Below are 134,174 nucleotides of genomic sequence, written 5' to 3'. Positions count from 1 at the left end.
TCTTCCTCCTCCGCAGAGACCCCATCCCCTGGTGTCCTTCACATCCCTGGACCAGGTGCTCACCACGATGAAGCCACGTCCAACAAGAGGCTGCGGTGGCCACCAGGAGATGGTGACGGTTCTGAAGGGTGTCAGGAGCTCAGGGGATTTCCCTGCAGTTACAGAACCTGTTGCCAGGATGAGTGTCCGGATGTTTAGTGGTGTCATCTTGTTTGGTCCCCCCGGGTCAGCGGAGTCAGAGTGCCCGGTGGTCCCCCCGGGTCAGCGGTGTCAGAGTGCCCGGTGGTCCCCCCGGGTCAGCGGTGTCAGAGTGCCCGGTGGTCCCCCCGGGTCAGCGGTGTCAGAGTGCCCGGTGGTGCCCCCTCCTGGGTCAGCGGTGTCAGAGTGCCCAGTGGTCCCCCCGGGTCAGTGGTGCCAGAGTGCCCGGTGGTGCCGGGGTCAGCGGTGTCAGAGTGCCCGGTGGTCCCCCCTCCTGGGTCAGCGGTGTCAGAGTGCCCGGTGGTCCCCCCTCCTGGGTCAGCAGTGTCAGAGTGCCCGGTGGTCCCCCCTCCTGGTCAGCGGTGTCAGAGTGCCCGGTGGTCCCCCCTCCTGGGTCAGCGGTGTCAGAGTGCCCGGTGGTCCCCCCTCCTGGGTCAGCGGTGTCAGAGTGCGCGGTGGTCCCCCCGGGTCAGCAGTGTCAGAGTGCCCGGTGGTGCCGGGGGCAGCGGTGTCAGAGTGCCCGGTGGTCCCCCCTCCTGGGTCAGCGGTGTCAGAGTGCCCGGTGGTCCCCCCCCTGGGTCAGCGGTGTCAGAGTGCCCGGTGGTCCCCCCTCCTGGGTCAGCGGTGTCAGAGTGCCCGGTGGTCCCCCCGGGTCAGCGGTGTCAGAGTGCCCGGTGGTCCCCCCGGGTCAGCGGTGTCAGAGTGCCAGGTGGTCTCCTCCTGGTCAGCGGTGTCAGAGTGCCCGGTGGTCCCCTCCTGGTCAGCGGTGTCAGAGTGCCCTGTGGTCCCCCTCCTGGTCAGCGGTGTCAGAGTGCCCGGTGGTCCCCCTCCTGGTCAGCGGTGTCAGAGTGCCCGGTGGTCCCCCCGGGTCAGCGGTGTCAGAGTGCCCGGTGGTCCCCCCGGGTCAGCGGTGTCAGAGTGCCCGGTGGTCCCCCCTCCTGGGTCAGCAGTGTCAGAGTGCCCGGTGGTCCCCCGGGTCAGCAGTGTCAGAGTGCCCGGTGGTCCCCCCTCCTGGGTCAGCAGTGTCAGAGTGCCCGGTGGTCCCCCCTCCTGGGTCAGCGGTGTCAGAGTGCCCGGTGGTCCCCCCTCCTGGATCAGCGGTGTCAGAGTGCCCGGTGGTGCCGGGGTCAGCGGTGTCAGAGTGCCCGGTGGTCCCCCCTCCTGGGTCAGCGGTGTCAGAGTGCCCGGTGGTCCCCCCTCCTGGGTCAGCGGTGTCAGAGTGCCCGGTGGTCCCCCCGGGTCAGCGGTGTCAGAGTGCCCGGTGGTCCCCCCGGGTCAGCGGTGTCAGAGTGCCCGGTGGTCCCCCCGGGTCAGCGGTGTCAGAGTGCCCGGTGGTCCCCTCCTGGTCAGCGGTGTCAGAGTGCCCGGTGGTCCCCTCCTGGTCAGCGGTGTCAGAGTGCCCGGTGGTCCCCCCGGGTCAGCGGTGTCACAGTGCCCGGTGGTCCCCCTCCTGGTCAGCGGTGTCAGAGTGCCCGGTGGTCCCCCTCCTGGTCAGCGGTGTCAGAGTGCCCGGTGGTCCCCCCGGGTCAGCGGTGTCAGAGTGCCCGGTGGTCCCCCCTCGTGGGTCAGCAGTGTCAGAGTGCCCGGTGGTGCCCGGGTCAGCGGTGTCAGAGTGCCCGGTGGTCCCCCCTCCTGGGTCAGCGGTGTCAGAGTGCCCGGTGGTCCCCCCTCGTGGGTCAGCGGTGTCAGAGTGCCCGGTGGTCCCCCCGGGTCAGCGGTGTCAGAGTGCCCGGTGGTCCCCCCGGGTCAGCGGTGTCAGAGTGCCAGGTGGTCCCCTCCTGGTCAGCGGTGTCAGAGTGCCCGGTGGTCCCCTCCTGGTCAGCGGTGTCAGAGTGCCCGGTGGTCCCCCTCCTGGTCAGCGGTGTCAGAGTGCCCGGTGGTCCCCCTCCTGGTCAGCGGTGTCAGAGTGCCCGGTGGTCCCCCTCCTGGTCAGCGGTGTCAGAGTGCCCAGTGGTGCCCAGGTCAGCGGTGTCAGAGTGCCCGGTGGTCCCCCCGGGTCAGCGGTGTCAGAGTGCCCGGTGGTCCCCCCGGGTCAGCGGTGTCAGAGTGCCCGGTGGTCCCCCCGGGTCAGCGGTGTCAGAGTGCCCGGTGGTCCCCCCTCCTGGGTCAGCGGTGTCAGAGTGCCCGGTGGTCCCCCCTCCTGGGTCAGCGGTGTCAGAGTGCCCGGTGGTCCCCCCTCCTGGGTCAGCAGTGTCAGAGTGCCCGGTGGTCCCCCCTCGTGGGTCAGCGGTGTCAGAGTGCCCGGTGGTGCCCGGGTCAGCGGTGTCAGAGTGCCCGGTGGTCCCCCCTCCTGGGTCAGCGGTGTCAGAGTGCCCGGTGGTCCCCCCTCCTGGGTCAGCGGTGTCAGAGTGCCCGGTGGTCCCCCCGGGTCAGCGGTGTCAGAGTGCCCGGTGGTCCCCCCTCCTGGGTCAGCGGTGTCAGAGTGCCCGGTGGTGCCCCCTCCTGGGTCAGCGGTGTCAGAGTGCCCGGTGGTCCCCCCGGGTCAGCGGTGTCAGAGTGCCCGGTGGTCCCCCGGGTCAGCAGTGGTATAGTTTTCCCTTGTTCCTGAATCTTCAGGACTGGTCACTGGGTTCTTAGTGGAAACATTTTGGCTTGTTCCTACCCCAAAATGATCTCCTTGGCGTGGCTCATTGATGGCCTGTCGCGTCTGCTCTCCTCAGCGTCCATCAGAACCACCCTGCCCACTCAAACACGTCTCCCCGCACAATGTGGCTGAAGTGATTCCAGCCGAGGCCTGATCTAGACTCTGGATTCAGTTCCCACAAAGATGCCTCTTGACCACAATCCGGACTCCTCCGAGCTAAGCCGTGTCCTTAGAAGGGCCGCCGCCCAGCCTAGATCCGGCCCTTGGCAGTGCTGGCCCTTGTTCACGGAATAGGAAACCTGGCTCTTCCCCCCCGCCCTGGGTGGGCATTTCAGAAGTGGGGGCGTTCTGACTCCATGTTTGCAGGTGTCTCCTCCCTTCCACAGAATGCCGGGGGCTCCGCTAACCAAATGAGGCGGGAGCTGTGATTCCTATCAGATGACATTCAGCTCATAGCTTAGTGTCATGATTTAGATCATGAGACAGTCCGTGGGTAGGATCTGGGCTGACCTGGCAAGGTTGTAGCCGAATTCCCGAATTTCTCCCACCCGTCAGGGAGGGCTGAAATACAGAGACTGACATCAGGTGAAAACTTACGGTGACAGAGGAAAATCAGATGAGACGGTGAGCACACAGGCAGGTGCGGGTGCTGTGCTGTAGAAGTGCACACCTGAGATTTATATGAGGTCACTGACCAACGTCACTCCAATAACTATAACTTAAAAAAAAAAAGAAGAAGCAGAGAGTTTAGTAAAAGAGAACTGAGCACGAGAAGGGCCAGGGGCCCTGCTTCCCTGTGAGGGGAGACAGAGCTGGGGCGGAGCTGTCTGGAGTCTCCCCAAGTTCATTCGCTTGCCTGTTCCAAACCTGACGCTGCCTCTGCTTCTCCTGGGCTCCAACCCCGTCTTTGCAAACCAGGGGGAACTTGGCATCCATCTTTCCAAAGTCAGTTCTCTCACCCAGTTTCTTTCTTTTTCTTCTCCTTCTCCTTCCCCTTCTTCTTCTTCTTTTATTTTTTATTTTTCTGAAATGAGAAGCCGGGAGGCAGACAGACAGACTCCCACATGCGCCCAACCGGGATCCACCCGGCATGCCCACCAGGGGGTGATGCTGTGCCCATCTGGGGCGTTGCTCTGTTGCAACCGGAGCCACTCTAGCGCCTGGGGCAGAGGCCACAGAGCCATCCCCAGCGCCCGGGCCATCTTTGCTCCAATGGAGCCTCGGCTGCGGGAGGGGAAGAGAGAGACAGAGAGGAAGGAGAGGGGGAGGGGTGGAGAAGCAGATGGGCGCTTCTCCTGTGTGCCCTGGCCAGGAATCGAACCCAGGACTTCCACACACCAGGCCAAAGCTCTACCGCTGAGCCAACCCAGCCAGGGTCTTTCTTCTTCTTTTAATGCTTATTTTATTGATTTGAGAAAGAGGAAGGGAGAGAGAGAGAGAGAATGAGACAAGAACATTGATCTGTTTCTGTATGTGCCCTGACCAGGAATCCACCCGTTGACCTTTGCGTATCAGGACGACGCTCTCGCCGACCGAGGTCCCGCAGGGGGGCCACTCACCCAGCTTCTGATACCGAATACCTGATACCGAATACCCGGTACCGAATACCCGGTTAGAGGCAGCAGCCCCGGGAGAAGGGGAGTGGAGAAACATTTTCTTCTTTCATCTCAAGAGAATCCGCAGGCTGGCTGGAAGCCGGGACCCTCCCCTCGCTCCTCCTCTACCTGGGCGTCCTTCCTCCCCCTCCGCCCACCCACGGTGCTGTGCGGTCCTGCGTGCCACCCGTGGGGGGAGCGGCCGCTCCATGAGTCTCTGTCAATCAAAGCAAGTGGCGGCGGAAGGGAGACGTGGCAGGAGCCCGAGGCCCAGAGCTGAGCAGGAACAGGGGGTCCAGCTCGTCACCGTGGGCGGCGTCACTGCCTGACGCAGAGCCCCGATGACCAGTGTGCTCCGCGGCGGGTGGGGCTCAGTGCTCAGGGAGGGGCTGGGCTGCCCGCCCCCCACACAGGGGGCACGTGCCCAGGCTGCCTGGGGGAGAGCCTGGCGAGACGGTGCTGCTTGGTAGAGAGGAGCGGCTCTGACCCCAAACACCCAGCCTGGAGCCTACAGACCGCCGTCTCCCCTCCGTCCGCCCCCACCCTCCTGGCTGGTCCATCTCCAGTGCGCAGGCGCACCTCCTTGCTCCGAGTGCGCGAGGCCCTGGTCGAGTGGGTCTGCATAGCGAGTCTACACAACGGGTCTACACGGCGGGTCTACACAGTGGGTCTACACGGGGAGGTCTACACAGCGGGTCTACACAGCGGGTCTACACGGCGGGTCTACACGGGGGGGTCTACACAGTGAGTCTACATGGCGGGTCTACACAGTGGGTCTACACAGTGGGTCTACACGGTGGGTCTACACAGTGGGTCTACACGGGGGTTCTACATGGGGGGTCTACACAGTGGGTCTACACAGTGGGTCTACAGGGCGGGTCTACACAGTGAGTCTACACGGCGGGTCTACACGGCGGGTCTACACAGTGGGTCTACACGGGGGGTCTACACAGTGGGTCTACATAGTGGGTCTACATGGGGGGTCTACACAGTGGGTCTACATAGTGGGTCTACATGGGGGTCTACATGGGGGGTCTACACAGTGGGTCTACATAGTGGGTCTACATAGTGGGTCTACACGGGGGGTCTACACAGTGAGTCTACATGGCAGGTCTACACAGTGGGTCTACATAGTGGGTCTACACGGGGGGGTCTACACAGTGAGTCTACATGGCAGGTCTACACAGTGGGTCTACACAGTGGGTCTACACAGCGGGTCTACACAGTGGGTCTACACGGGGGGGTCTACACAGTGGGTCTACACAGTGGGTCTAAACGGCAGGTCTACACAGTGAGTCTACACGGCGGGTCTACACAGTGGGTCTACACGGCGGGTCTACACAGTGGGTCTACACGGGGGGTTCTACACAGTGGGTCTACACGGCGGGTCTACACAGTGGGTCTACACGGCGGGTCTACACAGTGGGTCTACACGGTGAGTCTACACAGTGGGTCTACACGGTGGGTCTACATAGTGGGTCTACACGGTGGGTCTACATAGTGGGTCTACATGGTGGGTCTACACAGTGGGTCTACACGGCGGGTCTACACAGTGGGTCTACACGGCGGGTCTACACAGTGGGTCTACATGGTGGGTCTACACAGTGGGTCTACATGGTGGGTCTACATGGTGGGTCTACACAGTGGGTCTACACGGCGGGTCTACACAGTGGGTCTACACGGCAGGTCTACACAGTGGGTCTACACGGCGGGTCTACACAGTGGGTCTACACGGCGGGTCTACATAGTGGGTCTACACGGTGGGTCTACATAGTGGGTCTACACAGTGGGTCTACAGGGCAGGTCTACACGGCAGGTCTACATAGTGGATGTCTACACGGTGGGTCTACACAGCGGGTCTACACGGTGGGTGTACACGGCGGGTCTACACAGTGGGTCTACACGGCGGGTCTACATAGTGGGTCTACACAGGGGGTCTACACAGCGGGTGACTAAGGAAGCATCGCATCAGAACAAGTAGGAAAGGCTGAGACACTCTCCGTAAACCCCGCAGCACCTCAACAGCGGGAGGGAACCCCCAACTCCCAGCTTCATTCTGAGGAGTTAGGAGTTTGGACCACACATCACATCCAGTGCCCCAACTTTTAAGACCACCACCTGGGGGATGGGCCCCCAAATCGCCTGGCTCTATAAGGAAATGGGGCTTGTATCTCGTGTCCCAGGAGGCTGTCGCACACAGAGAGGCAGCTGTTGAGGGGGTGAGTGAGTAGTTTCTGCAGCTGTGTCCCCCCCCCGTTGGGGTCCAGCAGGCAGACAGAAAGCTGGGGTGGGTGGGGGTCTCACTGCAGGCCCTACCAGCTGCTTGGGGGTCTGGCTTCTGACTAGCTCTCATCTAGGTACCCACCGGGAGGCTTCTCAGAGGGTGGGCACCTCCCCCACCTTTTCCACCCAGCTCATTCTAATCCTGAAACCAAGCCACCAGCTTCTCCCCTGAAGGTGCTTGTCCACACAACCAGTGCCCCCAACTTCTGCAGCTGAGACCTGAGGGACTGGGTCCCAAATCAACCAGCTCTGATAACCCGTGGGGCTCTGTCCTCACGAGTCTCATAAGACAACACTCAGCAACACACCTTCCATCTCCCCCCACACTCATTCCAGCTTCTCCCCGGAAGGAGCTTGTCACATATGTAGCACCCCAACTGTTAAACCTGCCGTCCAAGGGACTGGGTCCCAAATCACCACCCTCTGACCCTCTGAGAGCAGGGCTGGGCGTTCCTGAGCGTCCTGGGATCACACAAAGCAAAGAGGGTTTCTGTTTGGGGGCACAGGCTCTCTCTCTGGCCCAGCTACCTGTGTGTGTGTGTGTGTGTGTGTGTGTGTGTGTGTGTGTGTGTGTGTGAATTCTTACACATTGCACTTTCTGTTCTTAGCAAAGTTCTGTTATACAATACAGTACTATCAACTACACTCACCACCCTATACATTAGCTCCTCAGACTATGCTCATCTGATAACTGCAAGGGCGTACCCTGTGACATCTGCCCATCCCCGCCCCCATTTTACTGTCCCCTTCTATGAGTTTGGCTTAGTTAGAGTCCCCTGTGAAAGACACACAACATTTGTCCTCTTTGTCCGGCTTATTTCAATTAGCATGATGTCCCCCAAGTTTATCATGTTGTCTCAAATAGTGGGATTTCCTTTTTTTATGGCTGAGTAATAAACACTCCAGTGTGTGTGTGTGTGTGTGTGTGTGTGTGTGTGTGTGTGTGTGTGACATTTTCTTTATCTAGTCATCCATCGATGGACACTTAGATTGTTTCCATATCTTGGGTGTTTTGGGTAATGCTGCAACAAATATGGAAATGCAGAGACCTCCCGGAGATAATAACTTTGTTTCTTTTGGATAAATATCCAAAGTGGAATCATTGAGGTCACAGGGCAGTTCCATTTTCCATCTTCTGAGGAACCTCCATACTGTTCTCCACAGAGGCTGCACCAGTCTGCATTCCCACCAGCAGTGCAGGAGGGTTCCCCTTTCTCCACATCCTCGCCAGCACTCGCTGCTTGTTGGTTTGTTGATGAGCGCCCTTCTGACAGGTGCGAGGTGGCTTTAATTCGTGTTTCTCTGATGATTAGTGATGTCGAGCACCTGCCATGTGCCTGAGGCCCATGCCTGTGCCCTCTGTGGACAAATATCTACTCAAATCACTTGCCCATTTTTTAAAAATCTGGTCATTTGTTTTTCTTTGTGTTCTGGTTTTTATTTTCCTTTGCTGTTACATTGTATACGTTCCTTTTGTATTTGGGGTATTAACCCCTTAACACCTAGATGGTTTGCAAATATTTCCTCCCATTCTGTCAGTTGCCCTTTCACTTGGTTGATGGTTTCCTTTTCTGTACAGAAACCTGGCCTGACCTGTGGTGGCGCAGTGGATAAAGCGTCGACCTGGAAATGCTGAGGTCGCCAGATCGAAACCCTGGGCTTGCCTGGTCAAGGCACATATGGGAGTTGATGCTTCCTGCTCCTCCCCCCTTCTCTCTCTCTCTGTCTCTCTCTCGCCCTCTCTCTCTCTCTTCTCTAAAAATGAATAAATAAAAAAAAGAAAGAAACCTGGACGTTCAAGGTGGTCCCACTTCTTATTCCTGCTTTTGTCGCCTGTGCTTTTGGTGTCAAATCCAAAAAAATCATGACCAACACCATTTTCTAGGTACTTTCCTCTTATGTTTCTCCTCGACGTTTAACAGTTTCAGGTCTCACACTTAGGTTCCTAACCCATTTCGAGTTTATTCTGTGTGTGGTGTACGATAAGGCTTTGATTTCCTTCTCTTGCACGTGGATATCCAGTTTTCTCTCAACCATGTATGGACGAGAATGACCTGTCCTCACTGTGTATTTTTGGCACCCTTGTCAAAGATTAGTCTACCACACACGGCTGAGTTTACTTCTGGGCTCTCTTCTGCCCCATTGGTCTGTATGTCTGTTTTATGCAATAGTTTTGTTTTTAAAATAATTTAATGGCCCTAATATAACACCTAGGAAGATATTTGCCTCACTTCCCCTCCCTAATTTCCATCCACTTCCTTCCAAGACACCTTGATTTAATATAAACTCTAATTACAAATAATATGGTTGCACCTGACCAGGAGGCGGTACAGTGGATAGAGCCTTGGCCTGGGACACTGAGGACCCAGGTTCAAAACCCCAAGGTTGCTGGCTTGAGTGTGGGGTCATAGACATGACTCCATGGTCACTGACTTGAGCCCAAAGGTCGCTGGCTTGAGCAAGGGGTCACTGGCTCGACTGGAGCCCCTTGATCAAGGCACATATGAGAAAGCAATCAATGAACAACTAAAGTGCCACAACTATGAGTTGATGCTTCTCATCTCTCTCCTTTCTGTCTCTCTGTTCCTGTCTGTCTGTCTGTCTCTCTCAAAAAAGAAAGGAATGGACATTTGCCACTCCTGCACACAATGCTTCCACCAGCAGCCCTGTCGCTGGGCTTACCGAACGCCTTATTGGTCATCAGGGGTCTTCAACTCAACCATAATCTCTAACTAAGGAAATCATAATAACATCAGAAAGGAAAGGTCTCAGAGGATACTTTTTATTATTGTTTTTAATTGAAGTATAACTCACATATGATAAAGTGCACAAATCCTCTGTACACGATTCGATGACGTTTTAGATGTGTGTACAACCTTGTCATCACCATTCGGACAGAATACAGAGCACAGTCCTGTGTCCACCCACAGGTTCTCTCTCAGGCAGCCAGCTCTGACCTCTGTCACAGTACCTTCATTTTACGAACTTCTGCACTTTTTTACTTCTTTTACTCGACAGTATGTCTATGAGGTTCACGAATGCTATTGTGTGAGTTGGTAGATCATAATTTTTCCCACTATAGGCTAGCCTCCCATTGCATGCATATGTGACAATTTATTGACCCATTCTACTATCAGTGGATTTAGGGTAATTTCCAGGGTGGCACGGTTATGAATAAAGTTGCTACCAGACATGCCTTTTGGTGGACATAGCCACTCATTTCTATTGGATGTATGTACTCGGGAGCGGAATTGCTGGGTCCTAGGATACATGTATGTTTAATTTAATGTTGCCAAAAATTTTCCCAAAGTAACTGTATCAATCTACACTCCCCTCCAACAGTGGAGGGAGATCCCAGTTCTGCAACATCCTTGCCCGTTTGATGACCTAGCAGCTACATTGTGGCACAGACGTAGTGGTAGCTCATTGTGGTTTGACTTCTCCTTGCTCTGATAATGACATGCAGCACCTCTTCAAGCGTGCACTGACCCTTTTGTGTCCTCTTTTAACTGTTTATCGACGCTTTTGCCCAGGTAAAGGTTTTATTGTCTTCTCCTTACTGGGTTATCGTTCTTTCTGCATTCTGACGGAGTCCTCTGTGGATGTGTGTACTGTGACATCTGACCCCATTTCTGGCTTTCCTTCCCCTTCTCTTGAAGGTGTGCCTGATACTGAGCTTCACGGGAGCCCCAATCATCAGGCTTCCCTGTCAGGGCGAGTGGGTGCTCTCCTGTCTTGTTTACGTATCTTTCCTGCCTCAGGGTTCCCCTCACGGGGATGTTTTGATAATTAAAAGATGATGTATTTAAAGGCACTTGGTATATAGCAGTCAAAAAAAAAAAAAAGTCACAGGGAAAACGGAAAGAACAAATAGGAAAAGAAACAAGCGTGTGGTCCTGATAATGCGTTTATTATCTGCTTTCGCTGCTTAGAGACCTGGTGACGTTTATAGAACCCCGAGGAAGAATAGGGACGTGGTGACGTTTATAGAAGCCCGAGGAAGCACAGGGACGTGGTGACGTTTATAGAAGCCCGAGGAAGCACAGGGATGTGGTGACGTTTATAGAAGCCCGAGGAAGCACAGGGACGTGGTGACGTTTATAGAACCCCGAGGAAGCACAGGAACGTGGTGACATTTATAGAACCCTGAGGGACGTGGTGACATTTATAGAAGCCCGAGGAAGCACAGGGACGTGGTGATGTTTATAGAACCCTGAGGAAGCACAGGGACGTGGTGACGTTTATAGAAGCCTGAGGAAGCACAGGGATGTGGTGACGTTTATAGAACCCTGAGGAAGCACAGGGACGTGGTGACGTTTATAGAAGCCCGAGGAAGCACAGGGACGTGGTGATGTTTATAGAACCCTGAGGAAGCACAGGGACGTGGTGACGTTTATAGAAGCCCGAGAAAGCACAGGGACGTGGTGACGTTTATAGAACCCTGAGGAAGCACAGGAACGTGGTGACGTTTATAGAACCCTGAGGAAGCACAGGGACGTGGTGACGTTTATAGAAGCCCGAGGAAGCACAGGGAGGTGGTGATGTTTATAGAACCCTGAGGAAGCACAGGGACGTGGTGACGTTTATAGAAGCCCAAGGAAGCACAGGGACGTGGTGATGTTTATAGAAGCCCGAGGAAGCACAGGAACGTGGTGACGTTTATAGAAGCCCGAGGAAGCACAGGGATGTGGTGACGTTTATAGAACCCCGAGGAAGCACAGGGACGTGGTGACGTTTATAGAACCCTGAGGAAGCACAGGAACGTGGTGACGTTTATAGAACCCTGAGGAAGCACAGGAACGTGGTGACGTTTATAGAACCCTGAGGAAGCACAGGAACGTGGTGAAGTTTATAGAAGCCCGAGGAAGCACAGGGACGTGGTGACGTTTATAGAACCCCGAGGAAGCACAGGGACGTGGTGACGTTTATAGAACCCCGAGGAAGCACAGGGACGTGGTGACGTTTATAGAAGCCCGAGGAAGCACAGGGACGTGGTGACGTTTATAGAACCCCGAGGAAGCACAGGGACGTGGTGACGTTTATAGAACCCCGAGGAAGCACAGGGACGTGGTGACGTTTATAGAACCCTGAGGAAGCACAGGGATGTGGTGACGTTTATAGAACCCTGAGGAAGCACAGGGACGAGGTGATGTTTATAGAACCCTGAGGAAGCACAGGGACGAGGTGACGTTTATAGAACCCCGAGGAAGCACAGGGACGAGGTGACGTCTATAGAACCCCGAGGAAGCACAGGAACGTGGTGACGTTTATAGAACCCTGAGGAAGCACAGGGACGTGGTGATGTTTATAGAACCCTGAGGAAGCACAGGGACGTGGTGACGTCTATAGAACCCCGAGGAAGCACAGGGACGTGGTGATGTTTATAGAACCCTGAGGAAGCACAGGGACGTGGTGACGTTTATAGAACCCCGAGGAAGCACAGGGACGAGGTGACGTCTATAGAACCCCGAGGAAGCACAGGGACGAGGTGATGTTTATAGAACCCTGAGGAAGCACAGGGACGAGGTGACGTTTATAGAACCCTGAGGAAGCACAGGGACGTGGTGACATTTATAGAACCCCGAGGAAGCACAGGGACGTGGTGACGTTTATAGAAGCCCGAGGAAGCACAGGGAGGTGGTGATGTTTATAGAACCCTGAGGAAGCACAGGGACGTGGTGATGTTTATAGAACCCTGAGGAAGCACAGGGACGTGGTGACGTCTATAGAAGCCCGAGGAAGCACAGGGACGTGGTGACGTTTATAGAACCCTGAGGAAGCACAGGGACGTGGTGACGTTTATAGAACCCCGAGGAAGCACAGGGACGAGGTGACGTCTATAGAACCCCGAGGAAGCACAGGGACGAGGTGACGTCTATAGAACCCCGAGGAAGCACAGGGATGTGGTGATGTTTATAGAACCCTGAGGAAGCACAGGGACGAGGTGACGTTTATAGAACCCTGAGGAAGCACAGGGACGTGGTGACGTCTATAGAACCCCGAGGAAGCACAGGGACGAGGTGACGTCTATAGAACCCCGAGGAAGCACAGGGACGTGGTGATGTTTATAGAACCCTGAGGAAGCACAGGGACGAGGTGACGTTTATAGAACCCCGAGGAAGCACAGGGACGAGGTGACGTCTATAGAAGCCTGAGGAAGCACAGGGACGTGGTGACGTTTATAGAACCCCGAGGAAGCACAGGGACGAGGTGACGTCTATAGAACCCCGAGGAAGCACAGGGACGTGGTGATGTTTATAGAACCCTGAGGAAGCACAGGGACGTGGTGACGTTTATAGAAGCCCGAGGAAGCACAGGGACGTGGTGACGTTTATAGAACCCTGAGGAAGCACAGGGACGTGGTGACGTTTATAGAACCCTGAGGAAGCACAGGGATGTGGTGACGTTTATAGAACCCTGAGGAAGCACAGGGATGTGGTGACGTTTATAGAAGCCCGAGGAAGCACAGGGACGTGGTGACGTTTATAGAAGCCCGAGGAAGCACAGGGACGTGGTGACGTTTATAGAACCCCGAGGAAGCACAGGGATGCGAGACACCGACCGTGACTTGCAGACGGGAGGGACGATGTCCAGGGTGGTCACGTGGCTCCCTGCAGCAGAGCCTGAGACTCGGTAGAACTCAAGGAAGCCTTGACCTGGAGTTATCTCCCCGCCTAGAGCTGTGCGTCTCCTCCACACCCGTGTCTGTTTGTCTTTCTCCCGAGGATCCAGGTCTCTGTGGTCCTTTGTCTGGTGCTTCCCCTGACCTGGGCCTCACTCCCTGAGAACCATTTTTTCCCCCTGAAGTGAGAAATGGGGTGGAGGTGGGGGTGTTCAGACATACAGACTCCCGCATTAGCCTGACGGGGATCCACCCGGCATGCCCACCAGGGGGCGATGCTCTGTCCATCTGGGGTGTTGCTCTGTTGCAAGGAGGCCATGGAGCCATCCTCAGCGCCAGGGCAAACTTTGCTCCAATGGAGCCTTGGCTGCGGGAAGGGAAGAGAGAGACAGAGAAAGGAGAGAGGGAGGGGTGGAGAAGCAGATGGGCGTTTCTCCTGTGTGCCCTGGCCGGGATTTCAACCTGGGACTTCCACATGCCAGGCCGACACTCTACCACTGAGCCAACCAGCCAGGGCTCTCTGAGAAACTTTTTATACTCCATTTTAATCACTCCGTGACCATTCTTTTTTAAAAGATTTTATTTATTGATTTTAGAGAGAGAGGAGAGAGAGAGAAAAAGGGCAGGGGAGGAGAGAGAAGCAGTTGCTTCTCCTATATGCTTTTACCAGGCAAGCCCAGGGTTTTGAACTGGAAACCTCAGGGTTCCAGGTCGACACTTCATCCATGGTGCCACCACAGGTCAGACTCCATGATCATTCTTTCCATCTCTGCCCTTACCCCCTTCCACCCTGCACTTTCTTTCTCCAAAATACATTCCGGTATTCCACCTATGGCCACAGCCATCCAGCCCTGCCATGGTTTCCGGGGTGGCTTCCCCCCTGACCCACTCTGGGTCCTCCTTGGCTGCCTGGTTGGTGATGCATTTCATGCTGCTGGTAATGGCCTCTGCCATGTCCGTGATGTCCACCGTGCTGCAGGTCATAACCAGCCCCATGGCTGTGGCTCAACTCCTGGCCGAATTCGAGTCCACAGCCATCAGCTCCTTCATGGACCAGTCCGTCTTCCAAGCTCTGGAATACTCCAGGGCTACATCCCAGGTCCAGGTCCGGATCAAAGCCGACTTGTTGGCCATGAGGGTAATAAGTGCCACTATTTATCAGGGGGAAGAAAACGTCCCTCTGAAAGAGAAAAATAATAATATTATAACACTGAATTCTCTTCTCCCTTATCATTGTGCATTTTCATGTCACATCAGATTCTTACTCTTTGTTTTAATTCAGTGAGAGGAGGAGAGGCAGAGACAGACTCCCCACGTACCCCGACCGGGATCCACCCAGCAAGCCCACTAAACTTTTTACACAGGGGGCCAGTTCACTGTCCCTCAGACCGTTGGAGGGCCGCCACATACAGTGCTCCTCTCACTGACCACCAATGAAAGAGGTGGCCCTTCCGGAAGTGCGGTGGGGGGCCGGATAAATGGCCTCAGGGGGCTGCATGCGGCCCGCGGGCCGTAGTTTGGGGACGCCTGCTAGGGGGCGATGCTCTGCCCATCTGGGGCGTTGCTCTGTTGCTCAGCAACCAAGCTCTTCCTAGTGCCTGAGGCAGAGGCCATGGAACCATCCTCCGTGCCCAGGGCCAACTTGCTCCAATCAAGTCATGGCTGTGGGAGGAGAAGAGAGAGAGAAAAGCAAGAGGGGGAAGAGTAGAGAAGCAGATGGTCGCTTCTCCTGGGTGCCCTGAGTGGGAATCGAACCTGGGACATCCACACACTGAGCTGATGATCTACCACTGAGCCTATCAGCCAGGGAAGATTCTTTATTTTCAACCTAATTTTCCTTTACCAACATCCTTAGTGTATCTCTGTGTGTCTCTCTCTTCCTGTTGTTCTGTTTCTCTGCCTGAGGAAACAACCTTCCCTGTTGGTTTATTTGCATGTCCTCTGCGATGTGGTGAGGTTGTGTGCTGGTGGACTTTCCAGACAGAAGGGAGTCCGCCTTCCTGTATGAGAGGTGCGGAGACTCACCTGAAAGACCGAGCCTCTCACTCTGTTAGTCAGTAAGGAGGTTGAGGACAGGGACAGGGACTTGGGAGCCTGCAGGAAACCTGGAGATGACAGGCAGGGACTCGAGAATCAAACCCCCGGGGCGAGAGTCCCACACCGGCCAGGTACTGCGTGTGCTCGAACAAGTGATTAGAGCTCCAGGCCCCTCCCTTACAAAGTGGACGTGATACCCCCATGAGGTTGTAGAGAATATGAAATGTTATGAGCATTGTGAGCCCTCAGCCCTCAGCCTAGCACTGAGGAAATCTCAGTTAATGGTGGTTCTCATTATCTGTTGGCCTTGCACATAAAATTATACAGTAATTTAGAAAGTCATGCCTGACCGGTGGTGGCACAATGCATAGAGTGTTGACCTGGAACATTGAGGTCTCGGGTTTGAAACCCCAGTGTCACTGGCCTGAGATCAGGCTCATCTGGCTTGAGTGTGGGATTGTCACCATGATCCCACGGTTCCCGGCTGAGCTCAAAGGTCGCTGGCTTAAAGCCCGAGGTCGCTGACTTGAAGCCCAAGGTCGCTGGCTTGAGCAAAGAGTCACTGGCTCAGCTGAAGCCCCCTGGGTCAAGGCACGTCTGAGAGGCAATCAATGAACAACTAAAGTGATGCAACTACAAGTTGATGCTTCTTATCTCTCTCCCTTCCTGTCTGTCTGCTTCTCTCTCTCTCTTTCACTAAAAATAAATAAATAAATAAATAAATAAATAAATAAATAAATTTAGAATGGGCCCTGGCCGGTTGGCTCAGCGGTAGAGCGTCGGCCTGGCGTGCGGGGGACCCGGGTTCGATTCCCGGCCAGGGCACACAGGAGAAGTGCCCATCTGCTTCTCCACCCCTCCCTCTCTCCTTCCTCTCTGTCTCTCTCTTCCCCTCCCGCAGCCAAGGCTCCATTCGAGCAAAGATGGCCCAGGCGCTGGGGATGGCTCCTTGGCCTCTGCCCCAGGCGCTAGAGTGGCTCTGGTCACGGCAGAGCGCCGCCCCGGAGGGGCAGAGCATCGCCCCCTGGTGGGCAGAGCGTAGCCCCTGGTGGGCGTGCCGGGTGGATCCCGGTCGGGCGCATGCGGGAGTCTGTCTGACTGTCTCTCCCCGTTTCCAGCTTCAGAGAGATACAAAAATAAATAAATAAATAAATAAATTTAGCATGTAATTCCTGGGACATGGGTCTCTATTCTGTAGCCTACTTGTTAAGATAGACTGAGAATATTGAAATAAAGAACCCTCATACCTTGGCTATGCGATGCCAACTCTCTGTGACCACAGTGGGTTTGTTTATCCACTTTTCCCAGTGGTCCCCTGGCCATTGTTAAACAACCAGCTCTCAGCGGGAAAAGGACGTGATTTGTAGTGTCTGCCCATTTCAGTGGTGTAGATATGACGTAGCAGCTTGTTCTAAAGCTGCCAATGTGACCTGTGAATTCAGAGTTGGAAGAGATGCACCGTCTCTGGTGAGGCTGTGCGGCCTCGCTCTGGACCACCACTGACTCATACCCTGCAACCATTCCTCAGACGTGAGCTTTCTAACAGGAGCGGTCAGAAGACGTGAGAAATGCAGATAAATATGAGAATCTGAATAATAAAAACACGTTTCCGGAGCATGATCGAGCCCGGAGAGCAGAGGTGCAATAGGACATCAGAGAGTAGCCGTCCCGGACGGAACACAGTGGCAGAGCGTCTGAGCGCCGTGGACACGCGGACGGCTGGACTCGTGGACACGCGGACGGCGGATGGCTGGACACGCGGACGGCTGGACTCGTGGACACGTGGACGGCTGGACACGTGGACACGCGGACGGCTGGACACGTGGACATGCGGACGGCGGACGGCTGGACACGTGGACACACGGACGGCTGGACACGTGGACATGCGGACGGCGGACGGCTGGACACGTGGACACGCGGACGGCTGGACACGTGGACATGCAGAGCGTCTGAGCGCCGTGGACACGTGGACGGCTGGACTCATGGACACGTGGACGGCTGGACACGTGGACATGCGGACGGCGGACGGCTGGACACGTGGACACACAGACGGCTGGACTCATGGACATGCGGACGGCGGACGGCTGGACACGTGGACACACAGACGGCTGGACACGTGGACATGCGGATGGCGGACGGCTGGACACGTGGACACGCGGACGGCTGGACACGTGGACATGCGGACGGCGGACGGCTGGACACGTGGACACGCGGACGGCTGGACACGTGGACACGCGGACGGCTGGACATGTGGACATGCAGAGCGTCTGAGCGCCGTGGACACGTGGACGGCTGGACTCATGGACACGTGGACGGCTGGACACGTGGACGCGCGGACGGCGGACGGCTGGACACGTGGACACGCGGACGGCTGGACACGTGGACGCGTGGACGGCTGGACATGTGGACGCGTGGACGGCTGCACCTGGTGAGGTCTCTCACTGTATATTCACTTCTCCCTCCTCCTTCAGACTGGGTGGAATGTTTCCACGATTCTCGTGTGTCCACTGAGCTGAGCAGGGAGAGCAAGGGGAGCCCGTTCACCCACACCTGTGCAGAAGCGTCGTCCACGAGGAGGTGCTCAGCACAGCAGCACTAAGAGTCACGATGGAGGCAGGGGACAGAGCAAGGGCCTGGGCACCCCTCCCTCCTTGGAGGCTCTTCTTCCAGGGCAAAAATAGCCAAATGTCCAGGTTTTGTTCTATTAAGAAATATGGCCCTGGCTGGTTTGCTCTGTGGTAGAGCATCAACCTGGAGTGTGTCTATCCCTGGTTTGATTTCTGGTCAGGGCACACAGGACAAGTGACCGTTTGCTTCTTCACCCCTACCCCTTCTCTCTCTCTTTCTATTCCCCTCCTATGGCCATGGCTTGATTGGAGCGAGTTGGCCCCCGGTGCTGAGGATGGCTCCATGGCCTCTGCCTCAGGTGCTAAGAAGTGCTTGGTTGCTGAACAACAGCACAGCAAAGACAGATGGGCAGAGAATTGGCCCCTAATGGGCTTTCCAGGTGGATCCTCTTTGGGGCACATGTGGGGGTCTGTCTCTCTGCCTTCACTCCTCTCACTAAAAAAAACCCCAAACAACAAAAAAAGCAACATGATTTTCTGTAAATGACTTCTTTCTATTTTCTTTTCCTTGGCCCTAACATCACCTTTTCCTTTTCTTCTTCTACCTTGTACCTCTCACCTTCCCTGCCTCGGGCATTCTCTTGTGTTTTTGTAGCGTGCTAAGCGATTCCCTCTTCACAGCGCGTGGGCCTGTCCCTCTCTGTTTGGATGGACGATACTGACAGCACTAATTGTGGGAAGTCTGCTGCCGCCCCATCACCCACCTTCTCGGTTGGCTCCCTCATGAACCCGTCCTCGGCACTTACCAGGCAAAAGCACAGTCCCACTAACAACCCGACGCCGACCGCCGCGGCAGCCAGAGAGATGAGGATGATGGCCCAGGGCTGCAAGTGTCCACCTGGTTGTGTCGCGTCTGTTGGCGTCTGGCTCTCGTGAACCGTGGTTGTGCCCGTGGCGACGGAGCCCGTGTGAGGGGAGGTGCTTCTCGTTCCCAAAGCGGTGGTCGGCTCAGGGGTGGACCCTGTCCCGGTACCGGGGACTGAGGTTGCAGACGAAGCCCCCACGGTGGAGGAGCCCAGGCCGGAGGTCTTCGGGGTGACCCCAGAGACAGCACGACTGGTAGCAGCGGTCATTCCGGCGGTGACGGAGGTGACGGAGGTGATGGAGGTGACGGAGGTGACGGCGGTGACGGAGGTGACGGAGGTGGGGGTCGGAGCTCTGGTTCCAGCGGTCCTCGTACCTAGAAAGCAGGTCACACACTGTGCTGCGTTTGTGGTGGAGACAGGGACGGGGGAGGGGGGTCCTAGGAGCAGAGGAGGTGAGCACAGCACAGCTGCGTGGTGCTGGGAGCAGAGGAGGTGAGCACAGCACAGCTGCGTGGTGCTGGGAGCAGAGGAGGTGAGCACAGCACAGCTGCGTGGTGCTGGGAGCAGAGGAGGTGAGCACAGCACAGCTGCGTGGTGCTGGGAGCAGAGGAGGTGAGCACAGCACAGCTGCGTGGTGCTGGGAGCAGAGGGGGTGAGCACAGCACAGCTGCGTGGTGCTCGGAGCAGAGGAGGTGAGCACAGCACAGCTGCGTGGTGCTGGGAGCAGAGGAGGTGAGCACAGCACAGCTGCGTGGTGCTGGGAGCAGAGGAGGTGAGCACAGCACAGCTGCGTGGTGCTGGGAGCAGAGGAGGTGAGCACAGCACAGCTGCGTGGTGCTGGGAGCAGAGGAGGTGAGCACAGCACAGCTGCGTGGTGCTCGGAGCAGAGGTGAGCACAGCACAGCTGCGTGGTGCTCGGAGCAGAGGCGTTGTGGGGGGAGCAGAGACGGCAGGAAGTGACTGCAGGGCCCGTGGGCCCCAGAAGAGAGGAGAGTGTCTCAGAGAAGAGCAGGTAGAGTGTGTCCCCTGACGGAGCCGGGGACGGTGGAGGCGGAGGACCAGGGAAGTGTGACTGGTTCATGCAGAAGCAGGAGACCCGCTCACGCTCAGCAGGGGCCACCCAAGGGGAGAGAAGTGGCCCTCTGGTGACGTGGTCACTGGGCGTAAGGGGGGCGCTGGAGGAAGGGGTGGGAGAAGGAGCTCGACTCCTGGTGAGGCAGCTCCCAGGCTGGGGGCAGAGGGGACAGGAGCTAACACCATCGTGGCGGCCAGGCCAGCGTAGCCCAGTGAGGGCGCTCCGAGCCGGTGCGGAAGGAGCGGGCCCGCGGGGAGGAGGCTGGCCCCAGGGACGCAGGAGGGCGGGCGCAGAGCAGGGCGGAGGACCGGCCGTGCTCAGACTAGGAGCGGTTCCGCGGACGCGGAGCCACGTCACTGCCCGGCAGAGCCACGGGAGGCTGGCCCAGAGCACAGAGGGTGGACTCCTGCCCATCCCGAGTGCCGGGGAGAAGGAGCCGTGGCTGTGTTCACAGCGAGTGCCAGGGGATGAGAAAATCATGTTGGTCTAAGACTAAAACCAGGGCTGGCCGACTGTGTCTGTAAAGGGTCAGACGGTGAGTGATGAAAGCTGTGTGGTCACTCGGGCTCTGCCACAACCATGCAGAGCACCCGGAAGGCAGCGGCCGGTGTCAACGGACAGGTGGGCCGCGCTCCAGCGACACCATCGTAGGGAGAACAGAGAGCAGGTGAGACCTGGCCCGCGCCCCGAGCCAGGGGTCAGGGGATGGAAGGGGAGGTGGCCGTGTCCCAGGCGGCAGGCTGAAGAGAGCGGGTCCTACTGGGCACAGAATGAGAGTATCTGACAAGTTGGACGGCGGTCAAGGGAGATGAGGGGAGTCTGCTGCTGGCAGAGGTGACGGGACATGACTCACGTGGGGGTGAGAGTTGCTAAGAAGTGTTTCTGATCGGAATGAAATGATGGGCGCTCAGTGAAAGGGGCGGGGCCAGAGTAGCAACAAGCAGGAATGAAGAAGAGGGAACGGAATGGTATCAGCAGGGCTGGTGGCGTGCCCACAGCGAGAGCAGCAGGGACGGAGGCCGGTGGGAGGGGCTGAGGGAAGGAGAGGCAGTGAGTACCTGAGTCAGCCCCATCGGTCCTGGAGTGAGTGGAGAAGACAGAGGCCTCGGTGGACGCCCGGGTGGAGAGGGGGACTGCGGACGGTGTGGAGACACTGGTGGAGGCTGAGGTGGACCCAGAGGCAGAGGGAGAGGCTGGCGAGTGTGGTGAGGTCACAGCGGAGGCAGTGGTGCGCTGTGAGGCTGCCGTGGACCCGGAAGGTGAGGTGGTGGCGTTGGGGTCCCCGGAGGCTGTGGGGGAGAACACAGGGGGCACAGAGGGCGAGACGGAGCCTGGGCTGCTCCGAGAGGCTGTGGTTGAGACAGTTCGGGTCTCAGGAAATGTGGAGCTCTTTATGGTGGGCACAGAAGAAGCGGGAAAGTCGGTGGGAAGCTGGGAGGAGGGTGAGGAGGTGGTGGTGGACTTGAGTCTCTCAGGGTCCCCACTGGGGGCCATGGTGCTCACAGACTCCGGGAAGGACGACACAGGGGACTCGGAGGCTGGGCTGGAGGCCACACGGCTAACAGGCTCAAGAGTGGTCCCCGTGCTCCCAGCGATCCCAGACGCTGTGGTGGGCACTGAAGTGGTCACACTGGTCACAGGCTCTGTTGTGGGTCCTAAAATGGTTGCACTGGACGTGGACCCTGTGTTTGGTCCTGAGGTGGTCACTATGCTCACAGACTCTATGGTAGGTCCTGAAGTGGTCACAGTGGTTGTTGAGTCTCTGGTGGGCACTAATATGGTCACACTGGTGGAAGACTCTTTGGTGTGTCCTGAAGTGTTCACACCAGTTGTTGAGTATCCAGTGGATGCTGAAGTGGACACAGTGGTCTCACCCTCAGAGGTGTGTTCTGAGGTGGTCACACTAGTCACAGGCTCTGTTGTGGGTCCTGAAGCGGTTTCACTGGTCATAAACCCTGTGTTTGGTCCTGAGGTGGTCACTGTGCTCACAGTCTTTGTGGTGGGTCCTGAAGTGGACACAGTGGTTGTTGAGTCTCTGCTGGGCACTGATGTGGACACAGTGGTTGAAGGCTCTGTGCTGTATCCTGAAATGGTCACAATGGTCACAGGCTCTGTTGTGGGTCCTGAAAAAGTTTCATTGGCCGTGAACCCTGTTTTTGTTCCTGAGGTTGTCACTGTGGTCACAGACTCTGTTGTCAGGCCTGAAGTGTTCAAACCGGTTGTTGAGTCTCTGGTGGGCACTAGAGTGGACACAGTGGTCACAGGCTCTGTGGTGGGTTCCGAAATGGTTACGCTGGTCATAGACTCCATGGTGTGTTTTGAGGAGATCACAGTGGTCACAGGCTCTGTGGTGGGTCTTGAAGTGGACACAGTGGTCACAATCTCTGTGGTGGGTCCTGAAGTGGTCACAGTGGTCACAGGCTCTGTGGTGGGAGCTGAAGTGGACACAGTGGTCACAGGCTCTGTGGTGGGTCCTGAAGTGGTCACAGTGGTCACAGTCTCTGTGGTGGGTCCTGAAGTGGACACAGTGGTCACAGTCTCTGTGGTGGAAGCTAAAGTAGACACAGTGGTCACAGGCTCTGTGGTGGGTCCTGAAGTGGACACAGTGGTCACAGGCTCTGTGGAGGGTCCTGAAGTGGACACAGTGGTCAGAGGCTCTGTGGTGGGTCCTGAAGTGGACACAGTGGTCACAGGCTCTGTGGAGGGTCCTGAAGTGGACACAGTGGTCACAGGCTCTGTGGAGGGTCCTGAAGTGGACACAGTGGTCAGAGGCTCTGTGGTGGGTCCTGAAGTGGACACAGTGGTCACAGGCTCTGTGGTGGGTCCTGAAGTGGTCACAGTGGTCACAGGCTCTGTGGTGGGTCCTAAAGTGGTCACAGTGGTCACAGGCTCTGTGGTGGAAACTGAAGTGGACACAGTGGTCACAGTCTCTGTGGTGGGTCCTGAAGTGGTCACAGTGGTCACAGTCTCTTTGGTGGGTCCTAAAGTGGACACAGTGGTCTCAGGCTCTGTGGTGGGTCCTGAAGTGGTCACAGTGGTCACAGGCTCTGTGGTGGGTCCTGAAGTGGTCACAGTGGTCACAGTCTCTTTGGTGGGTCCTGAAGTGGTCACAGTGGTCACAGGCTCTGTGGAGGGTCCTGAAGTGGACACAGTGGTCACAGTCTCTGTGGTAGAAGCTGAAGTGGTCACAGTGGTCACAGGCTCTGTGGTGGGAACTGAAGTGGTCACAGTGGTCACAGGCTCTGTGGTGGGAACTGAAGTGGACACAGTGGTCACAGTCTCTGTAGTAGGAGCTGAAGTGGACACAGTGGTCACAGTCTCTTTGGTGGGTCCTAAAGTGGACACAGTGGTCTCAGGCTCTGTGGAGGGTCCTAAAGTGGACACAGTGGTCTCAGGCTCTGTGGAGGGTCCTGAAGTGGACACAGTGGTCACAGGCTCTGTGGTGGGTCCTGAAGTGGACACAGTGGTCACAGGCTCTGTGGTGGGTCCTGAAGTGGTCACAGTGGTCACAGGCTCTGTGGTGGGTCCTGAAGTGGACACAGTGGTCACAGTCTCTGTGGTCGGAGCTGAAGTGGTCACAGTGGTCACAGGCTCTGTGGTGGGTCCAGAATTGGTCACAGTGGTCACAAGCTCTGTGGTGGAAACTGAAGTGGACACAGTGGTCACAGTCTCTGTGGTAGGAGCTGAAGTGGTCACAGTGGTCACAGGCTCTGTGGTCGAAGCTGAAGTGGTCACAGTGGTCACAGGCTCTGTGGACGGTCCTGAAGTGGACACAGTGGTCACAGGCTCTGTGGTGGGTCCTGAATTGGTCACAGTGGTCACAGGCTCTGTGGTGGGAACTGAAGTGGTCACAGTGGTCACAGTCTCTTTGGTGGGTCCTAAAGTGGACACAGTGGTCTCAGGCTCTGTGGAGGGTCCTGAAGTGGACACAGTGGTCACAGGCTCTGTGGTGGAAACTGAAGTGGACACAGTGGTCACAGTCTCTGTGGTAGGAGCTGAAGTGGACACAGTGGTCACAGGCTCTGTGGTGGGTCCTGAAGTGGTCACAGTGGTCACAGGCTCTGTGGTGGGTCCTGAAGTGGACACAGTGGTCACAGGCTCTGTGGTGGAAACTGAAGTGGACAGAGTGGTCACAGTCTCTGTGGTAGGAGCTGAAGTGGACACAGTGGTCAAAGTCTCTTTGGTGGGTCCTAAAGTGGACACAGTGGTCTCAGGCTCTGTGGAGGGTCCTGAAGTGGTCACAGTGGTCACAGGCTCTGTGGAGGGTCCTGAAGTGGACACAGTGGTCACAGGCTCTTTGGTGGGTCCTAAAGTGGACACAGTGGTCTCAGGCTCTGTGGAGGATCCTGAAGTGGTCACAGTGGTCACAGGCTCTGTGGTGGGTCCTGAAGTGGTCACAGTGGTCACAGGCTCTGTGGAGGGTCCTGAAGTGGTCACAGTGGTCACAGGCTCTGTGGTGGGTCCTGAAGTGGTCACAGTGGTCACAGGCTCTGTGGTGGGAGCTGAAGTGGACACAGTGGTCACAGTCTCTTTGGTGGGTCCTGAAGTGGACACAGTGGTCACAGTCTCTGTAGTAGGAGCTGAAGTGGACACAGTGGTCACAGTCTCTTTGGTGGGTCCTAAAGTGGACACAGTGGTCTCAGGCTCTGTGGAGGGTCCTGAAGTGGTCACAGTGGTCACAGGCTCTGTGGAGGGTCCTGAAGTGGACACAGTGGTCACAGTCTCTGTGGTGGGAGCTGAAGTGGTCACAGTGGTCACAGTCTCTTTGGTGGGTCCTAAAGTGGTCACAGTGGTCACAGTCTCTTTGGTGGGTCCTGAAGTGGTCACAGTGGTCACAGGCTCTGTGGTGGATCCTGAATTGGTCACAGTGGTCACAGGCTCTGTGGTGGGAACTGAAGTGGTCACAGTGGTCACAAGCTCTGTGGTGGGAACTGAAGTGGACACAGTGGTCAAAGTCTCTTTGGTGGGTCCTAAAGTGGACACAGTGGTCTCAGGCTCTGTGGAGGGTCCTGAAGTGGACACAGTGGTCACAGGCTCTTTGGTGGGTCCTAAAGTGGACACAGTGGTCTCAGGCTCTGTGGAGGGTCCTGAAGTGGTCACAGTGGTCACAGGCTCTGTGGAGGGTCCTGAAGTGGTCACAGTGGTCACAGGCTCTGTGGAGGGTCCTGAAGTGGACACAGTGGTCACAGGCTCTGTGGAGGGTCCTGAAGTGGACACAGTGGTCACAGGCTCTTTGGTGGGTCCTAAAGTGGACACAGTGGTCTCAGGCTCTGTGGAGGGTCCTGAAGTGGTCACAGTGGTCACAGGCTCTGTGGAGGGTCCTGAAGTGGTCACAGTGGTCACAGGCTCTGTGGAGGGTCCTGAAGTGGACACAGTGGTCACAGTCTCTTTGGTGGGTCCTAAAGTGGACACAGTGGTCACAGTCTCTGTATTAGGAGCTGAAGTGGACACAGTGGTCACAGTCTCTTTGGTGGGTCCTAAAGTGGACACAGTGGTCTCAGGCTCTGTGGAGGGTCCTGAAGTGGTCACAGTGGTCACAGGCTCTGTGGAGGGTCCTGAAGTGGACACAGTGGTCACAGGCGCTGTGGTGGGAGCTGAAGTGGTCACAGTGGTCACAGGCTCTGTGGAGGGTCCTGAAGTGGTCACAGTGGTCACAGGCACTGTGGTGGGAGCTGAAGTGGTCACAGTGGTCACAGGCTCTGTGGAGGGTCCTGAAGTGGTCACAGTGGTCACAGGCTCTGTGGTAGGAGCTGAAGTGGTCACAGTGGTCACAGGCTCTGTGGAGGGTCCTGAAGTGGACACAGTGGTCACAGGCTCTGTGGAGGGTCCTGAAGTGGACACTGTGGTCACAGGCTCTTTGGTGGGTCCTAAAGTGGACACAGTGGTCTCAGGCTCTGTGGAGGGTCCTGAAGTGGTCACAGTGGTCACAGGCTCTGTGGAGGGTCCTGAAGTGGTCACAGTGGTCACAGGCTCTGTGGAGGGTCCTGAAGTGGACACAGTGGTCACAGGCTCTGTGGTGGGAACTGAAGTGGACACAGTGGTCACAGGCTCTGTGGTGGGAACTGAAGTGGTCACAGTGGTCACAGTCTCTTTGGTGGGTCCTAAAGTGGACACAGTGGTCTCAGGCTCTGTGGTGGAAACTGAAGTAGACACAGTGGTCACAGTCTCTGTGGTAGGAGCTGAAGTGGACACAGTGGTCACAGGCTCTGTGGTGGGTCCTGAAGTGGTCACAGTGGTCACAGGCTCTGTGGTGGGTCCTGAAGTGGTCACAGTGGTCACAGGCTCTGTGGTAGGAGCTGAATTGGTCACAGTGGTCACAGGCTCTGTGGAGGGTCCTGAAGTGGACACAGTGGTCACAGGCTCTGTGGTGGGTCCTGAATTGGTCACAGTGGTCTCAGGCTCTGTGGTGGGAGCTGAAGTGGACACAGTGGTCACAGTCTCTTTGGTGGGTCCTGAAGTGGTCACAGTGGTCACAGGCTCTGTGGTGGGAACTGAAGTGGTCACAGTGGTCACAGGCTCTGTGGTGGGTCCTGAAGTGGTCACAGTGGTCTCAGGCTCTGTGGTGGGAGCTGTAGTGGTCACAGTGGTCACAGTCTCTGTGGTGGGTCCTGAAGTGGACACAGTGGTCACAGGCTCTGTGGTGGGAGCTGAAGTGGACAGAGTGGTCACAGGCTCTGTGGTGGGAGCTACAGTGGTCACAGTCTCTGTGTTGGGTCCTGAAGTGGTCACAGTGGTCTCAGGCTCTGTGGTGGGAACTGAAGTGGACAGAGTGGTCACAGGCTCTGTGGTGGGAGCTACAGTGGTCACAGTCTCTGTGGTGGGTCCTGAAGTGGTCACAGTGGTCTCAGGCTCTGTGGTGGGAGCTGAAGTGGTCACAGTGGTCACAGGCTCTGTGATGGGAGCTGAAGTGGTCACAGTGGTCACAGTCTCTTTGGTGGGTCCTGAAGTGGACACAGTGGTCACAGGCTCTGTGGTGGTTCCTGAAGTGGACATAGTGGTCACAGGCTCTGTGGTGGGAACTGAAGTGGACAGAGTGGTCACAGGCTCTGTGGTGGGAGCTGAAGTGGTCACAGTGGTCACAGGCTCTGTGGTGGGTCCTGAAGTGGTCACAGTGGTCACAGGCTCTGTGGTGGGAACTGAAGTGGACAGAGTGGTCACAGGCTCTGTGGTGGGAGCTGAAGTGGTCACAGTGGTCACAGGCTCTGTGGTGGGTCCTGAAGTGGTCACAGTGGTCACAGGCTCTGTGTTGGGTCCTGAAGTGGACACAGTGGTCACAGTCTCTTTGGTGGTTCCTGAAGTGGACATAGTGGTCACAGGCTCTGTGGTGGGAGCTGATGTGGGCACAGTGGTGACAGTCTCTTTGGTGGTTCCTGAAGTGGACACAGTGGTCACAGTCTCTTTGGTGGGTCCTGAAGTGGACACAGTGGTCACAGTCTCTGTGGTGGTTCCTGAAGTGGACATAGTGGTCACAGGCTCTGTGGTGGGTCCTAAAGTGGTCACAGTGGTCACAGTCTCTTTGGTGGGTCCTGAAGTGGTCACAGGCTCTGTGGTGGGAACTGAAGTGGACAGAGTGGTCACAGGCTCTGTGGTGGGAGCTGAAGTGGTCACAGTGGTCACAGGCTCTGTGGTGGGTCCTGAAATGGTCACAGTGGTCACAGGCTCTGTGGTGGGTCCTGAAGTGGTCACAGTGGTCTCAGGCTCTGTGGTGGGAACTGAAGTGGACAGAGTGGTCACAGGCTCTGTGGTGGGAGCTACAGTGGTCACAGTCTCTGTGGTGGGTCCTGAAGTGGTCACAGTGGTTTCAGGCTCTGTGGTGGGAGCTGAAGTGGGCACAGTGGTGACAGTCTCTGTGGTGGGTCCTGAAGTGGTCACAGTGGTCACAGTCTCTGTGGTGGGAACTGAAGTGGTCACAGTGGTCACAGGCTCTGTGGTGGGTCCTGAAGTGGTCACAGTGGTCACAGGCTCTGTGGTGGGTCCTGAAGTGGACACAGTGGTCACAGGCTCTGTGGTGGGAGCTGAAGTGGTCACAGTGGTCACAGGCTCTGTGGTGGGAGCTGAAGTGGACACAGTGGTCACAGTCTCTGTGGTGGGAGCTGAAGTGGTCACAGTGGTCACAGGCTCTGTGGTGGGTCCTGAAGTGGTCACAGTGGTCACAGGCTCTGTGTTGGGTCCTGAAGTGGTCACAGTGGTCTCAGGCTCTGTGGTGGGTCCTGACGTGGTCACAGGCTCTGTGGTGGGTCCTGAAGTGGTCACAGTGGTCACAGTCTCTTTGGTGGGTCCTGAAGTGGTCACAGTGGTCACAGGCTCTGTGGTGGGTCCTGAAGTGGTCACAGTGGTCACAGGCTCTGTGGTGGGTCCTGAAGTGGTCACAGTGGTCTCAGGCTCTGTGGTGGGAACTGAAGTGGACAGAGTGGTCACAGGCTCTGTGGTGGGAGCTACAGTGGTCACAGTCTCTTTGGTGGGTCCTGAAGTGGTCACAGTGGTCTCAGGCTCTGTAGTGGGAGCTGAAGTGGTCACAGTGGTCACAGGCTCTGTGGTGGGTCCTGAAGTGGACACTGTGGTCACAGTCTCTGTGGAGGGTCCTGAAGTGGTCACATTGGTCACAGGCTCTGTGGAGGGTCCTGAAGTGGTCACAGTGGTCACAGGCTCTGTGGATGGTCCTGAAGTGGTCACAGTGGTCACAGGCTCTGTGGAGGGTCCTGAAGTGGACACAGTGGTTACAGTCTCTTTGGTGGGTCCTAAAGTGGACACAGTGGTCACAGTCTCTGTAGTAGGAGCTGAAGTGGTCACAGTGGTCACAGTCTCTTTGGTGGGTCCTAAAGTGGACACAGTGGTCTCAGGCTCTGTGGTGGGTCCTGAAGTGGTCACAGTGGTCTCAGGCTCTGTGGTGGGAGCTGAAGTGGGCACAGTGGTCACAGTCTCTGTGGTGGGTCCTGAAGTGGACACAGTGGTCTCAGGCTCTGTGGTGGGTCCTGAAGTGGCCACAGTGGTCACAGGCTCTGTGGTGGGAACTGAAGTGGACAGAGTGGTCACAGGCTCTGTGGTGGGTCCTGAAGTGGTCACAGTGGTCACAGGCTCTGTGGTAGATCCTGAAGTGGATACAGGGGTCACAGTCTCTATGGTGGGTCCTGAAGTGGTCACAGTGGTCACAGGCTCTGTGGTGGGTCCTGAAGTGGACACAGTGGTCACAGGCTCTGTGTTGGGTCCTGAAGTGGTCACAGTGGTCACAGGCTCTGTGGTGGGAGCTGAAGTGGACACAGTGGTCACAGGCTCTGTGGTGGGTCCTGAAGTGGTCACAGTGGTCACAGGCTCTGTGGTGGGTCCTGAAGTGGTCACAGTGGTCACAGGCTCTGTGGTGGGTCCTGAAGTGGTCACAGTGGTCATAGTCTCTGTGGTGGGTCCTGAAGTGGTCATAGTGGTCACAGGCTCTGTGGTAGGAGCTGAAGTGGTCACAGTGGTCACAGGCTCTGTGGTGGGTCCTGAAGTGGTCACACTGCTCTTGGACTCTGTGGTGTGTTCTGAGGTGTTCACACTTGTCACAGACTCTGTAGTGGGTCCAAAATTGGTCACACTGGTTGTTGAGTCTCCGGTGCGTGCTAACATGGACACAGTGGTAGCTGAATCTCCCGTGGGTGCTGAAGTGGACACAGCGGTTGCAGACTGCGTGTTGTGTCTCGTAGTGAACACACTGCTCCCAGACTCTGTGGTGGGTCCTAAAGTGTTTACTGACTCTTTAGTGTGTCCTGCAGCCGTCACACTGGTTGCTGAGTCTCTGGTGGGTCCTGAAGGTGTCCCAGTGTTCCTAGAGGCTGTGGTGATAGCCGTTGTTGACCCAGTAGCTGTGGAGAGGACTGTGGTGGACAGAGAAGTTATCAGGGCGGCCGAGCTGCCTCCGAATGTGCTGCATAGTGCAGTGGGCACGAGGGGTCTGTGTACAGGCACTGTGGGGACTGTGGAGGCACAGCACTACCTGAGCTGCCTCCGAATGTACCGCCTAGTGTAGTGGGCACGAGGGAACTGTGTACAGGCACTGTGGGGACTGTGGAGGCACAGCACTACCTGAGCTGCCTCCGAATGTACTGCCTAGTGCAGTGGGCACGAGGGGACTGTGTACAGGCACCGTGGGGACTGTGGAGGCACAGCACTACCTGAGCTGCCTCCGAATGTACTGCCTAGTGTAGTGGGCACGAGGGGACTGTGTACAGGCACTGTGGGGACTGTGGAGGCACAGCACTACCTGAGCTGCCTCCGAATGTACTGCCTAGTGCAGTGGGCACGAGGGGACTGTGTACAGGCACTGTGGGGACAGTGGAGGCACAGCACTGCTGTTGTGTCAGAGCCTGTAGTGGACTCTATAATGGACTCGAATGATTTTCCGATCTAGTGGCTGTGGGAGAGGCCGTGACTATGGTGTCCTGGGAGGAGTTGTCATTAGTCTTAATTATTTTACTGGGAGAGGCCATGACACCTTTTCTGTCTGGTGTTTGTAGGAATGCCTGGGTTTTCACTGGAATAGTCCTAAGAATTTTGTGATCAGTTATCACAGTATTTTCTATCTTTCATTTATTTTCCTCTCCAGTAGCAGTTTTTGCCTCTTACAGATTTTGAAATCAACCTTTTTCCTTTTTTCTATTAGACATGCCCTATACTTCCTTGTAGTCCTGGGTGGCTTGTTACTAACAGACGTGTGTCCCTTCCTCACGGTGACCTGCGTGGTCTCCTTCCTCTGTGCTCCGCTCTAGTCCCACCTTGTCAGAGTCACTGCTGAGAACACCGGTTCAGGTGCTCACACTGCGTTTGATTCTCTGCTTTGTTCTCAGGACAATGACTTTTTTGCATAATGTTATTCTTATCCATTCTTAATATGTAATCTAACACAAAACCTGTATTTAAATTTTTTCTTTTCTTTTCTTTTTACAGAGACAGAGAGAGAGAGAGGGACAGATAGGGACAGACAGACAGATAGGGACAGACAGGAACGAAGAGAGATGAGAAGCATCAATCATTAGTTTTTTGTTGTGACACCTTAGTTGCTCATTGATTGCTTTCTCATATGTACCTTGACTGTGGGGCTACAGCAGACCGAGTAACCCCTTGCTTGAGCCAGCGACCTTGGGTCCAAGCTGGTGAGCTTTGCTCAAACCAGATGAGCCCGCGCTCAAGCTGGCGACCTCAGGGTATCGAACCTGGGTCCTCCGCATCCCAGTCCGAAGCTCTATCCTCTGCGCCACCACCTGGTCAGGCTGTATTTAAATGTTTTAAGGCACGCTGGCTGGATAGCTTAGTCAGTTAAGGCATCGTCCCCATGTGCAAGGGTTGCCAGTTCAATTCTGGGTCAGAGTACATACAGGAACAGTTCAATGTTTCTCTCTCTCTCTCTATCCTCTCCTCTCTCACCAAAATCAATCAATAATATTTTTATAAAAATAAATATACACTGGCCGGTTGACTCAATGGTAGAATGTTGGCCTGGAGTGTGGATGTCCTGGGCTTGATTCCCCATCAGGGCACACAGGAGAAGCGCCCATCTGCTTCTCCACCCCTCCCCCTCTCCCTTCTCTCTGTCTCTCTCTTCCCCTCCCACAACAATGGCTTGGTTGGAGCAAGTTGGTCCCGGGTGCTGAGGATGGCTCCATGGCCTCACCTCAGGTGCTAAATAATTGCTCAGTTGCCAAGCAACAGAGCAACGGCCCCAGATGGGCAGAGCTTTGCCCCATAGGGGGCTTGCTGGGTGGATCCTGGTCGGGGCGCATGCTTGATTCTATCTCTCTGCCTCTCAGTTTCTCACTTAAGAAAAATAAAATAAAATATTTTAAGTTAAATAAATCAAGCAAGCAAAAAAATAAATAAAATAAAATAAAAATGATGTTTCCAGAGGTTGTATTCAAAACCTGGAATCAACTCAATTGTCTTTTAACTGGTAAGTCATTAAGCGTACTGTGGGGTAGACATACAATGAGCGATTACTCCGCAACAGAAAGGAAATACTGGCCCTGGCCGGTTGGCTCAGCGGTTGAGCGTCAGCCTGGCGTGCAGGGGACCCGGGTTCGATTCCCAGCCAGGGCACATAGGAGAAGCACCCATTTGCTTCTCCACCCCCCACCCCCTCCTTCCTCTTTGTCTCTCTCTTCCCCTCCCGCAGCCAAGGCTCCATTGGAGCAAAGATGGCCCGGGCGCTGGGAATGGCTCCTTGGCCTCTGCCCCAGGCGCTAGAGTGGCTCTGGTCGCGGCAGGGCGATGCTCCGGAGGGGCAGAGCATCGCCCCCTGGTGGGCAGAGCGTCACCCCTGGTGGGCGTGCCGGGTGGATCCCGGTCGGGCGCATGCGGGAGTCTGACTGTCTCTCCCCGTTTCCAGCTTCAGAAAAATAAATAAATAAATAAATAAATAAATAAAAGAAAGGAAATACTGATGCAAACAATAACACAGATGTCTCTCAGATGCGTTTTGCTATGTGAAAGAAGCCAGACGTCAAAGGCTACACAGTGTACGATTAGACTTACATGCCATTCTAGAACAGCAAAGCGGCTGGCACACAAGACAGGTCAGTGGTTCCCAGGATCTGGGTGGGGGGAAGGGTGGACTGCACAGAGTATGAGGGACCTTCAGAGGATGATAAAAATGTTCTCTGTATTTTGATGGACTGAGTGGTTACATGACTGAGCATTTGCAAAACTTACAGAACCATGCAGCACAAGGTGTGAATATTATTCTACGTAAACCACAAAGGGTAATGAAAAGATGGTACAACATTGTTTCTTTTCTTTATGGGTAGTTGGTGTTCACAGAAGACAGAAGTTTCGGTTACTGGAGATTTCTTAGAGATAATAACACCAGCACAGGATTGCTGCAACGGGGTATTTTTGGTGAGTTAGACAGCTTTCGCTAAGATTCACATTTGGGAGTGCGTCACTGTTTGGAGACATTTACGTACACTGTCCCAAATGGATAAATTCTAAACCGTCTGCTGCGGGAACATGGAGTCCTTAGCTCCCACGATCTACGCAGAACCCGGATTTGCGGGGCTCTTTTAAGTCGTGTACTTTATTGCTCATTCGTTAGGCATGTAGTAGGAGATCGTGAATGGGGGGGAAACACAAGGAAGGTTATTCTCTGGAGACAGAAAGTGTGTACAGGATGTATCCTGGCATTCAACGAGCCGAATGCGTTTCAAACGTGTTTCCAGTTTCCAGAGAGAATCTGCCTGACCGAAGGACATGGCGGGAATGGATTAGAGGTAAATTGGCAAGTTTAGGATGGTATTAATTTAATATGTAATCAGTAGTATGTACTCATCCATCTATTTGGAAATGTGTAGTTCTAAAATGTGCCTGGTATTTTGCCAAACTCTGGGCATATCACTGTCAACAGAATAGCTATAGATTTGCAGTCAAGTAAAGAAGGGAGACAATGCATGTAAAAATATAAAAATATACATTCGATTAGGTGCTGCTAAGAAAACCAGGATATTATAGCCAAGAAAGGTCTGTCTGAGAAGATAGCATACGGACTGAGATATGAAGGACACAAAGGCAGCTGTTTGAAAAGCCAGGAGAAGCATGTCAAAGACCAACAGCACATGTGAAGCGCTCTGCGTTCTCAACAAGCTGTGACTCAAGAAGTAACTAGGGCCTGACCAGGCGGTGGCGCAGTGAATAGAGCGTCGGACTGGGATGCGGAAGGACCCAGGTTCGAGACCCCAAGGTCGCCAGCTTGAGCGTGGGCTCATCTGGTTTGAGCAAAAAGCTCACCAGCTTGGACCCAAGGTCGCTGGCTCCAGCAAGGGGTTACTCGGTCTGCTGAAGGCCCGCGGTCAAGGCACATATGAGAAAGCAATCAATGAACAACTAAGGTGTCGCAACGAAAAAAAACTGATGATCGATGCTTCTCATCTCTCTCCATTCCTGTCTGTCTGTCCCTATCTATCCCTCTCTCTGACTCTCTTTCTGTCCTTGTAAATAATAATAATAATAACTAGGAGAACAGGTGGCTGAAACGTAGCTGTTAACGGAGAAATGGTAAGAAACAAGGTTAGAGGGGATATTCCCAGACCACAGTAAAGAGGTCATCTCTTTTCATTTTTAGCCTATTTGTATAGTTTTAATTAAGATGCATTTTTTTTGTGTGGACGTTTATTTGAGGCTTCCTTTTTTTAGCCAATGTGACAATCTGCCTTTTGGACCATTTACATTTAGTGTAATTATCTAGGTGGTTAGGTTTAAAATGTATCATTTTCTTATTTGTTTCATACTTATTTCATCTGTTTTTATTCCTTTTCCTCCTCTTTTCCTGCTTTCTTCTGGATTAACTGAATATTTTTATGGTTCCACTTTATTTCCACTATTGGTATATCTGATACTCATCTTATTTGTGTGTGTGTGTCATTGTTTTAGGATTTATAATATCCATCTTTAATGTACCACAACCTCCCTCCCAGTAATATTACACTTCTTCACATAGAGCATAAGAATCTTACAGTGTGCTTTCACTTCCTCCTCTGTCCTTTGTACCACTGTACTTATGTGTTTTATGTCTACATATGTATAAGCCCCATAATTCCTCATTGCTATTATTTTTTAACAGTATATCATCTTTACTTTTTTTTTTTTTTTTTTTTTCATTTTTCTGAAGCTGGAAACAGGGAGAGACAGACAGACTCCCGCATGCGCCCGACCGGGATCCACCCGGCACGCCCACCAGGGGGCGATGTTCTGCCCATCCTGGGCGTCGCCATGTTGCGACCAGAGCCACTCTAGTGCCTGAGGCAGAGGCCACAGAGCCATCCCCAGCGCCCGGGCCATCTTTGCTCCAATGGAGCCTTGGCTGCGGGAGGGGAAGAGAGAGACAGAGAGGAAGGTGCGGCGGAGGGGTGGAGAAGCAAATGGGCGCTTCTCCTGTGTGCCCTGGCCATCTTTAGTTTTTTATTCAGTGAGAGGAAGGGATGCAGAGAGACAGACTCTTGCATACACCCCAACCAGGATCCACCCAGCAAGCCCACTAGGGGGCGATGCTCTGTCCATCTGGGGCATTGCTCCGTTGCTCAGCAACTGAGCTCTTCTTACTGCCTGAGGTGAAGGCCATGGACCCATCCTCAGTTGCCCAGGGCCAACTCACTCCAACTGAGTCATAGCTGCAGGAGGGGGAGAGAGAGAGAGAGAGAGAGAGAGAGAGAGAGAGAGAGAGAGAGAAGCAAGAGTGGGAGGGGTGGAGAAGCAGATAGGCACTTCTCCTGTGTACTCTGACCAAGAATCAAACCCGGGAATTCCACACGCCAGGCCCACACTCTACTACTGAGCCAACCGGCCAGAGCCAAGTGGGGATCATAGAGATGACCCCATGGTTGCTGGCTTGAGCAAGGGGTCACTGGCTTGGCTGGACACCCCCCCCCCATTGAGACACATATGAAAAAGCAATCAATGAACAACTAAGGTGCCACAACTATGGGTTGATGCTTCTCATCTCTCTCCCTTCTTGTCTGTCTGTCTCTCTCTTTCTCTCACTAAAATAGAAAGAAAGAAATAAGAAGGTAAATGCCAAAAGAAGTGGGGGCCGGAGGGTAGGACGTGCTAATGAGATGCAGCGGGGGGGGGGGGGCCGGGCTGGGGTCTGAGGCTGGACCACAGCATCCTTCTCTCTACTGCAGGACTATCTGCATGCACCATCTAGTCAAGTAAGACTACAATGCAAGGAACAAGTGAGTGGGAGGAAATAGAAGCTGTAGGAACTCTTGCAAAGGTGGGTGAAGAAGAAAAGTGCAGGGAGGGGGTGGCTGGGGTGACGTGAGGGGACAGGTTTGAGTCCGGGGACCTCTGTGATCAGAGCACCCGAGAAGCTCGCTAACACGGGGTCTCAGCGCCACCCCTCCGCGCTCACCAAACCGGGACCTGTGGGCCAGAGCCCCGGCACCTGGGCTTTTAATCATTTCCCCGAGAGATACTTCTGCACACTGTTGAGATGCTGATGGGAAGGGTGGGAGAACGGAGGAGGGAGAAAGAGAAAAGCCACAGAGGGTCCCCCGAGACGGCAGAGGGGACCAGAACTCCAATGTGGGGGTTAGTCAACCCTCGCTTATTCTGGTGACAGGGTGTGCGTGGTGGGGGGGGCTCACTTTAGAGACCTGGGGGTGGTAAGCCGAGGGGCCTGTGAGCCCCTCGCACACCTGTCTGTCCTGGTGGAACCAGTCCCGTCTGTCCCAGGTGCTGGAGTTCCGGGAGGGTGGGCAGGTGGCTTTCCTGTGGTGGTCTCCACCTTGGCCCAGCCGTAGCGGTGCCTGGCCCAGGGTGAGCTCCAGAAATGTTTGTTGAATGACTACCTGAGGGACACGCCTGGTCTGAGGTAGAATCAGGCAGGTGGGCAGGACTGGAGTGAGGGTGCCGGACAGGTTAGAGGTGGATGTGGGGGTCACGTGCCGGGAGGGAACAGCTGAGGCGTTCAGGATGAAGGGGCCCACACAAGAACGGGGAAGGAAAAAGAGAGCCCTGAAGAAGGAGGGCTGGCCGGGCCTGCGGTGGCACGGCGGATGAAGCACTGACCTGGCACGCTGAGGTCGCCGGTTCAAAACCCCGAGCTTGCCCCGTCAGGGCACGCACAAGATGAAACCCCTACAAGTTGATGCTTCCTCTTCCTCCCCCTGCCTTTGCCTTTCTCTCTCTCTCTCTCTCTCTCTCTCTCTCTAAAATCAATACATAAAATCTTTCTAAAAAGAAAGAAAGGAGGCTGGAGCCAAGGGAGGGGGCAAATCCAGAAAGGACGCTCAAGACACTGACCTAGTGGAGAAGAAAGAGGGACGTCACCCCGAAGCCTCCACACCGTTCCTGTCGACGCTGCACCGCCCTCCTCGAGCCTGCCCTCCCTGAGCGAAGGCGGAGGAAATGACTGTGCAGGTTCACGCTGTCTCCAATAATTAGGGAGGCAATTTGACGTGAGAAACGCAAGACCGGAGTCGGTGGAGCCGGCTGGGGCGCAGCCCTGACCGTCCCCACCTGCGTGGGCCGCCTTGACTCCGGGGACGCCCTGCTTCCCACCAGCCACCTCCGGTGCGTCTCTCTCGGGGACCCTCGGGGAGGACAGGGGAGGACACACCGCTGAAATCAAGCAGGCTCGGGAGCAGGGAGATTCCTACTTCACTTCAGGCTCGGAGCCTGGCTCTCGTTTGGAATTAACAGTGCCTTTGGAACTAGAATGTTGAGGTGAAAGCAAAACATCCGTGCCGAATACAAAGGCAGTGAGCCACCCCTTATGGTGCTGACAGTCACAGCGGCCAGGGGGAGATGACCGAGGGGGTGGGACAGCCTCAGAGCCCCAATAACGACAATGGAGCTGGGGTCAGGACTGGCTTCTGCAGAAATGGCCAAAAGAGTGAGTTATCTTTGCTTCTGAAGCAGAGTCATGCCTGGGCTGGGACCCCCGTCTGGGACCCCCACCCCAGCTCAGACCTGTGGCCTCATACCCTTCCCCTTGTTAATGAACGTAGAAGTCACTTACTCAGGAGTCCAAAGAGCAGGGGCCACAGGCCCGGGAAGTGAGGAGAGACCTTCCCTCTCCTCATGGTGAGATGGTTCCCGGGGGAAGTTCTCATCTCTGACGCCCGGGTCCCTGAGAAAGGGGGGCCGCAGAGGCCGAGGGGCCAGGGGCAGACCCCCAGGGCCTTGGGGGAAAGTACAGCCCCCAGGAACTCTCAGAAGGCTAGTCAGGACCAGGGTGAGGGTCCTGAGGGCAGGGGCGGGAGCTCCAGGGACGGCCTCCCAGCTTGACCTCTACGGTCCTTCCTCTGCCTTCTCCTGAGGACACCCAGGGTGTTTATAGCGGCCAGAGCGTGGGGCCCTGCCCTCCCGGGGAGGGGCATCACTGCTCCACTCTGCAGCTCGGGGCTGTTGGCACAGAGGTCCCCGAAGGAGCGCAGGAAGCCGAGATGGCAAGTCAGCCAGAGCGGAGGGGGCAGGCCCGGGCACGGGCAGGGAGGGCGGCGGGCGGTGTGGGAGGTGTCCGGGCTGGGCGGAGGGGCCCCGCCCTTGGAACCAGAGGTGATCCGGGGCCTGCTTTCCGCGAGTGTATGCCCCATTTCCAAAGTAGGCCACTGGTGGAGAAGGAAAGAGGAAGGAGAGGGCAAAGCACGTGCGTCCCCAAAGTCAGCAGGCGGTCACCAGGGTTGCCGGGAATCTGGGGTGTGAAGACTCAGACACCGCAGGTGTGCTCCAGGGGGCTCTCTCCCGGACACGGGCGGCACGTGCTGGGACCCTCGCTCGGGGGGCTCTCTCCCGGACGCGGACGCACGTGCTGGGACCCTCGCTCGGGGGGGCTCTCTCCCGGACGCGGGCGGCTCGTGCTGGGTGGGACCCTGCTCGGAGGGCTCTCTCCCGGACGCGGGCGCACGTGCTGGGTGGGACCCTCGCTCGGAGGGCTCTGAGAGCCGGGAAGGTCACTGCGTGACCCCCTCTCTTCTAGTGTGGCATGAGGGGAGAGGGGGCGGGGCCAGCCGGGCCCAGGGCCGCCAGGTTCCCGGCTTGTCTGTGACAGCAGCCCTTTCGGCCCGGGCCAGGGGTCCTAACTCACAAGGGTCCCTCTTTCCAGGCCTCCGCAGCTAGCAGTGAGCTGAACTTGGCACCGGGTAACTCCCATGTGCAAGGACAGAAACGTAACTCGATCTGGTCTGATCTGACTTAGTTCTGGGGGTCGGAGGGGGGTCTGGGGGGGCCCGACGGTCCAGTGGCAGGGAAGGGTGTGGTCAAGGATGAGGTAGGTCACGGAGTTCAGCTCACCAGATGTTGGGGTTTCAATTTTATTTCCTTTTATTTATTTATTTTTCCAAGAGAGAGGAGGGGAGGCAGAGAGACAGACTCCTTGCATGCACCCCAACCGGGATCCACCCAGCAAACTCTCATCAGGAGCCGATGCTCTGCCCATCTGGGCCATGCTTGCAACCAAGCTATGTTTAGTGCCTAAGGTAGAGGCTCCACAGACCCATTCCCAGCACCTGGGGCCGACGTGCTCAAACCAATCGAGCCACAGCTGCAGGAGGGGAAGAGAGAGAGAGAAGCAAGAGGGGGAGGGGTGGAGAAGCAGATGGGCGCTTCTCCTGTGTGCCCTGACCAGGAATGGAACCTGGGACTTCCACACGCCGGGCCAACACTCTACCACTGAGCCAACCGGCCAAGGCCTTTTATTTCCTTTTAAAAGTGTCTCTTGGAGTACATATTGTATGTTCTGTTTATATGAAAGTCAAGTCTATTGATGATGCATCGCTCGGAATAGTGGGTACCCGTGAGGTAGCATTGAGCGGAGAGGCTGGGCACCCCTGGGGTGACCAGGATGCACAGCGGGGGCACATGTCACAATGCCACAACTTCAGCACACAACGTAGCCACTGGGCACGTTTTTTACTGCCTGTGGTTTTTTTTTTTTTTTTTTTTTTTTTTACAAGGACAGAGAGAGTCAGAGAGAGGGATAGATAAAGACAGACAGGAACGGAGAGAGATGAAAAGCATCAATCATCCGTTTTTTGTTGCGACACCTTAGTTGTTCATTGATTGCTTTCTCATATGTGCCTTGACCGCGGGCCTTCAGACCAAGTAACCCCTTGCTCAAGCCAGCGACCTTGGGTCCAAGGTGGTGAGCTTTTCTTTTCTTTCTTTTTTTTCCCAAACCAGATGAGCCCGCGCTCAAGCTGGCGACCTCGGGGTCTCGAACCTGGGTCCTTCCGCATCCCAGTCCGACGCTCTAGCCACTGCGCCACCACCTGGTCAGGCTGGTTTTTTTTTTTTTTTTTGTTTTTTGTTTTTTTTTTTACTGCCTGTGTTTTAAGTCATACTTTAAAATATTTTTTAAGGGAAAAAAAATTTAGAAGTCTTTTAAAGGAATATTAAAGGTAAAGATTCGGCTCGCCTGAAGCTCAGTGCCCCCTCTCAGGGCTGGTGTTCCCTTTCAAGGAGTCTGTCTTCTGCGGGAAGTTGGTTCCTCCTCCTAATGGTGACGTGGGAAGAGGACCTGGCAGCTGCCTCTCACCCCACTGGTCACAGGGAGCCTGCGTTGGCGCCCAGCAACCCGGAGACACCATGACACCGTGCTCCCCGTTTTATAAAGGAGGGAACCGTGTCCCAGAGAAAGGCATAGTCAGAACTGTGTCTGACATGGTCAGAACTGTGTCCCAGAGAAAGAGGTCAGGTAACCTGGCCCAACTCACAGAGCTAATTAATGCGGGGTGGAGTCAGGATTGAACGCACAGCTGCAGGGCCCGTGCGTTTAGCCCTTAGAGAGTGTGTCACGTGCAGACCGGGCTTCCCACTGGGCTCCCCTTCCTGTCGTCCTCCGACCAGAGGGAGCCTCTTCCCGGCCTCGTCCGGGACAGAATCCCGGAGCTGCCGCGGTTGGAAAGAACCCAGAGGTAAGGCCACAGCGGCCACCGGGGCCCAGCGTGGGCAGCATCGAGGGGACGCGGGCTGCTGGCCTGTGTGGGGCTCGCGCTCGAGACCATTGTGGGGGGTCTGCGGAGAGCCACCCGTGATGACTGCGCAGGGAAGAGCAGGGCTGAGGGCGCAGCACGTGTGTGTGTGTTTGTTTGTTTGTTTTAGAGAGCGACAGGTTAGTTCCCCACGCTGTCAGGAATTTCAGGGACCAAGCCCTCGTGTCAAGGAAACACGTAGTGTGGATTTGAAAGTCATCCTCGTAGGCCTGACCCGCGGTGGCGCGGTGGACAGAGTGTGGACCTGGAACGCCGAGGTGGCTGGTGGGAACCCGGGCTTGCCGGTCCGGGAGCATCAACCGGAGCAGCTACTACAAGTTGATGCTTCCCACTCCTCAACCGACCCCCTTCTCTCTCTAAAATCAATACATAAGATCTTTTTCTTTCTTTTCTTTTTCTTTTTTTAGTGAGATGTACATAGAGAGATAGGGACAGACAGACAGGAAGGGAGGGAGATGAGAAGCATCAGTTCTTCATGGCGGTATCTTAGTTGTTCGTTGATTGCTTTCTCATATGTGCCTTGACCGCGGGGCTCCAGCCGAGCCAGTGACCCTTTGCTCAAGCCAGCGACCTTGAGCTTCAATCCAGCGACCTTTGGACTCAAGCCAGTGACCACGGGGTCACGTCTATGATCCCACGCTCAAGCCAGTGACCTCACTCTCAAGCTGGATGAGTCCGCCCTCAAGCCGAGGACTTTGGGGTCTCAAACCTGGGTCCTCAGCGTCCCAGGCCAACGCTCCATCCACTGCGCCACCACCGGGCCAGGCAAATAGAATGTTTAAAAAAGGAATTCATCCTTGTACCTCTTGTGCTGAAAGTTTTATTTAGAAAATGCCCGCTTTCCAGCCTGTCACAGCCATGTCCCCCTCTGCCACTCCTTGTCCTGACATAGATCTTCCTCCAGCCACTGGCCAGGAGCCTGCTAACTCTTCCTGAGTGCGCCCTCCGTGCAAGCTGAGTGCTTGTCATTACAGGGGTCTCCAAGCTTCCTTCCCATAGGACACATGGTTTATCAGAAAATAAATAAAACAAAAAGAAACAAAATTTTCTGTGAAATACTAACCAATAGGACCTTCCTCTGTGACAAAGTGACCCTGTGGCGGTTGTGACCCTTGGACTAAGGGTGAAGATCTCTCATGATGTGGCTTAGACTTCATCAAATATCTTGAACCACCATTTGTGTAGGAAAAAAAAACCCTATATATTCTCTTATCAATTCATGTTTTATCTAAACTTTATCAGGAATTTCATAATTTTTTAAAATGTCATTTCCACCCTATTGTAAATACTGTACAGACAATGAAATAAGACAGTTTTACTACTGTTTAAAATGTTTCAGATATGGTCTGACCTGTGGTGGCGCAGTGGATAAAGCATCAACCTGGAAATGCTGAGGTCACTGGTTCGAAACCCTGGACTTGCCTGGTCAAGGCTCATATGGGAGTTGATACTTCCAGCTCCTCCCCCCCTTCTCTCTCTGTCTCTCTCTCTCCTCTCTAAAATGAATAAATAAATAAAATAAATGTTTCAAATATGGGGGTGGAGAGAAGGGTTTAAAGAGGGACAAATATACGGTGACAGAAAATGATTTGACTTTGGGTGATGGACATACAAAATAATCAACAGCTCAAATGCAATAGAAATGTTTACATGAAGCCTGTGTTTCCTTATTGATCAATGTCACCCTGTTAAATTTAATTTTCTAAATAAAATTAAAAAAAAGAAATTATAGTGTTTGTCAAAGCAAAAAATGAATAAATAATAATAAAGTGTTTTAAATAGATACTAACACTGTATCATCTCAGTATCCACCATTATCTCTTTTAATAGCATGTAAGCCCCCAATAAATTCAATTAAATAAAAAATAAAATAAAATAAACAGCATATAAGCCAGTTTTTCCTCAACAGTCTGGGTTTCACAGAATTTTTCCTGCTCTCTGAACACATGACTTGCCTCACTTTATTCAACTGTAATTTTTTTTTTTTTTGCTTAAAAGATATCTTTGATCAACTTGTCATGTTTCTCTGTAGCAAAAGACATGTTTGTAAGTTTCCTGTGACTTTAACTATCAAGTTTGCCGTCTTCAATAACAACCTTTTGGTGAAAAGTAAATGACAATGCTTTTTCTATGAAATGTTTTTCCACATTTTCAAGAAAATATGAAACAAGAACCTACCTAAGATAAAAAAAAAAAAATCCTGACACATATTTACAGAGAGCAGGACCATTCTAAGTGCTTCGCGGGCGCTTTACGAAGTGTGAACACCATCCCCGCGCCTTCACGGATGAGCGAGATCAGAGCCGGCAGGATTAAGAAATGTGTGAAAGGTCCGGCGAGTTTACATGTGAAACCAGAAATTCTAGTCCCTCATCCTGTGTTCCTTGTGCTCCTAGCTGACGTGCTATACGTCTCTCTGTTCCTTTCATCTTAAGATATAACATTAATCAGGCCCTGGCCAGGTGGCTCAGTGGATAGAGTGTCGGCCTGGGTATGGACGTTCTGGGTTTGATTCCTGGTCAGGGCACACATGAGAAGTGACCGTCTGTTTCTCTCCTCCTTCCCCTCCCCTTTCTCTCTCTCTTCCCCTCCCTCAGCCAGTGGCTCGATTGGTTTGAACATGGACCCGGGCACTGAGGATGACTTTGCTGGAGCACATTGGCCTCAGGCACTAAAAATAGCTTTGTACTGGAGCATCAGCCTCAGACAGGGGTTGCCAGGTGGATCCCAGTAAGGATGCATGAGGAAATCTGTCTCCCTATCTCCCCTCCTCTCACCTTAAAAAAAAAAAGGAAAAAGTATAATATGAATCAATTAGAAGTAAATGTGGAACTAGTAATATCTTTCCCCTTGAAATCATGCAGAATAGCCTGGCCTGTGGTGGCGTGGGGGATAAAGGCGTGTACCTGCAACACTGAGGTCACCAGTTCAAAACCCTGGGCTCGCCTCATCAAGGCACATAAGAGAAGCAACCAATGAACTAAAGTGAAGCAACTATGAGCTGATACTTCTCACTCCCCATCCTCTGTAAAAATCAGTCAATAAAATTAAAAAAAAACAAACATGCAAAATATACGACTGTGACTTAGCCCAAGAAACTGGTGAATGAGACCGTCTCCACACAGAGAGTGGTACCAGCCTGGGGTGTGGGCTTCTTCCTATCAGTTGCTGTTCCCAGCAAAGTTTCACAAATCCTGACTGTTCCACGTGGGCGGGCAGAGAGACAGAGGAGCGGGCTGCTGGCCCCTGGTTCCCCCCCGGGGTAGCTCGGTGCCGCCGCGGTTGTTACTGGTCACCGATGTGGCTCCGCTCTCATGACGGGCACCCTCAGGAGGGACGCATTCTCTGACCCCGATGGCAGAGAAGAGGTTAGGTAAGCAGAGGTTTTATGACTCCTGGACTTCACTCTACAGCAGTGGTCCCCAACCCCCAGGCCGTGGACCAGTACCGGTCCATGGGCCATTTGGTACCGGTCTGCAGAGAAAGAATAAATAATTTACATTATTTTTGTTTTATTTATATTTAAGTCTGAACAATGTTTTATTTTTTTTAAATGACCAGATTCCCTCTGTTACATCCGTCTAAGACTTACTCTTGACGCTTGTCTCGGTCACGCGATACATTTATCCATCCCACCCTCAAGGCCGGTCCGTGAAAATATTTTCTGACATTAAACCGGTCCGTGGCCCAAAAAAGGTTGGGGACCACTGCTCTACAATAGATCCAAATAGAAAGCATCTTAACATGCACCACTTAGCCTCTAAGACAGGGGTCTCAAACTCGCGGCCCGCCAAACAATTTTGTGCAGCCCGCAGACTAATCCACGAAGTTCAAAATATTTTGGATAAAATTAAGTAAGCCTAGGGGCCTACTTATGTTTTTCATTTCTCTAGCATCCTAGCTAGATATTAGCTTAGTTAACAGCAGTTGTGATGCGAACTACAGTTTCTGGTCGTTTTGTGACACTGAGTAAACTGCATGTACGATTGTGCTTGTATTGATTTTTTTTTTGTTTTCAACCGCAGTGAGAAAAGTGTTGCGTAACAGTTGCCTTTTGTAGACCTAGTGCGGCCCGCCGAACGGCTGTGATCTTGCTCTGCGGCCCACATGCTGAGTTGAGTTTGAGACCTCTGCTCTAAGAGGAATTCGTACGAGGCAGAGAGAGCATGAAGCCCTACTCTGGGTATCGGATGCCTAAATTAGAAGAAATTTTTGAGGTATCCTTTTATTTGCCCCATAATAATAGGAGGCCAGGCCCTGGCTGGTTGGCTCAGTGGTAGAGAGTCAGTTCAGCGTGTAGAAGTCCTGGGTTCAATTCCTGGTCAGGGCACACAGGAGAAGCGACCATCTGCTTCTCGACCCTTCCCCCTCTCGCTTCTCTCTCTCTCTCTTCCCTTCCTGCAGCCATGGCTCGATTAGAGCGAGTTCACCCCGGGCACTGAGGATGGCTCCATGGCCTCCACCTTAGGCACTAAGAAGGGCTTGGTTTGCTGAGCAACAGAGCAACGCCCCAGATGGGCAGAGCATCGCCCCCTGGTGGGCTTGCCAGGTGGATCCTGGTTGGGGCGCGCATGCGGGAGTCTGTCTCTGCCTCCCCTCCTCTCGCTAAAAAAAAAAGAAAGAAAAAAAAAATAGACCAGAAAGAAAAAGGTGAGCGGCTGTTAAGGGGGGTTAGAAATGCATACCTAGCCTGCTGCTCCAACCACAGAGGTCTTTTCAGACAGTTGGGTTTTAGGCAAATATGTACATATGGAAGTTGAATCTGGAAACGACTCCTGTAAAACATCCTACACCCGCACGACGTTCTTTAGAAAGTCTTCGTGCACCGGCGAGAGCGCGGGGCGGAGTGTTCGGGGGTCACCGTGCCGGCCCCCAGAGCGGAAGCACAGGTCCGGCAGGGGCAGTGCCGGACCTGCCCGGCCCCGGACTCCTGCTCCCTGAGCTGGGGCTCCACAGGGTGAAAACATCTGCGTTGGGGGGAGGAGCGTTCCATGACGAAAGCTGAGTAACGATGCTTTCTAACTCTGCAAACACCTCGGGTTTCTGGGAGTAACAAGATACGTATTCACAGAATAACCAGCGAATTAATCACGAGATAAACTTCTCACCGTGGTTTCCTCCCTTCTCGTCTCTATCACCAAATGCTCTTTACTATGAGTCACTGGTTTATCTTTAGAAACCAAAAATTTTATTTACACAATTCTTGTTTTCTTTTCTTTTCTTTTTTTAAGTGAGAGGAGGGGAGATAGAGAGACAGATTCCCACATGTGCCCCAACTGGGATCCACCCAGCAACCCCTGTCTGGGGCCGATGCTCAAATCAACCAAGCTATCCTTAGTGCCTGGGACTGACACTGGGACCAACCAAGCCACTGGCTGAGGGAAGGGAAGAGAGAGAGAGAAGGGGGAGAGGGGCAGGGAGAGAAGCAGATGGTGGCTTCTCTTGTGTGCCCTGACCGGGAATCAAACCTGGGACATCCGCACACCAGGCCAATGCTCTATCCACTGAGCCAACTGGCCAGGGCTATTTCACAATCTTTACCATGCCTGGTAATAATATTTTAATAGCTTTATTGAGATGTAACTTACATATCATATCATTAACCTGTTTCAAATAGGTAAGTCGATGGTTTCTAGTTTATTTACAGAGATGTAGTTAGGGGAACATTTTATTTTATTTTATTTTGGGGGTAGTTTTCTGACGTGAGAAACCGGGAGGCACACAAACAGACTCCCGCATGCGCCCAACAGGGATCCACCCAGCATACCCACTAGGGTGCAATGCTCTGCCCATCTGGGATGTTGCTCCATTGTAACTGGAGTCATTCTAGCGCCTGAGGCAGAGGCCATGGAGCCATCCTCAGCGCCCGGGCCAACTTTGCTGCAATAGAGCCTCGGCTGCGGGAGGGGAAGAGAGAGATAGAGAGAAAGGAGAAGGGGAAGGGTGGAGAAGCAGATGGTCGCTTCTCCTGTGTGCCCTGGCCAGGAATCGAACCTGGGACTTCCACACACTGGGCCAATGCTCTACCACTGAGCCAACCAGCCAGGGCCTGGGGGAACCCTTTCAATCCGCACAGTCAGATCTTTCTTCCCTGTGTTTCTTCCACTTCCTCCATCCATTTCCTTCCTTTTCTCTGATTTGAACCTATTCCTCCTACGTTGGTCCTCCGGGGTGTGTCCCCAGGTGTCCCCGACTTCCGGGTGGTTCTCATCCCTGGAGCTCGTTTCTGAGCTGTTTCCCTGCCTTGCTCATCCCGGTTAGTAATGTCATTCTCAACAGTGGACAGTCTTTTTCATTTTTGTCTATTCCAACTTCAAACGCGGGAAAGCACGTTTTACGATGTTCGGTTGCCTAAAAGGGTTGCTTTGCCTGCTTTTTGCCTTATCGCAGTTATTTTCACGTTTTCCACACCGCTATTCCCACAGTTCACACTGGTGGGTGGCATCTTTCCGGGGGGGGGGGGGTCCAACTCAGTCTCCCCTGGATTCTGGGTCCCTTTCCGTCCCGCGGCTCAGCATGACCTCACTAATTAGGTTCAACTGTTGGGATTTGAGAAACCCGGGGAGTGTTGGAAGCCAAAGCAGTTTTCACGGCGGTGGCGGGCTGCGGCGAAGCCCCTGGCAACCTGCTCTCTGTCTCCCGAGGGCTGCGTCCCAGGTGGGAGCCTTCCCTCTGCCTCACGGAACCTGGAGTGACTCAACTTTCCGGAGCAGCTCCCTGTGTCCTCCGAAACCCATAGGGTCAGGGAGCCTTCTGCCCTGCACCCGTGACAGGAAGGGGAATGCATGAACCCCTTAAAAAATGTAGACATCAGCCAGAAAGACCTTCCCTGGTACAGCGGGAAGCGCCGCCTCTCTGCCTCCATCCGCCGGGCGCGCGCTCCGGGAGCAAAGCGCGGGGCAGCACCTGCCTTCTGACCAGTGGCCCGCGTCCAGAGCCAAGGCCAACGCCCGGCACGCTGTGACGGGCGGTGAGCACACCCGGCCCGCTGCACCCTCCACGCCGTCGTGCACGGGACCTTGACCTCCGCGGGCCACAGGCCGGCTCCGTGAGCCCCTAGAATCCTAGCCTGGCCCCCTCGGGCACTTCACCCCCGTGTCAACCTGTGTGAGTCTCAGGGACTCCTCGCCAAGCGTCCTGCTTCGGGCAAGAAGCATTGGCGAGTGGGGACACGTGAAGGAGGGCTCTGGATTTGATGTGGAGGTGTTGCATGCCAGGTGCATGCCTGCACCGGGTTCTCCCCTGGAACCGGGAAACCCCCGCCCGGCGCGGTAGACCCCACTCAGGCGCAGGCGCAGACGCGCACACAGGATCTCTCCGCCATTTATTTTGGATGCGTTTATTTCTCAGCTAAACGACCAAGAAGAGCGCCCTCCTCTTTCCAATGTCTGGGAAAAGCAACAGAGAGGGTGTCAGGACCTTCCCCAAGTCTGTCACAGAGCCAGACAAAGCCGGGAGGGGACTCCCGGGACGCATGGAAGGACACTCAGACCCCCAGGCCGGCTTCCCCCACGAAGCACGTGGCACGCTGGCCTCCGCTGCACTCAGGGTCAGTGGTAGCTCCCTCGCATCTCCATGGCTTCTGAGGATACGGGCCTGTTCCAGAACCGCTTAGAGCCCCACCCGGGCCTGTGGTGGGCTCCGTGACTCCCTCCAGGCCCTGGGCCTGCATCGGGGCCGTGGGGGCGGTAGACAGCTGGGTCAACGACATCTCTCAGGGACCAGGGCTTTCTCTAGAAAAAGAAGAGGTGGTGGTTTCAAAATGGTGTCTCCCTCTTCCAAACCTTTACCACGAGCCGCTTCTGGAGCTGTCTCCCCCGCCCACCCGTCTCCCCGGCCTCCAGCCATTTCCCTCTCTTAGCCCCCTGCCCTCCCCCACACACACCGTGACCCGCTCCTCCGCCGGTGCCAGCGGCCTCGTCTCTCCTGTACCTCCCTCCGGGTCTTCCCTCCGCCTGCTGGTCCCCCACCCCCTGCATCCTGGCCGCCCCTCCCTGGGACACTGCCCCGTCCTCAGACACTCACCACACAGAAGAAGAGCCCAGCAAGGAACCCCGCAGCCATCACAACAGAGACCAGAGTGATGAGGAAGATCTCCCACGGCTGCAGGGACCCACTGGGCCTCCCTGTAGTCACCGCGGTGGCAGCACTGGTGCTCGTTCCGTCAGGAGTGGGGCGCGTCCCAGTCGGAGACGGTGCCCCTGAGCCTGTGGTGGCACTGGATACAGGGTTGGAGGCTGTGCTGGGTGCACTGGATGTCACACTGGGTCCACTGGTGGAGGCTGTGCTGGGTGCACTGGATGTCACACTGGGTCCACTGATGGAGGCTGTGCTGGATGCACTGGATGTCACACTGGGTCCACTGATGGAGGCTGTGCTGGGTGCACTGGATGTCACACTGGGTCCACTGATGGAGGCTGTGCTGGATGCACTGGATGTCACACTGGGTCCACTGATGGAGGCTGTGCTGGGTGCACTGGATGTCACACTGGGTCCACTGTTGGAGGCTGTGCTGGGTGCACTGGATGTCACACTGGGTCCACTGTTGGAGGCTGTGCTGGATGCACTGGTGGGGGCTGTGCTGGGTGCACTGGATGTCACACTGGGTCCACTGATGGAGGCTGTGCTGGGTGCACTGGTGGGGGCTGTGCTGGGTGCACTGGATGTCACACTGGGTCCACTGTTGGAGGCTGTGCTGGGTGCACTGGATGTCACACTGGGTCCACTGTTGGAGGCTGTGCTGGGTGTACTGGTGGGGGCTGTGCTGGGTGCACTGGTGGGGGCTGTGCTGGGTGCACTGGATGTCACACGGGGTCCACTGATGGAGGCTGTGCTGGGTGCACTGGTGGGGGCTGTGATGGGTGCACTGGTGGGGGCTGTGCTGGGTGCACTGGATGTCACACTGGGTGCACTGGATGTCACACTGGGTGCACTGGTGGAGGCTGTGCTGGCCCCTGTTGGAATTGAGCTGAGTTTAGTGCTGGAGGCTCTGCTGGTGCTACTAGAGGTTACAGTGGATGTGCTAGGACCACTGAGGGTTACACCCGGTGACGATAAATGATAGCAAATATATATGTGTGTATTGAGCACATATGCTTTCTCCTTAATGCTCACACAGGCCTATGATATAGATACTATTGTTTTTTGTGTGTGTGCGTGACAGAGACACAGAGAGAGAGACAGGGACAGACAGGAAGGGAGAGAGATGAGGAGCATCAATTCTTTGTTGTGGCTCCTTAGTTCTTCACTGATTGCTTTCTCATATGTGCCTTGACCAGGGGGCTACAGCAGAGCAAGTGACCCCTTGCTCAAGCCAGTGACCTTGGGCTCAAGCCAGCGACCATGGGGTCATGTCTATAATTCCACACTCAAGCCAGCGACCCCACACTCAAGCCAGTGACCTCGGGGGTTTCGAACCTGGGTCCCCTGCGTCCCAAGTTCTATCCACTGCGCCACCTCCTGGTCAGGCTAGATATTAGTACAGGGGTCCCCAAACTACGGCCCGCGGGCCACATGCGGCCCCCTGAGGCCATTTATCCGGCCCCCGCCGCACTTCTGGAAGGGTACCTCTTTCATTGGTGGTCAGTGAGAGGAGCATAGTTCCCATTGAAATACTGGTCAGTTTGTTGATTTAAATTTACTTGTTCTTTATTTTAAATATTGTATTTGCTCCCATTTTGTTTTTTACTTTAAAATAAGATATGTGCAGTGTGCATAGGGATTTGTTCATAGTTTTTTTTTATAGTCCGGCCCTCCAACGGTCTGAGGGACAGTGAACTGGCCCCCTGTGTAAAAAGTTTGGGGACCCCTGTACTAGTATGATCACCAGCTCAGGCAAAGACATTGAGGCGGGGGCGGGGCGGGGCAGCCAGCCCAGGGTTATGTGGCTGGTGGGCAGTAGAACGGGCCTGTGGACCAGGATGTTGAGCCTGAGCCTCCTCCTCCCCCCGCCCCCGCCCTGCCCCTGCCCCGCCCCCACACTGGGGTCTCCAGTCCTAATTCTCCTGGCGGTAAAGCTCATTTCCAACTCTGCTCTACACGGTCTGGCCCTGATTACAACGACTATAAAGGCATTGTGGGACCCAGGTGAGGCCAGTGCACCCCGATCTATTCGTTCGTAAAGTAGTGTTGCTCCCTTTTTCTCGGAAGCTATTTCTCAGCGTGTCATTCAGAAAACACCGACATTAGGATCACCTGGAGAGCTTGTTGAGAAAAAAAGGATTCCCACACAAACCACTACAGACGAGACATGAGTCAGAGCCCGAGGCGGGGCCCGGGCGTCCGACTCTGCTGAAGGGGTGAGTGATTCTATTTGCAGAAAGGCGCCAGGGGCTTCCCGGCCTCCGTGGCAGACGCAGCACGGGTTCCTTGTGGATCCAGTGTCTCAGCTTTCCCGGGACCATGGGCCGTCCATCCCGCGGGAACGGGGAAGCTGTCTGACCTCCCTGGTGGCTCAGCCGGAGCGGAGACCCTGCCTGTTTTCTGTCCCCCGCAGCCGAAGGACAGACAGGCTCGGACGGCTGCCCAGGGCCTGCCTTTCTTTCTCTCACTGTGACTCATTTTACTACCAACTGGGACGGGAGTGCCCATCACCCCACTCTGCCCGTGGATATATTTTCCTCAGTCTTAATGTGAACTAACATAGGATTAGAGTATAGCGATTTGGGGAAGGTCCCCAAATTCTGCAATGGGATGCAAATTGGGGTGAAGATCAGAATCGTGATCTTGGTGAAGAGGAAACTGAGACGGACCAGAAGCGGAGGTGACAGGTGGAAGAGAGAGTGGGCCTGGCCTGAGAGGTTCTGGGGAACAGACGAGTCCAGCTGGGAAGAGGGCTCATTTTATTCAACGTGATGAATTCTCGAAGGGGTCATGCTTTCCGGTTGGGCAACAGGAGATGGCCCACGGAGGGTCTGAGTCTCAGGGCTATGGGAACAGGGTGGGAACCAGCTTTTTTACTTTTCTTTTCTAAGTGAGAGGAGGGGACACAGAGAGAAAGACTTCTCTGCATGTGCCCCAACTGGGATCCACCCGGCAACCCTGTCCTAGGGCCCATGCTCACAACCGAGCTATTTTTAGCTCTGAGGCAGAGGCTCCACTGAGCCGTCCTCAGCACCTGGGGCCAATGCGCTTGAGCCAATCGAGCCATGGCTGGTGGGAGGTGAAGAGAAAGAGAGAAAGGGGAGGTGGAGGGTGGAGAAGCAGACGGTCACTTCTCCTATGTGCCCTGACCAGGAATCGAACCCCAGGACTTCCACATGCTGGGCCGATGCTCTACCACTGAGCCAACCGGCCAGAGCCAAAGGCGGAAATCAGCTTTGACTCTTGAATCCTGTTCCCCTCAATCTGAGGTTGATGTAGGCTGATGTAAATCAGGTTAGAAACAGGAGAGGAATTAAGTTTGTAGAATGTCAATGAGTGATAGTGTAAAAAAAAAAAAAACAACTAGTCCACTCTTCTTATTCTTAATGTTTCACACGCCCTTCCAGCCATATCACCCGGGTCATTGCCATTTTATAGACGCAGGAACCGATCCACCGAGGTGGTCAACAGCTCACTCAAACAGCACAGGGAACAGATGGGGGCTGCGATCCCCACGCAGGCACTCGGACCCGGTTTTAACACCGTCCCCTGATTGCCTGCCTGGTGATTGGCTGTTAGACGGAAGTGATCGGAGTAAGACAGCGGTGACCAGGCAGGGGACACCCAGAGCTACTGTAGTAGCGGTCACCATCTCCACAGTCCCCCAAAGGTTCTCAGCCCCCCCCCCAACTTGGAATAAAATCACTCACCATGTTTTAAAAGCAGGAGGTGCAATAGTAACCAACACTTAAGGGGAATGCTGCCTCTCTGCATCTCGACCTGCCTCTGGGTGGGTGGCCGGAGGGCACGCTGGCTGGAGCCCCAGATGTGGCCACGACCTGGAAGGCAAGGAGCAGCAGTCCTCAGAAATAGGAGAGTCCCAGGCGAAGAGACGAGGGCTGGAGCTGTCGGCCGCCTGGGTCTCCTGTGCGTGCGTGCGTTCTCGGGGAGAACCGTGAGCCCGGGCGCAGGTGAGAGAGAGCGGGTGCCTGGGATCCTGAGCCTTCCCTCCGGGGCGATGCTGTTGCCTCTTTCTCTACCATGGACGCGCTGCGGGGGCCTTTATAGCCTCCTGTGAGCCGGGGAGGAGCTGGGACAGTTGACTTGCTCTTCTGTCAGCGCTGAGCCGCTAACAAAAACAATGCTGAGCCTGGGAAGGAATGGACTAGGGGTCAAGAGGAAGGTAAAAAATTAGAATGACATGATCACACTAGACAGGGCTCTGGGCTGGGCCGCAGCAGGAAGTAGAATGGGACCAGGAGATCAAGGTTGTCAGAGTGGAAGGGACCCACCCCTCGGAGGCAGGAATGGGGCCAGAAACCTGTTCTCCTTCTGTTTCCCGGCCAGGCAGTCCCGGGTGCCGGCTTGAGCAAGGATGCAGCCCTAATGGCCTGAGCTAAGGGGGCAAGGCTCCACATTTCTCAAAACAGGAATGAGCCCTGCTGGTCTGCAGTGGGCATTCAGCAATGTGCAGCGAGTGAACGGGGGAGAGAGACCCAGGGCTCAATGCAGTCACCTCTGCAGTCCCTCAGGCCTGGGGGTGTGGGGAGGCTGCTAATGTCCGAGAACAAGCCACCGGCCCTGGCCAAGCGGTCCGGTTGGTTACGGCCATCTCCCAACATGCTGAGGTTGCGGGTTCAATCCCCGGTCAGGGCACAGACAAGAATCACCCCACGACGGCCTGAACAGGTGGAAGGACAAGTCGGCTTACTGTAGTCTAAACGTAAGTAATATTCTCCTCTTTTCCAAAACAACACAAGGACCTCGGCACGCTTTCATTCTTATGACCCATCTCCCAACTCATACCCTCCTGTTATTGAGTATTGTAATTCTGTCTTGGGTTTGAGAGATTACTGTTGTCTGCTCACACACCCTAAGCCAGAACATGGTCACACACTGGACACTCGGCTTCAGAAGAGACCGGGCAATACGCCCTCTGGGTGGACGGACACATACGTGCCTCAACCAAAACTTGAGGATGCTGTCGTTGCGATGGAGCGTGGGTGTCAGCGCACCACCTGAGCCCACCACACACACCTGAGCCCACCTGCCTCACATTCTGTGCTTGCTCGCTCCCGCACACCCCACTTCCCGTGGATCTGATCCTGCGGCTCGGTTCCCTCTCCTCTCCTGCTGGCTCTCGCTCCCGGTGTGTTTCCCTCTGCCAGCGAGAGTTGTGACCACGAATTTGTTTTTCTTGTGACGTCATCTGGAGAAGTCCCTGGAAGCCTGAGATGAACGTCTGATCGTCCACTGAGAAAGTGCGCGGTTGGGTCAAGCGTAGGGAGGCGTTCCCATGTGAGGCTTCTTTTAAATTAAATGGTAGGCTTGAGTTTTTTTTATTAATTACTCATGATGTGGGACTGCCAACCTTGTGAAGTGTTATGGTTACAGCTGTTCCTCAAGACACGCCCCCCCACACCAAGGTTAGAGACAGGCAACCGTACCTATACAGTTCCTGAGGGGAGGTGGGAATTTCCAGGTTGCATGCGCTCTTCCGGAAGGCTTCCCATGAATTGCCGGCGTCCCCACCTTGGCTGCTGCTATTAAAGGTCAAGTGCACCGGGCTTGACCGGTCCGTGGTTTCAGTCCTGTCATTCCTCCTTGAGTTCCTAACTTAGTCTTTCGTTTCAGCATTCCTGGCTGTCCTGCCCACTCCCTGATTCCTTTAAGAAGGCTTTCTAGGCCTGACCTGTGGTGGCGCAGTGGATCAAGCATCGACCTAGAACACTGAGGTCGCTGGTTCAAAACCCTGGGCTTGCCTGGTCAAGGCACATATGGGAGTTGGTGCTTCCTGCTCCTCCCCCCCTTCTCTCTCTCTCTCTCTCTCTCTCTCTCTCATCTCTAAAATGAATAAATAAATAAAAAATTTAAAAAAAAAAGAAGGCTTTCTAGCCCACCGTTTTCAGCTTTTCAGGGTATTATTTTAAGTCAAGGTTCCTCGCCCCTTAAGGAGCCAAAAACTCAACTTCTCATTTGTTTTTTGTTTTTGTTTTTGTTTTTGTTTTTTTTTTGAGAAATAAAGGGTGGTGTCTTTAAAGGTACCATCATGGCGTTTGGCATAGAATAAGCACGTGACAACAAAGGACAAAAGAAAGAGAGGAAAGCATAAATATCTAGATTCCAAGTGGAAGAAACTGGGAGGAAACACAGCACAAGGGGGAAGGTCCTTCCCAGAGACGGAGGAGGTTGGAGGGCGTGGAGCAGTTCCACGGGGGGTCCCTGCCTGCCCGGGAGGCTCCACGGGGGGTCCCTGCCTGCCAGGGCGGCTCCACGGGGTCCCTACCTGCCCGGGGCGGCTCCACGGGGTCCCTGCCTGCCCGGGGCGGCTCCACGGGGGTCCCTGCCTGCCCGGGCGGCTCCACGGGGTCCCTGCCTGCCCCACGGGGTCCCTGCCTGCCGGGGCGGCTCCACGGGGTCTCTGCCTGCCGGGGCGGCTCCACGGGGTCCCTACCTGCCCGGGGCGGCTCCACGGGGGGTCCCTGCCTGCCTGGGCGGCTCCACGGGGTCCCTGCCTGCGGGGGCGGCTCCATGGGGTCTCTGCCTGCCCGGGGCGGCTCCACGGGGTCTCTGCCTGCCCGGGAGGCTCCACGGGGTCCCTGCCTGCCCCACGGGGTCCCTGCCTGCCGGGGGCGGCTCCACGGGGTCCCTGCCTGCCCCACGGGGTCCCTGCCTGCTGGGGGCGGCTCCACGGGGTCTCTGCCTGCCCGGGAGGCTCCACGGGGTCTCTGCCTGCCCGGGCGGCTCCACGGGGTCCCTGCCTGCGGGGGCGGCTCCACGGGGTCCCTGCCTGCCGGGGCGGCTCCGCGGGGTCCCTGCCTGCCGGGGGCGGCTCCGCGGGGTCCCTGCCTGCGGGGGTGGCTCCACGGGGTCCCTGCCTGCCCGGGCGGCTCCACGGGGTCCCTGCCTGCCGGGGCGGCTCCACGGGGTCCCTGCCTGCCCGGGCGGCTCCACGGGTCCCTGCCTGCCCGGGCGGCTCCACGGGGTCTCTGCCTGCCGGGTTTGGAGGGTCTGAAGCTGCAAACCTGAACTGAGGTTACCTGGACTTGCCGGGCGACCATGTCACAGGTGTGTGAGTGTTGTACACCTGAAACTCATGTCATGTTATAGGTCAGCTGTACTTCATTTAAAAATAAAAAGGAAGAACGGACAACAGATCCGTGAAGATCAGGTTGCCCACACGCGCTCGCAGAATGCCCGCTGCGTACCTTTCACCATCTCCTCCACGGTCAGACCTCAAGCCTGGCGTTAGTAGAGGTGACCTCCCACTGCTTCTGAAATCTGCCCCTTCAAACGGCCACAAAAGCCATGCCCACAGCTGGGGTCCTGGAAATGTCAACTGGTAATGTTTGCCAAGATAATCCTTGATGTGAGACCATGTTTTTCTTTTTCTTTCTTTCTTTTTCTTTCTTTTTTTTTCTTTTCTTTCTTTTTTTCTTCCCTTCTTTCTTTCTCTCTCTCTTCCTTTCTTCCTTCATTCGTTTCTTTTTTAGCAAGAATGAGAGAGGAAGAGAGAGAGATGAGAAGCATCAAGTCATAGTTGTGTCACTTTAGTTGTTCATTGATTGCTTTCTCAGATGTGCCTTGACCGGGGGGCTCCAGCTGAGCCAGTGACCCCTTGCTCAAGCCAGCAACCATGGGGTCAAGTCAGTAACCTTTGGTTTCAAGCCAGCAACCTGGAGGTTTCACACCTGGGACCTCAGAGACCCGGGGTGATGCTCTATCCACTGCGCCATCACCGGTCAGGCATGAGACTGTGTTTCAATGAAGGAGAGGTCCCTGGTGTGAAAGTCTTCTTTTCAGAATCCAGTAAGACAGGTGTTGTGCCCATTTTTCTGTGGAAGTCTTAGAAATGCACCCAACAGTGTGTTTAACATTCTCTGTTGTTTTTTCCTTTTTTAGACTGAAGATTTTCACAAAGACTATGAAAGGATGGCCATTTTCCCCTGTTTAAGAAATAATCTTACTACTGCTCTGAGCGTGCTTTTTGTTGTTCTCATTACAAAGTGAGTCGATAAACTGGCCTTGCTCTGACCTTTTTATAAAATGAAGAACGTCGCGCGCGATTCACGGACTCTCGGGGGAGATTTCTGACACCCTCCCCTCAGTGTCCCCTTCAGAAACAGACGTTTTTCAGACCCCAAAGCGCATGACGGCAGCGCGGTCTCACTCTAGTTGAGCCAGGCGCTGACGCGTTAGCCCGCGGGGCCTGCGCTGCACCCCGGCTCCCTGTAACACGCCGCCCCTTGCGCAGGTCCTGGACCCGCCTCCGGTGCCCCCGTGCGGAGAGGCTCCCGGAAGGTAGCCGGCAGCCCGCGGGGCCTGCGCTGCACCCCGGCTCCCTGTAACACGCCGCCCCTTGCGCAGGTCCTGGACCCGCCTCCGGTGCCCCCCGTGCGGAGAGGCTCCCGGAAGGTAGCCGGCAGCCCGCGGGGCCTGCGCTGCACCCCGGCTCCCTGTAACACGCCGCCCCTTGCGCAGGTCCTGGACCCGCCTCCGGTGCCCCCCGTGCGGAGAGGCTCCCGGAAGGTAGCCGGCAGCCCGCGGGGCCTGCGCTGCACCCCGGCTCCCTGTAACACGCCGCCCCTTGCGCAGGTCCTGGACCCGCCTCCGGCGCCCCCGTGCGGAGAGGCTCCCGGAAGGTAGCCGGCAGCCCACGTTCGCCAGATTTGACAGACGCCCGCGATGTAAAGCCTGGTTCAGAGCTCTCCTCAGTCACTCTGAGTCTCCGTCTTCTCTCGGTTACTGATCTAAATACCACGTGCTCTCTAGCCCAGCTCGCCCATACGGTGGCAGAGATATTGTCCCCTATTCTGGCCGGCAGAGGGCAGATTAATCTTGTCCGCTTGATGGCCTTTTTTGGAAGCACTTCCAGACCCATTTGATGGACATCACTGCCTTTTCCCCTAATATATTCTTTTCTTTGTGTGTGTGGTTTGTTTTGTTGTGGGGTTTGTTTTGTTTTGTATTTCCCTGAAGTGAGAAGCAGGGGGGAGGCAGACAGACAGACTCCCGCATGTGCCCGACCGGGATCCACCCGGCATGCCCACCAGGGGGCGATGCTCTTGCCCCTCTGGGGCATTGCTCTGTAGCAACTGGAGCCATTCTAGCGCCTGAGGCAGAGGCCATGGAGCCATCCTCAGTGCCCGGGGCCAACTTAGCTCCAGTGGAGCCTTGGCTGTGGGAGGGGAAGAGAGAGAGAGAGAAAGGAGAGGGGAAAGTGTTGAGAAGCAGATGGGCACTTCTCCTGTGTGCCCTGGCTGGGAGTTGAACCCAAGACTTCCACAGCCAGGCCAACGCTCTACTGCTGAGCCAACCGGTCAGGGCCCTAATGTTTTCTTTTCTACAGCGTCCTCTATTGCCTGGTTCATGGTCATACCCCCTCCTCCCCTCCACAGCCTCCTCAGCAGTCTGGTCTGTGATCCACTTCGTGGCTACTGCTCTGTGGCCTCTCCCACGTCCAGCATGCCGCTGTGGTTCACGCCATCGCCACCCTCGTGGCCAAGGCTCAGCTCGTAGCCACTCCATGGCTCACTCCACACCCAAAGCCACGGGCTCCTCCACGGACCAGTTCATTTCCCGAGCTGTGGGACATTCCAGACCCTCATCCTGTGTCCAGATCTGGACAAAGGCCGAGGCGTGGCCATGGAGGTTATCGTGTCTGTTTATCAGCGGGAAAGAACATCCTCTGAAAGAGCCAAAACAAACCAGCAAACGAACAAGAAATAACGTTATTAGAGTGGCCTCTTCCATCCGTATCATTAAACCTTCCTGGACTGTCAAACATCACAAATTTGCACTTAGCAATACTCTTTTTTTTTTTTTTTTTCCTCTGTTCTCTTTCATTCTTTTGGTGGGTGTGCTATTGCGGCTTCTCTTCCCACTGCTTGTGCATACAGTCCCCTGAGCACGGGGCCGCCCTGACCCTCGGTGGCCGCCCTGACCGGTGGCTCGCTGCCTTGGTGAGGTCGTGTGCCGCTAGGCTTTTAGACAAGGGTAAGTCCACACCACACACCTGTACGCAGGGGTAGCGTCTCCCAGAAACAGGGAGTCTTCTGTCGTGTGAACCAACCAACCAACCTGTCGGTGAAAACAGGTCAGAATATAAAGGAAAGTTCATAACAGAGTCAGAACAGTTCGCCCGGGCTGGGCAGGTCTTGGCAGGGCGGGGCCGAAGGAAACGAACGACTCAGCTGCTAGAAATGTGCCACAGTTTGAACTGGGTGGTGGTTTCTAGAGGTGTGTACACATTTTCAAATGAATCAAGCTGTACGCTTGAGATTCATGCACTTCCTAAAGTTATACTTCAATTAAAAAAAAAAAAGATTTGCAGGGAGCTGAAGGCCTGCTGGTCGGCCAGGCCTTGAACGCCGCGCTGAGAGCGCAGGCTCTGCGCAGGCGCATTAGAGCCGCCTGCCGCCTCGTCCGCGTCTGCAGAAAGGTGCGTCGGTCTCCGCCAGGTAACAGGTGTGCGCGCCCTTTGCAAAGGTGGGTCAGCGGAGCTAAGGGGACGCGGCGCTCGTGCACTCTTGGCTCCGGACCTCACACCTAGTCAACAGTTCACCACATGCTAAGTTATGATTAAACCTTGATCCTAAACCCGGGAAGGGCTCGCTCACGGCTGGTGAGTCCTCACTTTGTTCTCACCATAGAGAGGGATCCAGAGCATCTGAAAGAAGGAACTCAAGTAAGTTGATGATGGCCCTGGCCGGAGAGCTCAGTGGGTTAGAGCATCATCATCGCCCATGCGCTGAGCTCGCCGGATCGATTCCTGGTCAGGGCACGTGCGGGAACAGAGGGGTGTGTCTGCCTCCCTTCCTCTCTCTCTAAAATCAATAAATAAAAAATGGAAGGAAGGAGGAAGGAAGGAAGGAGGAAGGAAGGAAGGGGAAAAACTCAACTAAGTTGATTGTAAGTTACGCCAACAATGAGTTGGCTGGTGTGTGAAATTTTCATTTATTTGTTCTGTATTTACTCTGACTCATCCTATAAATGGTAGAGACCACTTACAGGAACACACACGGCCGAAGTGGGAAAATAGGAATATATATATATATATTAAAACAGAACAAGAAAACTGCATCAGAATGGGAGATTAAGAGCAGGGTGGAGAAGAGACTGCAGAAATGTGGGCAGCGGCCGGCCCGGGCTGTCACAGCCACCCCGGGACAACTGACAGCAGGGCTCCGGGCTGGATGCAGGCCAGGGCTCAGGGCCCCAGAATCCTCCTAGGCCACAGCCACGGCCACGGTGAGCGTCCTGTGGCTTCTGTCCTCGCTGAGGCCATTTCCTTGTTACCTGCCCTTAGCCGTTAAGGATGTATTTTGAAATTTCCAAACTATTTGGGCCGTGCTAAGAGGTACTTAGAAAAGTGAATTACTTTTCACTGGGGTAAAGTTATAAAAGGGCAGGAAAAGAGCGCCCCCTCCCCCCTCCCCGGCCCAGAAATCGCGGGCAGTGTCCTCTGTAGTGGACGTGGAGAGCCTGCGGGGCCCAGAGCTCATCGTTTCTGGAGACCCTGTATGGATCCTCCCGTTTCTGGAGACCCTGTATGGATCCTCCCGGCAGCTGAACCAGAGACAGGCTTCCTGCCCCTCCCCCATCCTCCCAACTCTCGCGGGCCCCCACTTCTCCTTTCTTCCCTTTTTTTCATACTTCTTGCTACATCTACCTTTTGCATTTTCCATCTCTCTCCTTCCCATGGTCTTTATATTATCCTACGAGAGAAAGTAAAAACCAGACGGAGAAAGTCACCGTCTACCCTGCCATTCGTCAGCTGGATGACGACCTGGGATGCAGGAGGGACAGGGACAGGGACAGGGCCAGCTGCAGGTTCACGCAGAGAGTGTCCCTCCAGGACACGCTGTGGCTGGACAGCATCGCTGCAGTCCCTTCTGCCACAGCCAGCTCGGCCGGGGCGGGGGCGGTGCACGAGAGGAGGGCGCTGCAGGACTTAAGAAAAAAAAACCACACAAGACACAACGTAGAGAAAAGATGGGTCCAGGGCCCTCCCAGCCTCCAGGACTGAGAGCCCAGATCTCTGCAGCCTCATCGTATTTATTGGTCTCTTTACTCATCAAGCAGATGAGCAGGGCCTGGGTCACATTAGTCTAGAATGGGTTCAGGTGCAGAGAAGGATGACCGCCCGGTGCCCCCAGGCATGTCGGAAAATGGCCACAGGGATCAGCTGCTTCCTATAAACAGAGTAGAGCTTGCCAGGGCGGCGTTCCGCCCCCACAGGACTTGGTGTCCCGAAGTCCGCACCCAGGACCTGTCTCAGGGCTGCAGTTGAATCTCCCTGCCCTTTTCCCACACCTCCCACACCTTCCTGCACAGTCGGTGGAAGATGTGGGCTTCAGAATCACAGACCGTCGCAGAATTGCTGTTTGAAATTATATCAGCGAGAAGGAAATATCCCCGTCTGGTCTGGGAACACCTCAGTGACTTTGACGCAGAAACGCAGCCCCGATTTCCAGCCCAGGGGCGGACAAGGCGCTTCTGAATACGCCCACGTCGACCTCAACCTGGCCGTTGCCATTGGAGCCGGGTCCACGTCGCAGGCCGGGCTCTGTGGACCCTGCCGCCTCGCCCTGCTTAGCTTTGGGCTTACCCAAACCCTGCTCCACGAACGTCACCAACCCTCCTCGCTGCCCCTGACTGCGAGGACTCTCTTCCTTACTTTCATAACCCTGGTGCACGGTGTCCCTCGTGGCCACCAGCCGGTCACTCTGCTGAGAGGAGAGAGGTTGCTTCTGCTGCTCCTCTGTCGCGGGCTCCGATAAACGTGACTCCACGCAACGCCCTCTCCTGAGCAACCCCTCCCCTCGCTCCCCCCCCCCCGCCATCTCTCTGCCAGGTGGGCTTCCCCCTCTCCCCCCACACAGTGACTCGACAAAAACCCAGTCCCACTGATAAGCCAGCACCGGCCACAGTGGCACCAGACAGAGGAGGAGGACGGCCAAGGCTGCAAGGGTCCGCTGCTTTAGTCACATGTGCTGGCGTGTGGCTCTCGTGAGCCGTGTGTGTGCCCCTCGTGAGCCGTGTGTGTGCCCCTCGTGAGCCGTGCGTGTGCCCCTCGTGAGCCGCGTGTGTGCCCCTCGTGAGCCATGTGTGTGCCCGTGGTGACTGAGCCCCTGTGATGGAAGGTGCTTCTGGTTCCAAAAGTGGTGGCCGGCTCACGTCACTTCCTGTTAGAGACTTCCCTTTTCCTTGTATTTCCCAATGGCTGCTAAAAAGTGAAGTTTGCTGATGGGGAAAGCAATTAGAATTTTTTTTTTTTAAATATGGAACGCTTCACGAATTTGCATGTCATCCTTGCGCGGGGGCCATGCTCATCTTCTCTGTATCGTTCCAATTTTAGAATATGTGCTGCCGAAGCGAGCACAGCAATTAGAATTTTTTAAATTTGTTTTGTTTTGAAAAGGACCTTATTCTCCTCCCCCCCCATGATATTAGATGCATCTAAATTATCACATTTCTTTCAGAGGTGAAATTAGGACAGGAAGCTATTTGGGGTCTTACAATATTATGTGGCTCACTCAGTAAAGGAGGCATTTAAGGTCTCTGTTTAAAAATCTATAAACACCCCGGACCAGGCGGTGGCGCAGTGGGTAGAGCGTTGGACTGGGACGCAGAGGACCCAGGTTTGAGACCCCGAGGTCGACAGCTTGAGCCTGGGCTCATCTGGTTTGAGTAGGGGTCACCAGCTGGAGCCCAAGGTCGCTGGCTTGAGCAAGGGGTCACTCACTCTGCTGTAGCCCCTCGGTCAAGGCACATATGAGAAATCAGTCAATGAACAACTAAGGTGCCACAAGGAAGAATTGATGCTTCTCATCTGTCTCCTTCCTGTCTGTCCCTCTCTCTTTGTCTCTGTTACACACACACACACACACACACACACACCTATGAACACCAATATATATACCAGGGGTCCCCAAACTACGGCCCGTGGGCTGCATGTGGCCCCCTGAGGCCATTTATCTGGCCCTCGCCGCACTTTCAGAAGGGGCACCTCTTTCATTGGTGGTCAGTGAGAGGAGCATAGTTCCCATTGAAATACTGGTCAGTTTGTTGATTTAAATTTACTTGTTCTTTATTTTAAATATTGTATTTGTTCCCATTTTGTTTTTTTACTTTGAAATAAGGTATGTGCAGTGTGTATTTGTTCATACTTTTTTTATAGTCTAGCCCTCCAGTGGTCTGAGGGACAGTGAACTGGCCCCCTGTGTAAAAAATTTGGGGACCCCTGATATATACTATGGGTGTGAATATGGGTGTGAATATCATGAGGAAAAAAGTCCCAGACACGAAAAGGAGCAGGTGCATCAGAGAGGGGAGGGAGAGAATGGACGGATGCCGGTGAATGGCGGGCCGTGTGACCTGTGACCTGCCCGTGGAGGAGGAGACAGAGCCCGTGGGCGGTTCATTCTGCACTCTCTACCTTTTTATGTGTCATTCCTCGTGTGCAGTTTGCCTTCCCAGCACACTGCGCGCCCTGCCGCCACCTTGGTCACCGGTGTCTCAGCAGATCTGGAGCAGAGCAGGTGCGCCAAAACGTTTGCCAGGAATGGACCCGTGAATGTCATGTTCAATCTGACGGGACATCCAAGTGAAGTTGTATGGGAGAAAAAAAACAACCCTGGACACGTAGGACTGGGTTTCCCAGGCTAGAGACAAGACTGGAAGTCACCCGCAGCCAAACTACGAACCGGCTCCCAGAGAGGCGAAAAGGGAGAGAGAGCAGCGTGTGTAAGACAGGTCTCCAGGGGGCGGTCCCCGGGGGGCGGGGCGCAGGGAGGGCGCAGGGAGCTAGCGTCCAAGGAAGGAGAAAACACACCGAGTCCTGCCTGGTCCGTTCCACAGCTACCCTCCCCACCCCGTCCTCGGGTACGCCGTGAGACAGTGAAGGGGAGGGGAGTGTCTGGGTCATTTTCTTGTCCTGCCCTGAAGCTATCCACAAGGGAAGTTGCCCACAAAACGCCTGGGTGCCAGGGCAGGCGGGCACGGGCTGCCCAGGGAGCTGGTGCCAGGCGTCCTGGTGGGACAGGAGCCTTCAGGAAGAATTAACAGGCTCCCTGGTGACAGGGAGGTGGGCGCTGGGACCGCTGGACTCCTGGGAGCCGAGAGCTGCTCCCGCGATAGTCTGGCTTCCTTCCTTGTCTCAGACGTCCAGAGCTGTGGCATTTGTGGCTGCTACTGGACAAGGGAGGCCGGGACTTCTGGGTCCTTCCTCTCCGGGGGCTGGAACCTGTCAGAGGAGGAGAGACCTGCCCTGGGGTCAGAGGTCAGCAAAAGTAACTTCTTTTCTCTGGGGGTGTCTCGTTTCTGAGACAGGGGCCTTTGTGGGAGGCAGAGGGGAGAGGAATGGAGGTGACAGGGTCCCAAAGCCCTGCGTCTCGTCCTTGCCTGGGCCCTGGGTGTGTGTGGGTGGGGGGAGGCCAGGGAAGCTGCCAGGCCAGTTCAAGGGTCTCAGGAGGTGACAGAGGTGACAGACTGGCAGGCAGGAATGACCTGGCCCAAGACCAAGGCTCTGAGCCCAACCAAAGGGCTGCGAGGGGAGCCCCGGCCGTGGGAGGAGGACGGGGACAGCTCTGGCACAAACCTCACGGGTTGTCCCTGCAACGGGCCACCATCCGGGCCGTGCTGCCACCAGCACTTGGGACGTGGCACCTGGTGCTACTAAGGCCGTGGTCCCCAACCCCCAGGCCACGGACCGGTGCCGGTCCGCAGAGAAAGAATAAATAACTTACATTATTTCTGTTTTATTTATATTTAAGTCTGAACGATGTTTTTTTTTTTGTTTTGTTTTGTTTTTTTCATTTTTCTGAAGCTGGAAACAGGGAGAGACAGTCAGACAGACTTCCGCATGCGCCCGACCAGGATCCACCCGGCACGCCCACCAGGGGGTGACGCTCTGCCCACCAGGGGGCGATGCTCTGCCCATCCTGGGCGTCGCCATGTTGCGACCAGAGCCACTCTAGCGCCTGAGGCAGAGGCCACAGAGCCATCCCCAGTGCCCGGGCCATCTTTGCTCCAACGGAGCCTTGGCTGCGGGAGGGGAAGAGAGAGACAGAGAGGAAAGCGCGGCAGAGGGGTGGAGAAGCAAATGGGCGCTTCTCCTGTGTGCCCTGGCCGGGAATCGAACCCGGGTCCTCCGCACGCTAGGCCGACGCTCTACTGCTGAGCCAACCGGCCAGGGCCGATGTTTTATTTTTTAAAAATGACCAGATTCCCTCTGTTACACCCGTCTAAGACTCACTCTTGACGCTTGTCTCGGTCACGTGATACATTTATCCGTCCCACCCTAAAGGCCGGTCCGTGAAAATATTTTCTGACATTAAACTGGTCCGTGGCCCCAAAAAGGTTGGGGACCACTGCTGTAAGGGACAGTGAGAGCTGAGGCTGGGAGAAAATAAGCTCTGTTCCACAGGCGCAGGGCAGATCTGAACTTCTCTGAGCCCGGTTTTCCCACGTGCGAAACAAGAAAGGCTCAGGGGAGAGGGGCGGGGCTGCAGGCTGGGTGTGGGCGGGGCGGGGGCGGGGTGTGTGCAGTGGAGGTGGGGGCGTAGCTAATGCCTGGAGTTGCGCGACCCTGCGACCCTGCGGGGCGGTGAAAGCCCCGCCACCGAGAGAGAGAGAGAGAGAGAGAGAGAGAGAGAGAGAGAGAGTCCAGATAGCCGTGCAGCCCAGGGCGGAGGGGAGGCCGCGCACTCAGAGGTCCTCTGGGCCACGCCGCTGTGCCCCCCCGCTGCTGTCCTGGGCACCTGCTCGGGGGTGGAGCTCTCTCCTGGGGCGGAGAACGGGCGTCACAGCTAATGAAGAAGGGCCCCTCATGAAGTGCTTGTCCCAAAGGAGAGCCCACCCAACCCAGAGCATCTTAACAGGTTGCCCAGGGATTACAGTGACCGTTAGCAGAAGAGAGAAGGAAGAATGGCCCTCCTGTCCGTTGGCCTGGAGATGAGAAGCCTCCCCACCCCCATCACACGCCCTTTGACCCCAGTACTCCATGCCCGTGCCTTGGCGGAGGTGGAGGTGTTTTTGTTTTTTGTTTTGTTTTGTTTTTTTAATATTAGGGTCCCAAGGCCTGACCTGTGGTAGCGCAGTGGATAAAGTGTCGACCTGGAACGCTGAGGTCGCCGGTTCAAAACCCAGGGCTTGCCTGGTCAAGGCACATGTGGGAGTTGATGCTTCCTGCTCCTCCCCCTTTCTCTCTCTCTCTGTCTCTTCTCTAAAATGAATTTAAAAATTAAAAAAAATAGCCTGACCAGGCGCAGTGGTGCAGTGGATAGAGCATCGGACTGGGATGCAGAGGACCCAGGTTCGAGACCCAGAGGTTGCCAGCTTGAGCGGTGGCTCATCTGATTTGAGCAAAAGCCCACCAGCTTGAACCCAAGGTCGCTGGCTCCAGCAAGGGGTTACTCAGTCTGCTGAAGGCCCACGGTCAAGGCACATATGAGAGAGCAATCAATGAACAACTAAGGTGTTGCAACACGCAATGAAAAACTAATGATTGATGCTTCTCATCTCTCTCCGTTCCTGTCTGTCTGTCCCTGTCTATCCCTCTCTCTGATTCACTCTCCGTCTCTGTAAAAAAATTAAAAAAAAATAATTTAAAAAATCTTAAAAATAAAAAATTGTCAAAAATTATTTTAAAAAAAATTTAAAAAAAATAAAAATTATAAAATTAGGGTCCAGGCTGGAGAAATTGAACGGTTAGAGGCCGGGTGTTAGGGGGCATCTGCTTCCTCCGGGGGCAAGTGGCACCCTGTCCTGGCACCTGCCATATGCCGAGTCTCCATCCGCCCAGAGGACTAAAACTGGGGCGCCCTGCTCCTTCTCCTCAGACACCCCAGCCCTCCTCCAGCGCCGGGCGGCCCTCTCTGCCTCAGGCTTTCTCCAGGGACCAGAGTCTGGGGTCCCCCTGGCACCCGGCGTGCTCCTGTCCGCACCCCAGGCAGAGTGGGTCTGGGGGGGCTGTGAGAGACCCTCAGGCCGAGCCCCCCGACCCCCTAGTCCCGGGCTGGGCTCGGGCAGAACGTGCAGCGCCGTGGCTGGATTATTGAGGGGTCAGGCTGCCGGCGCCCCACTGACAGGGACAGCAGAGGTAGGATAGAGCAGCCAGGGGCCCCGCTAAGTGACTCTCCTTGAAGCTGAGGTCAGCAGGCGGACGGCAAAGCAGGTGCCTCTCTGATCAGCAAAGGTGCCATGCAGGGGGCAAGACCCTGGCTCCGTGGGGTGCCCTCGGGATGGATGTTGGGCACGGAAGGGGTTTGGAGCAGGGCTGACGTACATATGGGACATGTCAGGTGCCCATAGACACTGGGATTCCTGCACTAGAGTCTTATTCTGTGTAAAACTGCCCTGTTGTAACTCTTACTGGACTATTTAATTTCAGATTTCCTCTGTGTGTGTCTCAGGTGGGAACGATGTCTTCAAGTTCTTTATAACCCTCAACAGTACGTGCCATAGGTGCTTAGAAACACCCGCTTATTAAACAAACTTTCTCCTGGTTTTGTCACCGTCACCGTGTGATTGAGCTCAGCGTGAACTCAGGCCGGCTGTTCTCCAAACCGGGGAGCGAGCCCTCTGAGGGGCAACGGACACTCTGCCTCCAGACATGCTCAGTCCCCTCCTCCGGCCAGTCCTGCTCAAGGCCATCTGCAAGGTCACCGCCAGGACCAGGACCAGCGGTCAGGACTCTCTCCTGACTGACAGTCCCAAGAACGACGATGTCCTCCCTTTGTAGATATTTTACACTTTATTATGAAAAGACCAGCAGCTACAAGGGGGTTCTCTGTCATCCGCCAACTCCCTCTTCCCACCTCTGCAGATCCAGAAAACATATCGATGAGTCGGAATCTGGAGTGAAGGCGTGAGGAGAGAGGATAGGGCAGAAGAGAAGGCGGGGGACCCCTCCAGGGTAAAGCCAGGACTGGTTTTCAGTGGAAGAGACAGGAAAATAAACGCTGAGTGGGGCAGACGGTCAGAGAAGGTCTAGAATGTACAGGGGTGGATGAGACCGCAGGCCAAGCAATACCCACCCCCGTGTGCCCTCCCACACCCGGCCAGCCAAACCTCCCTGGTGCCCCACCCCACCCTGTGCCCCCCCACACCCAGCCAGCCAAACCTCCCTGATGCCCCCCTAGACATTTTTATTTTATTTTATTTTATTGGTATTTTTCTGAAGCTGGAAACGGGGAGAGACAGTCAGACAGACTCCCGCATGCGCCCGACCGGGATCCACCCGGCACGCCCACCAGGGGCGACGCTCTGCCCACCAGGGGGTGATGTTCTGCCCCTCCGGGGCGTCGCTCTGCCACGACCAGAGCCACTCTAGCGCCTGGGGCAGAGGCCAAGGAGCCATCCCCAGCACCCGGGCCAACTTTGCTCCAGTGGAGCCTTGGCTGCGGGAGGGGAAGAGAGAGACAGAGAGGAAGGGGGGAGGGGTGGAGAAGCAAATGGGCGCTTCTCCTGTGTGCCCTGGCTGGGAATTGAACCCGGGTCCCCCACACGCCAGGCCGACGCTCTACCGCTGAGCCAACCGGCCAGGGCCCCCCCCCTAGACATTTTTAAAAAACAACAACGAAGGGGTTTGGGAGGGAGAGGGAAGAACCATTTTGGTGAGAGGTGTTTATGATCTCTGGGATTTTTGTCTCTTCTGGGAATGGAGAGGGTGGAGAAGGAAATCCTCTTTTTTTTCTCAGATCCTTTTTTCTTTTTTCATAAATAAAAAAAGAAGAAGAATGGTCAAGTCCCCGGGAACTCCAAGACAAGGCTGTTGACACACAGTCTAAGTGAGGATGGGAGTAATACACAGGTTGGTCCTGAAATCCGGGGGCTCTGTTCCGTCTCCCCCTCTCCCTGCCCCTCCCTCGCAGGCCAGACCTCCACGTTGCTCTCTACGCCTCCTGGGCCTCCCTGAGCTCCCCTGCGCCCCACCCCCGCCAGCCCTCAAGGCCCCGCACGGTCCCCACCCCAAGTGTCCACCAAACCTGTTCTTTCATCGCCTGCAGAGCACGCGTGTTTGAGTTCCCAGCTCTCTCCTTTCTCGCGCCCAAACCCGCATCGTCCTGGCTTTACCGCCTCGCCCCGCGACCCCGTTCCGTGGGAACACGGCAGACGCGGGGCTGAGGCTGTGAACCGCCACGCTCCGCCCACGCTGGAGTCCAGGAAAGGGGAATGGTTGAGTCTAACTCCTCACCCGGGAGCGGGGGCGGCACGGACGAGCCGGGCTGGGCGCTTTCCCCGGGGAAGCTCAGGGCGGGGAGGGGATCTGGCCCGCCCCCAGCGTCTGCCGCTCCATCAGGTACACCGGGTAGGAATTGGGGCCCCCGTCGTCCTCGGGGTCGGGGTCTTCGCCGCTGGGGACCGGCGCGCGGCGCGTCCGCGTCAGGTAGGAGACCTGGGGTGGGGGGGAGGGAGGAGGAGGAGGGGTGAGCAGTGTCCGCCAGGCCATCTGCTCGCCGGCACCCCGGTCCCCAAACCCAGACTTCAGACTTCTGGCCTGCTCCTCCCCCCAGGTCTCCATCCGGATTTGATCTCTTTTTTTTTTTTTTTTTTTGTATTTATCTGAAGCTGGAAACGGGGAGAGACAGTCAGACTCCCGCATGCGCCCCACCGGGATCCACCCGGCATGCCCACCAGGGGACGATGCTCTGCCCCTCTGGGGCGTTGCTCTGCCGCAACCAGAGCCACTCTAGCGCCTGGGGCAGAGGCCAAGGAGCCATCCCCAGTGCCCGGGCCATCTTTGCTCCAATGGAGCCTTGGCTGCGGGAGGGGAAGAGAGAGACAGAGAGGAAGGAGAGGGGGAGGGGTGGAGAGGCAGAGGGGCGCTTCTCCTATGTGCCCTGGCTGGGAATTGAACCCGGGTCCCCCGCACGCCAGGCCGAGGCTCTACCACTGAGCCAACCGGCCAGGGCCCGGATTTGATCTCTGTTCCAGCCCCTGATCCAGTCCAGAGCGCGGGCCGCTCGCTTCTCCCTCCTGTCCTCTTAGCTCTGACAAGCTTTCCCTCCTCTGCCCCCGGTACCCCGCCCGCCCCTCGCCATCCCCCCAGTTCTGCACCTCAGGCCCCGCGCCTCCCGTGTAGTTCTTCCTAGTTTCCACCCGCTGCTCCTCCACGGCCGTCCCCCCAGCCACACCTCTTCTCCTAGACGCGCTGTTCCCTGTGCCCGGATCCAGAACCTCTCCTCCGATTCCCACCCCGGGGGTCCTCAGATTCCCACCCCGGGGGTCCCTCCCGCCCGGGGGAGTCCCTCTGTCTCACCAGGAAGATCAGGCCCAGGAACATCAGGAGAAGAATGACCGCCACCAGGACCACAACCACGATAGCCCAGGCAGGGAAGGACTCATTCCCCCTCAGCTCTTCAGCCTGGACGCCCCCCTTGGAGCCGTGCTTGTTCTCGTGGGCCTGGCTCTCGTGGGCGGGGGTTCCTGACGGGGCGGCACTCCACGGGGTGCTGGACGCGGACACCGGACGGGCACCCTCGGATTCGGGTGGGCGAGGAGGGGAACTAGTGGTGGACCTGTCCCCTGTGACCTGGTCTGCAGATCCTCCAGCCCCTGTGGCAGCTGTGTTCCTCCCGGGATGTTCTGTCGGCCGTGCTGGGACCCCTGCGGAATCCCCTTCGGTAGACGTTGTCTTCCCTGGGTGTGCTGTGGGCTTTCCTGGGGCTCCCGTGGTGGTGGGCTCTCTGACCGCGGTGGTCTCTGCCGGCTGTTCTGTAGTCGTACCTGGGCCTCCTGTGGTCTTCTCGTGGGCTGGTGTGCTCTGTTGCCCAGGGTCTGTGGGCACTGCTGGGGCTCCTGTGGTCTTCTCGTGGGTTGATGTGCTCTGTTGCCCGTGGTCTGTGGGCACTGCTGGGCCTCCTGTGGTCTTCTCGTGGGTTGATGTGCTCTGTTGCCCAGGGTCTGTGGGCACTGCTGGGACTCCTGTGGTCTTCTCGTGGGTTGATGTGCTCTGTTGCCCAGGGTCTGTGGGCACTGCTGGGGCTACTGTGGTCTTCTCGTGGGCTGGTGTGCTCTGTTGCCCGTGGTGTGTGGGCACTGCTGGGGCTCCTGTGGTCTTCTCGTGGGCTGGTGTGCTCTGTTGCCCAGGGTCTGTGGGCACTGCTGGGATTCCTGTGGTCTTCTCGTGGGTTGATGTGCTCTGTTGCCCAGGGTCTGTGGGCACTGCTGGGGCTCCTGTGGTCTTCTCGTGGGTTGATGTGCTCTGTTGCCCAGGGTCTGTGGGCACTGCTGGGGCTCCTGTGGTCTTCTCGTGGGCCTGTGTGCTCTGTTGCCCGTGGTGTGTGGGCACTGCTGGGGCTCCTGTGGTCTTCTCGTGGGTTGATGTGCTCTGATGCCCGTGGTCTGTGGGCACTGCTGGGCCTCCTGTGGTCTTCTCGTGGGTTGATGTGCTCTGTTGCCAAGGGTCTGTGGGCACTGCTGGGGCTCCTGTGGTCTTCTCGTGGGTTGATGTGCTCTGTTGCCCAGGGTCTGTGGGCACTGCTGGGACTCCTGTGGTCTTCTCGTGGGTTGATGTGCTCTGTTGCCCAGGGTCTGTGGGCACTGCTGGGGCTCCTGTGGTCTTCTCGTGGGCCTGTGTGCTCTGATGCTCGTGGTCTGTGGGCACTGCTGGGGCTCCTGTGGTCTTCTCGTGGGTTGATGTGCTCTGTTGTCCAGGGTGTGTGGGCACTGCTGGGCTTCCTGTGGTCTTCTCGTGGGTTGATGTGCTCTGATGCCCGTGGTCTGTGGGCACTGCTGGGGCTCCTGTGGTCTTCTCGTGGGTTGATGTGCTCTGTTGCCCAGGGTCTGTGGGCACTGCTGGGGCTCCTGTGGTCTTCTCGTGGGTTGATGTGCTCTGTTGCCCAGGGTCTGTGGGCACTGCTGGGGCTCCTGTGGTCTTCTCGTGGGCTGGTGTGCTCTGTTGCCCGTGGTCTGTGGGCACTGCTGGGGCTCCTGTGGTCTTCTCGTGGGCTGGTGTGCTCTGTTGCCCAGGGTCTGTGGGCACTGCTGGGACTCCTGTGGTCTTCTCGTGAGCTGGTGTGCTCTGTTGCCCAGGGTCTGTGGGCACTGCTGGGGCTCCTGTGGTCTTCTTGTGGGTTGATGTGCTCTCTTGCCCGTGGTCTGTGGGCACTGCTGGGGCTACTGTGGTCTTCTCGTGGGCTGGTGTGCTCTGTTGCCCAGGGTCTGTGGGCACTGCTGGGGCTCCTGTGGTCTTCTCGTGAGCTGGTGTGCTCTGTTGCCCGTGGTCTGTGGGCACTGCTGGGGCTCCTGTGGTCTTCTCGTGGGCTGGTGTGCTCTGTTGCCCAGGGTCTGTGGGCACTGCTGGGGCTCCTGTGGTCTTCTCGTGGGCTGGTGTGCTCTGTTGCCCGTGGTCTGTGGGCACTGCTGGGGCTCCTGTGGTCTTCTCGTGGGCTGATGTGCTCTGTTGCCCAGGGTCTGTGGGCACTGCTGGGACTCCTGTGGTCTTCTCGTGAGCTGGTGTGCTCTGTTGCCCAGGGTCTGTGGGCACTGCTGGGGCTCCTGTGGTCTTCTTGTGGGTTGATGTGCTCTCTTGCCCGTGGTCTGTGGGCACTGCTGGGGCTACTGTGGTCTTCTCGTGGGCTGATGTGCTCTGTTGCCCAGGGTCTGTGGGCACTGCTGGGGCTCCTGTGGTCTTCTCATGGGTTGATGTGCTCTGTTGCCCAGGGTCTGTGGGCACTGCTGGGATTCCTGTGGTCTTCTCGTGGGTTGATGTGCTCTGTTGCCCATGGTCTGTGGGCACTGCTGGGATTCCTGTGGTCTTCTCGTGGGTTGATGTGCTCTGTTGCCCAGGGTCTGTGGGCACTGCTGGGGCTCCTGTGGTCTTCTCGTGGGCCTGTGTGCTCTGTTGCCCAGGGTCTGTGGGCACTGCTGGGGCTCCTGTGGTCTTCTCGTGGGTTGATGTGCTCTGTTGCCCAGGGTCTGTGGGCACTGCTGGGGCTCCTGTGATCTTCTCGTGGGCCTGTGTGCTCTGTTGCCCAGGGTCTGTGGGCACTGCTGGGATTCCTGTGGTCTTCTCATGGGTCGGTGTGTTCTGTTGCCCAGGGTCCGTGGGCACTGCTGGGGCTACTGTGATCTTCTCGTGGGCTGGTGTGCTCTGTTGCTCAGGGTCCGTGGGCACTGCTGGGGCTCCTGTGGTCTTCTCGTGGGTTGGTGTGTTCTGTTGCCCAGGGTCTGTGGGCACTGCTGGGGCTCCTGTGGTCTTCTCGTGGGTTGGTGTGTTCTGTTGCCCGTGGTCTGTGGGCACTGCTGGGATTCCTGTGGTCTTCTCGTGGGTTGATGTGCTCTGTTGCCCATGGTCTGTGGGCACTGCTGGGATTCCTGTGGTCTTCTCGTGGGTTGATGTGCTCTGTTGCCCAGGGTCTGTGGGCACTGCTGGGGCTCCTGTGGTCTTCTCGTGGGCCTGTGTGCTCTGTTGCCCAGGGTCTGTGGGCACTGCTGGGGCTCCTGTGGTCTTCTCGTGGGTTGATGTGCTCTGTTGCCCAGGGTCTGTGGGCACTGCTGGGGCTCCTGTGATCTTCTCGTGGGCCTGTGTGCTCTGTTGCCCAGGGTCTGTGGGCACTGCTGGGATTCCTGTGGTCTTCTCGTGGGTCGGTGTGTTCTGTTGCCCAGGGTCCGTGGGCACTGCTGGGGCTACTGTGATCTTCTCGTGGGCTGGTGTGCTCTGTTGCTCAGGGTCCGTGGGCACTGCTGGGGCTCCTGTGGTCTTCTCGTGGGCTGGTGTGCTCTGTTGCCCAGGGTCCGTGGGCACTGCTGGGGCTCCTGTGGTCTTCTCGTGGGTTGATGTGCTCTGTTGCCCAGGGTCCGTGGGCACTGCTGGGGCTACTGTGATCCTTCCATGGGCTGAAATGGTCGTGTGTTCATGATGCGTAGGTGTTGCTGGTGTTTGTTCGTTCTTTTCAGTGGCACCTGCTGTCTGTTCTGTAGTCTCTGTCAGGGTCGCACCCGGGGTGACTGTGGTTTTATCAGCAGCAGCTGCCGTGTGACCCTCCGTTCTTCCTGTCCCTTCTGTGGTGCTTGTCGCCTTGTCTGAGGAGGACGTGGGTGTTCTGCCGACCTCTGGAGTGCCCGGCTGGTGAGAAGGTGTTGTGGTTCTCGGACTGTCTGATGTGAGGGTCTTTTCTAAGGGGGTCCCCATTCGGGGAGAACTTCTCTTTACTGTGTGCCTGCTCGTTTTGGAGGTGGGACAGGCTGTTCTGCTCTTGGGTTTCGGGGTTGAATACCTTGCATCAGATGGTTCTCTCCGCGTGTTATTGGAGTCGGCAGAACGTCCGTTCCGGATAACGGGGGCTCTTCCTCGACCGCTGGGAGGGTGTGTGGCCGTGGGGGGAGCGTCGTGATGCGTCATGGGGTGTGTGGAGTCATCTGCCGGTCTGTGAACCGGCTGGAAATGGTGTGTGACATTGCAGTGGTATTTGGACTGACGGGCCTTCGTAGATTTAGGTCCGTGTCCTAAACGAAGAGCCGTGTGGTCCGAGGGGGTATTATAAACAAGGTTTGGAGCGGGCCGGGTTAGGTGACCAGATGTTGGGGAAACAGCAGTGTTCTGAGGCTCCTGAAATGGGAGGGCGCCTGGAAAAGAAGAGCATCAGGTAAGAAACGTTCTCCGCCTGACCAGGCGGTGGCGCAGTGGATAGAGTGTTGGACTGGGATGAGGAAGGACCCAGGTTCGAGACCTCGAGGTCACCAGCTTGAGCGCGGGCTCATCTGGTTTGAGCAAAAGCTCACCAGCTTGGACCCAAGGTCGCTGGCTCAAGCAAGGGGCTACTCGGTCTGCTGAAGGCCCACGGTCAAGGCACATATGAGAAAGCAATCAATGAAAAACTAAATTCCCACAAGGAAAAACTGATGATTGATGCTTCTCATCTCTCTGTCCCTGTCTGTCCCTCTCTCTCACTCTCTTTCTGTCCCTGAAAAAAAAAAAAAGAAATGTTCTCCGAGTTCTTCCCTGCTTCCCCGCCCACCCCGTCTCTCGGGGCCCCTGTATCACCCCGGTATTTCTCCCCAGCCACTCTCCTCAGAACCCTGCGGCATCCAACCCACACCCTCACCTCCCGCGTCTGAGCCTTTCTCTCAGGCTGTCCCTTCGGCCAGAGTGCTCCCTCGCCCCTCCTCCACCTCTCTCCAGCTTCCCGCCCTCTTTCCTGATCCTTCCACGCTGAACCTCGGGGCTCAAAACAAATGTTTTTGTTGTTAATTACTCTTTCCTGTTACCTCCATCCTGACATGACAGTTGTTTGTGCACACGTCAACCTCACCCCACTGCTCTGCCTCTCAGATCATACGTTTTGAGAGCAGAGATGGACTGACAGTTTGTTCCACGGGGCCCTCCTGTAGGGTTTATATAATACGTAAGGGAGTGGAGGTCCCATTCAGTGGCAAAAACAGAGAAGAAAGGTAATAAATATCAGGTTCTTCATCTTCCTAGGACATTCCTGCTCCATCCCAAATGTAAACAGTGTGAGAGACTGAGGTCAGACATCTGGCAGAACTTCCTGTAAGGGTTAGTAAGTAAACTCAGGTGATGAGTGAGAGAAGAATAGAAGAGGCCCTAGAGCAGGGGTCCCCAAACTACGGCCCACGGGCCGCATACGGCCCCCTGAGGCCATTTATCCGGCCCCTGCCGCACTTCTGGAAGGGGCATCTCTTTCATTGGTGGTCAGTGAGAGGAGCATAGTTCCCATTGAAATACTGGTCAGTTTGTTGATTTAAATTTACTTGTTCTAAGACAAGTAATAGCAAATGTTGGAGAGGCTGTGGCGAAAAAGAAACCCTCATACACTGTTGGTGGGAATGTAAAGTAGTACAACCATTATGGAAGAAAGTATAGTGGTTCCTCAAAAAACTGAAAATAGAACTACCTTATGACCCAGCAATCCCTCTACTGGGTATATACCCCAAAAACTCAGAAACATTGATACATAAAGACACATGCAGCCCCATGTTCATTGCAGCATTGTTCACAGTGGCCAGGACATGGAAACAACCAAAAAGCCCATCAATAGGTGACTGGATAAAGAAGATGTGGCACATATACACTATGGAATACTACTCAGCCATAAAAAATGATGACATCGAATCATTTACAGCAAAATGGTGGGATCTTGATAACATTATACGAAGTGAAATAAGTAAATCAGAAAAAACCAGGAACTGCATTATTCCATACGTAGGTGGGACATAAAAGTGAGACTAAGAGACATTGATAAGAGTGTGGTGGTTACATGGGGAGGGGGGAGAGGGAGAGGGAAAGGGGGAGGGGCACAAAGAAAACTAGATAGAAGGTGACAGAGGACAATCTGACCTTGGGTGATGGGTATGCAACATAATTGAACGACAAGATAACCTGGACTTGTTATCTTTGAATATATGTATCCTGATTTATTGATGTCGCCCCATTAAAAAAATAAAACTATTAAAAAAGTTGAAAAAAAATAATAAATTTACTTGTTCTTTTTTTAAATATTGTATTTGTTCCCGTTTTGTTTTTTTACTTTAAAATAAGATATGTGCAGTGTGCATAGGGATTGTTCATAGTTTTTTTTTATAGTCCGGCCCTCCAATGGCCTGAGGGACAGTGAACTGGCCCCTGTGTAAAAAGTTTGGGGACCCCTGAGGATGGGAAACTTCCACTTTGATGGCTCACCCTGCCGGTTCCCCCAGTGGGTCCCCCTTTTAGATCACGACAAAAGCCATCTGGGATGGATGAAGGTGACCCTCTTAAAAGAAAAAGGATATTTTGTCGGGGGTCCTGAGAGGAGTGCAGGAAGCAGCCGGCTCCCAGGAGACGTTGAGGGTGTTTAAGGACAGGGCGTGAGGGAAAACACCCCTATCAACGAGCAGATATGGGCCTTGATTCCACGGAAAACAAGCCGTGGGGACAGAGGAGATGTCCCTGGGCGAGACTCGGGAGATCGCCCAGGCCTGAGAGATAGTGTTGTTACGTAACTGAGATTTCCAGCCTCTGTTAGCTCAAGGCGGCAACCAGAACCTGGACCCGTGCCCAAACCACGAGAAACCGCAGTCCGCCCACCCGGCTGCCTGCCTGCTGACCAGGAGGACGGCTGGGGGCTGGGGAACCCGGTCCTGGAAAGAAATACGGGGGTGGGACAAGAAAGGGGAGGTGCCGGCCACACCCAAGTCCCTGCAGAGTGGAGGCGGGGCCGGGTGAGAGAGGCGGGGGGGGGGGGGGGGGGGGGGGGGGGGGCTGTGGCCCTCCCTCCCTGCCAGCCCGGCCCCCACTTCACGGGGCCCCTTCCTGGGGCCCAGCACTCGCTGCGAGGCCCACAGACGCTCCCCTTCTGGACTCGCCTCCACGCTGATCCGAGTCCGGCTCCCACCTTGGAAGCTGTCAGCTTCCCTGACTGGCAGCCAAGAACCCCGAGCTCCCCGGGGCAGTGGTGACTTGCACACAGTCCCCGGCCAGAGCGACGGGCCACCTTCCTGGAACACGGACCGCGGGACAGGCAGGTCCGACAGACGGGCTCACGCACTGCTAACTCCTTTACCTTCCCCAGCGACCCCCCAGCATTGAGAGACGTTTGTTCTTGTCCCCTTCCTATGTGTGAGGAAATAGCGCGGGGGCGGGGCCAGGGGGTCTCCCCAAGGACCCACAGGGACTTTTTTTTTTTTTTTGGTATATATTTTTCTTAAGCTGGAAACGGGGAGAAACAGTCAGACAGACTCCCGCATGCGCCCGACCGGGATCCACCCGGCATGCCTACCAGGGGCGAAGCTCTGCCCACCAGGGGGTGATGCTCTGCCCCTCCGGGGGCGTAGCTCTGCCGAGACCAGAGCCACTCTAGCGCCTGGGGCAGAGGCCAAGGAGCCATCCCTCGGCTGCGGGAGGGGAAGAGAGAGAGAGGAAGGAGAGGGGGAGGGGTGGAGAAGCAGATGGGCGCCTCTCCTGTGTGCCCTGGCCGGGAATCGAACCCGGGACTTCTGCACGCCAGGCCGACGCCCTACCACTGAGCCAACCGGCCAGGGCTTTTTTTTTCTTTTTTTTTTTTTTTTGGAAGGGACGTTTGAGGTTGAGCCCGGATGGAGCTCCGGGCCACGCCTCACAGCCTGCTGGCCAGCCCCGTCCCTCGGGGCAGCAAGGACAGGACATCTGTAAAAGCCCTGAAGGGCCACGCTGTTCTTCTATTCATTTATCTCATCTTCCCCACAGACCCGTGAGGCACTCGTGTGATCTCACCCTCGACAGGTGCAGAAAGGAGGTTCAAAGAGGTTCAGTAATTGGCCAAGTTGGGCTTTTCCCCACACCCAGTGGCGGGATTCAGCCGGTTCCCACCGGTGTGGCAGAACCGATTACCTAATTTTTTGCTGAGTTTGGAGAACCAGTTTGTTAAAATGGCACTTGTCACCGGGGTTCTCTCTAAGGTGGGCGCCTGGGCTGCCGTCCCATGTGGAAATCACACATTGACATTCCTGACTCTTTCTTAACCGTTCATCCGCACAACAGCGTGTTCTAGGCTCCCGTAGTGATGTTCATTCCGTCCACAGGTGAAAAAAGTTTGACAGAACTATGCTTGTAATATATACAGTGTGTCCGTAAAGTCATGGTGCACTTTTGACTGGTCACAGGAAAGCAACAAAAGACGATAGAAATGTGAAATCTGCACTAAATAAAAGGAAAACTCTCCCAGTTTCATACCTATTCAGTGCAGTTCGATGTGGGCTCACACACAGATTTTTTAGGGCTCCTTAGGTAGCTATCCCGTATAGCCTCTACAGACTCATCACTGACTGATGGCCTACCAGAACGGGGTTTCTCCACCAAACTGCCGGTTTCCTTCAACTGCTTATCCCACCGAGTAATGTTATTCCTATGTGGTGGCGCTTCGTTATAAATGCGCCAATATTCACGTTGCACTTTGGTCACAGATTCGAATTTAGTGAGCCACAGAACACACTGAACTTTCCTCTGTACCGTCCACATCTTGACTGGCATGGCTGTGGGTTGCTCCGCTGTATACATGGTGTTATATCATCATCTGTGCATGCGCACATGCTGCCACATCATCCTACAGAAACTGGGAGGGTTTTACTTTTATTTGGTGCAGATTTCACATTTCTATCATCTTTTGTTGCTTTCCTGTGACCGGTCAAAAGTGCACCATGACTTTACGGACACACTGTATTTATTCATCTCATAAAACTCATTGCACCTTTGATGAAATACTACATTTTAATTCCCTCGCATTTGTTACTTCAGTAAACAAACACATAATGTAAAGAGAAAAAGTGCCAGTCAAGGGGTGACAAGCTGTCATTGGAAATAGCTTAAATGACAGTTTTTTTGTTGTCAGGTATTATTTAATATTTTAAAACTCTTTCTTATAATCTAGCTTTGTGTGCCTCTTGTATTGTTCTTATTTAAGTATTAAATGCTTGAAACTATAAGCTACCTTTCGGTATATCTTTTTTTATACTTAAAACGGTCGCTAGGGCAGAGAACCGGTGGTTGAATTATTTGAACCCCACCGCGGCCTTCACCCCAGATGCTGTTACACACGGTGAGGGTGACTGAAGGTCCACGCAGTGGACAAACAAGCAGGCCATGGCCGGAGAAACCAGAGGCCAGGACTGGGGTCTGGCTGGCCCCGGGGCGGCTTTGCACCCTTGCTCGAGTCACAGAGAGGCTCTGACGCCCGGTCTGTCTCCTGCTGGGTGCGGACGGAGGGAGCAGGGAGCGAAGCCAACACTTTGGAGCGTCTGTTGAACCCGAACTGTGGTCTCTGAAATAGTCTCACGCTCTGCCCCGCCTTTCTCCTGGTTGCGGGGAGACGGAGCCCCGCCTTTCTCCTGGTTGCGGGAGATGGAGCATGGGGCCTGCGGCAGCCGGGAGGGGGGGCCCTCCCCTGACTCCCCCGTTCTGTGCGCCTCTGAGCCACATCCGGGCCACTCCCTGCCACCCCGGTGGTATCAGCGTAACACTCCACAGGACAATAAATCATTCCATTCCAACAGCCACAGGGATTCTTATCTGTTTCCTACCAGCTGTCTCCAGCCCAAGACGGTGTCTGGCCCACTAGAGGCACCTCTTCAATATTTGTTGAATGGATGGAGGAAAAGCTATTTTGAGGCTGATGGACTAGTCAGAAGCCTTGCTAACAACCTTTTATTATTTTTTTTATTTTTTTGTATTTTTCTGAAGCTGAAAACAGGGAGAGACAGTCAGACTCCTGCATGCGCCCGATCGGGATCCACCCGGCACGCCCACCAGGGACGAAGCTCTGCCCACCAGGGGGTGAAGTTCTGCCCACCAGGGGGCGATGCTCTGCCCCTCCAGGGCGTCGCTCTGCCGCGACCAGAGCCACTCTAGCACCTGGGGCAGAGGCCAAGGAGCCATCCCCAGCACCCGGGCCAACTTTGCTCCAATGGAGCCTTGGCTGCGGCAGGGGAAGAGAGAGACAGAGAGGAAGGGGGGGGGTGGACAAGCAAATGAGCGCTTCTCCTATGTGCCCTGGCCGGGAATCGAACCCGGGTCCCCCGCATGCCAGGCCAACGCTCTACCACTGAGCCAACCGGCCAGGGCCCAACCTTTTATTATTTAAGTAAAAAACAGTCAGCGTATAGTGACCTGCGCGGTTGGAAGAGCAAGGGGAAGCTCTGCTGTGTTGGGCACTGAGCCCCCCACCTCCCCCCCAAGACGGAGAGCTGGGGAAAGGCACTCACCCCTCAGCTCTGGGGCGCCAGCTGTAATTCGACCACAGGACCCACACGGTCCATGACTAGACTCCGATAGCTAGACCTTGGCATTCAGATCCCCGTCTCAACATTGTGGAAACATTGTTAAAGCTGACCACCCCTGTGGGTCAAATAAGTTTGTAAATATGATATATATGTTTGCTTGCTTATAGTTTGCATTGGGTGTGGGGACAGGCAGGGTCGTTATAGCCTAAGGCAGTGGTCCCCAACCCCCGGGCCACAGACCGGTACCGGTCCGTGGGCCATTTGGTACTGGTCTGCAGAGAAAGAATAAATAACTTACATTATTTCCGTTTTATTTATATTTCATTCTGAACGATGTTTTATTTTTTAAAAATGACCAGATTCCCTCTGTTACATCCGTCTAAGACTCACTCTTGACGCTTGTCTCGGTCACGCGATACATTTATCCATCCCACCCTCAAGGCCGGTCCGTGAAAATATTTTCTGACATTAAACCGGTTTGTGACCCAAAAAAGGTTGGGGACCACTGGCCTAAGGCTTAGTTTTAAGACTAAGCCTTTCCCACCCTAAGTGACTTTGTATCAGAGACTTCCTTGTTTGTATTTATATATTGGATTAAAGGTTTTGATTTCGACATTATAAAATGGGGCAGAAGAGCCCATGCTGGGGGAGAGCAGAGAAAGGCCACGTGGAGGAGGCCAGGAGAAGCAGCCAAGATGGCAGAGTGTTGAGTGAGGAGCCAGTTTGTGCAGAGTTTGTGCAGAGAGAAGGAGATGGGGAACAGAGGCTGGTGAGCTAGAAACCTTTGATTCTAGGAAACTCGGATGAGTCAGTAGCTTTGAGAGCTCTGAATGGAAAGGGAAGTGTTTTCCCACTGTGTGTATAACTCGCCCGCTGGGTGCAAGCTAGGATTAAAGGTAATGGCCCACCAGTTCTTGGCTCCGTTGTTTCATTACTGTCTTTCCAAATCCAAAGCAAACCTGCACGGGCCAGGCGGCTGTGATGGTGGCCGCGGCTACTGGCTTTACACCCCCAAATCGACCCAAGAACTCCTTGGTCCTGGGCCCAGACTGTGGCCAGTCAGAGTCTGAACCCCAGGACCAGCTGACATCTCTTCTCCCTAGTAGATCTACCATTGGTAACAACTTTACTTGCCTAGAATGTTCTCACTGCGAGATCTTCATTTCACCGACCACAACAGTGGGATAGTGGAGGACCACTCTGGTCACTGAGGTGTATGTAGGTAGGGAGGCAAATCTAGCTGTAGCTGAAGACACTGGAGGTGGGTGCTCAGTCTGGATAAAAGAACGAAAGCAAACCCCAGCGTGGTGGTGCAGTGGCTAGAGCGTCAATCTGGGACACTGAGGTCCCAGGTTCAAAACCCCGCGGTTGCTGGCTTGAGCACAGGCTCACCCGGCTTGAGCGTGAGATCAACGACACAATCCCAAGGTTGCTGGTTCGAGCCCAAGGTCACTGGCTTGAGCAAGGGGTCACTGGCTCAGCTGGGGCCCCCCACCCTAGTCAAGGCACATATGAGAAAGCAATCAATGAACAACTAAGGTGCTACAACTAGGAGCTGATGCTTCTCATCTCTCTCCCTTCCTGTCTCTCTCACCAAAAAAACAAAACAACAACAACAAAAAAAACTATACGCAATTCTAAAGTTCTGTTCAATCTGCTTTATTCACTTGTTTAAAAAGAAAATGAAGCCTGACCTGTGGTGGCACAGTGGATAAAAGCGTCCACCTGGAACACTGGTGGTTGCCGGCTCAAAACCGCTGGCTTGCCTGGTGAAGGCACATACCAGAAGCAAAACTACAAGTTGATGCTTCCTGCCCCCCCCCCAATTTCTGTCTCTCAGATCAATCAATAAAAAAACAAACAATCAAAAAAAGAAAGTGGACAGGCTGCCGTCAGAGCAGCCTCCCCCAAGCAGCATTTCTGGTGTTTCTTGGTGCCCTGTCTTTCTAACACTAAGAGAGGAAAAGTCCCCTACCCCTCCTCCCTGAGGAGGAAGAAACGAGAAGAATGCAAGGGAAGGGAGCCTGCAGGGGTAACTGAGTCAGCCAGCTCCAGATTAACTACTTTCTATAGTTCTCTGAAAGGGTGCCTGGGGCCACTTGCTACACAGAGCAGGGAAGATAGAACTTATCTGAAAACCCCTTCCCCTCCTCTTTTCTCAAAAGCTTTTAAGAAACAATGTTTACAGACCTTAATTTAAAAATACCAGCCCTTATCCTCCGAATCCACCTAAACCCACCCTCCCATCCTGGAGTCCTGGGAGTGACGTGTACCTCTAGACAAAGGGATCACGAGCCCCTTGCAGGAAAACCTGTATTCTATAAAAAGATGATAAGATATAAGAAAATCAACTTCCGGGAGCAGGTGTCTTTGGAGCTACTAATCCCACGTGCTCTGCTGGCTTTAATAAACTTTCTTTCCCTCTAATAAAGTTATCTGAGGGTCTATCCTCCGTCAGGGTCGCTTCCTGCTACAACATGGCTACTCCATTTGCAACACTGTGGGTACATGCTGGTTACAATGTCAACACCTGACCTAAATAAAGCCTCCAGCGCCGAGCTGCTCCCTTCAGAGGTGACGCTGTGTGTCCAGTCTGCACCTCACAGACTCTGGGGTCCTAGCCTGCGGCTATTTAAGTCTGGGAACTGACCGGTCCTGTGGACGGAGGGCTCCAGCCTCCTTCTTCCCTCCCTCCCTGCCGGACAGGCCTGTGCTCACGTCCAGTCTCCCCCCCTCCCCCAGCCCGGCCTGAGCCTCCAGCCACCCTTGCCCCGCCCACTACCCAGACCACAGCCACCCACCCACCCAGCATGCCCGCTCTGCATTCAGACTGCAAGTGTGCCCTGCCAGTCCTGTGCCCTGTGTCCCTCAGAAACGAACGTGCTTGCAGCTGATGGACGATTTGTTCCCTTCTGCCCCTACGGGGACAACCAGAAGAGGTGCAGGGCTACAGGTGGCACCATCAGCCCCGCAGGAAAGGGACAAGGACACGGAGATGGAGGGTGGCCCTGGTGACTCTGTCCCCAGACCCTTGAAGTGACAGGAAGCCGTCAAGTCAAGACACAGAGGAAAAGGACCTCTGAGACCCAGCAGAGGCAACGTGAAGACTCCTCAGCCACTGTCCCCACCGTCCACCATCCCCCGGACCCCTGACCCGTGTCCTCCCTGGCTCGAGCACGACCCTGAGCTCAGTCACACACACTTGGAAGAAGCTGCTGCTGCCCAGCTCCACACACTGCCCCCAGACCAGCCTTCGGCCCTGGTTGCCCAGCTGGGGGGCCCGCGGCTGCTGTGGATGACCCTCCCTGCTACGGGGAGAGTCTCTCTGAGTCCCTGGTCGCGTGTCTGTCTGATGGAGACCCCCTCCCAGTCCCCCCGGGCCGCGCCCTCGCCCTGGGCATCTCCCTCTCCCGCGTCTGGGTCACAGAGCTGTTTCTCAGCTGAGCAAATGAGTTTGGTGATTGCACTTCATCCCGCAGGGCTGCGTGGCTGTCGGACTTTCCCAGTTCATTTTCTCATCAATGCGCCCGAGACGTTTCCGGCTGCAAAGTGGGGACAGAGCCGCGCCCCTGACCGAGTTACTGTGAGGACTCAGTGAGCCCCTGTGGTGGTCCAGAGCTCTCCTGGCACAGAGGAGGCGCTCGGTGAGAACCGAGGCTTCCTGTCGGCCGGGCCGCGTGCTTCCCACTTTATAGACGTGGGGACTCATTAAACGGCCCGAGAGCCAGGGCGGAACCCAGGTCAGCAAAGCACAGACCCCTGGGAGAGAAAGGCACCCTGTGCCCACTCCCCACCCAGGGCGATGGCCAGTGTGGAGCGGCCGAACCCAGCCTGCCTCCGGGGCTTGAGGTCTCGCTCCTCTCACCAGACAGTGAGATGGTGTGAACCAGTGGTCCCCAACCACCGGGCTGCAGACCGATACTGGTCCGTGGGCCATTTGGTACCGGTCCACAGAGAAAGAATAAATAACTTACATTATTTCTGTTTTATTTATATTATATTTAGGTCTGAACGATGTTTTATTTTTTAAAAATGCCCAGATTTCCTCTGTTACATCCGTCTAAGACTCACTCTTGACGCTTGTCTCATAAGTTCGACAGTTATATTTTAAAATACCACAGTTTTTATGCCGGTCGCATAGTTTTACTTTGTGCATTTATCCGTCCCACCCTAAAGGCTAGTCCATGAAAATATTTTCTGACATTAAACCGGTTCGTGGCCCAAAAAAGGTTGGGGACCACTGGTATGAACCACCTCCGGGTGTTGGAGTGGACAAAGGGACCAGGAGCACCTGTGGGTTCCCGCCCGGCTCAGGGCCTGTCAGGCGCCCGGCACCCAGCGCCCAGGAGCGGAGCCCAGGCCGGAGTCCATCACCACCCGCCCCTTAGCCGGCACACACCGGGCAGGGCACACCCTGGGCGACTGTGTGCAGCAGCCCCTTCCCACTGCATGTTCCTCTGCCGGTCATTTCTATGATTGTTCGTCCAACCCCACAAACGCTGACCAGCAGCCCCTCTCTGTGTCCTGCCGCCCACCCCGGGGACTCGTGCCGCCTTAGCCTCTGAGGGCACCTTACCCGCCTGCCGGGCAGCCAGAAGGAAGAGGAGGCAGAACTGGAGGGAGAACTGGAGGCCGGGGCTGGAGCCGTCGCCGGGGGCCAGCCGGGCCATGTCGGTCGGGCAGCAGCAGGCTAGCTACCTGAGAATGAGGGCTGGGGTCCCCTCCTCTCCTTATATGGAGCCAGGTTGGATGTCCCGGGGGCTGGGGCCCCTTGGGCCTAAACCTTAAACAAACGGAGCGCTCCACGCCTCAGGGCGGCCCTGATAAAGGAGACCGCAGGTGGCTGCTGCGTCAGGGGCCAGGAACCTGGGCGGCCGCCCCGGGCTGGGCTCTGGGTAGGGGCGGGGGAGGGGCAGGGGGCTGGGCAGGTGGACTCCTGACCCAGCCCCCGCTGCGTTCTGGGCAGGGGGGAGCAGACGGCCTGTCCTAGAAAGACTGGGCTCCTGCTGGTGGGACTGGGAAGGGGCGACTGGGCAGCCAGTTCAGGAGGAGATTCGAACCCGTTCTTCTCCAGCTCGGCCTTCTCTCCCAGGCCGCGCCCCTGGCTCCCCAGGCCCCTCGCTCTCACGTGGGGCCACACTTTCTGCCCCAGGCGGAGCTGCCTGAGGAGGTCGGGTGAGAGGGCAGAGGAGAAGGAGCTAGCACAGGGCCCCCCACTGCACAGGGCCCCCCACTGCACAGCCCCCCCACTGCACAGGCCCCCCACTGCACAGGGCTCCCCACTGCACAGGGCCCCCCACTGCACAGGGCTCCCCACTGCACAGGGCCCCCCACTGCACAGGGCCCGCCACTGCACAGGGCCCCCCACTGCACAGGGCCCCCACTGCACAGGGCCCCCCACTGCACAGGGCCCGCCACTGCACAGGGTCCCCACTGCACAGGGCCCCCCACTACACAGGGCCCCCACTGCACAGGGCCCCCCACTGCACAGGGCTCCCCACTACACAGGGCCCCCCACTGCACAGGGCCCGCCACTGCACAGGGTCCCCACTGCACAGGGCTCCCCACTACACAGGGCCCCCCACTGCACAGGGCCTGCCACTGCACAGGGTCCCCACTGCACAGGGCCCCCCACTACACAGGGCCCCCACTGCACAGGGCCCCCCACTGCACAGGGCCCCCACTGCACAGGGCCCCCACTGCACAGGGTCCCCACTGCACAGGGCCCCCCACTGCACAGGGCCCCCACTGCACAGGGCCCCCCACTGCACAGGGCCCCCACTGCACAGGGCCCCCCACTGCACAGGGTCCCCCACTGCACAGGGCCCCCCACTACAGACAGCCGAGGCCGGAACCTGACCCAACCTGACATGCCCCCCGGGGGACGAAAGCAGGCCCAGGCCACTGTACCCCCACCCCGGCCCCCATGCACCCCGACACAGCAACACAAGCCCCTCACGTCTAGGGCTCCCCCAGTCTCTTCCCTCCCTCCGAATCACTAGCCTGTAGCAGATGTGAGCTCAGAGGCTGTGCAAACTCATCCACTGAGCCCACCAAGTGGCAGACCTGAGGTCGGGGAGAACGGAGGACAGACAGACAGACAGAGAGGGTGGGGGCTCTGAGGCGAGGCAGAGCCCTGGGCCAGGTGTCTCAGCTCCCCCGCCCCCCATCACACACTTCATGGGCTCACGATGTCGCCCATCTGCACCTAGAATGTCAGCAGCCGGCAGGCAAGGTCTCTGCCTTGGCCGCTGCTGCCACCCCAGCGCCGGGGACACTGCCTGGCTCACGGCAGGCAATGGGAAACTGTGCACTGGGCTGAACGGAGTGGAGGCCGGGCGGCCGTGGCCCGTGCTGGGGAGGGGCACAGCCACGCAGAGCAGAGGGGGCCAGGCTCTGGAGGGCAAGAGGCCAGGACCCGGGGCCGCGGAGCTCACGGGGGTGACCCGGGCCCCAACATGTGAATCCCTCCCGTTCTGGGCGTGACGCGTCCCTAAGCCCTGGGCAGGGCTGGAATGGGTGGGAAGAGGAGAAAGGGCCAACTGCTCGTTAACGTGATTAATGGGAGATTAATGAGACGGCAGGGAGTCGGCCCAGGCTGAGTGCTCAGGACCGGGCAGTGCCTCCTGCAGGGCGGGAAGCTGAGGCAGACGCCGGTCCCTCCTGCAACGCCATCGGGACCCAGGCGTGAGGGGCAGCCCCTACCCCACCCTTCCCCCAGGACCCAGGAGGGGCAGTTCCTCCCCGCCCCCAGGGGACATCTGGCAAGGTCTGGAGACATTCTTGTCACAACCAGAAGGGGGCTGCTATTAGCATCTAGCAGGTAGAGGACAAAGATAGTGGGACACATCCCATAAGGCACCCACCAGCCTCCACCACAGAGAATCTCCAGCCCCCGTGTGTCAGCAGTGCCGAGGTGGCGAGCCCAGTTGTGTAAATAAACACCCTCCTTCTTTTTAGCCACAATGTCCCCCCTGAATCCCCAGGCATCCGGGTGGAGGAGCCAGGAGGGAGGTGGCTGGATCCAGTCACAGGCCGAGGGCTGGTCACAAAGCCTTGGAGCATTGCTGAACACCTTCTCTCGTCAGACCCTCCTTAGCAGGGTCAGCCCCGGTTCCGGGCAGCCACTGGCCCATGGTCACCCAGCAGGGGAGCAGCAGAGGGCAGACACGAAGGTGCCCACCTGCCCGCGGAGCCCGGGCACCGGGGGTAGAGACTCCGAGGCCGGAGACCAGTGGAGGTATGTGTAGGACTGTATGCTGTTAACTCCGCAGGAACTGCGTGGGGCATCCAGCTTGTGCCCGAGCTCCTGTCCCAGGGCTCCTGGCCGGGCGGAGCTGAGACCTTCAGGGTCCTGGGAAGGCCCGGAGCCGGCCTGAAGGGGAGGGACCACACGGAGTGTCCTCGGCTACGCGGCCTCTGACAGTTGGGGAAGAGGGTAGGAATGGGGAGAAAGGGTGAGAAGGAGAGAGTCCGTGGGGGCTGGAGACCCCGAGACCGCCTGGTGCTGCTCCTCCCGCAGGTGGGGACGCAGAGTGGAGAGGGGCCGGTCGCAGGCTGACCCCAGGACCGGAGGTGGCTCCCTCTTACCCTGTGGGGGGAGGAGCCCTGGGGGGCCAGGGCCGCAGTCACGAACCCGCAGGAGACAGGAGACGGTTCTTTACTGCGAATAGAAGGCTGGGCACTTTCCTTTTTATTTTTTTTAGATTTTCTTAATTACCCCCTGTGGGTCAAATAAGTTTGTAAATATGATATATATGTTTGCTCGCTTATAGTTTGTATTGGGTGTGGGGGACAGGCTGTAAGCAGGCAGGGTCCTTATAGCCTAAGGCTTAGTTTTAAGACTAAGCCTTTCCTACCCTCTTAATACTGAGATCTTCTCAAAAACTAAGCTTTTCCCCACACCCTTGACTGTTGCATGATGTGGGGTGGTGTATTCTTATGAGGAATCCCAATTATGCCTGAGATAAGTGACTCTGTATCAGAGACTTCCTTGTTTGTATATTGGATTAAAGGTTTGGATTTCTACACTATACAATGGGGCAGAGGAGCCCATGCTGGAGGAGAGCAGAGAAAGGCCACGTGGAGGAGGCCAGGAGAAGCAGCCAAGATGGTAGAATGCTGAAGGAGAAGCCAGTTTGTGCAGAGAGAAGGAGATGGGAACAGAGGTGAATAAGGCTGGTGAGGTTAGAAACCTTTGATTCTAGGAAACTCGGATGAGTCAGTGGCTTTGGGAGCCCTGAATGGAAAGGGAAGTGTTTTCCCACTGTGTGTATTTCTAGCCCGCTGGGTGCAAGCTAGGATTAAAGGTAATGGCCCACCAGTTCTTGGTTCCGTTGTTTCATTACCATCTGTCCAATCTAATGCGAACTTGCACGGGCCAGGCGGCTGTGATGGTGGCCACAGCTACTGGCTTTACACCCCCCAAATTTCTTTATTATTATTATTATTATTGTAACATTGGTTTATATATTATATGTTTCAGCTGTACATTTCAATTTGACATCCGTATACAATATGCCATGCTGACCACCAAAAGTCTAGTTTCTGTCTCTCACCAGCCAAGCGACCCCTTTCCCCACCCCCCCACCCCCCCACCCCCCCCACTTCCCCACCCCCCCCACTTCCCCACCTCCCCCCTACCCCCGCTGGTAACAGTAACCTGCCGTCTGCCTCCACCCCGACCTCGCGGTCACCACCAATCTGTGGTCCACCTCTGTGACTTTGCTTCTGTTTTGCTGGGTTTATTTGGGTTTGTTTTGTTTTTTGTTTTTTGAATGAGTCAGTTTGGGAGAGGCGGAAGGCCGAGGGGGCGGGGTGCTCGCGCTCCTGGCCCCGCCCCTCACTTGCTGACGAAGCGCTGGTTGGTGGCCACAGGGTGGCAGCTGAAAGGGGTCACCGAGCCACAGCAGCATCCCACGCTCATCTCCTTCCGGAACTGGCAGGCCTGGGAGATGGGGAGTGGGGGGGATAGGATGGGTGAACCGAGGGCCCCGGGACCGTGGACCCGGCCTCCCCTCACACCGCGCAGGCTCTCAGCGCTCCACTGCCGGCATAAACAGTCACACCAATGCAGCCGTGAATGCACTGAGCACCTACTGTGTGCCACGCACCTACTGTGTGCTCCGCGCTCCACGTGCAGAGGCTCACTTCATCCTACAACCCCCTTTGAGATGGATACTATTATTCTCTCTTTGTCTAGGATTCCATTACCTCATCCGTAAAACAGGGGACAATAATGTTACCGAAATCACAGGGTTGCTGTGAACCTCGATGCGTACAGCGCCCGACACGTCAGTGTTATTTAAGGATTACTTGTTACTGATAGCACAGAGAGGTTAAGTAACTTGCCCAAGGTCACCCAGCGTCAGTGTCAGAGCCAGGATTCAGAATGTGACTCCACAGAGCTGACTCTTTACAGCCACGAGCTGAGCTCAGTACCTCGGGGGTCTGGTTGGACCCCAGCACCCCCCGGTCTCTCAGTCAGTGACCCCCAGGCCCCCGTGCCTGCCAGGTCACTGTTTGCTCCCAGCCAGCCAGACCAGGGCTCCTTTTCCCCCTTGCTCCTCCCTACGTGTGGCAGGCTGTCCCCCTTTCTCCCTGAAGCCCCTGTGCTGGTGGCAGTCTCGGGGCACCAGGTCCCACCCCAGTAGCCGGGGGACCCCTGCATTCGGACCACAGTGTCACTCACCTTCTTGATTCCATACAGCATGCTGACGATGGCAGCCACCACCGTGACCGTGATCAACACGATCGCCCAGCCTGGCACAGAGCCCTTCTCCTGAGGTGTCGTCGGGCCTGCGGGGCAGACACGGAGCGTGACTGAGGCGGGTGGGACCTCAGCCCTCCACACCCCAGTGCCCGGCGTGACTTTCCACCCTCCCTTCTGTGAACCTCACATCTCCACGACGCTAAGGCCGCGCTTCTCTGCGGGGTTCTCTCCTACCCTCTCGGGAACAGAATCTCAGGAGGGGTCTTAAAGCCTGCAGGCGGGTAGACAGGGAGAGACTGCTGCTAGGGCAGTGAAGTCTGAGAATTGCCAAGACCCTCTGAGAGCGGAACAGAGGTGGGGGCGGTGCCCGCCGCTGCGCAGACGCAGACTGGGCCCCGAGCTGGGTAACCGCGCCCTGCGGCGCTGGAGACCGTGGGCGGGACGGAGGGCTGACCAGTCCGTAAACAGAGGGCACAGCGAGGTCAGCGGGCCCGGATACAGGCGCTCGCGCACCGTGCAACGCTGGGGAGCGAACGGGGTCTTGGAAATAAATGGTTCTAGGGCGACTGGCAATCCCTAAGGGGCAGAATTGAACTTGACCTCTACCTCACTCCGCACAGAAATTAAGGAGAGACAGCAGAGGCTTACACTTGGAAACTAAAACAGTAAGGTTTGTGGAAGAACACCCTCAAGAATATTCTCATGCCCTGGCCGGTTTGCTCAGTGGTAGAGCGTCGGCCTGGCGTGCAGAAGTCCCGGGTTCGATTCCCGGCCAGGGCACACAGGAGAAGCGCCCATCTGCTTCTCCACCCCTCCCCCTCTCCTTCCTCTCTGTCTCTCTCTTCCCCTCCCACAGCCAAGGCTCCATTGGAGCAAAGATGGCCCGGGCGCTGAGGATGGCTCTGTGGCCTCTGCCTCAGGCGCTAGAGTGGCTTTGGTCTCAACATAGCAATGCCCAGGATGGGCAGAGCATCGCCCCTGGTGGGCGTGCCGGGTGGATCCTGGTCGGGCGCATGCGGGAGTCTGTCTGACTGTCTCTCCCCGTTTCCAGCTTCAGAAAAAAAAAAAAAAAAAAAAAAGAATATTCTCGTGACCTGGAAAGAGGCAAGACCGAGAAGGCACCGACCACAAGAGGAGAAGTGCAGCCGCCAAGGACCAGCCCGCTTCCTTCCGTCCTGGGAAACTGCCCACCTACCCGCGGACAGCCCCGGGCCACGGCCACGCCAATGAGGCCTTCAAAGGGATCGAGCAGCAGAAGTATCACCTGTGGACGCTGTGACTGGTCCCGAAGCGCTCCCAGAAATGGCCGGACCTAACGTCTGCGGACGGCTGGGAGAATCCTCGGGGGTTGAAGAAACTGTTGAGAAACTTGCAGACACAATAGGGAGACTCTCTGAGACAGTGGGGACAGTCACAGAGACACCTGCAGAGACGGAGGGGAGGCCCCCAGAGACAGTGGGGAGGCCCCCAGAGACGGAGGGGAGGCCCCCAGAGACAGTGGGGAGACCCCCAGAGACGGAGGGGAGGCCCCCAGAGACAGTGGGGAGGCCCCCAGAGACGGAGGGGAGACCCCCAGAGACGGAGGGGAGACCCCCAGAGACAATAGGGACGGTCACAGAGACATCCCCAGAGACGGAGGGGAGGCCCCCAGAGACAGTGGGGAGGCCCCCAGAGACGGAGGGGAGGCCCCCAGAGACGGTCGGGAGACCCCCAGAGACAGTGGGGAGGCCCCCAGAGACGGAGGGGAGACCCCCAGAGACGGAGGGGAGACCCGCAGAGACGGAGGGGAGACCCCCAGAGACAGTGGGGAGGCCCCCAGAGACGGAGGGGAGGCCCCCAGAGACAGTGGGGAGGCCCCCAGAGACGGAGGGGAGACCCGCAGAGACAGAGGGGAGACCCCCAGAGACGGAGGAGAGACCCCCAGAGACAGTGGGGAGGCCCCCAGAGACAGTGGGGACAGTCACAGAGACATCCCCAGAGACGGAGGGGAGACCCCCAGAGACAGTGGGGAGACCCCCAGAGACGGAGGGGAGGCCCCCAGAGACAGTGGGGAGGCCCCCAGAGACAGAGGGGAGACCCCCAGAGACAGAGGGGAGACCCCCAGAGACGGAGGGGAGACCCCCAGAGACGGTGGGGAGACCCCCAGAGACGGAGGGGAGACCCCCAGAGACAGTGGGGAGGCCCCCAGAGACAGAGGGGAGACCCCCAGAGACAGTGGGGAGACCCCCAGAGATGGAGGGGAGGCCCCCAGAGACGGTGGGGAGGCCCCCAGAGACGGAGGGGAGGCCCCCAGAGACGGAGGGGAGGCCCCCAGAGACAGTGGGGAGGCCCCCAGAGACGGAGGGGAGGCCCCCAGAGACAGTGGGGAGGCCCCCAGAGACGGAGGGGAGGCCCCCAGAGACGGAGGGGAGGCCCCCAGAGACAGTGGGAAGACCCCCAGAGATGGAGGGGAGGCCCCCAGAGACAGTGGGGAGGCCCCCAGAGACAGAGGGGAGACCCCCAGAGACAGAGGGGAGGCCCCCAGAGACAGTGGGGAGGCCCCCAGAGACGGAGGGGAGACCCCCAGAGACAGTGGGGAGACCCCCAGAGACGGAGGGGAGGCCCCCAGAGACAGTGGGGAGGCCCCCAGAGACGGAGGGGAGGCCCCCAGAGACAGTGGGGAGACCCCCAGAGACGGAGGGGAGGCCCCCAGAGACAGTGGGGAGGCCCCCAGAGACGGTGGGGAGGCCCCCAGAGACAGAGGGGAGACCCCCAGAGACAGTGGGGAGACCCCCAGAGACAGAGGGGAGACCCCCAGAGACGGAGGGGAGACCCCCAGAGACAGTGGGGAGGCCCCCAGAGACAGAGGGGAGACCCGCAGAGACGGAGGGGAGACCCCCAGAGACGGAGGGGAGACCCCCAGAGACGGAGGGGAGGCCCCCAGAGACAGTGGGGAGACCCCCAGAGACAGTGGGGAGGCCCCCAGAGACGGAGGGGAGACCCCCAGAGACGGAGGGGAGGCCCCCAGAGACGGAGGGGAGGCCCCCAGAGACAGTGGGGAGACCCCCAGAGACAGTGGGGAGACCCCCAGAGACGGAGAGGTTTTCAGAGGCAGCAGGGATGCCTCTAGGTATTGTGGTCCTCAGTGGGGTCAGCTGAGCTGCGGGGAAAGAACAGGATGACGGGGTTAGAAGAGTCAGCCAGGCCCCCGGGTCTTCCCCCAGCACCCAGCACCCTCTCCACCCGTGCTCACCGAGGGCGGCCAGGCCCCCAGGTCTCACCCCCAGCACCCAGCACCCTCTCCACCCGTGCTCTCCCCCCCAGCACCCAGCACCCTCTCCACCCGTGCTCTCCCCCCCAGCACCCAGCACCCTCTCCACCCGTGCTCTCCCCCCCAGCACCCAGCACCCTCTCCACCCGTGCTCTCCCCCCCAGCACCCAGCACCCTCTCCACCCGTGCTCTCCCCCCCAGCACCCAGCACCCTCTCCACCCGTGCTCTCCCCCCCAGCACCCAGCACCCTCTCCACCCGTGCTCTCCCCCCCAGCACCCAGCACCCTCTCCACCCGTGTCTTCCCCCCAGCACCCAGCACCCTCTCCACCCGTGTCTTCCCCCCAGCACCCAGCACCCTCTCCACCCGTGTCTTCCCCCCAGCACCCAGCACCCTCTCCACCCGTGTCTTCCCCCCAGCACCCAGCACCCTCTCCACCCGTGCTCTCCCCCCCAGCACCCAGCGCCCTCTCCACCCGTGCTCACCGAGGGCGGCCAGGCCCCCGGGTCTCCCCCCCAGCACCCAGCGCCCTCTCCACCCGTGCTCACCGAGGGCGGCCAGGCCCCCGGGTCTCCCCCCCAGCACCCAGCGCCCTCTCCACCCGTGCTCTTCCCCCCAGCACCCAGCACCCTCTCCACCCGTGCTCACCGAGGGTGCCCAGGCCCTGCAGGCCCACAAGCAGCAGCAGCAGCAGCACGGCGTCCATGGTGCCGGCCCCGCTGTCTTCCCAGGTCCAGCATCGAGCTCTTTAAAGGCTCCGAGGCCCATGAACCGTCTCTGGAGAGCCAGGCGTGCCGGGACCTCCATCAACACCGGGATCTCTGTCCCAGGGAGAGGCCACCAAGCTGTCCCAAGAGGATTAAGCTGTCCCAGCCTGATCCCAGGAAGCTCTGGGCGAGGGGGTGAGTGAGTAAGAGTCTGAGGACTCCCCTACCCCTCCCTCGGGCTCTTCCCAGACTCGGGGCCTGTGCCCCAGGCCTGAGTCAGCCCCCACCCAGACCCTCCTGACAGGGAAGGAACCAGGTGTCCTATGCCGGGTCCTCCTCTGGCTGCTGGAAGGTCAGCTATTGGGGTGAGGGCCCACAGGTCTCTAAAAGAAGCAGGATTTAGGCCCCAGCCAGTTGGCTCAGTGGTAGGGCGTCGGCCTGGCATGCAGGAGTCCCAGGTTCGATTCCCAGCCAGGGCACAAAGGAGAAGGGCCCATCTGCTTCTCCATCCCTCCCCCTCTCCTTCCTCTCTGTCTCTCTCTTCCCCTCCCACAGCCGAGGCTCCACTGGAGCAAAGTTGACCCTGGCGCTGAGGACGGCTCCATGGCCTCTACCTCAGGCGCTAGAGTGGCTCTGGTTGCAACAGAGCAACGCCCCAGATGGGCAGAGCATCGCCCCCTGGTGGGCGTGCCAGGTGGATCCCAGTTGGGCACATGCGGGAGTCTGTCTGACTGCCTCCCTGTTTCCAACTTCAGAAAAATACAATAAATAAATAAAGCAAGCAGGACTCGGGAGCTGGGTGGGGGTGCAGGACGCCGTGGCCTGGGGACCGCGTCTGACGCTCAGGGCACCCAGGACAAAGTTGGGGGTGGACATCCAGACGCTGCAGCCCCCAAGCTTTCCGTCCCTCTGGTGGGGGGAGGAGCAGCAGGGGGACACGCACTGCAGACGTTCAGAAGTTCAGAACCAGGCCCGGGCCTGGCTGCCCAGAACCCCTGCTTCCCGCTGCGCGGGCTCGGGCCAGTCAGACGTGTCCTCACCTCTAAAACGAGGGGTCCCTGGTTTAAAGGGTCGTGATGAGCCTGAAAGGAAACGTCCCCAGCGTGCCGAGCTCGGAGTGCCAGCTGCGCTGACCTAGGAAGGGAGAGCGGGCGTGCTCCGCTCTCGACGAGGACGCAGGGGCCCACAGCCGCTCTCCCTGTCCCGCCTTCACCCCAGAGACAGTGGGGAGGCCCCCAGAGACGGAGGGGAGATCCTGGCGGCTGTGCCTACCGGCCCTTCCGACCACGTGTTCCTCCAGTGCGAGCCTGGGCGTCCCGTGGGTGGTGCAGACCATGTCCTCCTCCTCGCTGCCTCCATTCTTCCGAGCTTGGGCCCTCTGGTTTTTGGAGGAAATGAGGAGACGTTACACAGAGAGGCAGACAGGAGCGGGGAGGGGACAGGTGCCCTGGTGTGTTCCAGGAGTTTATGTGACCAGTGCCTCAGTCTTGTTCATGTGTCTGGCACTACTGACTTGCTGTGTGACCTTAGTAAGTCATTCACCCTCTCTGGGCCTTGTTTCCTAGTGTCTAAAGAAAGACAGTAAAAGTCGATGGGCTCCAGGCTTTCCTCTGCACAGCTGCCCTCTCTGCCTCTCTCGGTGCCTGTGGCCGGGAGAGTGAGGGCACCACTCTGCCTGCACACCAAGGCGGGAGGAGCATTTGATGAGACCCACGTCTCTGCCTGAGTATCCAGGATGTTTTAGAGCAGGGGTCCCCAAACTTTTTACACAGGGGGCCAGTTCACTGTCCCTCAGACCGTTGGAAGGCCGGACTATAAAAAAAACTATGAACAAATCCCTATGCACACTGCACAGATCTTATTTTAAAGTAAAAAAACAAAACGGGAACAAATACAATATTTAAAATAAAGAACAAGTAAATTTAAATCAACAAACTGACCAGTATTTCAATGGGAACTATGCTCCTCTCACTGACCACCAATGAAAGAAGTGCCCCTTCCAGAAGTGCGGCGGGGGCCGGATAAATGGCCTCAGGGGGCCGCATGCGGCCCGCGGGCCGTAGTTTGGGGACCCCTGTTTTAGAGCAAACTAAAACCCCTCAGAAGTGCACGCTCCCCATTACCCAAATTTTTCACCCGGAAAGTCAGTCACTGCACTGAGGGAGCAGGACACCCGGGTTTGGGAAGAAACTTGGCTTCAGCCACCCCTCCCTTTTGGGCCCACATTCCTGAGCCCTTCGGTGGCACCACTAATGGAAATTAATTATAGTTAATAATTAATCCCTAAAGAGCAATGAGAGGCCCAGCCTGGGTGGGGCTGAGACACTGGAAGGACAGGCACCTCCTCAGCTGCCCTCTCTGCAGGACGGGCCCCGGGGGGGGGGGGGGAGGGACCACCCACAACTTCCCACAGCAGTCCAGTGAGGACCTCTCCTGGGTCCTCAAAGCCATATTGGGAGAACTTGAAAATCGGGTTATCCAGCCTCCCCCTCTGCCTCCCCCACAAACACCGGTGCTGAGGACAGGCTGTAGGAAAGCCAGGCCGGTCAGCAGAGGCCAGCAGGGGCTTCGGACATCTCTCCTGTTTTCCGGAGAAGTGAGGTGGCCACAATGGGGACAAGGCTGCCCCTCTTCCTCCTCCTGCTGACCCTCCTTGGCAGCTCACACGGAACAGGTGAGGGCAGCAGGGCTGGACACAGGGGTCCTCACGGCAAGGTGAGGGCAAGAAGGAGGACGGGAGTGACAGAGGCACCCCAGTCCTGAGCTCCCCAGTCCTGAGCACCCCAGCCCTGAGCACCCCAGCCCTGAGCACCCCAGTCCCGAGCACCCCAGCCCCGAGCACCCCAGTCCTGAGCTCCCCAGCCCCGAGCACCCCAGTCCTGAGCACCCCAGCCCTGAGCACCCCAGTCCCGAGCACCCCAGCCCCGAGCACCCCAGTCCTGAGCTCCCCAGCCCCAAGCACCCCAGTCCTGAGCACCCCAGTCCTGAGCACCCCAGCCCTGAGCTCCCCAGTCCTGAGCTCCCCAGTCCTGAGCACCCCGGCCCTGAGCACCCCGGCCCTGAGCACCCCAGTCCTGAGCACCCCGGTCCCGAGCTCCCCAGTCCTGAGCACCCCGGCCCTGAGCACCCCGGCCCTGAGCACCCCAGCCCCGAGCACCCCAGTCCCGAGCACCCCGGCCCCGAGCACCCCGGCCCCGAGCACCCCAGTCCCGAGCACCCCAGCCCCGAGCACCCCAGTCCCGAGCTCCCCAGCCCCGAGCACCCCAGTCCTGAGCACCCCAGCCCTGAGCACCCCAGTCCCGAGCACCCCAGCCCCGAGCACCCCAGTCCTGAGCTCCCCAGCCCCAAGCACCCCAGTCCTGAGCACCCCAGTCCTGAGCACCCCAGCCCTGAGCTCCCCAGTCCTGAGCACCCCAGTCCTGAGCACCCCAGTCCCGAGCACCCCGGTCCCGAGCTCCCCAGTCCTGAGCACCCCGGTCCTGAGCACCCCGGCCCTGAGCACCCCGGCCCTGAGCTCCCCAGTCCTGACCACCCCGGCCCTGAGCACCCCGGCCCTGAGCTCCCCAGTCCTGACCACCCCGGTCCCGAGCTCCCCGGTCCTGAGCACCCCGGCCCTGAGCACCCCGGCCCTGAGCACCCCAGTCCTGAGCACCCCGGTCCCGAGCTCCCCAGTCCTGAGCACCCCGGTCCTGAGCACCCCGGCCCTGAGCACCCCAGCCCTGAGCTCCCCGGTCCTGAGCTCCCCAGTCCTGAGACCCCGGAGGTCAGTGCTGAACTGTGGCCTTGAGGGGTCTGGGAGGGCTTGGCAGGGAGAGAGAGCCAAGGGCGGTGGAGGGAGACGGGGGGGGGGGGGGGGGGGGGGGGGCCGCCCACACCCCCAGTCCTGGGGCCGGGTCCGAGGCTGTATTTCTGGACCCCTAGGGCCAGGAATGACTTTGCGGCTGAAGCTGAAGGATTCCTTTCTGGCCAACGCCTCCCACGGTTCCGGCTTCCCGGGGCTGCTCCGCACGGTAGCTCTCTGGCAGGGGCCAGGGTGGGTTTGGGCCCCTCTGCCGGCACCTGGCCCACCTCCAGGTGTGAGAGCCATCTCACAGCTGGCCTTCGAACCCTCTCTCTCTCCCCCAGCTCTGCCTCCTCCTCCACCTCCCTTCGGGGACCAACGTCACCCTCCATCAGGCGGGGCCCCCACACCACGTCACCTGCAGAACCTGAGAGTAACAGAAGCCTGGGCCCGGCCTGGTCGGGTGGGGCACTTGCCTCCCCCCCGCAGGGACAGGGGAACACCTTGGCCCCCTCCTCCAGGACGCCCTCCCCTCTGAGTGAGTGGCAGTAAATACGTTGCATTCAGTGACTTTGTGGGTTCACGAGCAGCGGGCGGGCAGGGAGGAGGAACCGGATGCCCACGTCTCCGACTCTCCCTGGGGAAGCAGAGGGGATCTGGGTGGGCTCACGCTCCCCAACACCAGGGTCAAAGGCCGAGAAGCAGTCCGGGGCGTTACCGGGGACACACGCACACCACACACACGCACAGGGGCGTGAACACTCACTGCACGCTGAGGTCTGCGGGACAGAGGGAAACACTCTGTTCCCGGCACGCTCTCCCACGCCAGCGCTCACAGCACCGTCCTCCGATTCCACCGATGGGGAAGCGAGGCTGAGGGAGGCCCGGCCACACGCCCCGACCCCTCGCAGCGGAGAGCTCAGACACCGGAGGAGCGCTTGGGCGGGAGCAAGATGTTCATTTCCTCTCCCTCTGCTGAATCAAGCTCTGGGGGCCAGGGGCTCGGAACCCAGACAGATGCAGATGGACAGACACCCCCAGGACACGGGCCCCCTGACCTGGGGATCCACACAGGTCCATCAGGGTGGAAGGGCAGGAGGCAGCTCAGCTGAGAGGTGAAAGGTGAGAGGTGAGAGGTGAGGGTCAGCTGACGGGAGCAGGGCCAGCAGTGTTGGTGAGTGGTCAGCAGTGTAGGTGAGTGGTCAGCAGTGTTGGTGAGTGGTCAGCAGTGTAGGTGGGTGGTCAGCAGTGTTGGTGAGTGGTCAGCAGTGTAGGTGGGTGGTCAGCAGTGTAGGTGAGTGGTCAGCAGTGTAGGTGAGTGGTGGTCAGCAGTGTTGGTGAGTGGTCAGCAGTGTAGGTGGGTGGTCAGCAGTGTTGGTGAGTGGTCAGCAGTGTAGGTGAGTGGTCAGCAGCGTTGGTGAGTGGTCAGCAGCGTAGGTGAGTGGTCAGCAGCGTCGGTGAGTGGTCAGCAGCGTAGGTGAGTGGTCAGCAGCGTCGGTGAGTGGTCAGCAGCGTGAGTGGTGGTCAGCAGCGTAGGTGAGTGGTCAGCAGCGTTGGTGGGTGGCCAGCGGCGTAGGTGGGTGGTCAGCGGCGTAGGTGGGTGGTCAGCGGCGTAGGTGAGTGGTCAGCGGCGTTGGTGAGTGGTGGTCAGCGGCGTAGGTGAGTGGTCAGCGGCGTAGGTGAGTGGTCAGCGGCGTAGGTGGGTGGTGGTCAGCGGCGTAGGTGAGTGGTCAGCGGCGTAGGTGAGTGGTGGTCAGCGGCGTAGGTGAGTGGTCAGCAGCGTTGGTGGGTGGCCAGCGGCGTAGGTGAGTGGTGGTCAGCGGTGTAGGTGAGTGGTCAGCGGTGTTGGTGAGTGGTCAGCGGTGTAGGTGAGTGGTCAGCGGTGTTGGTGAGTGGTCAGCGGTGTAGGTGAGTGGTCAGCGGTGTTGGTGAGTGGTCAGCGGTGTAGGTGAGTGGTCAGCAGTGTTGGTGAGTGGTCAGCGGTGTAGGTGGGAGGTCAGCAGTGTAGGTGAGTGGTCAGCAGCGTAGGTGAGTGGTGGTCAGCAGTGTAGGTGAGTGGTCAGCAGTGTAGGTGAGTGGTCAGCAGTGTAGGTGGGTGGTGGTCAGCAGTGTAGGTGAGTGGTCAGCAGTGTAGGTGAGTGGTCAGCAGTGTAGGTGGGTGGTCAGCGGCGTTGGTGGGTGGCCAGCGGCGTAGGTGAGTGGTCAGCGGTGTAGGTGAGTGGTCAGCAGCGTCGGTGAGTGGTCAGCAGCGTCGGTGAGTGGTCAGCGGTGTTGGTGAGTGGTCAGCAGCGTCGGTGAGTGGCCAGCAGCGTCGGTGAGTGGTCAGCGGTGTTGGTGAGTGGTCAGCGGCGTGGGTGAGTGGTCAGCAGCGTGGGTGAGTGGTCAGCAGTGTTGGTGAGTGGTGGGGGGCGGGTGCTGGCAGACGTGCGGGCTAACCGTGAGGATGTGTAGCCACGCGGGCCCACACGGGAGTCCAAGGTGACTGGCTCACCTGCGTGGAGCCGGCATTTCCTCACCTGCCAAACAGGGATGATGCCGGTACTGCTTCCTCGGATTGTCGTGAGGATGGCACGGATAAGTCACCTAGGGCACCTGCCACCGTGCCTGTCAGACCAAGAAAGGGGCCCGGGGGGTAGGGATTGTCCTCAGGGTGGAAACTGGGCCCAACATGTAAGTGCCTCAGGGTCCTGGGTCGCGCTTCTGATTTCCTTGAGGCAAGCACTCACCGACTCCCCACTCAAGATTATCTTGGCCCTGGCCGGGTGGCTCAGCAGTAGAGCATAGGCCCAGTGTGTGGAAGTCCCGGGTTCAATTCCCGACCAGGGCACACAGAAGCACCCATCTGCTTCTCCACCCCTCCCCCTCTCCTTCCTCTCTGTCTCTCTCTTCCCCTCCCGCAGCCGAGGCTCCATTGGAGCAGAGTTGTCCCCGGCGCTGAGGGTGGCTCCATGGCCTCCACCTCAGGCGCTAGGATGGCTCTAGCCGCAGCAGAGCAATGCCCCAGATGGGCAGAGCATCGCCCCCTGGTGGGCATGCCGGGTGGATCCTGGATGGGCACATGCGGGAGTCTCTCTGCCTCCCTGCTTTTCACTTCAGAAAAATACATAAAAATTGAAAAGATTATCTTAACTTCTCACCAGCTGTCTCAAATTGCAAGCCTGCACCAAGATTTGGCCATTTCGGAGTTCCTGTTCTCCACAGTCCCCACCCCTGCCGACCCTCTCAACCACCATCACCACCACATAGAACTAGAGCTCAGCTGCTTGGAGGGAGGTGAGGGCAACAGCTCCGTATGGAGCACCCCTGAAGACGAGGGGAACACAGGTGGTGATTCTCCTCGTTTCCTGGGACAAGTAGGCCAGAGGGGAGGTGGCTGAGGGCCCCAAAGAGCCCATCATTTCATGATTTGCCCCTAGACTGCAGTTGTGGGGCAGGTGACACCCATGGGTCAAGGGTGCAGGCCTCAAACAAGCTGGGGGACTGGATGTCTGGAACCCCAAAGGGCTGAACGAAACAGACAGCTAACATTTCCTGAGCCTGGTTCTTAGCTCTCAAGGCCTGGGAGGTGCTGGGCTACGACTTCTAGATTCTGTTCTCAAAGAAGTCTTTTCCTAGACTCAAGACGGAGCAGTGCAGTGCAAAGATTGCTTTGGGGTTCATCAGAGCCGGGGGGTGGCAGAGACTGCTAAGTGTCCCCTAATAAGCCTTCTCTTCCTTTTGGATAGTCATGTGAATTTTAGCTGAGCACCTGGTTCATTCCACTCCCCAGCCTCCCTTGCAGCTGGGAATGGCCGCGGTTAGGGTGTCCGACAGGAGGCAAGGAGAAAGGAAGTCTGCAGCTTCCGGGTAACATCCTTGGCAAGGACAGGAGCTGCCCCTCCAGAGGGAAGAAAACCAAGTCCCAGACCAGTGCTTCCCAGTAGAACTTCCCATGACAACGGAGATGGTTTAGAACCTGCGCTGAGCAACGCGGTAGCCACTAACCACGTGCGGCTCTCAAACACTTGAAATAAGGAACGAATGCTGAACTTTGATTGTGATTAGATAGCCAGTGGCCGTCCTAGGTAACCCTCCACCCCTGACCCGAGGACCCCACCAAGTGGCCGTCCTAGGTAACCCTCCGCACCTGACCCGAACCCCACCAAGTGGCCGTCCTAGGTAACCCTCCGCACCTGACCCGCACCCCACCAAGTGGCCGTCCTAGGTAACCCTCCGCACCCTGACCCGTACCCCACCAAGTGGCCGTCCTAGATAACCCTCCGCACCTGACCCGAACCCCACCAAGTGGCCGTCCTAGATAACCCTCCGCACCTGACCCGAACCCCACCAAGTGGCCGTCCTAGATAACCCTCCGCACCTGACCCGTACCCCACCAAGTGGCCGTCCTAGATAACCCTCCACACCCTGACCCGAACCCCACCAAGTGGCCGTCCTAGATAACCCTCCGCACCCTGACCCGAACCCCACCAAGTGGCCGTCCTAGATAACCCTCCGCACCTGACCCGCACCCCACCAAGTGGCCGTCCTAGATAACCCTCCGCACCCTGACCCGTACCCCACCACTCGGGCCCTTCGCTCACCACCACCCCCACCCCCCACCCCGCTCCTCTGAGCACTCCCGGCACGCTCTGGCTCTTCCCTGCGCCTGCCACGCGGCCCCCGGCCGCCCACTCAGGTAACTCCTACACCTCCTGCAAGGCGCTGCTCAGACCCCACCTCCACAACGAACTCTACCCTGAGCCCCTGGAACTGCAGCCTGCCCCCCACCGACACACACACACACACACACACCCAAGTCCCCTTTCCCGGCTCTCCCCTTCCCTCCCCATAGCATGCGTGGCCTTCGGACACTCTCTGTATTTGTGCATTTGTGTGTCCTTGCTGACCTCCCCTCCTGGAACCAGAGCACTACCAGGGCGGAGATCTCGGCTCCTTTCACTCACTGATGAACGCAAGGACCCAGAACAGGGCCCGGAGCACACACAGCAGGTGCTCAAGGAACCCGGGCTGAACTTCGGGAAGAGGAAAAAGGAAGCCGTCCGCCCTGTCCTTCCCCACCCCCAACCACCTCCACTCCCGGGAGGGAATGCGGATATGCCAGAGGGACCTGGAGCAGATCTCAGACCCGGAGTCGCAAACAGGGTATCCGAAAGGCAGGACGAGACCCTCGTCATGGCCCAACAAACAAAACGTCCACCTCCTTGCACACGAAGCTTGCTCACCGCAACCGGGGAGAACGGACACCTAGTTTATTGGGTCGAGTCCCAGCTGACACACAAGCAGCTTGGATCCTCGGAGCACATTTCTTCTCTAAGAGGCGAGAGCGCCCACCGCGGAGGCACCCACACCGCGAAGGAGCCCACACCGCGGAGGCGCCCACACCGCCGAGGTGCTCGGAGGATTCGGTAGCAGCAGGGAGGCCCGAGCGGTGAGAGGCCGGCCACGAAGAGCAGCTCCGCAGAGCCGCTGGACAGCACGGAGCCTGGGCATGGGAGGGCCGGCCCCTGGACTTCACTGGGATGAGACGAGGTGTCCGGGCCGGGAGGCTGGCATCGGCACATCTGTGTACCTCCGTCAGGGGCTGGGCAGTGTGTCCCCGGCACTCTGGGCTCAGGTCCACCGGGGTGGGGGTGGGGGTGGGCAGCACTCCCCGCAGCCCCTCAGGCCTGGGGGAGCCCTGCTCCTCTCAGCACCACCGCGGACAGGGGGACAGGGCCAGCCGAGGAGCAAGGCAGTGGAGCAGGGACAGCAGAGGTGGGGCCCCCGTCACTGTGCCGGGCTGAAGAGAAAGCTCCGTCTCCTCCACGGCCCAGCACCCACACTCCCACTGTGCCCAAGGCCACGGAGGAGGTGGCCCTTCCCCTCTCCCACGCCAGGGCCTCAGGGGACAAGTGAGGGAAGGACGTCACCAGGGGGGAAAGAGGGATGAAAAAAACCACAGGCCGAGGCTTTGAGATCTCAGAAGCTCTTCTGCATTTCCTCCAGCCTAACCGCACACGCAGGAGGGCGGCCGGGCAGGAAGGTGGGCTCAAGGGACCCACAGCTGCTCCGGCCAGGCCGGTTCACAGACCGAGGGGGGCGGACCACGTGGTCCCCGAGGCCCCGCCCGCCAGAGGGCCAGCAGGGGCGGGGTCCGTGCGTCCTCCAGGGCGCGGCTGGGAGGGCTCAGGCTTCCGCGGGGCTGGGGGACTGGTCCATCAGCTGCCGCAGGTGAGAGGCCGCCTTGTCCAGTTTCGACAATTCCAGTTGGAGGGAAGAAAGCTGGACAGGGTGAGAAGCAGGGAAGGATCCAGGCGTGAGGTCCGCCCTCTCCTTCCACGTCTCCCCAGGGAGGGGGCTCCGGGGTGCCCCCAGCCCCCGGCCTCACCCTCTGCTGCCTCTGCGTCTCTGCCTCTCCCTCTGATGGGGTCCGGACTGCGAGGCCGTCGAGCTGCTTCTGCAACTTGTGTCTCCGAGCGGCCAGCAGAGGGAGGTGGGCCTGCGGGTCCACCAGGCCCTGGGGGAGCACAGAGACATCTGCCCCGGCCCAGCACCGCCCTCCCTCCTGCCCTCCTCCGGCCCCCCCTCCTGCCCCGTGCTGAGACCCCTCCCCACTCTTACAGAACGCCCCTGGCCCTCTCCCCAACATCCCTTCTGACCCCGCCCAGCTCCAGTCTCCTGTGGGCACCTGCAGCTCCATGTAGACCTGAACCGTGTCGCTGAGCGGGGCCTGGGCCCAGCCGGAGGGAGCCGCCGCGCCCGCTGGCAGGAGGCCCACGGCCCCGCAGTGGCTCAGGGTGCCCAGGGGCTCCAGGAAGGCCTCGAAGACGCCCTGCTGCCCCGGCTCCGAGCTCTGCAGCAGCACTGGGGAGGAGAGAGACGTCGGGGTCGAGGCCCCAGACCCTGCCTACCGTCCCTCCAGCCTGCACCTCCCAGCATGGACCCTGCTCCCCCTTCTCCCAGCGGCCCCTCCCCCGCAGGGACTCGGCAGCCGGCCCCGCCCCCGCCCCCCGCAGGGACTCAGGAGGAAGCCCCTCCCCCGCAGGGACTCCGGCAGCCGCCCCCCCCCCGCCCCCCCGCAGGGACTCCAGCGCCGCCCCCCCCCCCCCGCAGGAACTCGGGAGGAAGCCCCTCCCCCGCAGGGACTCTGGCAGCCGCCCCCCCCCCCCCCGCCGGGACTCCAGCGCCGCCCCCCCCCGCAGGGACTCGGGAGGAAGCCCCCCCCCCCCGCAGGGACTCCAGCACCCCCCCCCCCCCCCGCAGGGACTCGGGAGCCCAGCACCCTCACCTCGAGGCCGGGCCTTGGTGAGCTGGTACGTGGCGCGCAGAGCCCTCAGCGCCTGCACGGCCTCCTGCACCTGGGAGAAGTGCCGCTCCAGCTCGGGCCGGTTCCAGCGCTCCTGCAGACGGAGACCCAGAGCTGAACAACCACACACACCTCAGCGGCCCGGAGGCTCCTGAGAAACGAGTCAACTCTCCTGGCTCCTGCCTGCACCTGCCCACCCACACCCTCTGCACCAGCTGAGGATGGAACCCGGCAAAAACTGGACACTCATCAAGGTCCTAGACGACCAGCGGTTGACATCTGGCCAACAACCAGAAGTAAGATGTAAAACGTACTATACCAAACCTCGTCATTCACAAAACCATGTAATGAAAAAAGAAATTCAGTTAAGCTCTGAGATGACATTTTCTGGGGTAAGCCTGCTGCATTCACCCTGCTCGAGTCATTACAGCTGGAAAATGCACCGAGGCTTTGGGGTGTCCTGTTACTCACGGGCAATCCTCATCACAACCGTGGCATCGACTATGGCTACCCCTGCTTTAAAGATGGAGAAGCTGAGGGACGGAGTTTCTCCTTCCCACACAGCTAGGGAGGATCCATGTAGCGAGAGTCCTGCTCCCGTCCGTCCGCGGTGCTAACTCTGCCCCCACCCAAGACATCTCTGCAGGAACACCCCCCCCCCAGGACTCCACACTCAAGCACCAAGCACCGCGGTCAATGGGCCGTGGCAGCAAGTCCTTCTGGAAGACCGCTCCGCGGCCTGTCCCCAGCAGGCCCGCGACGGGACGTGTGACTCACCACGCTGCGGGCGCTGGGGTACGGAGCCACGGAGACGCTGGGGGCGCGGGGGCCGCCCGGCCCGGGGGGCAGCCTCTGCCAGAGCTCCTCGGCCAGGAAGGGCATGAACGGGGCAAGCAGGCGCAGGCCGGCGTCCGCACAGCAGAACAGCACCTGGCGGGGCCCGGGGGCGCGGGGGCAGTGCGACAGCTGGGGCTTCACGGCCTCCTGCGGGGGAAGCGGCCACTCAGGGGGCACCACCAGCAGGACCGGGCAGCTGGGCGGGGGTCTCAGGGGTGGGCGGGGTCACACCATCAGGAAGGGTGTGCAGTGTGGAGAGAACAGCAGTGACTCTGCTTATCAAACAGAGGGTTTGTGCCTGGGGGGGGGTGCTGCAGTGGGTAGAGCATCGACCTGGGACACTGAGGACCCAGGTTTGAAACCCTGAGGTCACCAGCCTGAACCCAAAAGGCTATTAGCTTGAAGCCCAAGGTCACTGGCTTGGCTGGAGCCCCCCCCCCCCCCCCAGTCAAGGTACATGTGAAAAGCAATCAATGAACAACTAAGGTGCTGCAACTATGAGTTGATGCTTCTCGTCTCTCTCCTTTCTTGTCTGTCTAACTTAAAAAAAACAAAAAAACAAAAAAAACCCCACAGCCTGACCAGGTGGTGGCGCAGTGGATAGAGTGTCGAACTGGGATGCGGAGGACCCAGGTTCGAAACCCCGAGGTCGCCAGCTTGAGCACGGGCTCATCTGGTTTGAGCAAAAGATCACCAGCTTGAGTCAGTGGCTCGAGCAAGGCCCACAGTCAAGGCACATATGAGAAAGCAATCGATGAACAACTAAGGTGTTGCAACTCGCAATGAAAAACTAATGATTGATGCTTCTCACTCTCCATTCCTGTCTTTCTGTCCCTGTCTATCCTTTCTCTGACTCTTTCTCTCTGTCTCTGTAAAAAACACACACACACACCAAAAAAAAACAACCCACAAGATTTTTTAAAAGACTGAGAAGCAGTGACCTCGAGCAGCAGGCCTGAGCTGGCCGCAGCACCTGGTACAAGCAGGGACAGTTTTCACCACCCGGTGAGGCAGCACTTGAGGGTTGGGTGGCTCACCAGCTGCCTCCCACTGATGCTCACGCAGGGTGAAGTGCGAGAGACACACACACACACACACACACACACACCATCTAAGGACCATCACGCTTCCTTCCCACCCACTTGCAGCTCTCGGCCGGCCCCGGGTCCGAACTCAGCCACAGAGGCTGAGAGGGATGCTCCCTCTGCCTGCCCACACGGCTGTCAGACCCAGTTTCTAGAAGGCTCCCTGCTCCTCCTCCTTCCCCAGGGGCCGACACGGGCTGGAGCAGTGACGCGCCCAGTCCCGGGGAAGAGAGGAACAGGGCTCCCTGGCTGGTCGTCTCCCCGTCCTAACTGGGGGGACACCCGGGAGCCGCGCTGAGAGCCCTGTGCCAGGGAAGCGGGTCTGCAGGGCACGGGAACGGGCCCACGGGCTGCAACGCCCCGGCCCCGGCCCCCTCACCAAGTAGACGTCACAGAGGCTGTGGAGCCAGAAGTGGTGCAGGGCGTGCGTGGCCAGCGGCAGCTCACAGCTGTGGAAGCCTCGCTCACACTCCCGGGCCGTGCGGGCCAGGCGGCTCAGGATCCAGGCGTCCATGGAGGACGAGGGGGACAGCTGCAGGCAGAAGGGGCTGCAGGATGGGACAGCCGACCCCCACACCCCTCCTCTCCTTCCCGATGCCACCCTCTGCCACCAGCACCCCTCCTCTGCCTCTCACCTCGTCCGCAGGCTGGGCTACGAACTCCTCCCCCAGGGCCCTGAGGATGAAGCGCAGGGCGTTCCAGACCTTGTTGCAGAAATGCCGGGTGCTCAGGACCTCGGACACAGACAGGTGTAAGTCACCCCCTGGGAGGGAAAGGAGAGAGTGTGCGGATGGGCGTCAGGGGCACAGGGCGTCCTCACCACCCGGGCCCCTCTGCGCGCCCCACACCCCCCTGCCCGGGCTTACCCAGGGCCCCGTGGGAGCACAGGGCGAATCTCAGGGTGTCCTCACCACCCGGGCCCCTCTGCGTGCCCCACACCCCCCTGCCTGGGCTTACCCAGGGCCCCGTGGGAGCACAGGGTGAATCTCAGGGCGTCCTCACCACCCGGGCCCCTCTGCGCCCCCCACACCCCCCTGCCCGGGCTAACCCAGGGCCCCGTGGGAGCACAGGGCGAACCTCAGGGCGTCCTCACCACCCAGGCCCCTCTGCGCCCCCACACCCCCCTGCCCTGGCTTACCCAGGGCCCCGTGGGAGCACAGGGCGAATCTCAGGGCGTCCTCACCACCCAGGCCCCTCTGCGCCCCCACACACCCCTGCCCGGGCTTACCCAGGGCCCCGTGGGAGCACAGGGCGAATCTCAGGGCGTCCTCACCACCCAGGCCCCTCTGCGCCCCACACCCCCCTGCCCGGGCTTACCCAGGGCCCCGTGGGAGCACAGGGTGAACCTCAGGGCGTCCTCACCACCCAGGCCCCTCTGCGCCCCCACACCCCCCTGCCTGGGCTTACCCAGGGCCCCGTGGGAGCACAGGGCGAATCTCAGGGCGTCTGTCCCGCACTCGGGGATCCCATGAGGGAAGTCCTTTCTCTGCAACCAGAGGGAGGGGGTGGCCGATGCCAATGAGGCCACAGGGCCAGGAGCCCGGCCAGCCGAGGAAACCGGCGCCTATGAGCCAGAGGTCAGACGGGGCAGAACCGGGTCACACCTGCGCTGCCGCCGCGATGGTGAGCTCCGCCGGGTCCAGATTCCCATCACTCAGCTTCTCCTGCAGGGCCTGGAACCGAGAACCCGCTGGCCTCGCCCGAGACCCACCCCTACGAGGGTCCCACCCACTGTCTCCAGGGCTGGAATGGAGAACCCGCTGGCCTCGGCCCGAGACCCACCCCTACGAGGGTCCCACTCACTGTCTCCAGGGCTGGCTCCTCTCTGCAGGCCCCCCTCCTGTCCCCCCAGACCCAGGCCTGCCCCTCCTCACCTGCAGCTCCACCCCCCGGATGATGTCCCGGGGGTCCAGCACGTTCCCCAGGGACTTGCTCATCTTCCGGCCCTGCCCGTCACGAACCATGGAGTGGAGCAGCACCTGGGGGCATGGAGCGGTCAGCGGTCAGCGAGGGCAGCTGGGTCAGCCTCTCCCTGGAGGGTCCCTTGGGGTGCCTGGCCTCCAGGCCTCAGGGTTAGGACAGAACGTGAAGCAGGAATCGAGTATCACAGCAGGGGACAGGAAGAGTCACAGAGGGGACAGGCGCTACCTTGCTGAAGGGAAGCTGGCCCGTGAGCTGGGTCCCCAACATGACCATCCGGCCCACCCAGAACAGCAGGAGGTCACTGCCCGTTTCCAACAGCGACAGCGGGTAGAACCGAGTGAGGTCTGGGGTCTGGGAGGAAAAAGATAAGCAGGAAGAGGCCCTGGGCGCCCTCTCCTCGGACACTCAGGGCCCCCTGTGTCTGTCCGTCACCATCCCCACCTCCCCTCCCTGCCTGCCCACCGGTGCCTCACCTGCTGGGGCCAGCCCAGGGCGGAGAAGGGGAAAAGAGCGGAAGAGAACCAGGTGTCCAGGACGTCGGGGTCTGCGACACAGCACAGGGGCTGGAGATGAGGGGAGCCTGGGCTTCCAGGACCTCCGCCCGCCCTGGGCTGCCCAGCCCGCGGCCCACCCTCCAAAGACCCCGCGCTCACCGCGCTCCAGGGTCAGCTCCGCCCCCAGCCTCCCGGTCAGCGCTGCAGCCACCGCTCTGGCCTCGGCCTCTGTCCGCCCGACCACCCAGCAGTCCTCCCGGTCGCCCTGCAGAACCGGGAGCGTGAGAGCCCCTGGCGCGTGGGAGGCCCGTCTCGGCCTCTTCGGCGCCCTCTGGCGGTGCGCAGAAGGCAGCGCCCGCAGCCGGCGAGGTGGCCCCGAGACCCAGGCTGAGCTCAGCAGGCAGGGAGCTGGGACCTGGGGCGGCAGAGGCCTGGGACCCCGCGCTGAGGCCGTCCCTCCCTCCCCTGCACCTGCTCCCACCAACCTTCACGGGCTCCTGCACCACCAGGTAGGCGGGAATCCGATGGCCCCACCACAGCTGCCGGGAGACGCACCAGTCCCTGCCACAGAGCACAGAGCGGCCTCTCAGCATGGGGTGGGGGACCCCGCCTGGCTCCGAGGGAGACCCTCTTACCCGAGGCGGGAAAACCAGAGCCGCCAGTTCTTCTGGTGGAAAGCCGGGCTGAGCTCCAGGGCCCCCGACTCCACGGCCTGCGGGGAGAGGGTCTTCGGACAGCGCTTGGGTCCTGTACCCACACCCTCACCCGCCCTGCACAGGATGGGGGCCTCGGGGCAAGGGGGGGGCTCCGCAGCTCAGGAAGGGCCTCCCAACCTCCTGAGAAGATCCTAGGCTGGAGTGAGGACACGCTGGCCCTCTCTGGGCACCTGGCCGCTGCGGCAGCTGCCCTGTCTCCGCCCGCCCTGGCGCTCCGCAGGGCAGCCTCACCTGGCCCCTGCCCACAGCTGGGGCCACCCCGCCTCCCGCCTCCGCCTCCCCCACCGCCCCTCCCGGGGCAGCCTCACCTGGGCAGCCCGCTTCCCCATCTCCCCGCAGCGGACAAACCACTGGCTCTTCAGCAGATACTCGACCACGTCCCCTGAGCGGCTGAAAGGGACAAGGCTGAGCCCACGCACGTGCCCAGGCCCTGGGCCCCTCCCGCAGACCCCCGGAGACCCTACTGCCTGCCAGGCCCTCAGCACTGAGGCCACGGCAGCCGGTGGAGCCCAGAGCCCCCGTTCTGGCATGAGGGTGCAGAGCCCGCCCCGCGCCACTCTGAACTTCTGTCTGTCCCTCCTAGGGGTGGCCCGGGGTGAAGGGGTGGAGCCACCTGCAGAGGGGCAGCACCATGGGGTGACTCCGGAGGCCCCGGAGGAGGCCCCGCTCCCTCAGCGCCGACACGATCTTGTCCCGGGCCACAAAGCGGTGAAGACCCTGGGGAAGCCGCAACAGGATCGGTTAGAGGTCTCCGGAGAAATAAGAGAACGGGAGGGGGGAGGCGGGGCGGAAGGCCCCCAAGGGGCGGGCGGGGTGACAGGGAGGCCGGTACCACCTGCAGCCAGTCCCCACAGACGGGGCTCATGGTCCCGTCCTCTGCGATGACACCCACGGGGCTCAGGCCGTGTCGCGCCCCCAGCTCGGCATCCACAGGGCTGTGAGCTGGGGTCACCTTCAGCGCCCCTGTGGGGACAGAGTGGCCATGCGCTCGGACCCTGGCCCTGGCTTTTCCAGAGGTACTGTCATCGTCCGCGGCTCCGTGTCCCCTCCTCTCGGCACTGCCCTTTGTCCCCTCCCCCGCCCGCCCTCCACTGAGACTGCTCCACAGGAGAAGGGTCTCCCTCTCTCCGCCCTTCCTCCTTCCTCCCTGCCCCCACCCACCCCGCACCCCAGCCTTCTCTCCTTCCCCCGACTCCCCTCACCTGTGCCCACGTGCGGCTGAACGGCAGGGTCTGTGATGAGGGGCAGAAGCTGCCCTGTCAGGGGGTGGCGAAGGCGTCGCCCATGTAGGTGCTGGCGGAAGAGAGAGGGGTCAAGGGTCAAGGGTCAAGGGTGGCGTGTGGGAGGGGAAAGGTCCGCGCAGGCGCAGGCAGGAGAGGCCTGAGACCAGGACGGCGAGAACCCAGGTCCGAGCCAAGCGGGGTGGGCCAACATTTTCTCCAGGTCTGGAGTGTGAATCCTTGAGGCAAACCGGTTACGGTACCCGCCCCTGCGGCAGAGGCGGGAAGACCCCAGAGATGAGCACAGCCCATGAGTGGCGCACAAACACGGGCCACGTGGCTCTGCCCCACCCCCGCCCTGGGCCGTATTTGCCCAAGTGCAACGTCAGGAAGAGAGGGGGCAGTCTCAGAGCCACAGGAGGGCGGAGGTGGGAGAAGTCTTAGGAAAGGAAGTAGAAAGCAGGAGGGAAGGAGAGGCCACCCGGGCAGGGAGGCTGGGGCAGGGAGCACCGGGCATTACTGTGTATCGGGCGTCCTCGGGGTGAACGGCCACCGCCACGTCTCCAGGCAACGTCTCTGGCCTCGTGGTCCCTACCACCACCTCTGCGTCTGAGGACACAATTCAAGCACACAGAGCCAGCGGTCATCCTCACCCCCCGCCCTGGACACAGCTAAAGCCAGGAGAACGGGGGAGGGGGGGCAGGAGCAGTTGGGGTGGGCCGGCCCCCAGGAACAACTCGGGACATCAGAACCCGTGCCCAGGAGCCTGGCTCGGTGTCTGGTGCTACGGAATGCCCCGGCCGCTGGCATGGGAGAGACCAGTATGGCATTAAGGCGGGCAGCCAGAACGCATGCTGGGGCCGTGGACGCTGGCACGCTGGGTGCCCTATGCACAGATGCTATGCCTTATTTGGGTCTGGCACGAGCCCCCCTTACAAGAGACACCCTTGGACTATCCCAGCCCCCTCTCTTCCCCTTCTCTGAACTCTTCAGAACACTTACTGTCTGAACCACACTTCAGAACTAACCTTCCATCTCTTTCACAGGGGACAGGCTCCTGCAGAATTACACCAAGCTCCCCGAGGGCACTTTTCTCACATGGCCCAGAAGAGCCAGGGTGAGTGCCCACAAAAATACAAAACACTAGTGCTTACAGCTCTTTTTGAATTTGTCTAGTAGGTCTTCCAGTGTTTGCCGGAAGGCCCCCCCCCCCAAAAAAAATACAAAACACTACCATGGCTCCTTACGCCCTTCCCACCGAGTCATGTGTGAAGCAGGCTGGTGGGTTTGCTCCCACCGGCCCATCACGGGCTCAGGAAAACGGGGGAAGCAGAGATCCCTGGGCGACACCCCCGAGCGCTGCCCTCACCGGCCCACCACGGGCTCGGGAAAACCGGGGAAGCAGAGATCACTGGGCGACACCCCCGAGCGCTGCCCTCACCGGCCCACCACGGGCTCAGGAAAACCGGGGAAGCAGAGATCCCTGGGCGACACCCCCCGAGCGCTGCCCTCACCGGCCCACCACGGGCTCGGGAAGACGGGGGAAGCAGAGATCACTGGGCTACACCCCCGAGCGCTGCCCTCACCGGCCCACCACGGGCTCAGGAAAACCGGGGAAGCAGAGATCACTGGGCGACACCCCGAGTGCTGCCCTCACCGACCCACCACGGGCTCGGGAAAACCGGGGAAGCAGAGATCACTGGGCGACACCCCGAGTGCTGCCCTCACCGGCCCACCACGGGCTCGGGAAAACCGGGGAAGCAGAGATCCCTGGGCGACACCCCCCCGAGCGCTGCCCTCACCGGCCCACCACGGGCTCGGGAAAACCGGGGAAGCAGAGATCCCTGGGCGACACCCCCCGAGCGCTGCCCTCACCGGCCCACCACGGGCTCGGGAAAACCGGGGAAGCAGAGATCACTGGGCGACACCCCGAGTGCTGCCCTCACCGGGATCCCCATCCACAGGAAAGGCCACAGACACGAGGAGGCCGAAGGTCACAGGACCGGGGCAGCCAGGCACTCGGAGCTCCGTGCGGCCAGGCAGGGGCCGGCTTTCCACCTAGAGGCGCGGAGGAAGCAGGGCAGCCCTTCTGCAAGGCCCACGCCCAGCCTCCCGGGGGCACTGCGTCACCGCCCAGCCTCCCTGCAGCCGCTCAGAGGGCTCGGAGCCGCCTCCCCCACCCTCCATTAGGTTACAGTAAATATTCACCGAACCGTAGACCACACCCAGGCACCCTGTTCCCACCTCCCTCTCACAGCACCCCCAAGAGGCAGGCATTCCCACCAGCCCTCGTTTGTAGATTAGGGAAACGGAGGCTCACAGAGGCCAGAAGTCACGGAGCCGGTGGGCGGCAGGACGTGGGTGGGAGTCCAGGCCATCTGGCTCCAGGCTCTGGGCCTTCCCACCAACCTGCCCCTCTTTCCCGCTCACCTCCACGTCGGAGATGGCCGATCTTAAAGCACACGACCAGTTGACAAGCTGCCGGCTGCGGTACAACAGCCCTGCCTCGTGGAGTCGCACGAAAGCTTCGGTCACAGCCACCGAGGAGCCCTGGAACGGCCCAGTGTCCACACCCAACAGCCCCTCCTCAGCCCGCCACCCCACTCGGGGACTGTGCCTCCCACCTGGCCGCCCCCAGCCCACTCCGCAGCCCGCAGGTCTCCGAACACCTCCCGGACGCCCACGGGGGCTGGCAGCCCACTCACAGTGTCCATGGTGAAGCACTCGCGGTCCCAGTCCAGCGAGGCCCCCAGAGCCCGGAGCTGCTCACAGATCTCCCCGCCTTTCCTGCGCCCGGAGACAGCTGTCAGCTACCATGTCCCAAGCACCAACGACACGCCAGGCCCGGTGGCACCCCAGCAATGCAGGGGCCAGGGGCTGGGATGAGTGTGGCATTCATACGGCCTCTGGAAGCTCATAGAGACAGACTCCCAAACCAGCATGCAGCTTCCTGTGACACTTAAACAAACAGGTTCTGCAGTGACAGAGAATGGGGCGGCCAATCTGTGGGAAAGCGGAGGAGGCATGACAGAGCAGACGGCCTGTGACAACGCACCTGGGAGACGAGGGTGACGTCAAGCAGGTGGCAGGTGGGCACGGGTGAGCAGGAGAGTGAGGAAACCCAGACAAGGGGAAAAGGGATGAGGGGGGCAGAGGAGAAGCGTGTGTGTGCATATATACGCACACACATCAGTACACACACCTTACTGCATCACACACAGACACACGCACAGCATGGAGACCCCAGCAAGTGCCAAGGGACTCCGAGGTCAAGTCTCTGGAAGTCGGGAGGGAGAGGGGGTGCAAGGAGCGGCCAAGGCTGGGAGGAGGGCCAGGAAGCCAGGCCCCAAATCCACGCCCACAACCACCCCTGCCTGTCATACTCACTCTTCCTTCCACTTCCACACCTCCTCCAGGAAGGCTTCCCGGCTCAGCTGATGCCTCCTCACCCCTCGCTCCTTCCACAGCTGCTTCTCCACCACGGCCTGAGGTTAGGGGCCAGACCGCCAGTCAGGCTGCTTCGGTGGGGAGAAATCTCTCCCGCCCCAGAAAAGCAAACGGTGGCAGAAGACATACCTGGGTGGCAATACCTGCGTGATCTGAGCCAGGGACCCACAGCACCTGATCTCCGCGCATCCGGTGCCTGCAGCAGAAACACGCACACACGTGCAGCCCTGAGCTTACCTGTTCCTCCTCACTCCTTCCCCCTTCCCCACCCCTCCAAGAGCTCCCTGTAGCCCCAATCCCCTCACCAGCGTACAAGAGCGTCCTGGATGGCCACTGTCAGCGCATGTCCGATGTGCAGGGAGCCGGTGACGTTGGGTGGTGGGATACACATGGAAAAGGTCTCCCCTGTAGCCTGGGGCAGCCTGGTCTAGAGGGGAGGAGCCAAGTGGAAGGAAGGACAGGAGAGGACTGGACGTTACCTGGGCGAGTAGCGCCCCCTGGTGTCTCCAAGGCACAAAGAATGGCAGGAGAGACCGGTCCCCAAATAAAAGGGATGGGGAAAACGCGCCAAAAGAAGGCTTTGGCGACACCAGGGGCTGGGAGCTCCAGGCTCCGAGGCTCAGTTGTGCCCACCAGCCTCACAGGTCGTTTATCCCGGGGACTGTTGAGCGGCCCTCCCCGCCCGGGACACACCTGATACTCCGGTTTGAAGAAGCCCTCTCGCACCCACCAAGGGTACCACGCTGCCTCCACGTATCGGGGGCTGTATGCAGGAGGCAGGGGCCCGGAGACATCTGTGGGGGCAGAGGAGAGAGCTCCACTAACTCCTGAACTTCGATGCCAGGCTGCATTTCAGCAGGCCAAACTGGCAACGAGAACGCGGAGAAAAGGCCTCCCAGCTTCCTTAGTTACCTTTCTTTTCCCCGAGTTCCGTGGGGATTTCATACAGCACTGTTTCTTTAGGAGTCCAGGCCTTACTGGGTTCGGCAGCTGGCTAGGGGGCGGGACCAGAAGGGAGGATGCAGCTCCCAGGACAGCCCGGGCCTCTGGAACCCAGAATTCTCTCCCCCAGACCCCCAACCCAAGTCTTCTCCGAGACCCAAGGACAAGCTGCGTGACCCCAACCTTGCTCTTCCGGGCTAACCCAGCCTCCAGCGCCGCCTGCTTCTCTCGCAGGCGCTTCTGTTTGGCTTCACGGTTCCTCCGGGAGATAGGGGACCCGAAGGGCTCTGACTGGGTAGAAAGGGGGCGGGACCTGGGGAGGCCCCGCGGGGGCCTGAGCCCCCACTGGCGAACGGAGGCCAGAGGCAAATGAGGCATCAGGAGCGCTTGGGACGAGGCGCCGGCCTGTTTCGGACAAAGCACATGAGAAGGCTACGGGGCGCGGAGGGTCACATCTGCACCTTCCACCTGCCTCTTGCCAGCACTGCTGTCCCTGTCCCTTCCCACCCGAGCCCTCCCCCCTGAGAGCAGGGGGCACGCGGTCGGCGGCAACAGGGTCCTGGGGCCACGGGGCTCTTCTCGGGCTGGGTCGGCGCTTCCGGACAGCATAAGCACGTGCGCCGAGGGGGTGACCGCTGACCCACGGGAAGGTGGAGGTCTCGGGGGACTCGGGGAGAGGAGCGCACGTGTGCCCGCGCCGGGACGCAGCCCGGCCAGCCCCGCGACTCGGCCCGCACGGTCCCCGCCCACGGCCCACCTCGAGAGGCCCGTCGCGCTCAACCCGCCGCGATCCCAGGGCGCCCCGCGGCGGCGGCGGCAGGGGCCGGGCCACCCGCAACCCGCCCCCGGAACCGGCCCGCGAAGACGCAGCGCATGCGCGGAGGCTGCGCGGCCTCACACGCCCCGCCCCTCTCGGCCCAATGGCCGCGGGCGCCGTGAGCGCCGCGGGCTCAGAGGGAGGCGTGACTCATTTTCATCACAACTTTATTAAACAGTGTATTAAACAAGCCTAGTCCCCACGTGTAAATAACCCGCCCCCCGAGTCCCGGGGCCGCGCCCCGTCCGGCCCCACTGCGCACGCTCAGGAGCTGTGCTTCTGCCGCTTCCAGAAGCGCTTGACGTCGCCGTGGCCGGCGGGGGTCACCACCATGAGCCGCTTGGCCGCGTTCTCGAACACCAGCACGCCCAGCTCCCGCGCGTGGGCCAGCAGCAGCTCAAAGTCCACTTGCGACAGGAACTGGTTGTACAGGACGCCTAGGGCCCGGGAGAGGAGGTGAGACCGGGATCCCTCCGCGGCAGACCACCCCCCACGACTTAAACCCAATCCTCTGCCCCCTTTCCAGGGCTCATCCAATCATATTGGGGAGGAGGCAATAGAATAGGTAAGAAAAGCCGGTAATGCTCCCCAAAACGAGCGAGATTACTGTGGATGATCCCTCCCAATTTCTCTCTTCTAACTAAATCCAAATTGCATCAATAGGAGGCATTTTATTTACTACAACCGACTCACCCCACACTATCGAGTCAGCCAGACAAAAAAATAAAAATGCATCAATAGTATTTTTTTCAGCTCCTCAAGTCTGAATTCTTTCCCATGGCCAGTGACCAAACATCAAAGACCAGAGCCACTCACCCTCGGTGAACCGGAGTCGGTCCCTCTCCAGCTCCCACAGCCGAATCTGGTCCGTGATGGTGGGCGGCAGCACCGGCGTCTGCGGGGGCGGGGACGGCTGAGGGTCAGGAACACCCCCAGACCACACAGCCTTCCATTCATTCCCCAGAGCCTCCATCACTTCGCCACCAGCGGCCAGGGGCTGTCAGCCTCCGGCAGCTGGGAGCCTGTCTGTACCTGCTTCAGCATCACTGGGTGGGCCCTCGTCCTTAGGAAATGGATGATCTAGAAAAACAGAGAAGAACGAGATCAAGGGCTCGAATGAGAAGGCAGGAAACCTACCTGGACCATCACCTAATGTCAATGGGACACTGACTTCCTCTTTAAAGACCCAAGGTCACATGCCCATCTTCAGCCCCATTCAGCGGCTGTCCCCCGCGAGTTGCTGTTCCCACTGGTCATATCTGCTGTTCCTTCTCTGACACATCTGCCCTCTGCGTAGTCTCGTTTTCCTTGTCTTTGAAATAGCCGCGCTGCGTGTGTGGCAGGCTCTGAGCCGCGCTGCGTGTGTGGCAGGCTCTGAGCTCAGTGTTCCAGCACTACCCTCGCAATGAATCCTCCCCACAACTCAATGAGATGAAACATCATTTCCATTGTCCAGATTAGGAAACTGAGGGTCCTACAAACAAAGCAGCCAGCCCGGAAGTGGTGGGGCCCAGACGCAGGTCCAGAGCTCCCCTCCCTCCAGGTCTTTCCCTCCAGGGTCCGCCTATTCCCTCTCCTGGAGCCCTGACTTCTCGTGTGCCTGCTCTGTGCTCAGAGACAGCTCGCCGCCACCGACTGTAACGGAGCAGGTGCCGGCCTTCCGCAAGGGGGCCGCCCTGTACCCCACCGCCCAGGTGCAGCCTCTCCTCTCGCCGCCCCCGCCCCCGCCCGGGGGGCTACCTGCTGGGCTGTGATGCCACTGGCAATGGCCTGCTGCACACTGTCCCGGGTGACCTGAGCCACCACCATGTTGGGGAAGCGATACAGCATCTCAGAGAAGAGGGCGATGAGGGCGATCTGCAGCTCCGACTCTGACGGGGCCAGGGAGAGAGGGTGAGGGGCGCCCCAGGCGGACTCCCTGGGCCCCGCCCTCACGTGCAGTGGGAAATGTCGGAGAACTCTGTAAAGTGCCCGGTAAAGCCGGGAAGAGATGGTGTTCCTTCCTGCTTCCTTCCCCCACGCCACGCCCCTGCCGGCGACCCTGTCACCTCACCGGTGTAGGCGTACAGGCGGTAGTTGGTTTCCACAACGATGAAGCCCGGCTGATGCGCGGTGCCCCCAGCCCCAGAAACCCCCGAGGACAGGTTGATGGCCAGCCGGGTGGGGTAGTAGCGCCGAGACTTCCTCTAGAAAGGGCAGAAGGGAGAGGCAGAGGGGCTCTCTCGGGGGTCACCGCCCCACATCTTCCTTCCCGAGACCCCAGCTCCCTCCCAGTGCGCAGAGCCTTCTCTCCCCACGGGACAGGACGCAAGTGCTCAGTCCTGGCGCAGGCTTCCTCCGGAAACCCCAAAGGCAAGACAACCCCCCACCCTGCTCCTCCCCTGGAAGCCATGAATTTGGGTCTTCCTACCTTCCTCTGGAAAACAAGCCCAAACTCACGCAGGTGCTGCAGGAAGTTCAACAGAGAATCGCTCATACCTTCCACAGAGTAATCCTGGGGAAGAGAGGCGGCCAGCTGGGCTCCAGAGCACCCCCTTCGCCGGCTCTGGACCCATCCGCTCGCTCGCTCCCCCTCTTCCCCTCTCCGGCCCTGCTCCCTTCATTCTACCTTCCACCCTGTTGCCCCGTGGGCCGCACTTCCCCTTCCCGTCTCACCCGCTTCCGTGCCCACACAAGCCCACGCTCCGCCCCCGCTCACCTTGCCCAGCGTGGAGAAGCTGAGCTGGAAGAGGAAGGAGAGGATCTCCACGAGGTCCATGCCCCGGCTCTAAGGAGGGAGGGGCGGGCGGGAGAAAACGGAGGAGGGGGTGTCAGGGGACAGACTGGTGGGCAGCGGCCTCCGCAAGGCCCCGAGAAGAGCCGCCCCCGGCCCCGCACCTGAGCCGTCTGCAGGTACTGCAGCATGAAGTACCAGAGCTGGGCGGGGGTGTCCAGCAGCAGGAACTGGAAGCCGGCAGAGGTGATGCAGGGCGGTTCTCCCGGCTCGGCGCTGGGGACAGAGAGGACAACGGGAGGCGGCTGCAGACAGAGGCCACCATCCCCACGGGGCCGCTCACGTCTCCTGCCTCGTCTCTCTGCTCATACTGCACTCGAGTCTCCTTTTCCGTCTACCCCCACCCCCACGCCTGACCCACCGGACACTCAGGTTAGCAGGGACCCAAGGGGATGGCGAAGCGGGCGCTGTTGGACCCCGGGCCCCCTCACCTCTTCATGAGCCCAGCCTGGCTGAGGAGCTGAGCCAAGTCCTGGCTGACGGCGGCACTGGGGGAGCCCACCATGAAGTGCAGGACCACCTGAGGAAAGCAGGAGGACAGGGGGCACCTGTAGGGCCCGTGGGAAGCAGGGCACAAGCAGACACACACACACACACACACACACACACACGGCCCCAAGTCCTCACCTCCCATCGCTCCTCGGCATACTTATCAAGGGAGGGGACATCCCGGGCATGCTTGTCTGGTCCCAGCTGACTTGTGTCATCAGACCAGGCCTTGCCCCTACGCCAGGATGGACCAAGAGTCAGGAGCCCTGTCGGTGTTCCCTGCCCGACCTCTGCCCCCTTTCCACCCTCCTCCCCATGGGCCATGAACGAGTGGGAGGCCTTTTCTGCGCCTACGCCGTGCAGCTACACCTGGTCCCACTTATTCCCACTGGTGGGGTCCAGAGGCTCCAGAGAGGCCCCTCAGGCGCTGCCCCCTCCAGAAGTTTAGCTCCCCGGAGCCAGCTTAGGAAGAGAGGAAGTGACATACCCACCCAGGAGGGCAATGCGGAGGTTCTGGCGGAAGACGGGGTTGAGGATGAGGCCCTGGAGACCCCCCGGGAGCAGCTGGGTGTGCCAGATGCGGAGGCCGCTCAGCAGCCCGGTGCTTTCTTCCTGAGCCCTGAAACAGAGCGGAGAGGTGAGGGCGTCTGCAGCACACAATGGGGGAGGCCCATAAAGGCCGCCACTTCCGCCTTCTCTGGACGGGTGGGTGCTCCCCGGGTCGGTGTTTCACAGAGTGGAACCAGTGACTTCTTCAGGCACACGCCTTGTCTGCCTGCGGTGCTCACCAGAGCTTTGTGACAGACATCACGGCTCTCCAAAAGGGAGAAGACAGCATGCAGACCTTCCCAAACCTACTTAATTACAAGTTCCACGGTGTACCCACGAACGTTTCCTAATCACGTCCCAAGGAACAGCCGTGTGGGGAAATCCGGCTGCCGGGCCGTTTGCATCTGGCTGAGAACGAACGAACGCACAGACTCACTTGCTGAATTCCTTCTTCACCCACAGGGCCACGGCGGCCTGCGGTAAGGGCTGCTCCAGAAAGAGCATCCGCATCACCCAGTTCTTAGCCAAAGACGGGAGCTCCCTGCGGGGGCGGGAGAGGGGGCAGAGGTCAAAGGTCAGCGCTGTATCAGCAGCTGCCTTCTTGGGTCTGCATCTCTGCCCTGCAGCCTCTCAAACAGGTCCTCTCCCTCCCCGCACCTTTACCAGCCTTCCTGTCTCCACAAGCACCATCGGTTTTGACCTGACACACCTTTCATTTCCAAATCCCTTAGGACTAAGTTTCTACCCATGATCCCTTGACAGCCACCCCCCCACTGCCCCCTGTCTGCGGGCCCCGTGACATTTCCCCACCATGGTCCCTGCCGTGAAGGGCATCCTCACCTAAAGACAGCCAGACAGGTGGCAGGGTGCCCGTACAGCCGGTCCAATACCCCGGGGCTCAGGCCGCCAAGGAACTCCTGCAGATTCCTGCATTGTAGGTGCGCCCGGTTCAGTCCACCCCTCAAGGGGGTGCTCTCCATCACCTGAGAGACACAGCGTTAGCAGTGCACCCCCACAGCGCTCAGCTGGCCGGTGTCATCCCTCACCTTTCTCACTCCCATCCCCGGATCCACAGCCCCGCCCGCCCCTCCACCGTGCGTGACCCATCTTTTCTAATGTTTCCCTTCCCATGTCACTCATCTCTTGTTTCTTCCAAACCTGACTTCCTCCTTTCCTGCCTCCTTCACCCCACTTCTGCCCTCAACTCGTCTTCTCTCCATTTCCAAGTACCCAGGTATTCATTGTACCTGGGTGCGAAAAAGTGATTTTGTATTTCAAAGATTTCTGTCTCATCTTTACTAAGCGGTGACAGACAGACGTGTTTGAGTCCAACCCTCTCTCCCTGCCACCTCTCCTATGGTCAGAGCAGCCCATTAGCTCCAAACCTGTCACACCTTCCCATCTATTTCTCGGCCCCATTTCTCTGGCTGGGCACCCCCCCCCCAAAAAAAAAACCACCTCTCCCCTCCGTGGCTCCCAAATCTAATACCACCTATTCCCTCTCTCTCCCTCCAAAACTACCCCTTCACCCCGTTCTTCCTAACTTCTCTCCTCCCCCCCCCACTCCTCCCTCCCACTCAGCGCTCCTCCGCTCCGCCACCCCCTGGCCCGGCCCCTCACCGCTCTGGGTCGATCCCCCCTCGTGCACCCCGAGTCCCAAGCCGTCGCTTAATCGGAGTCAAAGTCTTGCATTGGCTCCCGGCAATGGAGGAAAAGACGTGTTTATTTTAAATAAGGGGAGAGAGAGACAGGGAGAGCGACAAAGAACTTCACAGACAGGAGTCCCCAGTGGAGACTTCAGAAGAGAAGAGAAAGAGTGCAAAAGGTAAGGAGGATAAGAATAAGGGCTGCACGCCCGGCGCGGGGCATCCTGGGATGTGGAGTTTTGTCCCTGCCCACCCGCCAAGCAGGCTGGAGAGTGTCGAACTACAACTCCCAAAAGGCACCGCGGCGAAGGAAAGAGGAGGACCTTTCATGGAGAGCGGCCAGGACAACGGAGGCCAAGCCACTTGGTTCCGCATCGCTCTCCACCCAAGTCGTCAACGGTTTATTGAACGCTCTGGTGTGGCAGGCCAGACCCGGGATGAGAAGCGCCCCGAGGGCTTCCTGGCGGAGGCGCGCAGACACTTCGGTGGTGAGGCACTTAGGTTTGAGCTCAGTTGCTGCTGGTGAAATTGGAATACTGCGCTCTCCAGAGCGTTTTTCGGGAGTTAGGAGTTGTCAACACGATCCCATGAGCCTTACTGGGCACGTTAAAGAATAGACCTTTTTTTTTTTTTTTTTTTTTTTTTGTATTTTTCTGAAGCTGGAAACGGGGAGTGACAGACAGACTCCCGCATGCTCCCGACTGGGATCCACCCGGCACGCCCACCAGGGGGTGACGCTCTGCCCACCAGGGGGCGATGCTCTGCCAATCCTGGGCGTCGCCATGTTGCGACCAGAGCCATTCTAGCGCCTGGGGCAGAGGCCACAGAGCCATCCTCAGTGCCCGGGCCATCTTTGCTCCAATGGAGCCTTGGCTGCGGGAGAGGAAGAGAGAGACAGAGAGGAAGGAGAGGGGGAGGGGTGGAGAAGCAGATGGACGCTTCTCCTGTGTGCCCTGGCTGGGAATCGAACCCGGGACTTCTGCACGCCAGGCCAACACTCTACCACTGAGCCAACCGGCCAGGGCCAATATAAACTTATTTTTAGGTTTTTTAATTTTTATTTTAGAGAGAAGAGAGAGTGAGTGAGAGAGAGAGAGCGAGAAGGGGAGGAGCAGGAAGCATCAACTCCCATATGTGCCTTGACCAGGCAAGCCCAGGGTTTTTTTGAACTGGCAACCTCAGGGTTCCAGGTCGACACTTTATCCACTGGGCCACCACAGGTCAGGCTAAAGAATAGATCTTAAATGCCATGTCCACCATGCTTTCCGCCCCCTGTTTAGTTAGAAGCCCCTAGTAAATACACTGTTTAACACAATTGTTCGTTCTGATTGGATTCACGTAAACCTACTGTGGGGGGGGGGGGAGGAGCCGGCTTCCCTAAGTTCCTATAAGGCTGGGTTTTTTATTCCCATTTCGCAGATTGGGAGACCGGAGTCCAGGAAGATCACATTTGCCACGATCGATCAGACAGCTTAGGAAATGAGAAAGTGGGGATTTGAAGGGCGTTGGCCGGGACCAGGGAATCCCTGTGTAATAATACTTTGTCATGGTTGTTTGTGTTTCGTTTCTTTAGCAATTAATGTTTAAAATCCTCAAAGAAGGCCACAAAACTGAAAAAGCTTCTTTATGGCAACTCTTTTTTTTCTTTTTTTTTTCTGAAGCTGGAAACGGGGAGAGACAGTCAGACAGACTCCCACATGCGCCCGACTGGGATCCACCCAGCACGCCCACCAGGGGCGACGCTCTGCCCACCAGGGGGCGATGCTCTGCCCCTCCGGGGCGTCGCTCCGCCGCGACCGGAGCCACTCCAGCGCCTGGGGCAGAGGCCAAGGAGCCATCCCCAGCGCCCGGGCCATCTTTGCTCCAATGGAGCCTTGGCTGCGGGAGGGGAAGAGAGAGACAGAGAGGAAGGAGGGGGTGGGGGTGGAGAAGCAAACGGGCGCTTCTCCTATGTGCCCTGGCCGGGAATCGAACCCGGGTCCCCCGCATGTCAGGCCGACGCTCTACCGCTGAGCCAACCGGCCAAGGCCTATGGCAACTCTTTAAGTGCATTTAAAAGGCAAATTACAATCTGGGAAGAAGTACTTGGTGAAATGGACAAAGTACAAAGAAAGAGCTCTTATAAAGCAATAAGAGAAAGAACACAATAGAAAGCTGACAAGAGATAACAGGCAATAAACAGAAGAAATACAAATGACTTATAACCAAGTGAAAAAAAATCTCTCAACTTAAATAGTAGAGCAGTGACTTCTAACTGGTGTCCCCCAAGAATTTTCAAAACACGCACTACCTGTCTATTTAGTCAAGGGCACTGACCTCTTTTCCCTTAGAGTGTCAAATAAAAATATCAACACAATAGCCATCCAGTGTGAATGAATCAAAATTATACCTTTCACCTGACCTGTGGTGGCACAGTGGATAAAGCGTCGACCTGGAAATGCTGAGGTTGCTGGTTCGAAACCCTGGGCCTGCCGGTCAAGGCATATATGGGAGTTGATGCTTCCTGCTCCTCCCCCCTTTCTTTCTCTCTCTCTCTTCTCTAAAATGAATAAATAAATAAATAAAAATTTTTTAAATTATGCCTTTCCCTGGCCAAATAGATAGCTCAGTTGGTTCAAGTATCGTTCGATCCCCAATCAGGGCACAAATAAGAAGAATCAATCAATCGATGAATAAGTAAGTGGAACAAATCAGTGTTTTTTTCTCCCTCTCCCTTTCTCTCTCTCTAAAATCAACCAGTAAGAGGTCTTTGGGGGGTGAGGGGAGGCAAAAGAGGGTATGGAGGATAAATGGTGACTCAGAATGGTGAACATACACTACAGTGTTCAGATGATGTATTATAAAATTGTACACCTGAAACCTATATAATTTTATTAACCAGTGACACCTCATAAGTTCAATTTTTAAAAAAGTTAATAATATAAGAGTTCTTTGCAAAATATTGTACCTATCTTTTTGTTCAGTCAGCAAAAAGAAAAAATTTTAATGTGCACAGAATTTAGTAATTTATGTGTGCCATGAGATGAGAAAGGTTGAAAATCTCTGGTCTCCCAGGCAGTGGTACAGTGGATAGAACATCACCCTGGGACGCTGAGGACCCAGGTTTGAAACTCCAAGGTCGCCGGTGCGTGAGCATGGAGTTGCCAGCTTGAGCACACGGTCACATGATCGCTGGCTTGAGCCCAAAGGTCGCTGGCCTGAAGCCCAAGGTCGCTGGCTTGAGCCTAAGGTCACTGGCTTGAGCAAGGGGGTCATTCACTCTGCTGTAGCCCCCCAGGTGAGGCACACATGAGAAAGCAATCCATGAATAACTAAGGTGCCCCAACGAAGAACTGATGCTTCTCATCTCTTTCCTTTCCTCCCTTCCCCTCTCTCTCTTGCTTAAAAAAAAAAAAAAACTCTGGTCTAGAGCTTCAGAGTTCTGAGCTCAGAGGCTTGAGAGGTCTCAGCTCTGCATGGCTCTCACCATACTGGGCTCTGGCTTCTAAACACTTGACCTGTCAGTGCCTGACTTAAATTGTGGTTCACAGGAATCTGACCTATGTAGGTTTCAGTAGTACTCTTAAGATCTGTGTCCTGGCCCGGGCCGGATAGCTTGGTTAGTTAGAGAGTCGTCCCAGAGTGCAGAGGTTGCTGGTTTGATCCTGGGTCAGGGCACATACAGGAACAGATTGAGGTTTCTGTCTCCCTCTCTCCCCATTCCTCTCTTGCTAGAATCAATCAATTTAAAAAATTTTGTGTCCTGGACCCCAAGGGCCTATGAATTCAACCTAATATTAAATTATTTGCATTTCCCAGTCAGGGCACACAGGAGAAGCGCCCATCTGCTTCTCCACCCTTCCCCCTCTCCTTCCTCTCTGTCTCTCTCTTCCCCTCCTGCAGCCAAGGCTCCATTGGAGCAAAGTTTCCCCCGGGCGCTGAGGATGGCTCCATGGCCTCCACCTCAGGTGCTAGAATGGCTCTGGTTGCAGCAGAGCATAGCCCCCTGGTGGGCAGAGCATCGCCCCCTGGTGGGCATGCCGGGTGGATCCCGGTCGGGCACACGCGGGAGTCTGTCTCTCTGTGTCCCTGCTTCTCATTTCAGAAAAATACAACAAAAAATTATCTGTATTGTTAGCCTCATTATCCAGTTGACTCATTTTGTGAGTATCATCACCCATGACCCCTGGGTCCTTATTACACAAAAACTATCATCATGATGGATCTTTTTTAATACTTGCAACTGATTTTTTTTCTCCTTTTCAATCAAATTTGAACTCTTTGTTAAACACTCTCTTGGTGGTTGTAGATTATCCTTCCAAGCCTCTGAGATAATTTAGGCTGTTGTTTCTGGCTCCTGGCAAGATACTCACTAGGTGATTTGCTTTTTTTTCTTTTTTCTTTTTTTGAGAGCAGGGAGAGAGACAGGAACATCAAGCTGCTTCTGTATGTGCTCTGACCAGGGAATCGAACCAGCAGCCTCCATGCTTGGGGATGATGCTCCGAACAACCAAGCAATCCGGCCAGGGCTGATTTGCACTCTTTTTTTTTTGTTTTGTTTTTTTCTGAAGCTGGAAACGGGGAGAGACAGTCAGACAGACTCCCGCATGCGCCCGACCGGGATCCACCCGGCATGCCCACCAGGGGGCATCGCTCTGCCGTGACCAGAGCCACTCTAGCGCCTGGGGCAGAGGCCAAGGAGCCATCCCCAGCGCCCGGGCCATCTTTGCTCCAATGGAGCCTTGGCTGCGGGAGGGGAAGAGAGAGACAGAGAGGAAGGGGGGGGGTGGAGAAGCAAATGGGCGCTTCTCCTATGTGCCCTGGCCGGGAATCGAACCCGGGTCCCCCACACGCCAGGCCGATGCTCTACCGCTGAGCCAACCGGCCAGGGCCTGATTTGCACTCTTAATCAGCCTAATCCAGGGATTCTCCATCTGGGACTTACAGACCCTTGGGGGGGGGGGGTAGAAGGGCAGGTCCTGGATTATGGCCAGAAAAAAACACACCTCTATTTTTATTAACCTGTAATGGATATTTGGTGTTTCCTCCAAGTGCATGATCAAACCCCCAGCAGTACCAGCAGTGCGTGTGACTGTCACTACTAATAGCAAAGCTATTTCCATGCTTCACCAGTCACAGAAATCTCAGATAACACTATCATGCTGTCTGAAAATGTCAGTGCTTATTATATCTGCTGCTAGATGTTGTCATTAAATATATGTAAAAGTATGTTGGCCCTGGTCAGTTGCCTCAATGGATAGAACATGGGCCTGGTGTATGGACATCCTGGGTTCGATTCCTAGTCAGGGCACACAAGAGAAGCAACCATCTGCTTCTCTGCCCCTTCCTCTCCCCCTTACCCTCCTGCAGCCAGTGGCTCAATTGGTTCAAGCATCAGCCCTGGCACTGAGGGTAGCTCAGTGGGTCTGAGTGCAGCAGCCTCAGGCCCTAAAAATAGCTCAGTTGATTCCAGCATCAGCCCAGATAGAGGTTTCCAGATGGATCCTGGCTGGGGTGCATGCAGGAGTCAGTCTCACTATCTCCCCGCCTCTCACTTAAAAAAAAGTATGTTAATATAGCATAATTTTTTAATGTCTTGGTCAACTATATCATATCTATCAATAAACATACACATACAACTTTAAATGGATTTTAAAACATAATTCTGGGGAGGAATCAGTAGACCTCTCCCAACTGCCAGAAGGGTCCATGGGTCAAACAAGGTGAAGACCCCAGGCCTCCTGACGAGGCTCATAAATTCACAGGGGACCCAAGTCCCACCAGCAGGGCCTGGCTCATGGAGACACAGAACACTGTGCTGGACAGAGTCCGTGGTAGGAAGCGAAATGGTAGGAGAAGGAGAAAGAGAAGGAAGAGAGAAAACAGGATGGCAGGAGGGTGGGGCAGGAGGCACATTTTACCAAACCCCAAGAGACCTACTCCCCGCTGTGGAAAACTCAACCTTTATTGTTACCTGCCTACAGCAGGGGATTAAAACTGCACTGAGCTAGATCCATATATTAGTGTAAAAATCTGTGTCTCTCCCTCCGAAAATGTACAAACCCCAAGTGATTATAGAAAAACCGATGTGGCAGCTACAACAGAGATGCCCAACCCCAGGCGTTGTTCCCTCCTTCCCCCTAACCCAACATTTATTCCACAGAAACATACAGGCAAGAGAGGTCCTGGCCCCAACGGGCGGGAGGGGGCCGGGGGCTGGGACTGGGGGTCCGGACGGGGTCCCCGCCAGGTCCAGTGTTTCAGAGGGGGTGGGCGGGGGGAAGAGGCCAAAACTGAGGACAGTTCCAGGAGCAGGGCCATCCCTGTGTTTGGCCTCCTCACTCCCCAAACTCTCAGCCAGTGGGGTCCAGTGTGTGACGGACAGAGAGAGGCTGGGGTGAGGGGGTGCACAGCCTTCCCTCCAGGAACCAGTGTTGTCCAGGGGGCCCAGGTGCTCCGGGGGCCGTGTCCAGTGTCAGCCCTGTATCTGCCCCATGCTCCCCCAAGGGAGGGCGAGAAGAGGTCCGAGAGGATCCCATCCACAGGGCCAGCTGGGTGGGCAGTGGGGGCATCTGGGAGAGGGGCAGGGAGGGGTCGGCTCCCTGGCAGGCCCAGCCCACCTGCGGTCACACTGCCTCTCTCAGAGGGGAGAGGCCGGGGGAGTGTGGGGCTGCCGTCAGCTCCTCCGGTTTTGGGGGGCCAGTGGCCTCCCAGGAGGACGTCAGGATTCACACCGTGTTGAGTGCGTCTTCCGCCAGGAACCGGTGCAGCTGGGCAAAGGGCGGTCGCTGCTCGGGCTCCCGGCTCCAGCACCGAAGCATCAGCTCATACAGGCCCAGCGGGCAGGCCGGAGGCCGGGACAGGTATACCTGCATCGTGGCAGCCGGCCACGCGGACAGGAGGCAGGGAACAGTGGTCTTCAGTTCCCACAACGACAGCCTCTGCCCCCCACCGCCAGCACCCCGCCCCCTCCTCCCTGCGTCCAGCCTCCATGTCCATCGGTTCTGACCTGCCGGCCCTGGTCCCGGAAGAACTCCCCAGCGTTCTCGATGACTTGCTCATCTGTCAGCTGCCCAAAGGGCTGGGCCCGACAGAGCATCAGCACCTCCCACAGGGTCACCCCGAAGGCCCACACATCACTGGCCGTTGTGAACTTCCCCTGGTGTGCGGGTGAGGCGACAGGGGCAGAAGGACGTCAGTCAGGCCACACTGACCGCCCTCCCTTCCCCAGCGGGGCCACATCCTCTCAGCCCTCAGCACCTCCTGGGCCAATTCCCCCAAATAAGCCTGTGCGCCCCCGGGGCCGCCCACCGGCTCTGCCTTCCTTCTCAGGCCCAGGCCACACCCTTTCAAGCCCCGCCCCCCGTTTTCGGTCCCGACTCCCAACTCACCGGCTTCTATCGCGGGCCCCCTGTGTCTCCGGTTCCCTCTTGCTCCCTGCCACCCTGACTCCGTCCGCCTGACCCCGGCTGGTCCCCTGGACCTGCCCCACCACGCCGCCCCTCCCTGCTCTCCCCTGCCGGCCGCCCGCCCCTCGCGCGCTCACCATCAGGATGCACTCCCAGGCCATCCAGCGGATGGGCAGCACCGCCCGGCCCTGCACGCGGTAATAGTCCCCGGCGTAGAGGTTCCGGCTCATGCCGAAGTCGGCGATTTTGATGGTGAAGTTTTCCCCAACCAGACAGTTTCTGGTGGCCAGGTCCCGGTGCACAAAGTTGAGGGTGGCCAGATAGCGCATGCCCGAGGCGATCTGGGCCGCCACGTGCAACAGCATCGGGTAGCTGAGTAGGGGAGCCAGAGACAAGGGGTCACGGAGGCAGCCCCGGCCGGCCCCACCACACAGATCCCCCCGGGACAGGAAGCACAGCGAAGCTACACCAACTCTGGGGCCCAGACGGACGACGTGCCAGGTGAGGCCTGTGGGTAGGCAGGTGCCCACTCTATCTTTCCCTGGCTCATCTGCCCTTAGAGAGAGCTACTGCTTTCACTACGGTCTCCAATCTGGACTTGGGCAGAGAATGTGAGTACAGTGAGGTTCCTAACAGGGTCCAAGTCCCTTCAGCCTCTCACTGCCCCCCACGCCTATGCCTGTGCCCAGTCCCTGCGCCTCCTCCCTGCCCCCAATGCCGCTGTGCCAGCCTCCCTGCCCCCACTGCCCCCACTGCGGCCGTGCCAGCCTCCCTGCCCCCACTGCCCCCACTGCGGCCGTGCCAGCCTCCCTGCCCCCACTGAGGCGGTGCCCCGCCCCTGCCCGCATGCCCTGCCTGCCTCCCCACCCTGGTCGTCGCCCCCCCCATGCCCCAGGCTGGAGCTCTCAGGAAAGGGCCGGCCTGGGGGACACTGACCTGATGGTGGGTCCCCGGGCGGCCTCCCCGTCCCCGGGGGTCCCCTCCGCTGCCTTGTCCTCCAGCTGGTGGGCGCTGAGGAACTGGTTGAGGTCGCCGTTCTCCATGTAGTCGGTGATCATGCAGAGAGGGTCGTCCTGCACGCACACACCCAGCAGCCGGATGATGTTCGGGTCCTTCAGCCTCGACATGATCTTCACCTCCTTCAGGAAGTCGTTCCTGGAGAGGCCGGGAGGAGGTAGCCGGGACGCCGAGGGGTGCACCAGCACCCCACCCCAGCGCGAGCCCGACTCCCTGCTCGCGTGGGGGCCTTCCCCAGACACCTCTCTCGTCTCCACTGTACTTCTCTCTGAGCCACTTCTCGCTGTCTGTGACCCCCTCCCTTCCCAGGTGGCCATCCTGGTCCTCACCTGGCATTCTTGGTAGCATCCGGCCGTAGGATCTTGACGGCTACCAGCAAGGGGTGTCCCTTGCGCAGGTTAAGGGGGAAGTCGAGACTGGCCAGATCTTGGGGGTTCTCTATCTCACACAGGTGCACCTGGAGCAACAAGGTCATTTGTTAGATGGTCGAAAGGCTCACCAAGGCCACAGGGTCAGTTATCATGACCCAGTCCCAGACGGCAGGTCCCCACTCGAGGGGGGACGTGTGGGGGTGGCACCAGAGCTCCGGACAGTAAGGCATTATTATTATTATTTTTTTTGTATTTTTCTGAAGCTGGAAACAGGGAGAGACAGTCAGACAGACTCCCGCATGCACCCGACCGGGATCCACCCGGCACGCCCACCAGGGGCGACGCTCTGCCCACCAGGGGGCGATGCTCTGCCCCTCTGGGGCGTCGCTCTGCCGTGACCAGAGCCACTCTAGCGCCTGGGGCAGAGGCCACAGAGCCATCCCCAGCGCCCGGGCCATCTTTGCTCCAATGGAGCCTTGGCTGCGGGAGGGGAAGAGAGAGACAGAGAGGAAGGGGGGGTGGAGAAGCAAATGGGCACTTCTCCTATGTGCCCTGGCCGGGAATCGAACCCGGGTCCCCCGCATGCCAGGCCGATGCTCTACCGCTGAGCCAACTGGCCAGGGCCCAGTCAGGCATTATTGATGGCCGGCAGGGATCCTCCTTACCTCCCCAAACTGGCCCTCACCAAGCTTCTCCTTGAAGCGGAGCCGTGACCGAGGGAAATCCACTCTGGGGGGCCCGTCCCCCGCTGCCCCCGGGGGCAGCGCGGGCACAGCATAGGTGTTGCCCCCGGTGACGCCCTGCAGAGTGACAATGTCAGCCTCGGCATAGTGGGGGACGCTGCTCTGGGGAGGTGGGGGGAGGAGCGGGGCGCCCGGCTTCTCGGGCTCCATGTAGTCCCCACTGCAGGCTGGAGAGGGGGGGAAAAAGACAGACAGGACGAAGCATCAGGAGCAGCCCCCCAGAGCCCCGCCTTCCCGCGCCCCGGCCTCCCACGGGTGCCCGGTCTCCCAGCGGGCCGAGAGGCCGGGTTTGCCCTCCACCAACTTCCCCAGACCAGAGAAGACACTGGCACAGGGCGAGCGCGAGCCATGCCAGGGTTTTCAGGGAGCTGGAGATGGTCGCAAAGTCTTATTCTCTCGGGGACCCCAGCATAGCCCAAGAGACCATGGAGTTAAGTCTCATCCGGAAGAGAAATTCCTCTGCCCGCCGTCAGAAGGAAGACTCTGTCAGCCGTATATATATGGGCACCCTCCACTTGCCAAGCCTCAGCGGCCCTCACCGCCAGCCCCCGCCCTCCCACTCGGCTGTCTCCCCCTCCCGCCCCACCCCTGGCCTGGTCACCCACACCCTCCCTGACCCGACACACCAAGCTCAGAGACAAGCAGAGACAGGGCCACACAGAGAGGGGAGAAGGGGACAGTTCCTGCGGCCCGCACAACAGGGGTCTACAGACAGAGAGGACAGGAGGCGGGCTGCTCTCCTAGCCCTGCAGAGGGGGCGACAACGAGAGGGCCACACCGGGGAGGAGGAGCAGACAGAAGGGCGGGGCGGGGGCCTTCACCTCTGGGACTGCGGAGAGAGGACACATGGGGGGGGAGGGCAAGCACCCCGGGTGAGAGGCCCTCCTCCTCCTCCTTGCAGCTCTAGAGAGAGGGGAGAATGAAGGAGGGGTTACAGGAGAGCACGGGCCACCACCACAAGCTCCTCGCGGGCTCTGGAGAGCTGAAGAGGTGGGGTGGGGGAGGAGGAGGGGACAGAGCTGAGGGCCGGTGGGCTTCCTACTCCTCGGCTCGGCTCGAGGGGAGGCCTTCAAAAACGGAGCAAGCAGCAGCAGAGGGGGGCTAAGGGCCCGAGAGAGTCCTCCGTGGGAACTCGGGAGAGCAGAAGAGGCCACAGGAGGAGAGGAGGCAGTGCGAGGTGTCAGGACTTTTCTCTGCCCCAGTAGAGGGGCGGGGTGCCTGGTGGAGCCCAGGGCAGAGGGGCTTACCCTGGGTGTTGGTGGGTTTGGCCCAGGCGGGTGTGGGGGGGCCCGGGCCTCGAGGGGGACGGGCGTAAGTGGCCAGAAGGAGGCGGTAGGCTGGATTGGAGAGCAGCAACGCTGTCGGGAGAAGGAGGGGGAGACACGGGGAAGGGATGAGACTCAAGGCTAGACAGACAGGGAGATCCGGAGCAGGCCAAGAACGGGGCCAGCTGGAACGAGTGTACGGAGACAGGACAAAACAGGACGTGGAGAGTGCTGGACAGCTGGGTGGACGGTGAGTGGATGAGCAGATGGGTGGACGAATGAATGGGTGGATGGATGGTGGATAGACAAATGGATATGTGGCTGAGTGGATAGATGAATAAATAATGGATGATGGATGGATAGATAATGGATAGATGGTTAGATGAATGGATAGAGGGAAGATAGATGAATAGATATGTGGCTGAATAGATGGATGAATAAATGATGGATGGATAGATGAATGGATGGGTGATGGATAAATGGTTGAATAGATGATAGATGGATGGGTGGACAAATAAGTGATAGATACATGATGAATGGATGAATGATGTATGAATATAGATGGATGGATGACAAGTGGATAGATGGATGGATGGAAGATACACAGTGAGTCTAGGAGAAAGGAGAGGGGCCAGGAAGACAATGAGAGGCCACAATAGAGAAGAGAGACAGGATGAGACCACTGGGGATTATGGGTAACACATGGGAAATTATCAAGGAAGATTATATGGTAGGGACATGGTGGGTGGTGACCAGGGGCACAGAAATAAGGAAATGAGCTGAAACTAGGAAAAACGAAAAAAGAATGGGAAAGAAACACAGTAAGAAAACAGGCAGAGAGGACGGAGGGGGAACTGGAGCAAGGCAAGTCTTACCAGAGCCGTTGGGGACACTGGAGGCGGAGTGGGGCGGGTTCCCACGAGGCCGGGGCTCCTGGTAAGGGGGTGGCTCTCGGGGGCCTGGGCGGTTGTTGATGAGGATGGTGTCCCCAGGGACAGAGAGATGAACTGTCAGCTCCTCTTCTAAGACCCGGCGCTCAGCCTCACGGGGAAGGAGAAGCGTGACCTGTGCTGCTGGCGAGGGCTGCGCGTCCCAGCTCCTCGCCGAATGCTGTGCCCGCGTCCCCCACTGCCATCCTGCTCACGACAGTACTACAAGCTGTGTCTACTGTAAACTCCACTTCACGGGTACAGAAACGGAAGCGCGGAAGCATTTGAGTCCCAGGATGGGATCCCACCCAAGTCCAACCGTCCATCATTATCAACTTGAGTGCATATCAGCGCCCCGGACCCTCGCTGGAGACGTGGGTTTGGGGTGTGCCAGCCTTCCTCCAGCCACTCCCTCAGCTCCGCCTTTTCCCACCCAGCTTCTGCCCGAAGAAGAGGGGACCCGTGTGGACCGCATTGACTGACGGCGGTTAGGCTGGCCTGCGAGGAGCCCAGCAGTGTCTGGCAGGGGTCGTCAAACTTTTTATAAAAACCGCCCACTTTTGCAGTGCTGGTCAACCTGGTCCCTACCGTGCAACCAAACAGCGCCGCCATTGGCCCATCATAAAAGCTGGAACGCCCACTAGTGGGCGGTAGGGACCAGGTCTACCAGCACTGCAAAAGTGGGCGGTTTTTATAAAAAGTTTGACGACCCCTGGAAGGGC

General features: G+C 57.8%; 7 protein-coding genes, 1 long non-coding RNA gene and 3 other non-coding genes across 18 annotated transcripts in view; 4 read left to right on the top strand and 7 right to left on the bottom strand.

Annotated features, from left to right (window-relative positions):
- Window positions 1–13,692: 13,692 nt before the first annotated feature.
- Window positions 13,693–21,777, bottom strand: LOC136308745 (mucin-22-like). Its single transcript, XM_066236418.1, has 3 exons — window positions 20,886–21,777; window positions 18,693–19,126; window positions 13,693–14,462 (listed from the first exon to the last, which is right to left on the bottom strand). Exons 1-3 carry the CDS (start codon window positions 21,775–21,777, stop codon window positions 14,112–14,114), a joined length of 1,677 nt encoding a protein of 558 aa, XP_066092515.1. The 3' UTR covers window positions 13,693–14,111.
- Window positions 21,778–22,111: 334 nt separating this feature from the next.
- On the top strand, window positions 22,112–27,668 carry LOC136308662 (uncharacterized). Its single transcript, XM_066236248.1, has 6 exons — window positions 22,112–22,220; window positions 22,815–23,585; window positions 23,712–24,209; window positions 24,297–25,535; window positions 26,403–27,532; window positions 27,615–27,668. The coding sequence occupies exons 1-6, from the start codon at window positions 22,112–22,114 to the stop codon at window positions 27,666–27,668; spliced, it is 3,801 nt and encodes a 1,266-aa protein (XP_066092345.1).
- Window positions 27,669–47,606: 19,938 nt separating this feature from the next.
- On the bottom strand, window positions 47,607–52,401 carry MUC21 (mucin 21, cell surface associated). Its single transcript, XM_066254268.1, has 3 exons — window positions 52,076–52,401; window positions 48,309–49,237; window positions 47,607–48,016 (listed from the first exon to the last, which is right to left on the bottom strand). The coding sequence occupies exons 1-3, from the start codon at window positions 52,137–52,139 to the stop codon at window positions 47,834–47,836; spliced, it is 1,176 nt and encodes a 391-aa protein (XP_066110365.1). The 5' UTR covers window positions 52,140–52,401; the 3' UTR covers window positions 47,607–47,833.
- Window positions 52,402–52,595: 194 nt separating this feature from the next.
- Window positions 52,596–57,264, top strand: LOC136321995 (uncharacterized). 3 transcript variants are annotated; one of them, XR_010728851.1, is made up of 4 exons: window positions 52,596–53,088; window positions 55,476–55,707; window positions 56,268–56,371; window positions 56,961–57,264. It is a non-coding gene; the product is annotated as an uncharacterized lncRNA (long non-coding RNA). The 3 variants fall into 3 exon arrangements; XR_010728849.1 differs by lacking the exon at window positions 56,961–57,264 and having other exon boundaries at window positions 56,268–56,791; XR_010728850.1 differs by lacking the exons at window positions 52,596–53,088; window positions 56,961–57,264 and adding an exon at window positions 54,510–54,553 and having other exon boundaries at window positions 56,268–56,791.
- A 4,378-nt stretch (window positions 57,265–61,642) lies between these two features.
- On the bottom strand, window positions 61,643–61,749 carry LOC136321603 (U6 spliceosomal RNA). Its single transcript, XR_010728750.1, has one exon. It is a non-coding gene; the product is annotated as a U6 spliceosomal RNA (small nuclear RNA).
- Window positions 61,750–96,141: 34,392 nt separating this feature from the next.
- On the top strand, window positions 96,142–98,129 carry SFTA2 (surfactant associated 2). Its single transcript, XM_066252881.1, has 3 exons — window positions 96,142–96,409; window positions 97,657–97,745; window positions 97,861–98,129. Exons 1-3 carry the CDS (start codon window positions 96,346–96,348, stop codon window positions 97,945–97,947), a joined length of 240 nt encoding a protein of 79 aa, XP_066108978.1. The 5' UTR covers window positions 96,142–96,345; the 3' UTR covers window positions 97,948–98,129.
- A 4,622-nt stretch (window positions 98,130–102,751) lies between these two features.
- VARS2 (valyl-tRNA synthetase 2, mitochondrial) lies at window positions 102,752–116,319 on the bottom strand. Of its 2 annotated transcripts, XM_066254228.1 has the most exons (30): window positions 116,223–116,319; window positions 115,649–115,870; window positions 115,436–115,517; window positions 115,217–115,317; window positions 114,829–114,950; window positions 114,653–114,719; window positions 114,464–114,561; window positions 113,782–113,863; window positions 113,507–113,626; window positions 113,023–113,134; window positions 111,597–111,685; window positions 111,059–111,149; window positions 110,692–110,819; window positions 110,470–110,573; window positions 110,165–110,246; window positions 109,776–109,852; window positions 109,626–109,701; window positions 109,300–109,405; window positions 109,120–109,190; window positions 108,872–108,997; window positions 108,598–108,702; window positions 108,328–108,396; window positions 108,131–108,209; window positions 107,359–107,486; window positions 107,103–107,255; window positions 105,579–105,785; window positions 104,784–104,895; window positions 104,184–104,359; window positions 103,884–104,012; window positions 102,752–103,777 (listed from the first exon to the last, which is right to left on the bottom strand). In XM_066254228.1, the coding sequence occupies exons 2-30, from the start codon at window positions 115,841–115,843 to the stop codon at window positions 103,682–103,684; spliced, it is 3,183 nt and encodes a 1,060-aa protein (XP_066110325.1). In that variant the 5' UTR covers window positions 115,844–115,870; window positions 116,223–116,319; the 3' UTR covers window positions 102,752–103,681. The 2 variants fall into 2 exon arrangements, with proteins under 2 accessions (XP_066110325.1, XP_066110331.1); XM_066254234.1 differs by lacking the exons at window positions 115,217–115,317; window positions 115,436–115,517; window positions 115,649–115,870; window positions 116,223–116,319 and having other exon boundaries at window positions 114,837–114,950.
- On the top strand, window positions 112,221–112,283 carry LOC136321125 (U7 small nuclear RNA). Its single transcript, XR_010728419.1, has one exon. It is a non-coding gene; the product is annotated as a U7 small nuclear RNA (small nuclear RNA).
- Window positions 116,320–116,432: 113 nt separating the features above from the next.
- GTF2H4 (general transcription factor IIH subunit 4) lies at window positions 116,433–121,934 on the bottom strand. Of its 2 annotated transcripts, none has more exons than XM_066254247.1 (14): window positions 121,714–121,934; window positions 120,934–121,076; window positions 120,530–120,634; window positions 120,032–120,163; window positions 119,683–119,779; window positions 119,487–119,575; window positions 119,160–119,271; window positions 118,981–119,049; window positions 118,693–118,776; window positions 118,336–118,468; window positions 118,023–118,153; window positions 117,315–117,362; window positions 117,099–117,177; window positions 116,433–116,719 (listed from the first exon to the last, which is right to left on the bottom strand). In XM_066254247.1, the coding sequence occupies exons 2-14, from the start codon at window positions 121,071–121,073 to the stop codon at window positions 116,547–116,549; spliced, it is 1,392 nt and encodes a 463-aa protein (XP_066110344.1). In that variant the 5' UTR covers window positions 121,074–121,076; window positions 121,714–121,934; the 3' UTR covers window positions 116,433–116,546. The 2 variants fall into 2 exon arrangements, with proteins under 2 accessions (XP_066110344.1, XP_066110351.1); XM_066254254.1 differs by having other exon boundaries at window positions 121,766–121,934.
- Window positions 121,935–123,692: 1,758 nt separating this feature from the next.
- TRNAV-GAC (transfer RNA valine (anticodon GAC)) lies at window positions 123,693–123,768 on the bottom strand. The gene has a single exon. It is a non-coding gene; the product is annotated as a tRNA-Val (tRNA).
- Window positions 123,769–127,665: 3,897 nt separating this feature from the next.
- The window catches only part of DDR1 (discoidin domain receptor tyrosine kinase 1), a 17,664-nt gene continuing 11,155 nt past the window's right edge, over window positions 127,666–134,174 (bottom strand). For 3 of the 4 annotated variants that reach the window (XM_066254216.1, XM_066254116.1, XM_066254206.1), the window contains exons 11-18: window positions 133,399–133,564; window positions 132,506–132,616; window positions 131,181–131,425; window positions 130,474–130,601; window positions 130,064–130,282; window positions 129,265–129,499; window positions 128,728–128,877; window positions 127,666–128,587 (exon numbers count right to left, since the gene is read on the bottom strand). In XM_066254216.1, the coding sequence (XP_066110313.1) occupies window positions 128,447–128,587; window positions 128,728–128,877; window positions 129,265–129,499; window positions 130,064–130,282; window positions 130,474–130,601; window positions 131,181–131,425; window positions 132,506–132,616; window positions 133,399–133,564 (1,395 nt within the window). In that variant the 3' untranslated portion in view covers window positions 127,666–128,446. The remainder of the gene's footprint in view (window positions 128,588–128,727; window positions 128,878–129,264; window positions 129,500–130,063; window positions 130,283–130,473; window positions 130,602–131,180; window positions 131,426–132,505; window positions 132,617–133,398; window positions 133,565–134,174) is intronic. The other variant, XM_066254132.1, reaches the window with a different exon arrangement.

The sequence above is a fragment of the Saccopteryx bilineata genome, chromosome 1, assembly GCF_036850765.1.
Source record: "Saccopteryx bilineata isolate mSacBil1 chromosome 1, mSacBil1_pri_phased_curated, whole genome shotgun sequence".
NCBI lineage: Eukaryota > Metazoa > Chordata > Mammalia > Chiroptera > Emballonuridae > Saccopteryx > Saccopteryx bilineata.
This window is presented reverse-complemented; position numbering and strand designations above follow the sequence as displayed.

What these genes read in the sequence shown, in the direction of transcription:
- LOC136308745 (XM_066236418.1), bottom strand. Translation starts at nt 21,777, where the DNA reads ATGACCAGTGAAACCGCTTCAGGACCCACAACAGAGCCTGTGACTAGT. An exon ending in GACCGATGGGGCTGACTCAG is followed by an intron (nt 19,127 to 20,885) that starts GTACTCACTGCC and finishes CCTGCTTTCTAG; the next exon opens with GTACGAGGACCGCTGGAACC. An exon ending in TGGGACTGTGCTTTTGCCTG is followed by an intron (nt 14,463 to 18,692) that starts GTAAGTGCCGAG and finishes TTTCTCTTTCAG; the next exon opens with AGGGACGTTTTCTTCCCCCT.
- LOC136308662 (XM_066236248.1), top strand. Translation starts at nt 22,112, where the DNA reads ATGGTTACGCTGGTCATAGACTCCATGGTGTGTTTTGAGGAGATCACA. An exon ending in GGTCACAATCTCTGTGGTGG is followed by an intron (nt 22,221 to 22,814) that starts GTCCTGAAGTGG and finishes TGGGTCCTAAAG; the next exon opens with TGGACACAGTGGTCTCAGGC. An exon ending in GGTCACAGGCTCTGTGGACG is followed by an intron (nt 23,586 to 23,711) that starts GTCCTGAAGTGG and finishes TGGGTCCTAAAG; the next exon opens with TGGACACAGTGGTCTCAGGC.
- MUC21 (XM_066254268.1), bottom strand. Translation starts at nt 52,139, where the DNA reads ATGCAGAGAGGCAGCATTCCCCTTAAGTGTTGGTTACTATTGCACCTC. An exon ending in CCTCCTGCTTTTAAAACATG is followed by an intron (nt 49,238 to 52,075) that starts GTGAGTGATTTT and finishes CAATTCCAACAG; the next exon opens with GGGCCAGCACAGCCTCCACC. An exon ending in CTGGGCTCTTCTTCTGTGTG is followed by an intron (nt 48,017 to 48,308) that starts GTGAGTGTCTGA and finishes TTCTTTTTCTAG; the next exon opens with AGAAAGCCCTGGTCCCTGAG.
- SFTA2 (XM_066252881.1), top strand. Translation starts at nt 96,346, where the DNA reads ATGGGGACAAGGCTGCCCCTCTTCCTCCTCCTGCTGACCCTCCTTGGC. An exon ending in TGGCAGCTCACACGGAACAG is followed by an intron (nt 96,410 to 97,656) that starts GTGAGGGCAGCA and finishes CTGGACCCCTAG; the next exon opens with GGCCAGGAATGACTTTGCGG. An exon ending in TCCCGGGGCTGCTCCGCACG is followed by an intron (nt 97,746 to 97,860) that starts GTAGCTCTCTGG and finishes TCTCTCCCCCAG; the next exon opens with CTCTGCCTCCTCCTCCACCT.
- VARS2 (XM_066254228.1), bottom strand. Translation starts at nt 115,843, where the DNA reads ATGCCTCATTTGCCTCTGGCCTCCGTTCGCCAGTGGGGGCTCAGGCCC. An exon ending in AGTGCTTCACCATGGACACT is followed by an intron (nt 113,627 to 113,781) that starts GTGAGTGGGCTG and finishes GGGCCGTTCCAG; the next exon opens with GGCTCCTCGGTGGCTGTGAC. An exon ending in AGGTCTACATGGAGCTGCAG is followed by an intron (nt 104,013 to 104,183) that starts GTGCCCACAGGA and finishes GTGCTCCCCCAG; the next exon opens with GGCCTGGTGGACCCGCAGGC.
- GTF2H4 (XM_066254247.1), bottom strand. Translation starts at nt 121,073, where the DNA reads ATGGAGAGCACCCCCTTGAGGGGTGGACTGAACCGGGCGCACCTACAA. An exon ending in GCTTCTCCACGCTGGGCAAG is followed by an intron (nt 118,777 to 118,980) that starts GTGAGCGGGGGC and finishes TCTCTTCCCCAG; the next exon opens with GATTACTCTGTGGAAGGTAT. An exon ending in CCGACTCCGGTTCACCGAGG is followed by an intron (nt 116,720 to 117,098) that starts GTGAGTGGCTCT and finishes CCCGGGCCCTAG; the next exon opens with GCGTCCTGTACAACCAGTTC.